The 144,179-nt window shown below is 43.6% G+C and overlaps 5 protein-coding genes and 1 long non-coding RNA gene across 11 annotated transcripts; 3 read left to right on the forward strand and 3 right to left on the reverse strand.

The window, feature by feature from the left end:
• The first annotated feature begins 727 nt into the window (after positions 1-727).
• LOC110532067 (zinc finger protein 33A-like) lies at positions 728-13,281 on the forward strand. The gene is made up of 2 exons (XM_021615676.2): positions 728-1,029; positions 11,639-13,281. The coding sequence occupies exons 1-2, from the start codon at positions 864-866 to the stop codon at positions 12,802-12,804; spliced, it is 1,332 nt and encodes a 443-aa protein (XP_021471351.2). The 5' UTR covers positions 728-863; the 3' UTR covers positions 12,805-13,281.
• Positions 13,282-17,214: 3,933 nt separating this feature from the next.
• Positions 17,215-35,910, forward strand: LOC110532068 (zinc finger protein 33B). 2 transcript variants are annotated; one of them, XM_021615677.2, is made up of 2 exons: positions 17,215-17,495; positions 34,080-35,910. In XM_021615677.2, the coding sequence occupies exons 1-2, from the start codon at positions 17,330-17,332 to the stop codon at positions 35,069-35,071; spliced, it is 1,158 nt and encodes a 385-aa protein (XP_021471352.2). In that variant the 5' UTR covers positions 17,215-17,329; the 3' UTR covers positions 35,072-35,910. The 2 variants fall into 2 exon arrangements, with proteins under 2 accessions (XP_021471352.2, XP_021471353.2); XM_021615678.2 differs by lacking the exon at positions 34,080-35,910 and adding an exon at positions 27,933-29,002.
• Positions 35,911-42,826: 6,916 nt separating this feature from the next.
• LOC110531172 (butyrophilin-like protein 8) lies at positions 42,827-49,527 on the reverse strand. Of its 2 annotated transcripts, XM_036987980.1 has the most exons (6): positions 49,157-49,527; positions 44,835-45,176; positions 44,519-44,590; positions 44,054-44,338; positions 43,615-43,800; positions 42,827-43,140 (listed from the first exon to the last, which is right to left on the reverse strand). In XM_036987980.1, exons 1-6 carry the CDS (start codon positions 49,218-49,220, stop codon positions 43,085-43,087), a joined length of 1,005 nt encoding a protein of 334 aa, XP_036843875.1. In that variant the 5' UTR covers positions 49,221-49,527; the 3' UTR covers positions 42,827-43,084. The 2 variants fall into 2 exon arrangements, with proteins under 2 accessions (XP_036843875.1, XP_036843876.1); XM_036987981.1 differs by lacking the exon at positions 44,519-44,590.
• Positions 49,528-49,754: 227 nt separating this feature from the next.
• On the forward strand, positions 49,755-52,340 carry LOC110532069. Its single transcript, XR_002474801.2, has 2 exons — positions 49,755-50,452; positions 51,596-52,340. It is a non-coding gene; the product is annotated as an uncharacterized LOC110532069 (long non-coding RNA).
• Positions 52,341-65,534: 13,194 nt separating this feature from the next.
• LOC110531173 (high affinity immunoglobulin gamma Fc receptor I-like) lies at positions 65,535-76,605 on the reverse strand. Its single transcript, XM_036987982.1, has 9 exons — positions 76,506-76,605; positions 71,780-71,824; positions 70,444-70,719; positions 69,492-69,734; positions 69,096-69,353; positions 68,533-68,790; positions 68,344-68,463; positions 66,994-67,035; positions 65,535-66,444 (listed from the first exon to the last, which is right to left on the reverse strand). The coding sequence occupies exons 1-9, from the start codon at positions 76,528-76,530 to the stop codon at positions 66,425-66,427; spliced, it is 1,287 nt and encodes a 428-aa protein (XP_036843877.1). The 5' UTR covers positions 76,531-76,605; the 3' UTR covers positions 65,535-66,424.
• Positions 76,606-84,835: 8,230 nt separating this feature from the next.
• selenok (selenoprotein K) lies at positions 84,836-91,961 on the reverse strand. Of its 4 annotated transcripts, none has more exons than XM_021615679.2 (5): positions 91,823-91,960; positions 91,234-91,324; positions 91,016-91,096; positions 88,743-88,838; positions 84,836-85,138 (listed from the first exon to the last, which is right to left on the reverse strand). In XM_021615679.2, the coding sequence occupies exons 1-5, from the start codon at positions 91,839-91,841 to the stop codon at positions 85,135-85,137; spliced, it is 291 nt and encodes a 96-aa protein (XP_021471354.1). In that variant the 5' UTR covers positions 91,842-91,960; the 3' UTR covers positions 84,836-85,134. The 4 variants fall into 4 exon arrangements, with proteins under 4 accessions (XP_021471354.1, XP_036843879.1, XP_036843880.1 ...); XM_036987984.1 differs by lacking the exon at positions 91,823-91,960 and adding an exon at positions 91,624-91,746; XM_036987985.1 differs by lacking the exon at positions 91,823-91,960 and adding an exon at positions 91,628-91,651.
• Between the last annotated feature and the right edge of the window lie 52,218 nt (positions 91,962-144,179).

Consider the following 144,179-nt stretch of genomic DNA (forward strand, 5'->3'; position numbering starts at 1 on the left):
ATCTGAACTCATCATGAGGGGCCGCAGTTGCTCGCGGGTATGTTGATCCGAGGGCCTTCAAACGTTGCCCATCCATGACATAGGACAGTGGGTTAAGTCTTGCAATGCGAACAGATTGAAGAGGGCCTCCTCTGGAGAGAAGCTCTGCAGCCTGAATCTCCACCTCCGGCAGGTGTATTTGCTCTGAGTGATGTAAGATGACCGTTTTGCCCAAAGCAGTAGCTCCCTTGCTACCTGGTGCAGTGCCATTGACCTCAGTCCGCCCTGGCGGTTGATATGTGTAACCACGGTTGTGTTGTCTGTCCATATGTTGTCCTCTCAGTACTGGGAAGAAGTGCCGGAGTGCAAGGGGAACCGCCTTGAGCTCCAGTACGTTCATGTGAGTTGTCCATGTTGCTGACCCTACACCTACTCCATTTTAAATTCAAGCTGTAACGCAACAAAAATGTGGAATAAGTCAAGGGGTACGAATACTTTCTGAAGGCACTGTAGTTATCGTCTCCCTTTACTACTGGTCTGTAGGATGCCTTGCCCATGTCGATAGCGACGCTGAATTCCTTGACTAGAACACGGAAGTAGCATTGGAGACGACTTTGTCCAATATATCTATAACTAACCCAAGATAGTTGATCTGTGTCGTTTAGTGGGTGCAAATGAAGCATAGTGGAAAGAACATGCAAGTAGGTGGGTGAAGCTCCTACTGGCGTGTTGTAGAACGTTTTAGGGAACGCCTCCTCTGTGAAGTGCGCCTGTGCACAAACCCATTCTGTCTGTATTGATGTTGCATGTAATTGTGTGGAGTAAAGAATGACATAGCCTACTGTCGGAACTAAATTACCTACCTAACTCACATTCGACTGAAAATGTATCAACTACAGTTATTGCGCGTGTTTTTAAATGAGCGTTTAACCGCGGCTGCTGTGGAGATTTTCGGGGCAGTTGAGAAAACGGTAGTGGAGTACCAGGAGGAGAATGATCGGCTACGGAGACTGCTGTGGATCACACCAGAGATAAAACAACGTAGAATAGGTTCGTATGCTATTCCACTGATATATAGTTCTACTCAAGCAATTAACTGTTTAATTAAGCTACCAGCGATCACCGTTTCAACCATGCTAAAGGAGTTGTTTTGAAACTTTTACCGTACATGGATAAAAACAATGTCTGCGTCGCGAAAACGTTTGTTTACGGATGTAACCGTGGTTCTCTGATTAGAGAACGACACATGGGAACTCTTTTCCAGTTCACGCGATGTGATGGAGATGCTTAATATCAAACATGTTTACGGTCACGCCACACCCTTACTGTACCCACGTGATATGTCACCATAACAGGCGGGGTGGTCTCTATTACTCCACTTGAACCCCACAGAGGCGAACGACATGAAAGCTATGCAATTACTCAACTCTTTTTATTATTATTTGTATATCTTTTTAAAAGTTTTATTGCAGAAAAAACAGTATACAGACAGACAATGATAACATATGTTAGGGGCTACAGAAAATTACAGATTATACAAAGACCTTAAAAGAAACACACATATCGATTGTTTTAACAGCTTTCTTATTAGAAGAATGTAGAATGGTCTTAATGTACTGCTCTAATTCCTTATAGAAAACACGGAAGAGTGTTTTTTTTATTAGTGAATTTACATGTATGAATATAAGATTTTGCCATTAGCGCAGTAAAATTGAAGTAAAATTGTTTTTCTTTATCTTTATTATAGTTAAGGAAACCGGGCAGCACATTCTCCCATAAAAAAACCCGAAAGTCATCAAGAATGTTAAAAATGATAAATCTATGAATATCTTTCTGTTTTCTTCAATAATATGTATGCCATTTAATGAGCATCTTTCCTGATGATCCTTAGATATGGTAATCCCAGGGTATGTTACTTTTTCCTTGACTGGAATATTGTATATAGAGGGTATCACATAGTCTTTAACAGCAAACAATTCACAACCGTAATAGGGAAAGACCAGATGCTTTGGTCACATCGACTGCTCTAGGAATCTGGTCAGCATCTTTCAAAAAGAGGGTGGGGTCATCTGCAAGCTGATTTATGGTAATATCTCTATTAGAAATGATATCGCTGGATTTAACAAAACTTGTAAGAAGTTGGGTTGCAAGCAGGAAGAGGTAAGGTGAAATTGGGTGACCTTGCTATTCCTCATGAAGCCAGATTGGGTCTCTTCTATAATTGAGTCCAATACTGCCTTAATTCTTTTTGCAAATATAGAGGCTAATATTTTGTGGTCCTTATGTACGCCAATTATCGAGGAGAACCAAGTCTTTTTTGGGCTTAGTTATTCATGTAATCAGACCTTGAGTCAAACTGGGAGGGAGAGCATTATTTGCAATGCTTTCAGAAAAGTCCTCCAACGGAAATGGGGCTAACTGTTGAAAAAAAGTTTTGTAAAACTCAGTCCCAGGAGACTTATTTTTTTAAGGTGTTCAATAGAATAAATGATTTATTCAACTATAATAGGGTCATCACACTGTTCCCTCTCAGCCTCCCCAATATATTTCACATCCCCCAGAGAGTCAAAAGAAAAGAGTTGAGGAAACCTCACAATACTAAGAACTATATAAATTCATGTAGAAGTTGCAGCTAAAGTTGGAGATTAATTTGGGATCACATTTAATTGTTGAATTGTATTATTTTTAGAGTGGTATTTTTATAACCTGAAAAAATAAGATGAGTTTTGTTCACCCTCCTCTAGCAGCTTCTTCCTAGATCTGAGAAAGGCTCCCTCTGCTTTCAGTTTATACATATCATCCAACTTGTGTTGTAGCTCAAACAGAACAGATTTGTCCTCCTCTGAGAGACTTTCAACATGCTTTTGAACAAGAGAGGTGATCTTTGTAATTACACTTTCTTCCTCAGCTCTCCTCGTCTTGACAAGAATACTCCCATATTTTCTTAAATATTTTCTAACCTCATATTTAAAAAGCTCCCAGTTATTACTGTATGAATTGTCATTTATAGCTTTGTTCCAGAAGTGTGTAATTAAATTGTTTATCTCCATCTTGACCAACTCGTGTTTTAATAAAGAGCTATTCAGCTTCCAGTAGGATGCTCTGCCAAGGCCATTATCAGAGATGAAAAGTTTAAATAAATAGCTCTATGATCAGTAAGGGGGGTGTCAAGGATGTTAACAAAAATACCCTGTTTATCAAAACATTTAGACACCAGCCAAAAATCTATGCGTGATTGTCTGGAGCGTGCCTTATTACTCCAAGTGGATGTAAGGCAGAAGCAACATGAGCAGTCGCTTAGGACCCCAGACCACTCATAATAATAATAATGATGCATTAAAAAATACACTACCGTTCAAAAGTTTGGGGTCATTTAGAAATGTCCTTGTATTTGAAAAATAAGCAAAAATGTTGGTCCATTAAAATAACATCAAATTGATCAGAAATACAGTGTAGACATTTTTAATGTTGTAAATTACTATTGTAGCTGGAAATGGCAGATTTGTTATGCAATATCTACATAGGCGTACAGAGGCCCATGATCATCAAATCAAATTTTATTGGCCACATACACATGGTTAGCAGATGTTAATGCGAGTGTAGCAAAATGCTTGTGCTTCTAGTTCCGACTATGCAGCAAGTGATCTAACAAATTCACAACAACTACCTGATACACACAAATACACACAAATGTAAGGGGATGAATGAGAATATGTACATATAAATATATGGATGAGCAATGGCGTGCGGCATATGCAAGATGCAGTAGATGGTGAAGAATACAGTATATACACATGAGATGAGTAATGTAGGATATGTAAACATTATTAAAGTGCCGTTATTTAAAGTGACTAGTGATGTCTTTATTGAGTCCGTTTAATTAAGTAGCCAGAGATTTGAGTATGTATGTTGGCAGCAGCCTCTCTATGTTAGTGATGGCTGTTTAACAGTCTGATGGCCTTGAGATAGAAGCTGTTTTTCAGTCTCTCGGTCCCAGCTATGATGCACCTGTACTGACCTCGCCTTCTGGATGATAGCAGGGTGAACAGGCAGTGGCTCGGGTGGTTGTTGTCCTTGATTATTTTTTTGGCCTTCCTGTGACATCAGGTGCTGTAGGTGTCCTGGAGGGCAGGTAGTTTGCCCCCGGTGATGCGTTGTGCAGTCCGTACTACCCTCTGGAGAGCCTTGAGGTTGAAGGCGGTGCAATTGCCGTACCAGGCGGGTGATACAGCCCGACAGGATGCTCTCGATTGTGCATCTGTAAAAGTTTGTGAGTGTTTTAGATGACAAGCCAAATTTCTTCTGCCTCCTGAGGTTGAAAAGGCGCTGTTGCGCCTTCTTCACCACGCTGTCTGTGTGGGTGGACAATTTCAGTTTGTCCGTGATGTGTACGCTGAGGAACTTAAAACTTTCCACCTTCTCCACTACTGTCCCGTCGATGTGGATAGGGGGTGCTACCTCTGCTGTTTCCTGAAGTCCACGATTATCTCCTTTGTTTTGTTGACGTTGAGTGAGAGGTTATTTTCCTGACACCACACCCGAGGGCCCTCTTCTCCTCCCTGTAGGCTGTCTCGTCGTTGTTGGTAATAAGGCCTACCACTGTAGTGTCGTTTGCAAACTTGACGATTGAGTTGGAAGCGTGCATGGCCACGCTTTCATGGGTGAACAGGGAGTATAGGAGAGGGCTGAGAACACACCCTTGTGGGGCCCCAGTGTTGAGGATCAGCGGGGTGGAGATGTTGTTTCCTACCTTCACCACCTGGGGCAGCCCGTCACAAAGTCCAGGACCCAGTTGCACAGGGCGGTGTCGAGACCCAGGGTCTTGAGCTTAATGACAAGTTTGGAGGATACTATGGTGTTAAATGATGAGCTGTAGTCAATGAACAGCATTCTTACATACGTATTCCTCTTGTCCATATGGGATGGGGCAGGGTGATGCATCATCAGTGGGCCTATTGGGGCGGTAAGACAATTGGAGTGGGTATAGGGTATCAGGTACGGTGGAGGTGGAGGTGATATGGTCCTTGACAAGTCTCTCAAAGCACTTCATGATGACGGAAGTGAGTGCAATGGGGCGATAGTAATTTAGTTCAGTTACCTTAGCTTTCTTGGGAACAGGCACAATGGTGGCCATTTTGAAGCATGTGGGGACAACAGACTGGGATAGGGAGAGATTGAATATGTCATAAACACACCAGCCAGCTGGTCTGCGCATGCTCTGAGGACGCGGCTAGTGATGCCGTCTGGGCCGGCAGTCTTGCAAGGGTTAACACGTTAAAATGTTTTACTCACATTGGCCACGGAGAAGGAGAGCCCACAGGCTTTGGTAGAGGTCCGTGTCAGTGGCACTGTATTGTCCTCAAAGAGAGCAAAGAAGTTGTTTAATTTGTCTGGGAGCAAGACGTTGATGTCTGCGACGGGGCTGGTTTTCTTTTTGTAATCCGTGATTGACTGTAGACCCTGCCACATACGTCTCGTGTTTTAGCCGTTGAATTGCGACTCTACTTTCTCTCTATACTGACGCTTTGCTTGTTTGATTACCTTGCGGAGGAAATAGCTGCACTGTTTGTATTCAGTCGTGTTTCCGGTCGCCTTGCCATGATTAAAAGCGGTGGTTCGCACTTTCAGTTTTGTGCAGATGCTGCCATCAATCCACGGTTTCTGGTTAGGGAAGGTTTTAATGGTCACAGAGGGTACGACATCTCCGATGCACTTACTAATAAACCTGCTTACCGAGTCAGCATATACATCAAAGTTATTGTCAGAGGCAATCCGGAACATATCCCAGTCCACGTGATCGAAGCAACCATCACTCCTGTGTTCCAATGGCACGTTATGTTAGCTAATCCAAGTTTATAATTTAATCATTAGAAATTTGATCATTTGAAAACCCTTTTGCAATTATGTTATCACAGCTGAAAGCTGTTGTTCTGATTTAAGAAGCAACAAAACTTCTTTAGACTAGTTGAGTATCTGGAGCAGGGATGTGGCTCAAAAGGGCTAGATTACAGGCTCAAAATGGCTAGAAACAAAGAACTTTCTTCTGAAACTCGTCAGTCTATTCTTGTTCTGAGAAATGAAGGCTACTCCATGCAAGAAATTGCCAAGAAACTGAAGATCTCGTACAACGCTGTGTTCTACTCCCATCACAGAACAGTGCAAACTGGCTCTAACCTGAATAGAAAGAGGAGTGGGAGGCCCCGGTGCACAACTGAGCAAGAGGACAAGTACATTAGAGTGTCTGGTTTGAGAAACAGAGGCCTCACAAATCCTCAACTGGCAGCTTCATTAAATAGTAACCGCAAAACACAGTGAGTCTCCGGGATGCTAGCCTTCTAGGCAGAGTTCATCTGACCAGTGTCTGTGTTCTTTTGCCCATCTTAATCTTTTCTTTTTATTAGCCAGTCTGAGATATGGCTTTTTCTTTGCAACTCTGCCCAGAAGGTTGTGGCTATTGTCTCTGGCTGCGATTAGATTAATCCACGAAGACTCAGTCTCAAGTCAAAGTCGAGTCCCGAGTCTTGAGGTTCCAAGTCCAAGTCAAGTCTCAAGTAATTTTTTTCTTCTATCAAATCCAGTCTTGGGTGGGTGTAGTCCAACTTGCAGCAGTACAGATCGAGTCCAGGGCCCATGAAGTGACCATGCCCCTGGTGTAGTATGTTATCACACTGTGTAGAGTCGGTCTACCTTCTGCACTGTATGATTTTGACACTGTAGTGGTAATCAAATGTGCCAGTCCCTGCTTTGAGACAGGGTGCCCTTTGGTGTTCTCCCCATAACGCACAACAAAAACTGTTCTGTTTGACCAACATTTCTAGCTGCAGCAAGATAGGCACTCAATGCCATAACCGGGCAAAGTGTATGCAACTCACAAATCTCCTGTGAGGGCTGGTTAACGTTAGGTAAGAATGCTGGAGTTGGCCGAAGCACTGCCTTAGATCCATCTTCTGCTAAATTGAGGCATGATGGATGGGGTAGAAAGCACGCTTAACTTAAAAAATTGCCAATAGAACGCTCACATAGCTCAAGTGAAGACGGGCTCAAATGGTGGGCACATAAGTGATTGTAGGACAACGTACAACTCCTATGAGGGTACTGAAGGAGCTTTGCTGGTCCGTAACCTGCGGGCACCATTCATGAATTGCGATACAAGAGGGTTTGCCTATGGTGATGCACCTGCAATCTGGTCATGACCCATAAAGATGGGTACCATATACACTTTGAATGTATAAGGGTACTACCCTGTAGCCACAAGCTCCGGGAGGAAAGTCAAAATGTCATAAATTGGGCAGGTGATTCTGCATGGTCGACACACCACTTCCTGAACACATTCCACATTCCAGGAATACAGGGTTAGAGTAAAGGATGCCTGTCTGCCTGAATTGTATCAATTACCAAGGAGGTCAACCCTGCAGCTACAAGGCGGCCACACCCACACCTTCGGTATGCTGGGTTTGGGGTGCCAAAGCTTGCCTTTCGACTTGTGATAGGAGGTCCGCTTGAAGAGAGATGTGGAGCAACAAGTATAACTGATGCGCTCTCGAGGCTGATCGTCCTCAAAACCTGAGGGACCAAGGTATTTGGTGGAAACGCATACATCAGCCCCCTTGGCCGTCTGTGTGATAGGGCATCAACCCCGAGTGCGCCTGCTGGACCCTTTATGGAGAACCACATAGGACAGGGACGGGCAACTTTGATGGGGGTAGGGCCCACAAAAAATCTGAACTCATCATGAGGGGCCGCAGTTGCTCGCGGGTATGTTGATCCGAGGGCCTTCAAACGTTGCCCATCCATGACATAGGACAGTGGGTTAAGTCTTGCAATGCGAACAGATTGAAGAGGGCCTCCTCTGGAGAGAAGCTCTGCAGCCTGAATCTCCACCTCCGGCAGGTGTATTTGCTCTGAGTGATGTAAGATGACCGTTTTGCCCAAAGCAGTAGCTCCCTTGCTACCTGGTGCAGTGCCATTGACCTCAGTCCGCCCTGGCGGTTGATATGTGTAACCACGGTTGTGTTGTCTGTCCATATGTTGTCCTCTCAGTACTGGGAAGAAGTGCCGGAGTGCAAGGGGAACCGCCTTGAGCTCCAGTACGTTCATGTGAGTTGTCCATGTTGCTGACCCTACACCATGAACCCCTGACTGGTTCAAGACTGCTCCCCATCCCTGTATGGAGGTGTCTGTGGTCAAAGTCGCCTGGTTGTGAACTGCGCCTAGGGGAACTCCACTAGGAATTTGAAGCGCCATTGTATTGCTCCCCAGCAACTCGTTGAAACTGTCAGCTTTTTGTTTTTGTCCCTTCCGGGACATAAATTGTGTTTGTTCTACCAGCACTGTATTTGGCCACATTGGGAGCAAGCCCAATGGTATAGCATGGACTGCAGCAGTTAGGAGGCCTAAGAGCCTCTGACTCTCTAATGCTGTCACCTGTTTTCTCAGTTTGAATGTTGAAAGTCAATTTTTCAAAGATACCACTATTTCTGGAGAGAGTGTTGCTCACATGATTTGAGTGTACAGTGTCAAGCCCAGGAAGTGGGGACCAGAGAACTCTTTTCCAAGTTCATTGTTCATCCCAACTCTGAGAGGTGATGTGAGACCATGGATGTGTATGCCAAGGATTGGTGATCCTGCACATATTAGCCAATCGTCTAAGTAGTTCAGGACCCTGACTCCTGCTTGGTGAACAGGAGCTAGCACTGCGCTTATCCACTTTGAAAATGCGACCGGCGAGCGAAAGGACGAATGGTAGAACGCAAAACTAAAAAACGTGTTTTTCGAAGTCAAATCTCAGTCATTTTCTGTGTGCTGGTAGAATTGGGATATGAATGTATGCGTCGTTCCGGTCCGCTGTGGTGAACCAATCGCCTGGTTGTACTGACTGAATGGGGAAATGGACAAAACCATTTTCATCTGCACCATGAACTGTAGATATGCTTGGCATGGCAGGGGTTTTGTCATTTGGCGTGCTCCAAGTGCATTGGAGCTCATGCACAGAGTCTTTGAACAACAGGAGAACGGAATTCATCAAACTTGGATGTGGATACCATGGCAGTAGGTGCATGTTCCACATTGAGCTTCCTGCTTGCCCTCTCAAAGATTTCAGACAATGATATTTTCTAGTCAACCGTCACTGCCAGGCCGGTGGCTGAGACTGGACGATGCTAGGGCTGTGGTACATAGCATCAGAGTACTCATAGTCTGTGTCATAAGAGTGGGAGGCTGTTTTGGACAGAACATCAGTGTCATCCGATTCAACAACCACTCTCCGTTCAGAGGTAAGGGTTGGGTTTGGTACCGGCAGGGGAAGCCTGGCCAGAATATGCTCGAAGGCAGACCCTATGGTTGCCGTACAACTGTCCAGTGACTTAATCTCCTTGCACATCTCAGTGCATTGAGATTTGTGTCTACGCGAGGATCCGTGATGGGATTTATTGGGGTTTGGAATGATCATTGATTTGTGTAGCAGACTCATCTGATAAATATCCGGAGGCTCCGCCCCCCAAAGCGTGCAAGTCGAGATTTCGATGCTTTGATTTTTTGACAGTGAGTGCAAGACCTGCTACCCTGTGCAGCTGCTTGAGCATGTTCAGTTCCCAAGCAAAACATGCAAAGTGTATCCTCATCTGAGGCTGGGAGTTGGATTTTCACATAATTGAGGTGTATTCCAAGACAAAGGTAACAAAAAATTGCTTTTTGTTTTGGTGTGTCTCGTGTATTCTTTCGATTGCCTCAGTATCGGTTTCGGATGCTTTGAGAGAAAGTTATACTTACTTTTGGCACCGACCTGTCATGCTTTGGGGTCGAGACTCCCGCCTAAATATTTATCAAGGTCCGGGCTCGAAACTCCCGCCCATATTAAGCTATCTTACTGGCACAGTCAAGCGTGTACTGTCAGTCTCGGCGTTGGTCGACCCGGTAGCCTATAGCACAGCTCTGTGATCACAGCAATACTCGAAGCGAGGGAGTGGTAATGGTGGTGTGGCAGTCAAGACTTCCTCAGTACGACATCCTCGTCGACCCACTGTGCTGTCAGACGCAGCATGCTCATGCGGCTGACATCGCTGGTCCAAATGTCAGTCTTGAAGCTAATAGCAGTAGCAAGTAGCTCAGGGATGTGCATTTCAACAATACTGTGTAACTCCGGTAGGGCAACAACTGAAAAATAGCGCCTACTTGGTAGTGTGTACCGGGGCTCGAAGTGCTTGACCAGTCGGCGAATAGCACCACCACAATTCATAAATGTAATATCAACAACCCATAAAGTCCACCCTCTTCTCACTGTGACGGTCCGTGTTCCCATACCAAACTGTAATGGATGATGTGAGAATGCTCTGTATGATGGTTGTGTAAAACTGAACCAGCAGCTGTTGTTTAACCTTGTACTTTTTCAGTTGTCTTAGAAAGTACAGTCTCTGCTGGGCCTTCTTGATGATGTGGTTGGAGTTGATGTCCCATTTCAGTAAGTCGCTGATGTAAGTGCCGACTAATTTGAAATAATCTGTCAGTGTTATTGGTTGGTCAGTGAATATGACGGGAGCCTTGAGGTTCTTTCTTCTCCTGTAGTCTATTGCAATCTCTGTGGTTTTTGAAGCGTTGAGCATGAGGTCGTTGTCCTTACACTACGTCACCGTCCGAGCCACTTCACAGTGATACTGTGTTTCATTGTTGTCTGTGATGAGGCTGACTATGGTAGTGTCGTCAGCATATTTAAAGACCTTAACTGAGGTCTCCTGAGATGTAAACTGGTTCATGAAGAGAGAGTAGAGCAGAGGGGACAGCACGCAGCCCTGTGGTGCACCAGTACTGAGGGTCAGAGAACAAGATGTCAGATTGTTTAAATTGATATTCTGGCTTCCCTTGCATTCAATGCTACTAGCATCAACAATGTCATACTCTTTATGACCAGACCACATCAGATAGATGGCCTACACATACAGAGACATAGGAGCGCTGTTTCGCTCGCTTGGATGCTTTCTCCAGTGAGATACATTCAGCCTCTTGCAAATTGGCGAAAAATTGCCCCCACGTGCAAAGCTGTCATCCAGGCACAGGGTGGCTACTTTGTTTAACACTTCTTTGGTTACTACATGATTCCATGTGTTATTTCATATTTTTGATGTCTTCACTATTATTCTACAATATAGAAAAAAGTATTTTATTTTATTTAAAAAAACCTTGAATGAGTAGGTGTCCAAACTTTTGACTGGTATTGTATATATTTTATTTTGACATGGTCTATTGATCCAGGAGACACCAGATTCTTCTTCTTCTGTGCTATTATTTGCTATTTATCTTGAATCGTGTTATTTTTATATTGTCGTGTCTCAGTAGGTCACTAGGCTATCAATAGGAGCTAAGCGCAATGGTCAGGTCACTCTGGGGAAGACATCAGCTTGACATTGAAATGTCAGTCCCTTGAATTCATCCTGAACAATGGATTAAAGTGGCAAATAAGAAACTCATCTCTGCCTTTTTTGTTTAGTGCTCCAACTCCTTTCTGCCACGAATTAGTCCTTTTCAACGTTTTACTTGGTAAGCCCTTTTGTTGGATATTTGTCATTGTTGTCGGGAATCCATCCTACTTTCTTTTGTTTGCTGTAGCACGGAGGCCTACCTTAACTCCTATATAGCTAACCTCTGCTCCTCCTCCCCTTCCCTACAGACTCCCTGCAGCTCTCTCTCACAGTATCTGAAGAGGAGTTTCTCCCTGAGCAGCAGCACTGTGAGCCGGAGTGGAGCCCCAGTCTGGGGCAGGAGGACCCCGAGCCCACACAGATTAAAGAGGAACAGGAGGAAGTCAGGACCAGTCAGAAGGAAGAGCAGCTTCAAGGGCTGGAGGCTGATATCATAGAGTTCCAATTCACTCCTTCCTGTGTGAAAAGTGAATGTGATCAGGAGGACCCACTTTGGTCCTTGACTCTTCCCCAAACCCAGACTGTGGAAAACAGAGAGTGTGACTCTATACCAGTGGATCTCAAACCTTTTGGCACTGTGATTCACCCAAAGAGTCTCGCCATTCCCCGTAACCCTCCAGATAATGATAGCAATGCCTCCAGCCACAGCTCAGCCATAAGCAGAGACCCAGTAGGACTTGACAGCAGCCCACAATTGGATTCCAGCCCACCATTGGAGAAACGTTCTTCCAAACCCAGCATGACGTCTAGAAAAACTCACCGCTGCTGTGACTGTGGTGAAATGTTTGCTCCAAAAGCTGACCTGCTGAGTCATGTAACTCTAAACAAGAAGAGACCCAGGGAATGCAGCTTCTGCAAAACCTGTACACTGAAGGCCCATGTCCGACTCTGTCACATGGAGAAACCCTGCACCTGCCCTGATTGTGGCAAGTCATTCAAATACAAAGGAGATCTGTCCAGGCACATGAGGATTCACACAGGAGAGAAATATTTTAGCTGTGGTGACTGTGGGAAAAGTTTCAGTCTCAAGGGGAACCTAATGAAGCATAAACTGACTCACACAGGAGCAAAACCATTTAGCTGTGGTGACTGTGGGAAGAGCTTCAATCGGAAGGAGAACCTAACCATGCATATACGTACTCACACAGGAGAGAAGCCATTTAGCTGTGTCGACTGTGGGAAAAGCTTCAGTCTCAAGGGGAACCTAATGAAGCATAAACTGACTCACACGGGAGCAAAACCATTTAGCTGTGGTGACTGTGGGAAGAGCTTCTCTGTCAAGGGGAATCTAACCACGCACAAGCTGACTCACACAGGGGAAAAACCATTTACCTGTGGTGACTGTGGGAAGAGCTTCAATCGCAAGAAAACCCTAACCATGCATACGTATTCACACAGGGGAGAAATCATTTAACTGTAGTGGCTGGGAAAAGCTTCAGCGTCAAGAGGAACCTAATTGTGCACAAACGGACTCACACAGGGGAGAAACCATTTAGCTGTGGTGACTGTGAGAAAAGCTTCAGTCGGAAAGGGGACCGAGAGGGGCTCATACTGACTCAAACAAGAAATAAACACTTTTAATGTGGTGACTCCAGGAAAGATTTAATGTCAAGGGGAATCTAACCACTCATAAACTGACAAAGGAGTGAAACAACATGGCTACTCAGTCTGGTAAAAGCACGTCCACAAAGAAACTGAAGAAAACTGAAAGAAAAATGTAATTAAGACATAGAGATCTGTCAGTAGATGGCAATAAAAAGGCAGGATGTGGACAACACTTTTAGGAAAAGCAAAGCAACTCTGGATCATTAATGCTGTGGGTTTCAGATAAATAGATCTATAATGGATACTTTTGTAATACGTATGTAAATAAAGTTTGATTTAACTTGAATGATGACTGGAAGTGTGTGGAGACATTTTCCTTCCAGCACCTTCACTAATCTATTGGGTGTGCGGTAGATTCTGCCTATTATCTACATGGTATTTTCATCACATGTAAAATATATAGAATAATAAAATAAGATTTGAAAAAAAATACAATTTGAATGACATATCTGTAAAACATGGTCCTAAATATAACCATTTATAAATAATAACATTTGTGTTTAATATGAAGCTTTCAGCATGAAATATCTTTTATCTTTTGACTTTTATTTATCTTACTATGTCTTTGTTTTAAATGTTTTAGCGCAGTTGTGAAAAAAGTCAATAGTTGGAAGAGTTGCAGAGGGAATTGAAAATAATGCCATTGTTAATTAATACTTTTTTGGGGTATTAATTAGGCTATTTTCTCTTGAAACATATGGTCTCTACTAGAAACTCATGAACAATATGGACACAGATATAAAAAAAAGTTATACTTTATATTATTAGAAATTTTAAGTTATTCAAAGTCAAATTTATTCAAGTATAAATTACCATAGATTGCCATAGATTACCTGTTTAATTACCAACAATGATGGTAACACTAGTCATTTACCGGTAGTTTTACAACCCAAGGCCAGACTGCTGTTATTGACACATTAAATATATGCTTTCCAGAAAAGGGCTCCTTCCATTTGTCCAAGACTATTTCTCATCCATTTTGACCTAATGCTGCTCATTCATGATATTGTTTAATCTTGTACAGAGTAATGATATAGAGTTGAATCATGATGAATAATTGATTCTCCCAGATCATCCTATACTTATGATTACCGGGTTGTTCCACGAATAGAGTACAACATGAAGAGGGTACAACAAAACCTATTCCCCATCGGGAGACTGAAAATATTTGGCATGGGTCCTCAGATCCTCAAAAGGTTCTACAGCTGCACCATCGAGAGCATCCTGACGGGTTGCATCACTGCCTGGTATGGCAACTGCTCGGCAGCCGACCGCAAGGCACTACAGAGGGTTGTGCGTATGGCCCAAGTACATCACTGGGGCCAAGCTGCCTGCCATCCAGGACCTCTGTACCAGGCGGTGTCAGAGGAAGGCCCTAAAATTTGTCAAAGACTCCAGCCACCCTCGTCATAGACTATTCTCTCTGCTACCGCATGGCAAGTGGTACCGGAGCGCCAAGTCTAGGTCCAAGAGGCTTCTAAACAGCTTCTACCCCCAAGCCATAAGACTCCTGAACGCCTAATTAACTGACTACCTAGACTATTTGCATTGCCCCCCCCCCCCCTTTTACGCTGCTGCTACTCTCTGTTATTATCTATGCATAGACACTTTAATAACACGACCTGCACATTGACTCTCTATCCCATGTATATAGCCTCGCTATTGTTATCTTACTTCTGCTCTTTCATTATTTGTTACTTTTATTTCTTCTTTTTAGGTATTTTTCTTAACTGCATTGTTGGTTAAGGGCTTGTAAGTAAACATTTGGTGCATGTGACAAATAACATTTGATTTGATTTGAATTTGCATTCCACGAATAGAGTACATTTAGCGTCCCTTTTGATATTTTAAGTAGAAATTGTGCACCAACATTGCCATTTATATTAAAATAAGTGCCCTTAAATATACCACATTGGAATTTGTATACATTTGTTGCTAAAGTGCCAATAATTAGCATTTTCACCTAGTCTCGTTTTTCCAACTTCTAGGAAGATTTGAACCGACTTTAACCGAAAACTTCTCCACATTTTCACCATCATTGTAAAGCCCTAGTTATGTTCTTGCTTTGACAGTCATTTTTTATGATTATTATTTATTTCATGTGATTAGTGATTCATTTACGTCTTTCCCTAATTTTAAGGTCAAGCCTCTTACATGAACTGAATTCTTATTTTAATATGGTGAAACTATATTATATTTACATTTGGTTAAATAATACTGTAACAGCAGATGAGTGGCTCTTTTTGGCAATTTTCTGGTGTTTTGTGCTTGAAAAGTGACAATGTCAAGCATAACATTCAACCCTGTTACCCATCGATGGATAGGCTAGAACTGTTTTAACAATATATATTTTTGGGTGAAGCTTGCCTTCAATTGCCCCTGTTGCACATGTAGGTGAAAATGCATGACTATGGTTGATTTTCCAAGTATCCAGACTGTTCTCCCATAAGTATTGAGGCAGAAAACATAGGGTTAATTCATAGACATGTGTAAGCAGAATAAAGGCTTAGCTCAGGAGAATGTACAGACTGGGTCAACATGGTGTTAATCACTAGACGTGCAAAAACAAGAACGTAACCAGAAAATGTATGCCTGTGCTGTTATAGGCCTGAGGGAAGTAATTACCTTGTCCTATGACTAGCGTTGAGACATACAATTGCATTATGTATGTATGTCTGTGCCATTACAGGCTTGGGGAGAGCCATTGTGTAGTACCACGGGACAGACACGTGCATTTGTGTATGGATAAGCCACCAATAGAATCGGTAAACAAGCAAGAATTGAGACAGAAAGATAATGATGGCAAGAGGCCAAGGGGTGTTAATCATCTACGTAGAGGGGAGTGACCATGTGTGTTATCTGAAAGTGGAAACCTATAAAGCCTGAGGTCTGTGGCAAGAGAAATCAGTTCTTCCATGGAATTGCTCGGCTTTGTTACTTTGTAGTGAAGTCTCATTGAATTTACAAGTTCCGGTATCTGAAATATTTTCAATCAATATTCCACAACACACACTACACGTTTCCATTCCCCCTGTACATCAATTGCACTTTATTGGTACTATAGTATTTTTTTTGTTTAATCCCTTGAGATCATGTTTTTCTTAAGGAAGTTGAACATGTGCTCTATAAGACAGAATGTTTAAACTAGGTGAAGGATGTACTCTATTCGTGGAAAGACTTAATTAACCACGGTTTGTATACATGTAGTTATCGTGTTCCTTTACTACTGGTCTATAGGCTGCCTTGCACGGTAGTAAAAACCCTTCCACCTGGCCGGCGCTTTTTTTGCGTTTCTGGGCTCGCCTCTGATCGGAAACAAGGAATTTTCAAAAATGATTTGACTAGAACACGGAAGTAGGTTTGAAGACGACTCTAGCACAGAGTTTCTAAACCCAGAGGTGCAACCATAGAAATACGAATTAATTCTTATTTGTATGGGCGCAACATCGCGAGACTTCCGGGAACGCTTGTGAAACAAACCAAACAAACCAACCTATGGTTTGAGAAATCAATGATCGAAGTGAAAATTCTTCCTTAGTTGTTGAACATATTATTACTCCAAACTGTTGAAGGTACAGGTATGTTTTCATTTTCGTCAAAAACAACTTTTTGATTTGACGGCCTGCATATGCGCAGTTCGGCCCGAGACGACATTTGACCCGATGACTCTAGTTTGGAGTTTGACCCGTTCTACCAGCAAGAATAAGGCTGTGACCTCGGGGATTTTCCTTCAAAATAATAGTCCCACAATGAAGCTCGTAAAAAATAATATAACATTTTATAAATTTAGACCATTTGTAATGAAATGTTTGCAGACTTAGAATTTTGTTTAACAATATTAAAAAATGAATAAAGTTAGTCGCCTTTATAGCTCAAGTAATATTATGGAATTGACGTTATTGTTAACAGCACTTCTGGTTTCAAAATCTACAAAGTTTATATTCAGAGGAGCATCGCTGCAGATAATTTTGTACGGTGCAATAAATAATAGTACTTAACAAAACATTGTTGACCATTCAGGTGTAAATATTTTTTTTTATAGAAAAAAAATGACAATATTTAAAAAAAATACTTGTAATTATTATTTATATGATAACTAGTATGAAATATTTTGAGAATTGTGCACATTTTCCATCATTTTCACAATAATTATACATTTACAAAATGTACAGGATGGGACATTTATTCTGAAGGATTTCAAAAATTGGTGACCCGGAAGTACTTATTTATTCTTGCCTGCTTCACCGTCGGTTTGATTTAGCATACCTTGTTAGAAATAAAGAAAGATCAAGTAGCTCAACTGAAGAGGCTACCTAACTCTCATTTGACTGAAAATGTCTAAACTAGATTTGTTGCGTGTGTTTTTAAATGAGCGCTTAACTGCGGCTGCGGCGGAGATTTTCGGGGCCGTTGAGAAAACGGTAGTGGAGTATCAGGAGGAGAATCATCGGCTTCGTGGACTGCTGCGGATTACACCGGGGATAAAACTATGCAAAAGAGGTTCGTTTGTAGATATACTGATAGTTACCTATAGTTCTACTAAATTCGCATACTGTTTAGGCAAATGTTCTCCATTTGTTTTTCTTTATACAACGATGGATCTGATAATGAATGCTGATAGCTTAAAATCACATTCCAATCAAATTTGATTAGTCACATGCGCTGAATACAACCGGTGTAGACCTCACAGTGAAATGCTTACGAGCCCCTAACCAAAAATGCAGTTTCAAAAAATACAGATAAGAATAATAAATAAAAGTAATTAAAGAGCAGCAGTAAAATAACAATAGCGATACTATATACAGGGGGGTACTGGTCCAGAGTCAATGTGCAGAGGCACCGGTTAGTTGGGGTAATATGTACATGTAGGTAGAGTTATTAAAGTGACTATGCATAGATGATGATAACAACAGAGAGTAGCAGCAGTGTAAAAGGGGGATCTAGGTAGCCATTTGATTCAGGAGTCTTATGGCTTGGGGGTAGAAGCTGTTTAGAAGCCTCTTGGACCTAGACGTGTGGCTCTCCAGTACCACTTGCCGTGCGGTAGCAGAGAGAACAGTCTATGACTAGGGTGGCTGGAGTCTTTGACAATTTTTAGGGCCTTCCTCTGACACTGCCTGGTATAGAGGTCCTGGATGGCAGGAATCTTGCCACCAGTGATGTACTGGGCCGTTCGCACTACCTTCTGTAGTGTCTTGCAGTCGGAGGCCAAGCAGTTGCTATACCAGGCAGTGATGCAACCAGTCAGGATGCTCTCGATGGTGCAGTTATAGAACCCTTTGAGGATCTGAGACCCATGCCAAATCTTTTCAGTCTCTTGAGGGGGAATAGGTTTTGTCGTGCCCTCTTCACGACTGTCTTGGTGTGCTTGGACCATGTTAGTTTGTTGGTGATGTGGACACCAAGGAACTTGAAGCTCTCAACCTGACGGTATCCAGCCGGTGTCTAGTGCACAAGTTACCAGCCAGCTAAATATATGACATTAAAATGCCTATTTACTCTGGTCCATTTGACTTCTTTATCCACTGTCTCATCAGCCCAACCATGCAATTTATAAACTTGATCTCCACTATGAAAGCATCTAGACATCATCTCACATTTCCTTTAGACTAACATTTTATTTTCAACAGCGGAGATTTGTGTAAACCTTGCTGTCTGTCTCTCCGACATTTGCAACATTGTTTCAATATTCAGATTCGATCTCCAGCTGTCCCATAGTAATGGTGTCGGGACGAGACAGGCAGGCAGCTTTTCTCAGCCAGTCGAAATCATGAATCAGTATAATTTCATGGATGTATACAAATATCTATCAATAGAAAACAGGTAAAACTAAACAAAGTGCAGCTAGTTTGCTGTCTTTCCAGCTTCAGTTTGAAGTGATTGTATTAGCTGTGTTGTTGGCTAGCTCCTCTGAAAAACATTGTCCTGACGAGAGAGCATATTTTCAATGCCAGGTGAAATCGCACCTCATTAGCTCATTGTTATGGATGTGTCAAAATAAAAGTCACTAGAAAACATCTTAACCAAATGCAGCTGCTGCTGTTATTCTGGCTGCACGGTTTGATGTGACTATAAGTTAGCCCTAGGTGGCTAGCTAGCAAGCAAGGGGATAAGAATGTTTCCAGCAAGTATGGCAATGGAACATTTAGACTGAACGACTGGGTCGCATCTCTGGCAACCGATAGAATGTCCAGCCGGCTTGTGTAGCAACCCTAGATTTGTGTCGGGATTAGGGTTTCAAAGGTTCGGAAACTTTCCAAAAAAGTTCCATGGGGAGTTAAGCCTGGGAATTTTGCTTAAATTCATCAAAAACGTTAGCTTATAACAGTGAACCTTTTCTGTGGGATACACATAAGGCAATTCTAGGTCTTGTGGCATATTTTGGTTAAACTATCCACAATTCATTGGAATTGCAACCCTCTGCATGCACAGTGCATTCTTCCATCACATGTACAGCTGATTCTCAAGATCTTGCACACTAATTAGATGCTATTGAGCCCACACTACGAAACCGTCTGAGCCAAGGACTACATGCTGTCTGGTAAGTTGAGATACTGGGTGGGGTGAATATATTTTATGACAATTTTTTGTTAACTAGTAAATAGTAGCATACAGCAAAGTGGGTTTAAATAATTTCTGCTAGTTGGTTTTAGCTTGCTTGAGCCTGCTAACTGAAGAGTGTTAATTCACCTGTTTCCATACATGTTTTAAAAAAAACATTTATCTTACAAAAGGAGTTGTTTAATCTAACTGCTTAACTATTTATCTGTACATGGAATTGTATTTATTTATTTATTTTACTATTATATCATGGCACTGAAAACAATGGATGTACTCTGCAAGAGAGCCAAGGAAATGGTTAGGTATGTGAAGGGTCATCAAGTTATTGCAGCAATCTACCTCACCAAGCAAAGTGAGAAGAATAAGAGCACCACATTGAAGCTGCCCAGCAACACCCGTTGGGGTGGTGTTGTCATCATGTTTGACAGTCTCCTGGAGGGGAAGGAGTCTCTTCAAGAAATGACCATATCAGTCTGCTGATATGGACAGCTTCATCAAGCGGATCAAGCAGCCTGAAACTCCTGAAACCTATAGCAGTAACCATTGCACTGATTGAGGGAGACAATGCCATCCTGTCTGATGTTCAGACTCTGCTTGCAGATGTAAGAGAAGAAATCCATACTGCTCTGTCCACTTCACTGTTGTTACAAGCAGAGGAAACTGCCCATAAATGCCGCAGCGTACATGTTGGACCCCAGGTATCTTAGCAAGAGCATCCTGTCAGGTGCAGAGATCAGCACGGCCTATGGTGTCATCACTACCGTGTCTCGCCACCTTGGCCTGGATGAGGGCAAGTTTCTTGGCAGTCTGGCGAAGTACACTTCCAAGCAAGGGCTTTGGGATGGAGATGCAATATGGCAGTCATGCCAACATATCTCATCAGCCACCTGGTGGAAGGGACTTTGTGGATCTGAGGCTCTTTCCCCTGTTGCTTTCATCATCCTCCAAATTGCACCAACATCAGCCGCCTCAGAGCGCAACTGGTCCTTCTTTGGGAACACACACCAAAACACACAACAGGGTTGAAAAATTGGTGTCCATCCGGGCAAATGTGAGGCTTTTTGAACCGGACAAGAAGCCATCCTCAACAAGGTTGAAAAGTGGCAAGGAAGATGAGGCCTCAGTCTGATATTCAAGAGGTGGACATTGAGGAGGTCAAGGGGGAAGACAACCAAAGCTTTAGTTTCTACACTATCATTTTACAGATGTTTAAAACGTTTTTGGGAGATGCGATGGATCATTGGGGATCATTCAATATTCCCTTTTGTTGTTCAGTGAAATCATCCCATGTGAAGAGTCAACTAATTTAATTAAAGTTCAATTTGAAACTAGTCATTTTTATTTCTATTGAAAGGATTTAATCATTTGCAATTATGTCTAAGAAACAAACCTTTTACCTTCTCCATAAATGGTAAATATATCCAATGCAAAAAACATCTACATTTAAATGGTATTAATATACATTTGCATATATTCCCGTTAATTCACACAAAGTTTCTACCTCTGAATATTCCCCAAAATGTGCAACCCTAGTCTGGACTATATATATTTTTTGTGAAAATGTCAATCGTTATTTGAATATGTTGGTAATGCCCGAGAAGCCGGTATTTGGGGGATGTATTGGCACGATTTGCCAACACCCGTCCGTGCCAGTATATCCTTCAAACACCGGCTACCCGGGCGTTATCACGTAAATATGCAATTTTTTACGTGTGCCTTTGAAAACTTTCATAAACAAATCTCACAAGTATCTGACACCGCAAGCTCCTAGCTACTATCTAATCAACACAACATTGAACATTGACATTATCCCACCCCTGGTTAGCCACTATTGGCTTAGAAACACAAACCTATCTGCCAATTCATTTCCAGCAATATTGCCTATGTCTGTCTGTGATGCGTGTTTGTCTATCAATCCGTGTGTAGCCAGTTGATATAAGCATCTTGTGGGTCGACAGAAATACCTTCCCCAAAACCTTCTCAATTAAATGTTAACTGCAAAGTAGACTTACCTATATGTTATTTGCTAACTTTTCCATGAAATGAGCAGCAGCAGTACAGAACCATAGCTAGACCTGCACGTTCCTCTCTCGCCAGATGCACAATGAAAGGGGAATTACACTCAATAATCAATTTGTTCTTCCAAACCTAAAAAAAAGTATTCTGATGTGATTTAACCATTGACATGGGTTCAGAACATCCAATATTGTTGTTTCTCTATGAACAATTGTAGTTTTGAGAGTAGTTTGAACATGGAAACAAAACTATTTGATGGAATGCTGCCTGGTTGACAACATGACCAAGCGGTGCAGATTGCTGTTCATTTGAGAAGGGCGCTCCTCCCTCACCTCTGTTGCCGGTTCATGTCACCGCGGCCACAGACTGGTGCCCTGTGGCTCAGCATAACCGAATCTGCCAAATGACAAGAATCTGCCACGTGGGGAATCGTAGGTGGCTCGTTTCAGCTAGCTTTATCTTGTTCTTGATACCATGTCTTGTTTTGACTGAAATGTCAAATTTGCTAGCTAGCTAACCAACATCTTTAACGATGTGTTTGAGAGACAAGTGCTCATTGTGCAAATGTATTTATGTTTTCAGTAAACATTGGAGACAAAATAGTTCAATGGTGTCAACAATCGAAGCCAACTCTGTCGGTTTTGTGTTAAACAACCAAACCGTCTATACACCAATCCAGCTGTTAGCTGTGAATGTGTAGCCTACAAGATGAAATGAACAACTGAAGCAAAAAGCGATTCATATGAGTATATTTAAAATAGGAATATAGTTTGTCATAAAAATCTTTTTGATATGGCATGTCAATGTATACAGTCTTACCTATTATAACTATTCAACCCACATTGGATTTGAAATCAAAAAAATTGTCACTGATCTACACAAAATACTCATGTCAAAGTGAAAAGAATTCAAATTTATGAAAAATATATTTACAAAAAAAGAAAAAGCTCACCAAATCACACAAGTTGCATGGCCATAATAGGTAGCAATAATAGATGTTAACATAATTTTTAAATGACTACCCCATCTCTGTGCCCCACACATACAATTAATTATCTGTAAGGTCCCTCAGTCATGTAGTGGATTTCAAGCACAGATTAAATCAAAGACCAGGGAGCTTCTCCATACCTTGCAAAGAAGGGCACCGATTTAGTATATTGGTAAACATGTAAAACGCTGACATTTATTTAACCTTTATTTTATTAGGGAATCATACTGAGAAAAATGTCTCTTTTTATAGATGAGCCTTGAATTACAGAAATTACACACGTCAACATTATAAATACAAAATTCAAGCAAAAAGAAAAACACGGTCAAAAAAACAAACCCATTCATCAGTAATACGGTCCTCAATCAGCTTTCTGAGTTGACCTAGAGGCACCAGAACATCACATTCATCAGTAATACGGTCCTCAATCAGCTTTCTGAGTTGACCTAGAGGCACCAGAACATCACATTCATCAGTAATACGGTCCTCAATCAGCTTTCTGAGTTGACCTAGAGGCACCAGAACATCACATTCATCAGTAATACGGTCCTCAATCAGCTTTCTGAGTTGACCTAGAGGCACCAGAACATCACATTCATCAGTAATACGGTCCTCAATCAGCTTTCTGAGTTGACCTAGAGGCACCAGAACATCACATTCATCAGTAATACGGTCCTCAATCAGCTTTCTGAGTTGACCTAGAGGCACCAGAACATCACATTCATCAGTAATACGGTCCTCAATCAGCTTTCTGAGTTGACCTAGAGGCACCAGAACATCACATTCATCAGTAATACGGTCCTCAATCAGCTTTCTGAGTTGACCTAGAGGCACCAGAACATTACATTCATCAGTAATACGGTCCTCAATCAGCTTTCTGAGTTGACCTAGAGGCACCAGAACATTACATTCATCAGTAATACGGTCCTCAATCAGCTTTCTGAGTTGACCTAGAGGCACCAGAACATCACATTTAAGAACATTTTGAAGATTGTTCCGCAAATAAGCTGATTTACCTAACTCAGTAGAGACCAAAGGGAATTTCAAGACTTAGCCAGCCCTGAGACCCGGGTGTGGTAACTCGTAAGTCTAAAGACTTAGCCAGCCCTGATACCCAGGTGTGGTAACTTGTATGTCTAAAGACTTAGCCAGCCCTGAGACCCAGGTGTGGTAACTCGTATGTCTAAAGACTTAGCCAGCACTGAGACCCGGGTGTGGTAACTCGTAAGTCTAAAGACTTAGCCAGCCCTGAGACCCGGGTGTGGTAACTTGTATGTCTAAAGACTTAGCCAGCCCTGAGACCCGGGTGTGGTAACTCGTATGTCTAAAGTGTCGTTATGACGTTAGGTGCAGTGGGACCTCTTGTAAAAGGGTTTAAAATGAAAACATAGCCATGTCTCAATCTACGTGACCTCAAAGAGGGCCAACCAACTTTCTGGTAGAGAATGCAGTGAGACCGTTGCCTGTATTAAAGTCCAGTGCGCTATGATAAATGGCATCTAACGGCTTTAATGAAGCGCCAGCTGCGCTCGTATAGAAGATGTCGCCATTGTCTAGCACCGGTAGGAACGTCGACTGAATAATCTGCCTCCTGTTTAGCGAGAGGCCGGACCTATTTCTATAAAAGTCATTTTTTTATACTCTGGTTCTTAACTAACGCATCAATATGCTTTTTTTAAAAGACAGCTTTTCTTCTATTCAGATGCCCAGGCATTGGTAAACAGGAACACGGTCAATATGGGCACCATCCAAAGTACATATGCTTAAATTCTTGGTTATTTTTAGGCTTATAAAATATGGCTTTGGATGGTGTATCAATACACAGTCGCTACAAAAAAAGCCGGTATCCTTGCCAGAGAGGAAGGAAACCAGGAATTTCACCATGAGGTCAATGGTCATTTTAAAACAGAGTTGAAAGGCTGTGAAAGGAGAGAACTGGGGATGGCTCAACAACATTGTAGTTACTCCACAATACTAACCTAAATGAAAGAGTGAAAAGGAAGCCTGTACAGAATACAAATATTCCAAGACATGCATCCTGTTTTGCAACAAGGCGGGAAAAAATGTGGCAAAGGAATGCACTTTTTGTCCTGAATACAACGCGTTTTGTTTGGGGCAAATCCAACACAACACACCACTCTTCATATTTTCAAGCACAGTGTTTGGCTGCACCATGTTATGGGCATTTCCATGTAAAAGGACCCATGAGCACCAACATGTTTTGTTCATAGGAGCATGTCAAATGAAATCTATATATTTTTTTAAATTTAAGACGTATACATTTTTCAACCATTTTCCAATTGAATTGGCTACAATGAGAAATCATAGTAGCTGGTAACCCAATTCTGGTTTGTGACTACTATCTTCCCTTCCACTGGCATACTGTTATGTTCAGCTCAAATGTTTTCTTTCTCTTTCTGACATCTGGTGGTCAAAGCAAGACTGTGAAAACAGTCTGGAGAACCCCTCACACTCCCTCTATCTTTTCTCTCTCTCCAGTAGGGATGGGTACCGACACCCGGTATTAAACGGGTATCGATAAGTATCGATAAGTTCTGACGTTATTGGTTCTGCTTTCGGGACTGGAGAATTTAAGAAAATACATTTCCTATTTATTATTGCTACATAAACGTTATCTTGCACATTTTATCTCACCAACCATTTCTAATTTGCGATTAGATGAAGACGTTCGTCTATGATGCATTTTTGCAATCCAGAAGAGAGATCTCTCTCGCGTGGAGCCTGTCTCACATGCTACAGAACACACACGAGAAAGGCCCCGCTCTTAATTAGGACGATGGCGGAGAGAACGAAACGTTCAAAAGTGTGGTTACACTTCACCAGAGTCGATGCTGACAATGCTCGTTGCCGCAAGTGCAACAAGACTTTGCTCGTGTTTCCGCCCTTACAAGCAAATCTGTCCAAACATCTATTGAAAGTGCATCATGTGCAGAGAAATGCACAGTTTGACTGCCCAGCTCGCAGTTCATCTCTCGTTGTCTGATCTACGTTAGGTATGTATGCTAGCAGCTTAGAGCCCACACACGGAGTTAACTAGATTATGCAAACATGGGTTCATGATCAAAAGCAACCATTAGCCAGCTGATTGTTTAGCTATGGGTGCGTTCATAACTTAAATCACCCATTTAAAGATGTTGCAACTTTTTTGTTAAAGTTGCAGCTACAATGAACCAACCCACTCCTCCCTCTAATACCGCTGGTCCAAGCCAAAGACCAGCCCAAAGCCCCTTCACGCTGGCAGCTAGTGGGAGGATGACTGAGGAGAGGGTGAATGAGTGCCACCTAGCCGTGACCAAGTTCATAGTGAAAGGGCTACACCCCTTTGCAACAGTGGAGTCCAAGGGCTTTAGGTAACAGTCTGTCAGTATATACTGAGTTGTATTCATTTTTAGGATATGGTAGTATAAAAGGATTGTATGTTAGTCCCATCACTCTACAATACACAACAACACAATAATTAAATAATGATAATTCAATACATGGAAACAATCTTTCTTTTTTCTTTTTTACTGTAGGGAGATGAGCAAGGCACTCAACCACAAAAATACCCCTCCCTCCAGGAGTTACCTCAGTGACACATTCATTCCTACCTGATGTGTTGTAGAAAAGTGATCACTGAGCTGAAGGACGTGCCAAAGCTGGTGTCGTGTCTTTGAATATTCCGGATTAAGTGATATGATATATTCTATAAAATCCTTTCTCCGTAATCAATATTACCTGATTGAGCAATACAAAATTGTGTTTCACTATTTATTTACTAAATACCTAACTAATCACACAGAATGAATCATACCTTGATTACAAATTACGTCATAAAGGAAAATGTCCCTAGCGGGCGGAACAGATATGACAGCTGGTTACACAAAAGAAAAGGGGCTGGGTTTGAGTGAAAGAGCGGGAAGACTGAGGGACAAAGGAAGAAGCTGTGCTATCGTAAATACAGTATTTTATGCATTCTAAATTACCGCCCATTTGGAAAAGGAAAATGCAATAAATATTTTGGTAGGTTGGTGGTAGATTGAAGGCTGGATGGTAGATGGAAGGCCGTGTTTCCAAACCGAGTCCTTTGTCCTTTGAAGAATGTCTCTGGTGGTCAATTGGATACGTTGTAGTAACATCATTGTGTGATAGACGGGATACTCTGTCTGTTCCTTCCTAACCCTCGTTTGCAGCTGCTGTTGCTAACTCAACGGCTAGGAGGTATCACTTCTGTAGTGAATAAGAGTTCAAAGTTCATACCATTCGCAACCAAAGCTCACGCTGATGTTGGCTTCGTTCTGTAGTTATTATCTGAACCATTCTGACATCGGACCGTCATCCTCACATCCTCGGAACAGGAGGTTATATTGTCGTCAAGGCCTTATATTGGAAGGGAGAGGAGGGCGTGTTTGAAAAGTTTTATAACCCATGTCCCTTCACAGGGGCGGGCCACTGATTGAGCAGAGCCCTAACCTTATGAAAACCCAAATCTCTCATTTGGTAGCTAAAATTACATTTCATCTCTTCACCAATAATTTTATATTCAAACATTTAAATTGAACAACAATTCCATGTGAATCCGATAATTGATGTGTAGACTTTCCACTGTAGAGTTTGTCATCTTATCATTGATGAGAATGTCTCAGATGACAACCGAACTGACATCATATTCATTAAGTACCAACGCATATGTTCAATTGGTTGGATTACCAGAATATAGTTCATTTCCCCCCCCCCACCTACTGATGTTCCCAGAATCTCTACGTTAACCAAGGGGTTTTCAAATTTCACATTAGTAGGGTAGAGAGAGGAAAAAGGGGGGAAGAGGTATTTATGACTGTCATAAACCTACCCCCAGGCCAACGTCATGACACTGGCCATCACATCAGACGGGACCAGCCTCAGGACCACTATCTCACTGTTAGTGTGCTACACAAGCCAGGGGCAGTGTAAAACAAAAGTTTCTCCAACAGGACAGTGTACAAATCGCAATCTGGTGAAGTAGTGGCAGAGGCGATTTCTGGAAGAGTTTGAGAGAGCCGAGGAAGATTGTAGCCGCAACTGTTGATAATGCTGGCAATATGGATGTTGCCATCAAGTGGCTACACATCCTAAAAATAGGACGCTTTGCGCACACATTGAATCTGGCAGCACAGAAAATCTACTAAATGGGCAGTCTGAAGCAGAGCAGTGGTTGTGTGGTTCAAGAGATCCTCGAAGTCCAAAAGAGTCTTGAAGGAAAAGCAGCAGCTCCTTGGTAAGAAGCCAGTTCAATCTATTAAGGTATTATTTAGAAATGTTCGCATTTAACAATTTAATTCAATTTTCAAGTAATTAAATAATGAAATGCATGTTTTTTTTTGTTGTTTCAGGCCTTCCCGCAACACTCACTCATCCTTGATGTCAAGACCAGATGGAACTATCCAACGATAGAGAGATTCATGGAGCAGTATCCAGCGATCCAAGCAGCATCCTTGGACCCCACGACTGCGAAAAGCAATGACCAAGGACAACCTGGACCGTCTGAAGGACGAGGACTTCCTTAAGACTGAGGAGTTTGTCCAGCTCATGGGAATCCTCTATACATCCACACTGTGTGTGTCATGTGACAAGAAGGCCACCTGTGGACAGATCATACCCATCCTCCAAAAACTGGAGGAGCACTTCACTGTGAAGAATGAAGATACAACGTTTGTGGCAACCGTCAAAGAGAAGGTGTGGGAGAACCTCTCCGAGCGCTATCAGGATGAGGACATTCAAGCCTTCCTGCATGAGACCGCAGCAATGGACCCCGGATTTAAAGGGAGGCCGGTGAGTGACGCCGTCTGGGACAGGCTGAGGAAGGCAACTGTTGAGGCCAATGTGACAGGAGCGACACCAAGGCTGTCAGAGGAGCAGACGGACACGGAGCACCAGCAACAGGAGGAGTCTGAAGGAGAAGGAGAGGAAATGGAGCAGTCCCTCCATTGTACAAAACAAGGAGTGCCTTGGAGGAGCTGTTCTCAGAGGACGACAGGGAGTTGAGGTTGACGATCCAACAGGACACCTTGTCCCTCACCCTCAGCGAGCGTGTTGACCTAGAGGTGGAGCTCTACGAAGGCCTGCCTCCCATCCCCATGGCTGAAGATCCTGTGATGTAGTGGTGGGAGAAGAGATACTCTGCCCCTCACAAACATTGCAACAAGCTACCTCTGTGCTCAAGCGCCCTCCACCCCTAGTGAGAGGGTATTTTAGACAGCAGGGAACACAATAAGCTAGGAGATGCCCCGACTTCTGCCAGAGAAGGCAAATATGTTGATCTTTCTCCAGAAGAACTGCAAAGAACTGTTAGTCCTTCTGCAGCCTACCTGCAGGCCCCCCCCCCGTGTTGTTCTATACCACTGTCTTTTCTTTTACAGCCTACCTGCAGGCCCCACCCATGTTGTTCTATACCACTGTCTTTTCTTTTACAGCCTACCTGCAGGCCCCACCCGTGTTCTATACCACTGTCTTATCTTCTGCAGCCTACCTGCAGGCCCCACCCGTGTTGTTCTATACCACTGTCTTTTCTTTTACAGCCTACCTGCAGGCCCCACCCGTGTTGTTCTATACCACTGTCTTTTCATTTACAGCCTACCTGCAGGCCCCACCCGTGTTGTTCTATACCACTGTCTTATCTTTTACAGCCTACCTGCAGGCCCCACTCGTGTTGTTCTATACCACTGTCTTATCTTCTGCAGCCTACCTGCAGGCCCCACCCGTGTTGTTCTATACCACTGTCTTATCTTTTACAGCCTACCTGCAGGCCCCACCCGTGTTGTTCTATACCACTGTCTTATCTTCTGCAGCCTACCTGCAGGCCCCACCCGTGTTGTTCTATACCACTGTCTTTTCTTTTACAGCCTACCTGCAGGCCCCACCCGTGTTGTTCTATACCACTGTCTTATCTTCTGCAGCCTACCTGCAGGCCCCACCCGTGTTGTTCTATACCACTGTCTTTTCTTTTACAGCCTACCTGCAGGCCCCACCCGTGTTGTTCTATACCACTGTCTTTTCTTTTACAGCCTACCTGCAGGCCCCACCCGTGTTGTTCTATACCACTGTCTTTTCTTTTACAGCCTACCTGCAGGCCCCACCCGTGTTGTTCTATACCACTGTCTTATCTTTTACAGCCTACCTGCAGGCCCCACTCGTGTTGTTCTATACCACTGTCTTATCTTCTGCAGCCTACCTGCAGGCCCCACCCGTGTTGTTCTATACCACTGTCTTATCTTTTACAGCCTACCTGCAGGCCCCACTCGTGTTGTTCTATACCACTGTCTTTTCTTTTACAGCCTACCTGCAGGCCCCACCCGTGTTGTTCTATACCACTGTCTTATCTTTTACAGCCTACCTGCAGGCCCCACCCGTGTTGTTCTATACCACTGTCTTTTCTTTTACAGCCTACCTGCAGGCCCCACCCGTGTTGTTCTATACCACTGTCTTATCTTTTACAGCCTACCTGCAGGCCCCACCCGTGTTGCTCTATACCACTGTCTTTTCTTTTACAGCCTACCTGCAGGCCCCACCCGTGTTGTTCTATACCACTGTCTTTTCTTTTACAGCCTACCTGCAGGCCCCACCCGTGTTGTTCTATACCACTGTCTTTTCTTTTACAGCCTACCTGCAGGCCCCACCCGTGTTGTTCTATACCACTGTCTTATCTTTTACAGCCTACCTGCAGGCCCCCCCCCGTGTTGTTCTATACCACTGTCTTTTCTTTTACAGCCTACCTGCAGGCCCCACCCGTGTTGTTCTATACCACTGTCTTTTCTTTTACAGCCTACCTGCAGGCCCCACCCGTGTTGTTCTATACCACTGTCTTTTCTTTTACAGCCTACCTGCAGGCCCCCCCCCGTGTTGTTCTATACCACTGTCTTTTCTTTTACAGCCTACCTGCAGGCCCCCCCCCGTGTTGTTCTATACCACTGTCTTTTCTTTTACAGCCTACCTGCAGGCCCCACCCGTGTTGTTCTATACCACTGTCTTTTCTTTTACAGCCTACCTGCAGGCCCCCCCCCGTGTTGTTCTATACCACTGTCTTTTCTTTTACAGCCTACCTGCAGGCCCCACCCGTGTTGTTCTATACCACTGTCTTTTCTTTTGCAGCCTACCTGCAGGCCCCCCCCCGTGTTGTTCTATACCACTGTCTTTTCTTTTACAGCCTACCTGCAGGCCCCACCCGTGTTGTTCTATACCACTGTCTTTTCATTTACAGCCTACCTGCAGGCCCCACCCGTGTTGTTCTATACCACTGTCTTTTCTTTTACAGCCTACCTGCAGGCCCCACCCGTGTTGTTCTATACCACTGTCTTTTCTTTTACAGCCTACCTGCAGGCCCCACCCGTGTTGTTCTTTACCACTGTCTTTTCTTTTGCAGGAAAATATATTGTTCATTTCATTTGTTTTACATTACCATCACAACATTAGTCTATAATAGTGATTTGTTATTAAAAACATTGCTGTTTCTTTTGCTGTAAATCATTTATTTAACATTTCAGAAAATAAAGCTATGTTCTGTTCTTAATTTGTTTTGGGGTTTTTTTCTCGTAAAAAATAAGAATACCGTTAAAGTACCGGATCGATAAGCAGTATCGGTAAGAGTAGTAACACCGTTCAAATCTTACCGATACCCATCCATACTCTCCAGTTAATGACACCCCCCCCCCCGGATCTATCTGACACCTACCACCTACCCTCTTTCCATTTACTGTAGCAAGCATCCTCACCCACTGAGCACCAACCGACACCGGACGTCCACGGACGGACCAAATCTAAGCCAATCATAGATCACGTCTATGTTTCACAAGTTTGGATAGCACAGTACTGTACAGTAGAGCACACGAGTATAATGTACTGTACTGAACGTAGCTACTTTACTGTACTGGGCTGTACTGTGATGTCAAAACTTGTGAAGCATAGACATTTATGATTGGTCCTTACCAACCAAATTTGTGTTTGCTTGGGGTGGAGGGTATTACATATTTCTACTTTTTGTGTATCCAGGATACATCACCATGACGATAAAGGTATTGATAACCATAATTATGCAGTTTTGTGTGGTTCAGGTCAGGGACCCATAATTGTAATTATGTTACTGGATTTACTGGATCCACTTCACTTACTGTAGTTCAATAACCAAAATATATATTTTTCAATCTCAAGGTGTCATGTCACAGCTGACATCCCGTTCTTGCTGCAGGCATCTTTGAATCTTGATTCGGAGCAGATATTTAAGAGTTTTGGGAAAGCGTGGTCACGAAAAATAAACTGAGGGAAGTTTTACTGAAATTCTGTTACCGAACTTTGCATCTGCACAGTAAAATGTTCTGTGGAAATTGTTTCAATTAGTCCTTGTGCATAGAGTTGTGTGGTTTGTTAAACTTAGAAATCAACGTTTTTGTTTGGTAACATTTTGAAGTGAAAAATCAGAGTTTCTGTAATAATTCTGTTACTGTAGAATTGTCTGTAGGCTTGTCATATAATGGGCAAATATTGCATAATCCAGGTGTGTAAAGAGACTTTTACCCAGAAAGACTCAGCTGTAATCACTGCCAAAGGTGATTCTAACATGTACTGGCTCAGGGTGAATATTTATCTAATAACGATTTAGATATATTTTATTTAAAATATGTGTGTGTGTGTGTATGTGTATATATATATATGTGTGTATGTATATATATATATATATGTGTATGTATATATGTATGTACAGTGCCTTGCGAAAGTATTCGGCCCCCTTGAACTTTGCGACCTTTTGCCACATTTCAGGCTTCAAACATAAAGATATAAAACTGTATTTTTTTGTGAAGAATCAAGAACAAGTGGGACACAATCATGAAGTGGAACGACATTTATTGGATATTTCAAACTTTTTTAACAAATCAAAAACTGAAAAATTGGGCGTTCAAAATTATTCAGCCCCCTTAAGTTAATACTTTGTAGCGCTGCCTTTTGCTGCGATTACAGCTGTAAGTCGCTTGGGGTATGTCTCTATAAGTTTTGCACATCGAGAGACTGAAATTTTTTCCCATTCCTCCTTGCAAAACAGCTCGAGCTCAGTGAGGTTGGATGGAGAGCATTTGTGTACAGCAGTTTTCAGTTCTTTCCACAGATTCTCGATTGGATTCAGGTCTGGACTTTGACTTGGCCATTCTAACACCTGGATATGTTTATTTTTGAACCATTCCATTGTAGATTTTGCTTTATGTTTTGGATCATTGTCTTGTTGGAAGACAAATCTCCGTCCCAGTCTCAGGTCAGACTCCATCAGGTTTTCTTCCAGAATGGTCCTGTATTTGGCTCCATCCATCTTCCCATCAATTTTAACCATCTTCCCTGTCCCTGCTGAAGAAAAGCAGGCCCAAACCATGATGCTGCCACCACCATGTTTGACAGTGGGGATGGTGTGTTCAGTGTGATGAGCTGTGTTGCTTTTACGCCAAACATAACGTTTTGCATTGTTGCCAAAAAGTTCAATTTTGGTTTCATCTGACCAGAGCACCTTCTTCCACATGTTTGGTGTGTCTCCCAGGTGGCTTGTGGCAAACTTTAAACAACACTTTTTTATGGATATCTTTAAGAAATGGCTTTCTTCTTGCCACTCTTCCATAAAGGCCAGATTTGTGCAATATACGACTGATTGTTGTCCTATGGACAGAGTCTCCCACCTCAGCTGTCCCACCTCAGCTCTTGGCTGCATCTCTGATCAGTCTTCTCCTTGTATGAGCTGAAATTTTAGAGGGACGGCCAGGTCTTGGTAGATTTGCAGTGGTCTGATACTCCTTCCATTTCAATATTATCGCTTGCACAGTGCTCCTTGGGATGTTTAAAGCTTGGGAAATATTTTTGAATCCAAATCCGGCTTTAAACTTCTTCACAACAGTATCTCGGACCTGCCTGGTGTGTTCCTTGTTCTTCATGATGCTCTCTGCGCTTTTAACGGACCTCTGAGACTATCACAGTGCAGGTGCATTTATACAGAGACTTGATTACACACATGTGGATTGTATTTATCATCATTAGTCATTTAGGTCAACATTGGATCATTCAGAGATCCTCACTGAACTTCTGGAGAGAGTTTGCTGCACTGAAAGTAAAGGGGCTGAATAATTTAGCACGCCCAATTTTTCAGTTTTTGATTTGTTAAAAAAGTTTGAAATATCCAATAAATGTCTTTCCACTTCACGATTGTGTCCCACTTGTTGTTGGATTATTCACAAAAAATACAGTTTTATATCTTTATGTTTGAAGCCTGAAATGTGGCAAAAGGTCGCAAAGTTCAAGGGGGCCGAATACTTTCGCAAGGCACTGTATGTATATGTGTGTGTATGTGTATATATATATATTTCTTCCACTTTGACATTATCATATTTTGTGTGGATTGTTGACAAAAACAAAAAGGTATTAAATCCATTTTACAATGTGAAGAAATCCGGGGGGTGAATACTTATGATGATAGGCACCTGTCGATAACCACTTCTCCTCCTCCTTCCCTCCAGACTCCCTGCAGCTCTCTCTCGCTGTCTCTGAAGAGGAGGTTCCCTCTGAGCAGCAGCACTGTGAGCATGAGTGGAGCCCCAGTCTGGGGCAGGAGGACCCTGAGCCCACACAGATTAAAGAGGAACAGGAGGAAGTCAGGACCAGTCAGAGGGAAGAGCAGCTTCAAGGGCTGGAGGCTGATATCATAGAGTTCCAATTCACTCCTTCCTGTGTGAAAAGTGAATGTGATCAGGAGGACCCACTTTGGTCCTTGACCCTTCCCCAAACCCAGACTGTGGAGAACAGAGAGAGTGATCCTAAACATTTTGGCACTGTGACCCACCTAAAGGGTTTTGATATTCCCTGTGACCCTCCAGATAATCAAAGCAATGCGTCCAGCCACAGCTCAGCCAAAAGCAGCGACCCACTAGGACATGACAGCAGCCAACCATTGGATCCGAACCTACCAATGGGGGAACATTGTTCCAAACCCAGCACCATATCTATAAAAGCTTACCGCTGCCGGGACTGTGGCAAAACGTTTCCTCTGAAAGCGGGCCTGCAGAGGCATGTGAATCTCGACAAGAAGAGACTCAGTGAATGCCACTTCTGCAAAAAACAGTACAACTCCACCTGTAAACTGAAGGCCCATGCCCGACTATGTCACGGCGGGAAACCCAGCACCTGCCCCTTCTGTGGCAAGACCTTCAAACACAAAGGACATCTGTCTAGGCACATGAGTATTCACACAGGAGAGAAACCATTTAGCTGTGGTGACTGTGGGAAAAGCTTCAATCAGAAGGGGGGCCTAGGAAGACATATACTGACTCACACAGGAGAGAAACCTTTTAGCTGTCATTTTTGCTGTAAAAGCTTCAGGCAGAAGAGGGATCTAAGGAGGCATATACTGATTCACACAGGAGAGAAACCATATTGCTGTGGCGACTGCGGTAAAGGCTTCATTCGCAAGGAGCACCTAACTGCACATATGCGGACTCACACAGGAGAGTAGAGATTTATCTGTGGTGACTGCGGGAAAAGCTTAAATTGTAAGGAGAAGCTGAGAATTCATATATGGACTCTCACAGGGGAGAAATCATTTATCTGTGATGACTGCTAGAATTGTTTAATTACGAAGACTAAGTGCTCTATTCAATCAGTATTTTGGAAGTTCAGCGTGATTGCCATTACATTTCAATGTTGCTGAGTTAGCGGAGACTGTATTCACGATAAACACTGCATACTCAATCAGAATTTACCTTAACATTTCTATTGTGCAATCTGTAACGCTTCAGCGATATAGAGCCCTAACCTAACATATTTACGGACTCACACGGGAGAAATCATTTAGCTGTGGTGACCGCGGGGAAAGCCTCAATAAGAAGGGGGACCTAACCAGGCATATACTGACACACTGGAGAGATATCACATGGCTGCCCAGTTTGTGGTAAAAGAGTCACTCAGAAGGTAAACCTACTGAAGCATGGAAAAAGAACATACAACAAGACAACAAGAACAAGATAAACTGAAAGAAGGAAGAAAATGGACTTAGATGTTCTGTCAGAAGATGGGAATAAAAATCAACTGTGGATCATTCATGCTGTGTATTTTAGAGAGATAGATACATTATGGATTTACTTTTGTAAAATGTTCTATGTACATAAAGTTTGATAGGATTTAAATGATTAAGAAATGAACCAGGAGTAGTGCATTTATTATGGGAATCTCACCGATCTACTGTTCTGTTGATGTTTTCACCTTATTAGAAACCGGAAGATCTGGATGGGAAAAATATACACTGCTCAAAGAAATAAAGGGAACACTAAAATAACACATCCTAGATCTGAATGAATGAAATATTCTTATTAAATACCTTTTTCTTTACATAGTTGAATGTGCTGACAACAAAATCACACAAAAATTATCAATGGAAATCAAATTTATCAACCCATGGCGGTCTGGATTTGGAGTCACACTCAAAATTAAAGTGGAAAACCACACTACAGGCTGATCCAACTTTGATGTAATGTCCTTAAAACAAGTCAAAATGAGGCTCAGTAGTGTGTGTGTGGCCTCCCTACAACGCCTGGGCATGCTCCTGATGAGGTGGTCTCCTGAAGGATCTCCTCCCAGACCTGGACTAAAGCATCCGCGCGGCCCCCCAAAGAAATGCCACCCCACGCCATGACTGACCCACCGCCAAACCGGTCATGCTGGAGGATGTTGCAGTCAGCAGAACGTTCTCCACGGCGTCTCCAGACTGTCACATGTGCACAGTGTGAACCTGCTTTCATCTGTGAAGAGCACAGGGCGCCAGTGGCGAATTTGTTCTCTGGCAAATGCCAAACGTCCTGCACGGTGTTGGGCTGTAAGCACAACCCCCACCTGTGGACGTCGGGCCTTCATACCACCCTCATGGAGTCTGTTTCTGACCGTTTGAGCAGACACATGCTCATTTGTGGCCTGCTGGAGGTCATTTTGCAGGGCGCTGGCAGTGCTCCTCCTGCTCCTCCTTGCACAAAGGCGGAGGTAGCGGTCCTGCTGCTGGGTTGTTGCCCTCCTACGGCCTCCTCCACGTCTCCTGGTGTACTGGCCTGTCTCCTGGTAGCGCCTCCATGCTCTGGACACTACGCTGACAGACACAGCAAACCTTCTTGCCACAGCTCACGTTGATGTGCCATCCTGGATGAGCTGCACTACCTGAGCCACTTGTGTGGGTTGTAGACTCCGTCTCATGCTACCACTAGAGTGAAAGTACCGCCAGCATTCAAAAGTGACCAAAACATCAGCCAGGAAGCATTGGAATTGAGAAGTGGTCTGTGGTTATCACCTGCAGAACCACTCCTTTTATTGGGGGTGTCTTGCTAATTGCCTATAATTTCCACCTGTTGTCTATTCCATTTGCACAACAGCATGTGAAATTTATTGTCAGTGTTGCTTCCTAAGTGGACAGTTTGATTTCACAGAAGTGTGATTGACTTGGAGTTACATTGTGTTGTTTGTGTTCCCTTTATTTTTTTGAGCAGTGTATAATTCTCAGGGTGATGAGAAAATGGAATGACTGATGTTATTGATTTGTTAAAAATGTATACTTATCCACTTTATCCAGAAAATGTATATTTAATCCATTTTGACCTCATGCGAGTCATTCATGATAATGTTTAAAATTTGGACTAATGATATACAGTCGACTCCTCATGAGTGCACACTATTTTAAGTGCCCATCAGTGTTTTTCCTGTCCCAACTCAACATCTATATTATGTCACCCCTCTATGCTGTGCGAGGATTTCCTGCAATTTTGCACCGGTTTTCTTAGTTTTAGGCTCAAAGGAAGCGCGTCATGCTCTTTCTTACATGGTACTATCAACTTTACATATTGCCAGGGGAGACGATGCTGTAATAAAGTATTTGACAGTATTAGAACATTCTCAACTGTCACAAACCGGCTCAAAGCCCGTAATAAAAGGGAGACAACGTGGAGATAAGGAGTAACAAAACATATATTTATTAAATAATGTAAACCAAGTACAATATACAATGGTGTGTGAAATCAGTAGTGTAAGTGGTCCAGGTGTTTCCCATGTAGCTGACGACCCTCCCAACTCCGCCCACCGGCATCCTAATAAGGAAACAAGAACAAAGAGAGAATATAGCAGACAGAGTGGGAGGGTCGTCACATCAACAAACACTCTTTTCAGACTAGGTAGCTGTTAGTCTGTCCAAGGTCAAGGCAGAACTTAATTTATTGATAAGACAGAGTTAGACTCAACATTCCATGGTAATTGTCCTAGTCGTTTACTGGCCAACAAGCTATGCAGCAATGATCATTAGCTGATATAGCAACTATTGAGTCTGAAACAGGGGAATTACTATCCGAACCCAAATGAATCAAAGATTCTCATGCTTCTATAAAGAATTGTACTCCTCTGATGGGAAATCCACACCAAGCCGGTCTAAAATAATGAAGAAACTCCTATTCTCTCAACATAAGCCACCTCGCTGGGAGCCCAAATCTGTCTCAATGAACTCAAAAGGACAATGGGTAGCATAAATAAAGGCAAATCACATGAATGGGCCAGTATTCCTCCTGAGGTCTATTTAACATTTTGTAATCAATTAGGTCCACTATTGCTCAATGATTAACAAGGCCATTCACAAAGGTTGATTTGGGAGAGATGTGAATATAGTACTAATTTTGCTTTTCTATTAAAAAAAAGAAGGTAACAATGCCACCCAGTTTTCTCACTATAACCCCTTACCTTTGATAAACACAAATACATTATTTTCCTAAATGTTGTCGTCCCTTCTCGAGATTTACTTACCCAAATTGTTCCACACTGACCAAAGCGGGTTTGTTAATTTTTTTTTACTATTACATATCTTAAACGCTTTGTTAAAAACAACAGTGCCTTGGGCTGTTTTATCTCTCGATGCAGAAAAAGCTTTTGATAGACTAGAATGGGCATACAGTATCTCTGGTCTTGGAACATATGGTAATTGGCTCCAATTTCATTAATATGATTCAAATGTTATGTCAATATCACTAGAAGCAGCAGACAAGGCGATCCAATTTTGCCTTTGCCATTTTACTATCCCAGTTGCTATAACCAGCAGAATATATATTGTCACAGACTTTCTGTAGTTCAATGCTTCCCATGGCTCCCCCTTGTGACTGTTGGGATACACTTTCAAAATGTATATGGCAAGGTTAACGACTCCAGATACACTTACACCTACAAAGAGGGGAATATTTAGGACTATCCGTACCAAACTGTCAGTTGTATTTCCAGGCTCTAGCATTTTCCCCATCCTAAATCGATTTAGACATGATTCTTCTGCCCTCTGGCTGAGTATAAAGAGAAATATGGTGTCTCACATTTCCATGGCAGAGATGGTCTTGAGTCACTGATAAATTCTTTAAACAATGTAAACTATGCTTTGGTCCCATCATTGCTCGCACAATTTCTATTTGGCGCAAAATGGAAAAACAATGTAACTGGGAATCAAAATAGCATGCACATACTCCAATATTTTCATCTGGAGGTCGGCATTTTGAACCCTCCCCCAATAGTTCAAATGTGAAATTCGTATGCTTACAGATATCATGAACAGTAATGGTATGAGAACATTCCAAGATACATAAAAATTAGAGTTTCCGGGTAATGTTTATAGCATTGGTATTGGCCATATCTCACAAAGAATAATCTCACCTAAAGCCCAACACATACAAATAAACAATCCATGAAGCCCAATGCATACATACACACAACTTGAGTGAACACCTGCACTTTCCATGAGCGACTGGCCAGGTGAAAGCTATGATCTGCTGTTGATGTCACTTGTTACATCCACTTCAATCAGTGTAGATGAAGGGGAGGAGACCGTTTAAAGGATTTTTAAAACATGAGATATGGATGGTGTATGTCCGCCATTCAGAGGGTGAATGGCCAAGACAAAAGATTGAAGTGCCTTTGAATGGGGGTATGGTAGTAGAAAACCAGTCAGTATCTGGTGTGACAACCATTTTCCTCATGCAGCATGACACATCTCAGTCACATAGAGTTGATCAGGCTGTTGATTGTGGCCTGTGGAATGTTGTCCCACTCCTCTTCAATGGCTGTGCGAAGTTGATGGATATTGGTGGGAACTGGAACATGCTGTCGTACACGTTGAGCCAGAGCATCCCAAACGAGCTCAGTGGGTGATATGTCTGGTGAGTATGCAGGCCCTGGAACACAGCTCGGACACCTATGCCAGCTCCAGGAAGAGTAGCTGATGCCTTGGCAGCAGCTAATGGGGATCCATAATACATACAAATAGATTACGCATTCTCAGTATGATCCTAGTATGTTAGTCCATGTAGTCATGTATGCTTCCCATAGTCTGTTCTTGACTTGTGAAGACACCTCTGGTGGCATTTTTTATATATATATATATTTACCTTTATTTAACTAGGCAAGTCAGTTAAGAACAAATTCTTACTTTCAATGACGGCCTAGGAACAGTGGGTTAACTGCCTGTTCAAGGGCAAAACGACAGATTTGAACCTTGTCAGCTCAGGGGTTTGAACTTGCAACCTTCCAGTTACTATTCCAACGCTCTAACCACTAGGTTACCCTGCCGCATGCCAAAATTAAGGCAGTTAAACAATTTATTCATGAGATTTGACAACACACTAAATGTGTGTCCTCAGGCCCATTCTCCACCACCACATAGTGGGGCAAAAAAGTATTTAGTCAGCCACCAATTGTGCAAGTTCTTCCACTTAAAAAGATGAGAGGCCTGTAATTTTCATCATAGGTACACTTCAACTATGACAGACAAAATGAGGGGAAAAAAATCCAGAAAATCACATTGTAGGATTTTTAATGAATTTATTTGCAAATTATGGTGGAAAATATTTACTGATAGACTATGTACAGCTGCAGCGATCAGTTAGCTGCTCAGATAGCAGATGTTTGAAGTTGGTGAGGGAGATAAAAGTCTCCAACTTCAGCGATTTTTGCAATTCGTTCCAGTCACAGGCAGCAGAGAACTGGAACGAAAGGCGGCCAAATGAGGTGTTGGCTTTAGGGATGATCAGTGAGATACACCTGCTGGAGCGTGTGCTACGGGTGGGTGTTGCCATCGTGACCAGTGAACTGAGATAAGGCGGAGCTTTACCTAGCATGGACTTGTAGATGACCTAGAGCCAGTGGGTCTAGCGACGAATATGTAGCGAGGGCCAGCCGACTAGAGCATACAGGTCGCAGTGGGTGGTATAAGGTGCTTTAGTAACAAAACGGATGGCACTGTGATAAACTGCATCCAGTTTGCTGAGTAGAGTATTGGAAGCTATTTTGTAGATGACATTGCCAAAGTCGAGGATCGGTAGGATAGTCAGTTTTACTAGGGTAAGTTTGGCGGTGTGAGTGAAGGAGGCTTTGTTGCGGAATAGAAAGCCGACTCTAGATTTGATTTTAGATTGTAGATGTTTGATATGAGTCTGGAAGGAGAGTTTACAGTCTAGCCAGACACTTAGGTACTTCTAGATGTCCACATATTCTAGGTCGGGAACCATCCAGGGTGGTGATGCTAGTCGGGCGTGCGGGTGCAGGCAGCGAACGGTTGAAAAGCATGCATTTGGTTTTACTAGCGTTTAAGAGCAGAGGCCACGGAAGGAGTGTTGTATGGCATTGAAGCTTGTTTGGAGGTTAGATAGCAGTGTCCAAGGACGGGCCGGAAGTATACAGAATGGTGTTGTCTGCGTAGAGGTGGAACAAGGAATCACCCGCAGCAAGAGCAACGTGTGCCTATGTTTGCATTGCTTTACAGTCCCTGCTATTCCATAAGGTGTATTTTTTAAAGTACAGTGCCTTCGGAAAGTATTCAGACCCCTTGACTTTTTCCACATTGTTACGTTACAGCCTTATTCTAAAATGGAAAAAAATAATAAAAATGTAATCCTCAGCAATCTACACACAATAACCCATAATGACAAAGCAAAAACAGGTTTAGAAATGTTTGCTCATTTATAAATAAAAAAGTATTCAGATCCTTTGCTATGAGACTCGAAATTGAGCATCCTGCAGTGACCTTTCCAGTGATCATCCTTGAGATGTTTCTACAACTTACTTTGAATCCACCTGTGGTAAATTCAATTGATTTGATATGATTTGGAAAGGCACACACACCAGTCTATATCAGGTCCCACAGTTGACAGTGCATGTCAGAGCAAACACCAAGCCACGAGGTCGAAGGAATTGTCCGTAGCTCAGAGTCAGGATTTAAATAAATGTATTATTTTTATTTCACCTTTATTTAACTAGGTAGGCTAGTTTAGAACAAGTTCTTATTTACAATTGCGACCTGGCCAAGATAAAGCAAACTAGTGCGACACAAACAACAACAGAGTTACACATGGAATAAACAAGCATACAGTCAATAACACAATAGAAAATAAATATGTCTATATACAGTGTGTGCAAATGGCATGAGGTGGTAAGGCAAATGGTGGTAAATAGGCCATAGTACCAAAGTAATTACAATTTAGCAGATTAACACTAGAGTGATAGATGAGCAGATGATGATGTGCAAGTAGTGATACTGGTGTGCAAAAGAGCAGAAAAGCAGAAAAGTGTTGAGGCACAGATCTGGGGAAGCGTACCAAAAAATGTCTGTAGTAATTGAAAGGTCCCCAAGAACACAGTGGCCTCCATCGTTCTTAAATGGAAGAAGTTTGGAACCACCAAGACTCTTCCTAGAGCTGGCTGCCTGGCCAAATTGAGCAAATGGGGGAGAAGGGCCTTGGTCAGGGAGCAGACCAAGAACCCGATGGTCACTCTGACAGAGCTCTGTGTTCCTCTGTGGAGATGGGAAAACCTTCCAGAAGGACAACTCATCTCTGCAGGACTCCACCAATCAGGCCTTTATGGTAGAGTGGCCAGACGAAAGCCACTCCTCAGTAAAAAGGAACGACAGCCCGCTTGGAGTTTTCCAAAAGGCACCTAAAGACTCTTAGACCATGAGAAACAAGATTCTCTGGTCTGATGAAACCAAGATTGAACACTTTGGCCTGAATGCCAAGCGTCATGTCTGGAGGAAACCTGGTACTATTCCTACTGGGATTAGTCTTATGACTTGGGGGTAGAAGCTGTTTTAAAAGCCTCTTGGACCTAGACTTGGCGCTCCGGTACCGCTTGCCGTGCGGTAGGAGAGAGAATATTCCATGACTAGGGTGGTTGGAGTCTGGAAATTTTTAGGGCCTTCCTCCGACACCGCCTGGTATAGAGATCCTGGATGGCAGGAAGCTTGGCCCCAGTAGTGTACTGGGCCGTACGCACTACCTTGTGTAGCGTCTTGCGTTCGGATGCCAAGCAGTTGCTATACCATAACTCTTCACGACTGTCTTGTAAGGTAAATGTTGAGTGACTCCACTGCAGGTAATAAAAGTGTCTCTCTCATTACATCGCCAAGGGTGGCTGGTGGAAACAATCAAATGTATGTTGGCTGTCCCGTTTTCCAGGTTGTGACACACACACACCATTATTGCTGTTCCTCGAGGAGGGGAATCCCGCTATCTGCACACCCGTCATTGGTTTCTGTGTATATGGATGAGAGACAGGATTTACTCTTACAGAACAGACTAATAACACACCACATGAACACAGTCAACTAAGTGACACATTTAAACACGTATTACTTTGAGAAAAATAACTATGACTATCATTTGAAACATTCATTGGTATCATCACTGGACTGGTGAAAGCTACTATGTAGTGGAGCCCTTCATGTGTCCCTTATTAGATCAGTGAATACTGCAAATAAGGGAGGAGAGAAGGAAGGATGCATTTTAAAGACGCATTCCAGTTTAAAAAAAATATCCCATGTATAAATACAGTAACGTTCAACAAAATATATATTTTTTGTAACTAGGACTAGGTGTTGGTCTGATGGTGCCCTACGATGTCATCCGGTGATAAATGAGGTGAAAACGAGACTGGAGTGTGACTTTAAAGTATTGGAACAGGGCTAAAAACCAAGAAGTACAGGTCACACACATCCATGTGACTTACCTTTCGCTTTTTCTTCTGGGTGCTGTTTTAGGGCGTTGTTGGGGTTGTTTTTCCGCATGAACAGAAAAACTACAACACCCACCACAACACCCCCTACAACACCCCCTACAACACCCCCTACAACACATCCAATTCCAAATCCAATTTTCCATTCCAAGTCCTCTGCTTCCTCATGAAACATTTTGTCTGAAACATGAAACCATCATTAGACATCAGTACCTACAGTGTGATAGATTACTTAAAAATAGTTCATAACTGTGAATTACCTGTATGTTGGAATTGAACAATACAAAATGTAATAGTTAATAAATACAATTGAAAACAGCAACAGTAAATAACCCCACACAGAGATTCAGGCCATCATTCCAACCCTCAGCAAGGAGGTTTTAAAATTCCTCACAACATAGTAAATTCAGTCCTGTATCAAAAACCAACTCACCTGGAACATGAATCTGTGTCTTCCTCATGTGTTTGATCTCCAGCTGTTGAACTTGACAGGTGAACACATTGGTGGCAGTCTTCTGGACAGTGAAATAGTGTGTCACTGTGTACAAGCCCTCGGAATCCATGGGTCTCTCTGTAGGTTCATCAGCAGGGAGGATGGTTCCCTTACTGTTCAGCAACACCAACTCAGGCTTATAGACTAAACCTTCAGCCTCACACTTCAGGACCACTTCCTTGTCTTTGGTTCTCACAATGGAAAGCCATGGCCGAGGGGCTGCACCTACACAGACACAAAGACATAAAAGGATAGGATTTATCATCCTGATATTGATGGACCTTTAAAAGTATGATGTCGAAGTATATTTGATTAAATAATTGTAATTATGACATCAAATATCACTTTTTGTTGGTACAGAGGTTGACATTTCTAATATGAATCGATTAGGTTTTGGAAACTCACCCCTGACTTTCCCTGATTGGTCTTTCAGGGGCGGTTGGGTGGGTTGGAGGGAGGATGAAGGAGTCCCGTCCTCTATACATTGTAGAGATAGAAGAACGGATTTCAGACCTCTGTACTCAATGTGCTTTGATGTCATAATAACACTTTTTGGGGCCAGGCACCTTTCTTGACATCCAATGGATCATATAACACCATTAATCAATAAATGAGAGGAAGGATTAACATGCTGATCATTCAAGTTAGCCAATCATTTTGTTGGCATTTGATCGACTGACAAAGAAATCTAAACCATGTGTTTGGTAATCAAATGACTCACCGCCGACATAGAGTTCAATGGTGGTTTTCTGGTGGCCTAACGTTGGTATGTAACATGTGTAATTTCCAGCATCAGAGAGTTTCACATTGGTCAGCTTTAGTGAGACGTTGCCGTTCTCCAGTTCTTCCCTGAACAGTGACGTCCTTCCACTGTAGGATGGATACTGGATCACATTGTCATCACTACGGTCTCGGTACAAATGCACCTCTTTTGGCTCTAGGACTGGTCTCTGCCACTCTACGGACTCTTCAACAGCACTCGTGGTAGGTCTCAGGAAACAAGGCAAGATGACATCCCCGCCAACTATGCCACGAACAGGGTCCGTTGAACCAACAACAAGAACTGTAACAGAAAAAAAGCAGATCACATTATCAGGAACATGGATGCATGCAGCCAGACAGACGAGAGCACAGCTAGACAAACAAGTAGACAGCCAGACAAGCAGACAGGCGAGCGCATATAGAGAGGTGACCACCAGAGAGAATTATATTGGGTGAATTAAAGATAGAATAAGATCTTAAGCACTTACAAATTCGTAACATATTGTACGAATTGAAATTCACAATTGTGCACAATTTTTCAGGGACCCGTTGTGGCTCATGAGTTCTACTTTCAGAACTACCGTTAATGGCTAAAAAGTATACAAACCCTCTGGAACACATCTTTAACTAGTTATCAATTCCATGTTGTTTTTTTACTTATGAGATGTTTATTGTGTAATGTGTATAAACATTACATTTTTGTTCAAATATTTTATCATTTATTGTAAACAAATTGATACAGCACAAAGACCAGAGCGAGAGAGGGGAGAGAAAAAGAGAGACCCTGACCCAGCCTGCCAGCTACCCTCAGCCTGCCAGCTACCTTCAGCCCCAGGCTCCAGCTACACCCAGTCCACTAGCTATCCTAAGCCTCAGCCTGCTAGCTACCCTCAGCCCAAGGGTACCAGCTACACCTAGCCCCAGCCTGCCCTGCCAGTTACCCAGAGCCTGCCAGCTGCACCCAGCTTCTGCCTGCCAGCTATACCCAGCCCCATCTACCCTCAGCAAGAGTCCCCCAGACATTATCAAGCCCAAAGCCTTGAGCCCCATCCTGCCACCAGAAGTACAACTCCCCCAGTGGTCATGTGCCACGCCCCCAAAGTGTCCCCCTTCCAGTGGTCAGTGTCTCATGCCCCCAAAGCGCTCCCGCTCCAATGACCAGCGTGTCATGCCCACTGAAAACTCCCCCTCCAGTGGCCTTCGCCCCCCCCTAAGCTCACCCTTGAACCAAAGCACCCCCAGAGCCAAACCGGCCATCCCGGATGGCACTGATAGACTACATCCAGTTTGCTGAGTAGAGTGTTGAAGGCTATTTTGTGAAGGAGGCTTTTTTTTTAAAGGAGGAGTTTGTTTGCGAAATAGGAAGCCGAGTCTAGATTTAATTTTGGATTGGAGATGCTTAATGTGAGTCTGGAAGGAGAGATTACAGTCTAACCAGACACCTAGGTATTTGCAGTTGTCCACATATTCTAAGTCAGAACCGTCCAGACTAGAGTAGTGATGCTGGTCGGGCGTGAGGGTACGGGCAGCAATCGGTTGAAGAGCATGCATTTAGTTTTAATGGCATTTAAAAGCAGTTGGAGGCCACGGAAGGAGTGTTGTATGGCATTGAAGCTCGTTTGGAGGTTTGTTAACACAGTGTCCAAAGAAGGGCCAGATGTATACAGAATGTTGTTGTATGCGTAGAGGTGGATCAGAGAATCACCAGCAGCAAGAGCGGCATCATTGATATATACAGAGAAAAGAGTCGGCCCAAGAATTGAACCCTTTGGTACCCCCATAGAGACTGCCAGAGGTCCAGACAACAGGCCGTCCGATTTGACACACTGAACACTATCTGAGAAGTAGTTGGTGAATCAGGCGAGGCAGTCATTTGAAAAACCAAGGCTATGAGTCTGCCGATAAGAATGCGGTAATTGACAGAGTCAAAAGCCTTGGCCAGGTCGATGAAGACGGCTGCACAGTACTGTCTTTTATCGATGGCGGTTATGATATCGTTTAGGACCTTGAGCGTGGCTGAGGTGCACCCATGACCACCTCGGAAACCAGATTGCATAGTGGAGAAAGTACGGTGGGATTCGAAATGGTCGGTGATCTGTTTTAACTTGGCTTTCGGGATGACCGCAGCAGCTTTCCAATCTTTGGGGACCTCAGACGATACGAAAGAGGTTGAACAGGCTAGTAATAGGGGTTGCAAAAATTTCGGTGGATAATGTTAGAAAGAGAGGGTCCAGATTTTGCAGCTCTTTCAGATCATCAGCTATCTGGATTTGGGTGAAGGAGAAGCAGCGGGGGGGCTTGCAAAGCTGTCGGTAGGGGTAGCCAGGTGGAAAGCATGGCCAGCCATAGAAAAATGCTTATTGAAATTATTGGTGGTGACAGTGTTTCCTAGCCTCAGTGCAGTGGGCAGCTGGGAGGAGGCGCTCTTATTATCCATGGACTTTAGTGTCCCACCACTTTTTGGAATTAGTGCTACCGGATGCAAATTCTTCACCACTGTAACCCAATCATTCTCACTTTCTGTACAATTAGCTTCACCCGACTCACTAAGCAGTTTCAAACAAAACCTAAATTTCCGCTATCTTCGGTCCTCTCCAGCTCTCTAGACATCCAGCAATTGCGTTCTTGCCATAGCTCACTCTGGACGTGTACTTGCCCCCGCCCCCTCACTCTTCCTCTCTGCTTATACTATGTTGAAACCAATGAAGTACATCCTGGACTTCCGTTTCTTTGTATTGGCTATTGAGAGACTCGGCCATATCGGCACTCCCTAGTATGCGCAGTCCTCTATGTTGGAATGAATGGACATTTTACAGTATTTCAAAAACATACATGTCAAGGACAAAATTACATGTATTTAAGTTTTAAATACATGATGTGCATGATTCAAGAAGGCACTGAGCTCCGTCGGGTCTTTAAAAACAAATGTTGGGTAGGGAAGCGAAACTAATCGTGATAGTGAGGAGAGATGTCTGTGGGGAAACGGCTTTTTTTCACTCTGTCCAATTTATCACCTTTCACCTCTAAAATGTAAATAAAACACTATGAAGAGTTTATATAATGTGTCATTACGTACCTATTTGAAGGTTTGTGTCGAATTTGATTCAGGTTTATAGGGCGGTGCTAAAGTGATCTTCAGAAGTAAACAGTGGCTTTTGAGAGTCATGATCGCTTGCAGTGATGACACAACAAATGACTAGGTATTCCCCCTTTACCGTCCATTTCTCCCAGCTGGCATGAGAGGAATATTGACTTTGTTCTTGATATTTTCAACGAGGGTAATATTGTCACATATGAACAATTTATAACATTGAAAGAGTTTTCAATACCTTTCAGAGAGTTTATTTCTGTGATCAAAGCCGTTCCCAGTGGTCTAACTGCACTAAATGAAAACTCATCTTAGCTTTGGTAATGATCACAAAGTTTATCCAGAACTCAGATTGGAAGGCGTGGGCTTACTCGAGAGATCTTGTTGTAATAAATATATAAGACAAATTCTTAATTCACAAAACAAACTTACACCGTGAGGAAAGTTTTTCTGGAACATGCTTATTCCTGACATTGTCTGGAAAAATGCATGGTTAAGGCCTTACAAATACGTTATACCAAACAAAGTTAAGGAAGTGCACTTTTACATTTTACATAAGATATATCCATGTAATTGTATAATATCCAAATTTGTTTACAGTCCGTGTATCAACATTATCTGTAGAGAAAATCCTCAAAGCACATTCCACGCTAGAACTTTCCAAACCCTCGTTTTATACGAGGAGCCGTTTCCGGTGTGTTGTCCAACATTACCAACAGGGAGGTTGTTAAATGTTGTTAAATATGGTTTGAATTCTTAAAAATTACTAAATTACAGAATTTAAAAGTTCTGCGCTTGTGAGATTTTTTTTTTTTTAAACGAGTTTCAACCAATGTTGTGTAAAAACCCTGTATGACTAACCCCTTTTTATTATTATTTTTATTTCACCTTTATTTAACCAGGTAGGCTAGTTGAGAACAAGTTCTCATTTACAACTGCGACCTGGCCAAGATAAAGCATAGCAGTGTGAACAGACAACACAGAGTTACATTTTTTTCTCACAAGCGCAGAACTTTTAAATTCTGTAATTTAGTAAAACATTTTTACAGATAATGTTGATACACGGACTGTGAACTAGCCTTAAGGGCGCTCATGCAAATTGTGACCCCATTTATTTACTTGTTTGAACGTTCTCCGGCTGTAATGTCAGACGGTACTGTGGTGTTTGACAATGAATACGAAAGGTTTCAGACCTACCCGGATGATCCGCACTGGAGACAGCCGACTGGAGTTCCAGGAACAGACAAGACCACCCATCTGTTGAAAAGGTGTCCGACCACTCCTCGCATACGATAATCCTTCATTTTCTTTAACATAGGCAGCGCAACACAACCAACTGAAGTGTATGCGTTTCCAACAAGAATATGTTCCAAAAAAGTAGTAAATAACAAATAAGGCATACAAAGTAGCATGAACAATTCCCCCAACTAACTGCGAACTTTCTGAATCGCCGTGTCCTCAGCCAGCCCAACCACTCACTGGACCCATCTTTTCGATTTTTAATTCGATTATACCTTCCGGTAACCTGCCTCACCCAATGTGATACGGAATCGCTATTTTTAATTTTAGAACACATTCAAGAACCTCCAGTAACTAGCTACAAGCTATTTAGTGTTTGTTAGCCACTGCTAGCGGCTTTTACCTTCTGCACAGCCAGCCAGTTTTTTTTAGCCTGGACAATACTCGCCAGTCTACCAGTATCGAACTGTCTCTCCACAACAACGCCGTAATCCCTGGACCACTACAGCTAGTTTGCACCCAGTACCGAAGCTATCCCTGAGGCCTACTTCCCGGCCTACTCAGCTGTTCACCCGAAACACACTCATACACGGCTAGAGCCCAAGAAATTATGCCACTGCACACGTTCTGAACGCATGTGCAGTGACGGGTACATTTCATGCGTCTGAAAGTACCACATTGTAGTACCTCCCACCTCAATTTCCGCGAGTTTGACTTCTGGCCTGTTGCGATGAATCGCTTACCCAGGGAGGGAGATGTTTCTAAATATGGATCAAATTGTTACAATTACATTTACAGAATGTGAACGCTACACCAAGGCGTTGGTGAGAAAAATGGAGGAAGAAATAAACTACTTTTCCCACATAGCATTACAACTACAAAGCTGACGCTGGTTAGCTAGCTTATTTTCATTGAAATAGCATTGCTAGTTAGCTATCAATAGTCTTCTGTCTAGCCTGTAACTAATGGTTTTTACGTTGTGGAACAGAGCAATAGTTATTTGTACTTGTTATTTGGTTGAGACGAACATTAGTTTAGAAAATAATTGTTTACTTTGTGTATATTTGTTGTGTAATTGGTTGGCTTTGCTAGTTAGCAAGCTCAGATTTGTGCTAAAGTTGGTCAATTTAGCTAATGTTTTAGGAGAACAGGCTAGCTCCCTGCAGAATCTAGACAATAGAGAATGGGGAATAAGATCTGGTTGTTGCAGTGCCCAGACGAGGTGAGAGCAAACTGCTACAGAGATAAAGGTAAGATCTCTATCTTGAGTAGCTATATTTCAAGGTTGAACCAATGCAATATGTATTTATTGGCTTGCTAATTGAGCTGCTTTTCCTGAAAATGTAAATCTGATAAAGTTAGTTCTAGTTATTGTTGTTCTTATGCAATGTCCAGGAAATGTCAAGAACTCAAGCATCTGCAGACCAGCGAGGAGGAGGAAAGCCTTTTGAACAAGAATTACTAGCTAGTTATATCAGAGACATTTATTGGCTTGCTAAATGAGCTGCTTTCCCTTTTCCAAGTAGAACCATTTTGGGTTCCATGTAGAACCCCTTCCACAGAGGGGTCTACATGGAACCCAAAAGGGTTCTACCTGGAACCAAAAAGGGTTATACTATGGGGACAGCTGAATAACCTTTTTTCCTAGGAGTGTATCTAGTTGCTGTTCTAATGCAATGTCCGTGTTACAGCCACAACATGATGATCATGTATCAAGCATTGTTATTGACTGTACTTTTGTTTATCCCATGTGTTGTTTTTTGTCGCACTGCTTTGCTTCATCTTGGCCAGGTCGCAGTTGTAAATGAGAACTTGTTCTCAACTGGCCTACCTGGTTAAATAAAGGTGAAATAAATAAAATAAATGCATCTGAAGACTAGTGAGGAGGAGAAATGCCTGCTTTGGATGAGCAAGGAAGAACAATAACAACTATCTATATCAGATAAACATGTTCAGGATAAGCAGGGAGAGAGCAAGCTAGTAGTAGTAACATTTATTATTTGAAACCTCACATGCGCATGTGTTATATTTAAGCAATAAGGCACCTCAGGGGTTTGTGGTATATGGCCAATATACCACGGCTAAGGGATGTTCTTGAATACAGTGCCTGGATACAGCCCGTAGCCGTGGTATATTGGCCAGATACCACAAACCCCCAAGGTGCCTTATTGCTATTAAAAACTGGTTACTAACATAATTACAACAGTAAACAAGTAATATTGACTCATACCTGTGGTATACGGTCTGATATACCATGGCTTGCTATCTGTCTCATGTTGTACCGATCATCAACATGAGCGAGACTGAATTCTGTCGAATTGTCAACTGGTCGGAATTCTTATTAGGAAGATGTTGCTGTTCAGAATGACATGTTTATGACTTGATGTTCACAGGAATCTACAAATGCTGTTGATCGAGCGCCACGGATGAAGGAGGAAATCCGACAGCTTCTTTCTACCACACCTTCACCAAGTCATACAATGTTTGCTTCATGATTCATTGTTACATCAGAAATAAATACAGAATTGTTTTATTTTATTCTGTTTTTTTTATGCTGGATGTGAGTAATTTATCAGGTCTGTAGTATAATGTATTGTTTTGAAACGTTATTAAATATCTATCTTCAGTCAAAACTCACTTTGTTTGCTAAAATAATGTTTGTTTTGTACTGTTTCTTTTTACATACTGAAACAGTCATTAGTTTTGAGCTAGACTATGATCGGGGAAATCTGTACTATGCTTTTTTAAATGTTGATGAATGAAATCAGCACGGTTTTTTAATAGTTTGTTGCTACTGTCTAGCGAGGAAGTGGGCAATATGGAATACATTGGAGGAGGAAGGGAGAATGAATAAGAAATAACTTGGACAATGTCAGAATAAGTAGGTCAATGTACAGCCTATCAATGACAAAGGAAACAGTGCAGAGGTATCCTTAAGATAACATTAGATATTTGGATGGCTAGCCAGCTATTCTCAAAACATTGGATTACCAGTTTGAGCGGTGACATCTGTTTGCAGCACATTTTCACATGGACGCTATATACACTGAACAAAAATATAAATGCATCATGTTATGTGTTGGTCTCATGTTTTATGATCCGAAATAAAAGATGTCAGACATTTTCCATATGCACAAAAAGCTTATTTCTCTCAAATGTTGCATTTTTGTCCTTCCTCCACTGCCTCGGTAACAGTTTATAAATTCATTTTTAGAAAACATTTTAATCCAGCCTTTGTGGTTTGGAAAGTATAGTGACTATTATTGCTTTCATTTATTTATCAAACAAAGGGGATTTTGGAAAAGTAGGTACTTTTTTTTCACGTGGACTTACGAGCTTGATACTTCAGACAAGGGGAAACTATGGATAGCTAATTAAAATAAGAAAATAGTTTTATGAATTATGAAGCCTTTGTGACGTTAGCTACCAAATAAATTGTTTTCGGCAATTATCCAAAATGTCAATTTCTTACCCAATACGCAGTGCTGCAAACTTAGCGACTTAGTCGCTATATTTAGCGAGTATTCAGACCCCCAGACATATTTTCAAAAAAGCGACTAGCGACAAATCTATAGACTTTTTCTGGTGTTATTGGAGACTGACGTGAAAGCACTCGCGTCCCAAAGCACTCACCGGCAGCCCAGTCCTCGCATTGCAGTCAGAGCAGGAGATGTTCACCCCTCCGCGCCCAGACTGCAAATGAATCGCGCATGCGGGAAACCGCCGCTGGCTGATCCCGCCCTGATTTTATTTTGTTTATTTTTTTATTAACCTGAATTAGGGCCAGACTAGTTACCATAATTTTCTCACATTGCCATTGACAGTTTTTTCTATTGTATCTTTTTGGTCCATTTAGATTGTATACAGAAAAATGTAATGGTTAAAAATGTTCATGTTTTAGGCTCCTAAATGGACCATGAGGTTAAAAACCAAACCAAATTAAGAAAAAAAGAAAAAAATCTAAGAAAAAACGAAGTAGCTCCGCCAGTGTCTCTTTTGGGTCACTTTTGCCGGTCCCAAGCCCGGATAAAAGGAGGAGGGTTGGAATTGTGACATAAAAATATGGGGTCCATAAAGTGCTGAAGGAGGAGTATGGCCTCAAATATCTGGTTCTTATTCGCTGTGTTTTTACTCTCTGCAGCTTGCTCATTTGTAGTTCTAAACATATTTAGGGTATGTCTCTCCCATGACGTTATTCCTCTCTCCTACAGCGTCCATCACAATTACATGACCAATAATGCAAAATTAGGTGATGACGTCATTAAGCGACTTTTAGGGCAGCCAATAGCTACTTTCCTTACTGAGGAGTTGGCAACACAGCCAAAGATCCAAACGGGAAGTTAAGGGAACTCCCTTCCCCCACCTTTTCCTTGGTCTTATACAGGTGTCTTCCCTTACTCTCCCTGTTCCACAACTCTAGGCACTTATTTTGAACCACTGTTCTTATTAATCTCTTGGCTTCTGCTTTACTGATGGCCAATTCCATCTCAACATTAGGATGTTTAAGAGCCTGCTTGGCAATAATATCAACTTCCTCATTCCCCTCTACTCCAACATGAGCTGGTACCCAGAGGAACGTCACAAATACCCCCATCTTTTTCACCCTATACAAACACTGTAAAACCTCATACAATACATCCTTTCTGCTCTGAGACACACATGAATTTAAGCTCATCAGACTACCCTGTCTGGCCTCACCTCCTCCACAGCCAATAGTATGGCCAACAACTCCATTGTGTTAACAGATAAATTATCAATTTATATTTTTGTCACTGCCACCTTAAACTCAGGAACACTAAAAGCTGCTCCTGTCCTCCCTGTTTTAGGGTCCTTAGATCCATCTGTGAATATATTCAGGAAAGCGTAGTATTGTGTTCTTAAAAGTTCACTTACAACTTTAAAATACAGTGAAATGCTTACTTACAAGCCCTTAACCAACAATGAAAATGTAAGAAAAATAAATTAAGTAAAAAATATAAAATAAAAGTAACAAATAATTCAACAGCAGCAGTAAAATGACAATAGCGAGGCTATATACAGGGGGTACTGGTACAGAGTCAATGTGTGGGGGCACCAGTTAGTCAAGGTTATTTAGGTAATATGTACATGTAGAGTTAAAGTGATTATACATAGATAATAAAAAGAGAGTAGCAGCAGCAGAAAAGAGGGGTCTGGGTAGCCCTTTGATTAGATGTTCAGGAGTCTTATGGCTTGGGGATAGAAGCCGTTAAGAAGCATTTTGGACCTAGACTTGGCACTCTGGTAACGTCTGCGTGCCGTAGCAGAGAGAACAGTCTATGACTAGGGTGGCGGGAGTCTTTGACAATTTTTAAGGCCTTCCTCTGACACCGCCTGGTATAGAGGTCCTGGATGGCAGGAAGCTTGGCCACAGAGATGTACTGGGCCGTACGCACTACCCTCTGTAGTGCCTTGCGGTCGGAGGCCGAGCAGTTGCCATACCAGGCAGTGATGCAACCGATGGTGCAGCTGTATAATCTTTTGAGGATCTGAGGACCCATGCCAAATCTTTTCAGTCTCCTGAGCAGGAATAGGCTTTGTTGTGCCCTCTTCACGACTTTCTTAGTGTGTATGGACCATGGTAGTTTGTTGGTGATGTGGACACCAAGGAACTTAAAGCTCTCAACCTGCTCTACTACAGCCCCGTCAATGAGAATGGGGGCGTGCTCGGTCCTCCTTTTCCTGTAGTCCACAACCATCTAATTTGTCTTGATCACGTTGTCCTGGCACCACACGGCCAGGTCTCTGACCTCCTCCCTATAGGCTGTCTCATCGTTGTCGGTAATCAGGCCTACCACTGTCGTGTCATCGGCAAACTTGATGATGGTGTTGGAGTTGTGCCTGGCCATGCAGTCATGAGTGAACAGGGAGTACACCATTCTACCTGCCCCCGACTCCATTCCTGACAAGCAATGCGTCACATTCAATATTTTCTTTCTTTTGACAACTACTTTGTTAATATGCTCTGTGTCACATCTGCTCCCGCTCTTTCCTCCCCCTGGTGCTTGAGGGCGCCAGATTGCCTTGCTTCACGCACACTTGCCTTCCCTCGTCACTCGCATCAGCGTTATTGGACTCACCTGGACTCACTTATCTCCTGTTTATTTCCTCCCCTATATTTGTCAGTTCCCCAGCTCTGTTCCCCGCAGCTGCATTTGTATTGTTTTTGTCTTTGTATTTGTTTCTGGCACTGTTCCTGTCTCGTCTATGTCAGTAGTTTATTAAATGTTTACTTCCCCGTAACTGCTTCGTCTCTCCAGCATCATTCTGCGTGACACCCTGCCCAAGTAATTCAAGTGTCAAACCAGACCCCCAGCCCTAAGCCCTACCTTAGGGACCATTGCTTTACTTCACTAATACGAAAATCCCTAGTTTGTTTAAATATATTATTTCAAGGTTATTTTGAGAAGTATTACACTACATTTAAGAGTTAACTATTTTATTGTATTTCTTTTCTAAATTGTGTTGATGTTATCAACGGGAGCCATGCTTATACTCCTCAGTTTGCGCAAAGCGTGATGAGGATAGGTTGCGTAGCACCCCGTATTATCGACATATTCAACAGCGTTTAAGAAATATATTACCTTCAACAGTGTTATCTTGTGATCAAGCCATCAATGTTTTTTGATGATTGGTGTCGTAAAAATGTTAGCTAACGGGTTAGCACTTTGCATGTTTGACATTTCAATGTAAATACTACTACCATCCGCTTTTTCATAAGCGGCGAATTATGGGCATACGATCCCCAGTTATTGGCCTTACTATTTTGTTCAATTACAAGACATATCTGTTTAATTTTGTTCAAGAAAGAGACCCCAACCTCGTATCCGAAGTGTTTACTAGATAGTTGACTAGTTGTCTAGCCTTCCAGTAAAAAAAAAATACTTGTTGTTTTGTTTTGACTCCTGTGTTATGTCCAGGGCCAGCTTGTTTTACAATTGTTTTAACGATCCATCTTTCCTACAACGGCCGAAGATGTAGCTAGCAAGAACTTGAACAACTGTTATACAGTTAGCATATCTTTTGAGTTCGCAAATTCACTCTGGCTATCTTTATTACCAACAAAGACGAGACAGCCTACAGGGAGGAGGTGAGGGCCCTCGGAGTGTGGTGTCAGGAAAATAACCTCTCACTCAATGTCAGTAAAACAAAAGAGATGATTGTGGACTCCAGGAAACAGCAGAGGGAGCACCCCCCTATCCACATCAATGGGACAGAAGTGGAGAACGTGGAATGTTTTAAGTTCCTTGGTGTACATATCACCGACAAACTGAAATGGTCTACGCACACATACAGTGTGGTGAAGAAGGCGCAACAACGCCTCTTCAACCACAGGAGGCTGAAAAAATGTGGCTTGTCACCGAAAACCCTCACTAACTTTTACAGGTGCACAATTGATAGCATCCTGTCGGGCTGTATCACCGCCTGGTACGGCAACTGCACCGCCCACATCCGCAGGGCTCTCCAGAGAGTGATGCTGTCTACACAACACATCACCGGGGGCAAACTACCTGCCCTCCAGGACACCTACTACACCCGATATCACAGGAAGGCAAAAAGATCATCAAGGGCAATAACCACCCACGCCACTATCTGCTCACCCCGCTTCCATCCAGAAGGCGAGGTGAGGACAAGTGCATCAAAGCTGGGACAGAGAGATTGAAAAACAGCTTCTATCTCTTTTTTTTTGTTGAATTTTTACCCCTTTTTCTCCCCAATTTCGTGGTATCCAATTGTTGTAGTAGCTACTATCTTGTCTCATCGCTACAACTCTCGTACGGGCTCGGGAGAGACGAAGGTTGAATGTCATGCGTCCTCCGATACACAACCCAATCAGCCGCACTGCTTCTTAACACAGCGCGCATCCAACCCGGAAGCCAGCTGCACCAATGTGTCGGAGGCTACACCGTGCACCCGGCAACCTTGGTTAGCGCGCACTGCGCCCGGCCCACCACAGGAGTCGCTGGTGCGCGATGAGACAAGGACATCCCTACCGACCAAGCCCTCTCTAACCCGGACGACGCTAGGCCAATTGTGCGTCGCCCCACGGACATCATTGAAAATAAGAATTTGTTCTTAACTGACTTGCCTAGTTAAATAAAGGTAAAATAAATAAAAAAAATAAAAAAATGCAACTGCTGTGTCAGATTTCAAAAAAGCTTTACGGAAAAAGCAAACCATACAATAATCTGAGTCGGCACTCAGAGCCCAATCAAGACACAAATATATCCACCATATTGTGCAGTCAACATATCAGAAATAACATTATAAACATTCACTTACCTTTGATGATCTTCATCAGAATGCACTCCCAGGAATCCCAGTTTAACAATAAATGTTTTTTTTGTTCGATAATGTCCATCATTTATGTCCAAATTCCTCCTTGTTGTTCTAGCGTTCAGTACACTTTCCAAACTCACGAGGCGTTGGGTAAATCCAGTTGAAAGTATGGACGAAAAATTAAAAAAGTAATATTACAGTCCGTAAAAACATGACAAACTAAGTATTGAATCAATCTTTAGGATGTTTTTAACATAATTCTTTAATAATAGCCGGAGAATTCCTTTGTCTTCAGAAAAGCAAATGGAACGGGAGCGAACTCTCATGTGAACCCGCATGGTCAGCTCGTGGCTGCTGGCAGACCTCTGACTCATTCCCCTCTCATTCGCCTCCACTTCACTGTAGAAGCATCAGACAAGGTTCGAAAGACTGTTGATATCTAGTGGAAGCCTTAGGAAGTGCAACATGACCAATATCCCACTGTATCTTCAATAGGAGCTGAGTTGAAAATCGACCAACCTCAGATTTCCCAATTCCTGGTTGGATTTTTTCTCAGGTTTTTGCCTGCCATATATGAGTTCTGTTATACTCACAGACATCATTCAATCAGTTTTAGAAACTTCAGAGTGTTTTCTATCAAAATATACTAATAATATGCATATTTGAGCTTTTATGGCTTTGTAGCAGGCCGTTTACTCTGGGCATGCTTTTCATCCAGACGTGAAAATACTGCCCCCTACCCCAAAGAAGTTAAGCACCAGCTGTCAGAGCAGCTCACAGATCACTGCACCCTGTACATAGCCCATCTGTAAATAATCCATCCAACTACCTCATTCCCATACTGTATTTATTTATTTATCTTGCTCCTTTGCACCCCAGTATCTCTACTTGCACATTCATCTTCTGCACATCTACCATTCTAGTGTTTAATTGCTATATTGTAATTACTTTGCCACCATGGCCTATTTATTGCCTTAGCTCCCATATCCTACCTCATTCGCACAAGATGGATTTGGTTCTCAGAGCAGATGAGATCAGCACAGACGTGTTTGGAGAGATGGGGCTACTGAACTGTGAACCCGGTCAAAGATTGAGCTTTGGCCCGAGGCAGTCCCCTATTCTCTTACTTCGCCACACGGAATTTATTTTCCACTCCTTCCAAAAGCGGAGGAAGAACTGGACAGAATGGAAAGAAGTGGCATCATCGAAGGAGTAACTGAGCCTATGGTTGAGGTGATGAAGAAAAATAGCAAAGTGAGAACATGCGTAGACTTAAAAAGACCCCATGAAGCAGTGAAACCGGAGAGATTAATCTTCCCCACCTTGGAGGATATAGCACCAAAGCTATCCGAGGGCGAGAGTCTTCTCCACACTCAATGGGTCTATCGGTTTTTGTCAGATACCGCTTGAACCCAGCTGCAGAAAACTGACGACTTTCATCACTCCTGTGGGGAGAATCTGCTTCAAGCTCCTTCCTTTTGGAGTAACCAGTGCACCAGAGATCTTTCAGAGGGAGATCAGCAAGCTCCTGAGAGGACACAAGGGCACAGTCGTTGTGATGGATGACATACTGGTATACGGTGCAAACAAGGGAGAACACGACAGGAATCTGAGCGAAGTGCTACAGACCATCAAAGAGTCAGGACTAAAGCTGAACGAAGACAAGTGTCACTTTGGGAAGTTGGAGATCCAGTTCTTTGGTCATGTGATTGGAGTGGATGGGATAAAGCCCGGATGACAGCAAAGTCACGGTTAAATGTTTTGATTGCACTTCAACTCACGTTGGTTGAGCGCCCTCCACTTCTTTTAATTATCAATATTTATTACAGACACTGTAGTAAACAGGCAACCTACTCTATTTCAATGAGACCACACATACAAGGCGCATTTGAACTCTCACGCCCAACTCGGAGAGGTAGGCTACTGAAGTTGAGGCAGCTAGTGTGTGAATAATGCGGAAAAATATGTGCTTTTAATACAATAGGTAGGCTAACACATACAAAGCAGAATGAGGACTGTTTCAAAATAATATGTGGGACAACAAAAATATTTTCATCCAAAAGTCGTCTGTGTGACCGACTACAGCATGAATAATGCCGTTTGCCGATGGTCTCTGTTGGGACCCAGAGGCATCCCGCAGGAATGCAGCCCTTTAGTGCTCATCATGTTTTAGCAGGATCAGATGATGACAGGGGTTCCAGCAGGGTCAGACAGCCAGGGAAGAGCAGTTTAAGGAGCTCAGGTGAATTTTTATAAAGCTCAGTGAATTATATAAAGTTCCATCTTGAATTGATGGGTAGACACCTAGTGGTGTGGGGGCTGTGCTTTGGCAAAGTGGGTGGGGTTATATCCTGCCTGTTTGGCCCTGTCCGGGGGCAACAGTGTCTCCTGACCCCTCCTGTCTCAGCCTCCAGTATTTATGCTGCAGTAGTTTATGTGTCGGGGGGCTAGGGTCAGTCTGTTATATTTGGAGTATTTCTCCTGTCTTATCCGGTGTCCTGTGTGAATTAAAGTATGCTCTCTCTTTCTTTCTTTCTCTCTCTCGGAGGACCTGAGCCCTATGACCATGCCTCAGGACTACCTGTCATGATGACTCCTTGCTGTCCCCAGTCCACCTGGCTGTGCTGCTGCTCCAGTTTAAACTGTTCTGCCTGCAGCTATGGAACACTGACCTGTTCACCGGACGTGCTACCTGTCCCAGGCCTGCTGTTTTCAACTCTCTAGAGACAGCAGGAGCGGTAGAGATACTCTCAATGATCGGCTATGAAAAGCCAACTGACATTTACTCCTGAGGTGCTGACCTGTTACACCCTCGACAACTACTGTGATTATTATTATTTGACCATGCTGGTCATTTATGAACATTTGAACTTCTTGGCCATGTTCTGTTATAATCTCCACCCGGCACAGCCAGAAGAGGACTGGCCACCCCTCAAAGCCTGGTTCCTCTCTCGGTTTCTTCCTAGGTTCTGGCCTTTCTAGGGAGTTTTTCCTAGCCACCGTGCTTCTACACCTGCATTGCTTGCTGTTTGGGGTTTTAGGCTGGCTTTCTGTACAGCACTTTGAGATATCAGCTGTCCTTCCAGAAGGACAACCATCTCTGCAATCTCTTCAGCCCTCCACCAATCAGGCCTTTGTGGTAGATAGGCCAGACGGAAGCCACTCCTCAGTAAAAGGCACATGCCAGCCCGCTTGGAGTTTGCCAAAAGGCACCTAAAGACCATGAGAAACATGATTCTCTGGTCTGATGGTGGCAGCATCAGGCCGTAGGGATGTTTTCCAGCGGCAGGGACTGGGAGACTTGTCAGGATCAAGGGAAAGATGAACGGACCAAAGTGCAGAGAGTTCCTTGATTATAACCTGCTCCAGAGCGCTCAGGACCACAGACTGGGGCGAAGGTTCACCTTCCAACAGGACAACGACCCGAAGCACACAGCCAAGACAAACCAGGAGAGGCTTCTGGGACAAGTCTCTGAATGCCCTTGAGGGCCCTAGCCAGAGTCCGGACTTGAACCCGATCGAACATCTCTAGAAAGACCTGAAAATAGCTGTGCAGCAACGCTCCCCATCCAACCTGATAGAGCTTGAGAGGATCTGCAGAGAAGAATGTGAGAAACTCCCCAAATATTTTTTTATTTGTTTTATTTCTCCTTTATTTAACCAGGTGGGCCAGTTGAGAACAAGTTCTCATTTACAACTGCTACCTGGCCAAGATAAATCAAAGCTGTGCGACAAAAACAACAACAGAGTTACACATAAACAAATGTACAGTCAATAACACAAAAGAAAGAGAAATGTACAGTGTATGCAAATGTAGAAGAGTAGGGAGGCAGGCAATAAGTAGGCCATTGAGGCGAAAATATTTACAATTTAGCATTAATACTGGAGTGATATATGTACAGATGATGATGTGCAAGTAGAGATACTGGGGTGCAAAAGAGCAAGAGGGTAAGTAATAATATGGGGATGAGGTAGTCGGGTGTGAAATGTACAGATTGGCTGTGTACAGGTACAGTGATCGGTAAGCTGCTCTGACAGCTGATGCTTAAAGTCAGAGAGAGAGAGATATAAGACTCCAGCTTCAGAGATTTTTGCAATTCGTCCTAGTCATTGGAGGCAGAGAACTGGAAGGAAAGGCGGCCAAAGGTGCTACGGGTGGGTGTTGCTATGGTGACCAGTGAGCTGAGATAAGGTGTGGCTTTACCTATCGAAGACTTATAGATGACCTGGAGTCAGTGGGTTTGGCGATGGATATGTAGTGAGGGCCAGCCAACAAGAGCATACAGGTCGCAGTGGTGGGTAGTGTATGGGGCTTTGGTGATAAAACGGATGGCACTGTGATAGACTAAATCCAGTTTGCTGAGTAGAGTGTTGAGGGCTATTTTGTAAATTACATCGCCAAAGTCAAGGATCGGTAGGATAGTCAGTTTTACGAGGGTATGGTAGCATGAGTGTAGGAGGCTTTGTTGTGAAATAGGATGCCGATTCTAGATTTATTTTGGATTGGAGATGCTTAATGTGAGTCTGGAAGGAGGAAATACAGGTGTACCAAGCCTGTAGTGTCATACTCAAGCAGACTCAAGGCTTTAATCGCTGCCGAAGGTGCTTCAACAAAGTACAGAGTAAAGGGTCTGAATACTTATGTAAATGTAATGTTTCCTGTTTTTTTTATAGATACAGTGGGGCAAAAAAGTATTTAGTCAGCCACCAATTGTGCAAGTTCTCCCACTTAAAAAGATGAGAGGCCTGTAATTTTCATCATAGGTACACTTCAACTATGACAGACAAAATTAGAAAAAAAAATCCCAAAAATCACATTGTAGAATTTCTAATGAATTTATTTGCAAATTATGGTGGAAAATAAGTATTTGGTCAATAACAAAAGTTTATCTCAATACTTTGTTATATACCCTTTGTTGGCAATGACAGAGGTCAAACGTTTTCTGTAAGTCTTCACAAGGTTTTCACACACTGTTGCTGCAGATCTCCTCTAGAGCAGTGATGTTTTGGGGCTGTTGCTGGGCAACAAGGACTTTCAACTCCCTCCAAAGATTTTCTATGGGGTTGAGATCTGGAGACTGGCTAAGCCACTCCAGGACCTTGAAATGCTTCTTATGAAGCCACTCCTTCGTTGCCCGGGCGGTGTGTTTGGGATCATTGTCATGCTGAAAGACGAAGCCACGTTTCGTCTTCAATGCCCTTGCTGATGGAAGGAGGTTTTCACTCAAAATCTCACGATACATGGCCCCATTCATTCTTTCCTTTACACGGATCAGTCTTCCTGGTCCCTTTGCAGAAAAACAGCCCCAAAGCATGATGTTTCCACCCCCATGCTTCACAGTAGGTATGGTGTTCTTTGGATGCAACTCAGCATTCTTTGTCCTCCAAACACGACGAGTTGAGTTTTTACCAAAAAGTTCTATTTTGGTTTCATCTGACCATATGACATTCTCCCAATCTTCTTCTGGATCATCCAAATGCTCTATAGCAAACTTCAGACGGGCCTGGACATGTACTGGCTTAAGCAGGGGGACACGTCTGGCACTGCAGGATTTGAGTCACTGGCTGGTAGTGTGTTACTGATGGTAGGCTTTGTTACTTTGGTCCCAGCTCTCTGCAGGTCATTCACTAGGTCCCCACGTGTGGTTCTGGGATTTTTGCTCACTGTTCTTGTGATCATTTTGACCCCACGGGGTGAGATCTTGCGTGGACCCCCAGATCGAGGGAGATTATCAGTGGTCTTGTATGTCTTCCATTTCCTAATAATTGCTCCCACAGTTGATTTCTTCAAACCAAGCTGCTTACCTATTGCAGATTCAGTCTTCCCAGCCTGGTGCAGGTCTACAATTTTGTTTCTGGTGTCCTTTGACAGCTCTTTGGTCTTGGCCATAGTGGAGTTTGGAGTGTGACTGTTTGAGATTGTGGACAGGTGTCTTTTATACTGATAACAAGTTCAAACAGGTGCCATTAATACAGGTAACAAGTGGAGGACAGAGGAGCCCCTTAAAGAAGAAGTTACAGGTCTGTGAGAGGCAGATATCTTGCTTGTTTGTAGGTGACCAAATACTTATTTTCCACCATAATTTGCAAATAAATTCATAAAAAATCCTACAATGTGATTTTCTGGATTTTTCTTCTCTAACTTTGTCTGTCATAGTTGAAGTGTACCTATGATGAAAATTACAGACCTCGTCTTTTTCTAAGTGAGAGAACTTTCACAATTGGTGGCTGACTAAATACTTTTTTGCCCCACTGTACATTTGAATTATTTTTATTATTTTAAATGACGGTTTTTGCTTTGTCATGAAGGGGTATTGTGTGTAGATTGATGAGGGGAAAAACAAAACAATTTAATCCATTTTAGAGTAAGGCTGTAATGTAAAAGATGTGGAAAAAGTCAAGGGGTCTGAATACTTTCCGAATGCGGTGTATGTTCATTTGAAAGGCAGATGAAGCCAAAAACAACCACTTTTACAGGTGAAAACAGGGCCGGATTAACAAATCTTATGCCCCAGAGCTTTGTTTTTTTTAAGCCCCTAAATAGAAATATTTTCTGTTTCATAGCATTATATTCTTACATTTTATAGTATGTGTGTTGTTGACTGTGATAAAGGCGTGGGATTATAAGCATCTCTTCTCGAAAATAAATTAATGAAATAGGGCCTAGGCATTGGCATGGCACGCATACACTCCACATGTTCACACTATTGGACTCAGGACAACGGGACAGTTACTGCAACTGTTCACGAGCCATCGCAAAGAAAAGAGGAGCGCGGCCTCTGCCATTTCAGCACCCACCAGCTGGACAAAGCCTCTCCAGCGGGCGAGCATTAGGCCTATTGCAGTGCATTTTTACAGAAAGTGTAATGGCTTACCTTCAAAGCATTTCCTCCTTGTTTTCTGAGCAGCAAAATCTGCAATGATGTCCTTGAAATCAAGTCTCCTGAGTACATCACTCTGAAGATCCATAAGAGTCAAATGGTTCTGTGGTCTTTCCTTTCCCATTGCTGATCTCTTCCTGTCTAAATTCTTGCTCCCACTGTTCTTTTCTGGAATACATTTTTCGGGGCCCCGCTCAGGCCACTCTAACGTTTTCCCACCATAGCTAGGAATATATTTTTTTCTCGCACGGTCACGGTAGACAACTGCGTTGCGTACTGGTGCCATTATTGGTTAAGTTTTCTGATTGGATTATAAATCGACACGTCTCACACAATTTACCAGTTGCGTACTCGTATTTATTTATTATGCAGTTAAATCATGGACATCATTGCAGATTTTGCTGCTCAGAAAACAAGGAGGAAATGCGTTGAAGGTAAGCCATTACACTTTCTGTAAAAATGCACTGCAATAGGCCTAATGCTCACCCGCGGGAGAGTTAAATAATATTTTTTATTAATCAGTTACCCAACCAAGGCAGGGCCCCCTAGCTACTCAGGTGGGCCCCATACCTCCTCTCCTCCCCCATCTGATTAGCAGAGTGGCAGCAGGAGGCTATCTACACTTATTGAGAGCGTGTTCCTGTAATAGGCGGTTGCAGTAAAAAAAAATACAAATATATCACATTTGCATTTTTTCTGCCTCAAGGACCGGCTTTGGCCCCGGGGCTTCAGCCCCTTCAGTAATCAGGCCCTGTGTGAAAACACAGAATACTACTCATTACTCCATGTGCTTAACCTACTTTACTTTTGTTTTGAGTCGCCGTTGACCAAAACGGGGCATCTGGCTCACGCCCGTTAACGTAGCCTGGTTCCAAAACTAATGCAATCACTTTTCACCTGGTGCAAATTCCTCCCACTGGGGAAACCCTTGCCAGATAATCAAATCCCCTCTGATGTGTATATAGCACATCACTGGGTACTGCCCCCACTACAGGTTACTTTGATTTTCTCACCTCCACGTTAGTTGGGGCAGCAGATAGCCTAGTGGTTAGAGCGTTGGACTAGTAACCAGAAGGTTGCAAGATCCAATCCCCAAGCTGACAAGGTAAAAATCTGTCGTTCTGCCCCCGAACAAGGCAGTTAACCCACTGTTCTTAGGCCATCATTGAAAATAAGAATTTGTTCTTAACTGACTTGCCTAGTTAAATAAAAAGTTGACTTTCTAGTCTAACTTTTCTCCAGCAGAAGGAGCAATGTGATAACTCCTGCCTCCTGCCTCATCAGTCCGTTCTGTTACCTTTCTCCCTGCAGTGTGCATCATGTACTGTAGGTGTTTGCACTTTGCCAAGGGCAAGAGTGGTGGCTGGAGAGAGAGAGAGAGAGAGTGATGGAGGGAGAGAAACTGCATTCACCTCTCCCCTTTAACTCATGCTCAGAGAGGATGAACCTCGCAGGATGTTCCAAAGACATTCGGATTCCCCATATGCCATATTTGTATGCCATATGTAACCAAAATGAAAGAAAATGTACAAAACATGGGTTTGCTGAGGAAATGCGTCATTAGTTATTGCTTAACAGCAAAGATATCTTGACTTGTTTTGTTTTCTACTCTAGACACATGTAAATAAACATTGTATTAAGTACCAGAACGTTAATAATATGTCAACATCAAAGTAGTGTACACTAAATCTGTGTTGTGTGTGTGTGTATAGCGATGAAAAATTAGGACATTTACAATTGATTGATTATAATATCATAGCACCTGAATTAACACTAAGTGCACCAAGAAAATGATATAGATGAATCCAGATAAAAATCTACTAATTCCCCATAAAACAATGATTAAAACATTAAAACATAGAAGTTATTTTGCATACATGTCTTAAAGATATAGTAAACAAAAAAAAGGATATAGTTCACAAATCACATTTATAAATTGGCACTATTGTACCAGCATGCAAAGCTAAAAGCTAAGAAATAACAGTGTTTCACAGTTCCGGATTAGCAGTCCGTGCGTTCCATTGTTATGGTGATCCGGTGAGCTCACTCTTCAACATGCTGACCTGCTCAACAAACAGAAGGGGACATGTCTGTGACATTAGATTGAATAAAATACTCAAATCACATTTACTCAAACACCACACTCGGCTGTGTATACTTTCATATACAGTACATTAATAACAATGGGTGGTTCGAGCCCTGAATGCTGATTGGCTGACAGCTGTGGTATGTCAGGCCATATACCACGGGTATGACAAAACATTTATTTGAACTACTGTAATTACGTTGGTAACCAGTTTCTAATAGCAATACGGCTACGGCTAAGGGCTGTCCAGAACCTCCTCGGGCCTTATTGCATAGTCAACTCTATATATGCAACAGCTAGTGTGCAGCACACACAGTCCCAAGCCCTAGAAGGCCTAAATAGCAGGAGTTGAAAGAGCGGCTGATTGGACTAACCTGCATTCAGTGTTACCTATGTTCAGTAATGGTGTAGGGTAGAGAAACTCACCTGAGTGGTGTTGGCCTCAGCCACATTAAATCAGTTCCACATTCAGTTCAGAATACCTGTGCTAAATTAGTTTTTATTATTGAAAGGTAGAGACTGTCACCTGGTTGGTCTTGGTGTGTCTTCCTGGGTTCCCTGGTTTCCCCTAAACATAGTTATCAACACTTTACAACATGGCTTTATCAGAGCTAGTTATCAACACTTACAACATGGCTCAGAGCTAGTTATCAACACTTTACAACATGGTTCAATCAGAGCTACAGTTATTAACACTTTACAACATGGTTCAATCAGAGCTACAGTTATTAACACTTTACAACATGGTTCAATCAGAGCTACAGTTATCAACACTTTACAACATGGTTCAATCAGAGCTACAGTTATTAACACTTTACAACATGGCTCAGAGCTAGTTATCAACACTTTACAACATGGTTCAATCAGAGCTACAGTTATTAACACTTTACAACATGGTTCAATCAGAGCTACAGTTATTAACACTTTACAACATGGCTCAGAGCTAGTTATCAACACTTTACAACATGGTTCAATCAGAGCTACAGTTATCAACACTTTACAACATGGTTCAATCAGAGCTACAGTTATTAACACTTTACAACATGGCTCAGAGCTAGTTATCAACACTTTACAACATGGTTCAATCAGAGCTACAGTTATCAACACTTTACAACATGGTTCAATCAGAGCTACAGTTATTAACACTTTACAACATGGCTCAGAGCTAGTTATCAACACTTTACAACATGGTTCAATCAGAGCTACAGTTATCAACACTTTACAACATGGTTCAATCAGAGCTAGTTATCAACACTTTACAACATGGTTCAATCAGAGCTACAGTTATCAACACTTTACAACATGGTTCAATCAGAGCTACAGTTATCAACACTTTACAACATGGTTCAATCAGAGCTAGTTATCAACACTTTACAACATGGTTCAATCAGAGCTACAGTTATTAACACTTTACAACATGGCTCAGAGCTAGTTATCAACACTTTACAACATGGCTCAATCAGAGCTAGTTATCAACACTTTACAACATGGCTCAGAGCTAGTTATCAACACTTTACAACATGGTTCAATCAGAGCTACAGTTATCAACACTTTACAACATGGTTCAATCAGAGCTACAGTTATCAACACTTATAACATGGCTCAGAGCTAGTTATCAACACTTTACAACATGGTTCAATCAGAGCTACAGTTATCAACACTTACAACATGGCTCAGAGCTAGTTATCAATACTTTACAACAGGTTTGAATGAGAGCTAGATATCAGCACTTTACAACATGACTCAATCAGAGCTAGTTATTAATACTTTAAAGCATGGTTCAATGCAAGCAACAGTTGTCAACACTCATGAATCACAATAGAAGGCTGTTACAAATTGTAAATGTATACACCATATAATGGTTGAGGGTCCTCACCTTGAGCACGGCGCCTACGGAATTTCACCAGCAGTACGATGGTCACCAGCAGGTAGGGAGACACCACCAGTAGACTACACAGCAGCCTGGGCAGAGAGATGGACCACACAGGCCCTGGGCCTAGAAAGAGAATTACACAATTTAAAAATACTTCCATGCACGCATGTGCACACACACACACACACACACCTGTCACAGTCATCCAGCTCTCTGGTGATTCTCCTTCCGAGTTGTTACACTTGTAGAGCCCTTCATTTGACTTGGATACAGCAGGGATGGTCATCTCTCCTGTCGTCTCAGTCCTGATGAGGGATCCATCTTTGTAGAAATCAGCTGTGAGGTTTGAGGACGTGTCCTTCGTTTTCTTGTCTTCATGTCTGCAGCGCAGAGTCACGGAATCTCCTTCAGTTACAGGAAGGGCGGGGCTCTCCAGGATCACAGCGCCACCTGTACGAATGAAAGGTTAGTCAGTGTTTATCAATCCATTGCTGGGGAACCCCTAGGGTGTGCATTTTATTTTCTTCTCTAGTCCTGCAAAACACACCGATTTAACTAATTAAGCAAGCACCAAGCCCTAGATTGGTTGTATCAGTTCTGTTAGTGTTGGGCTGGAACAAAAATGTGCACACCCTGTGGGTCCCCCAGGAATGGATTGATAAATAACTGGATGAGCTATTTGACCAAAAATAATACGCTAATGTAGGTACTGCAAAGGCAATAAACACTCATGTAAATATTGTCTGTGGGCATACCGTGTACTGTGAAGTTGACAGCATTGCTGCATTGTCCAGACCGAGACTCACACCAGTACACTCCACTGTCTGATGTTTTGGCTGTCTTGATGACGTAGTTGGAACCGTGATTGAACCCCCAGTCGACTCCAGTCACTGTGTACCTCTTCAGTCTCCATCCAGCAGCGCTCGCCTGAACCTCACAGCTCAGAGAGACAGACTTGTATTCAAGGAACTGAGATTTGTCGGGACTGATACTCAGGGAGGCTGAAGACCAACCTGAGAGAGAGTGAGAGAAAGACAGGACACATTGCACATACAGAATGGCTTCACATTTATATGAACTAAACCAAAAAAAGAAATATACGATTTAAAAAATATATATTATAATTCTGCATGTGATTTTATTTTACTCACCTTTCACAGTCATCCAGCTCGCTGGTGATTCTCCTTCAGAGTTGTTACACTTGTAGAGCCCTTCATCTGACTTGGATACTGCAGGGATGGTCATCTCTCCTGTCGTCTCAGTCCTGATGAGGGATCCATCTTTGTAGAAATCAGCTGTGAGTTCAGCGGGAGTTGCCTGATATTTGCAGCGCAGAGTCACAGAATCGTCCTCAGTCACAGGAAGGGCGGGGCTCTCCAAGATCACAGCGCCACCTGTACGCAGGACAATTATAACATCATCAGATAATCAGAATCAAATAATATCGTAACATAATTTACAGACAATGGTATAGTGATAGCTTCTAGTCCAGGGCTATTCAACTCTTACCCTACGAGGCCCGGAGCCTGCTGGTTTTCAGCTCTACCCGATAATTAATTGCACACACCTGGTGTCCCAGGTCTAAATCAGTCCCTGATCAGAGGGGGGGAAATGAAAAAATACAGTGGAACTGGCTTCGAGGTCCAGTGTTGAGTTTGAAGGTTCTAGTCCAGGGGTACTCAGGTACGATTTGAGAAGGTCCCACCATTTCCTAGGTGGAAAAGGTCCAGATGGATAGTGTCCAGCAAAGGTCCAGATGGATATTGGCATTGTAACAAACCTCCGCCTCGCAACCCATGCGACCTCAAACTGTTCATACCCCTCTTGTTGGCAGAGAGAAAACGGGCAGTTTCTCCACATTTTGCATGGGGCAGAGATTTTCTGTTTCTGTTTTAAAGCGAATTTCCTGCAATTCTATGCACTCTTCCATGTCTTATGTGTGTTTATATGATACCAGGGGCCGAAGCCCGACCATGTAAAAAATGGTGTCCTTTTTTGGGGGGCCTGCGGTCTGTATTGACCCCATTCTGGGTCCGGATCCGTTCCGCAGTCCGCCAGTTGAATATGTAGGTTCTAGTTTATTGTGTATCTATCTGGACGTACCGTGTACTGTGATGTTGACAGCATTGCTGTGTTCTCCAGACCCAGACTCACACCAGTACACTCCACTGTCTGATGTTTTAGCTGTCTTGATGACGTAGTTGGATTGATTGAACCCCCAGTCGACTCCAGACTCTGACGGTTTCACAGTCGCTGTGTATCTCTTCAGTCTCCATCCAGTAGAACTCCCCTGAACCTCACAGCTCAGAGAAAAATACATATATTCAAGGAACTGAGATCTGTTGGGACTGATGCTCAGAGATGCTGAAGGAGACCGACCTGAGCGAGAGAGAGAGAGAAGGGCAGACAGACATACACATCGTACATAAGATTTCAATTCCAAATGTGTTTTTTAATGTGTATCTACAGTTTCCATCCAGTAGAACTCCCCTAAACCTCACAGCTCAGAGAGACGGACTCAAATTGAACGGAGATCTGTCTGTAGGCCCTAATCATTGCTTCTGTGGTCTTCTGCAGTGGCCATTGCTTCATGAGAAGTGAGACCAAACAGAGTTTCTATGACTTGCGCTCCAAATGGCACCCTGTTCCCTATGTGTGCACTACTTTGACCAAGGCACATAGGGCTCTGGTCCAAAGTAGTGCACTGTGTACATTTGGGATACACTTGCTATAGAAGCAGCAGGGTCTCAGAAACCCCCAGGCCTCCAAACCACAAGCCAGGAAAACACAAAAGACCACAACTGGTGCAAAAGTCGTATCAAGCATGTACGTGTGCTGACCTGAGACCAGTTTTGTATTTTAGTTCATAATGAATAAGATTACATGGACAGGTGGGGGGGGGGCTGAACATAGATCATCACTTCTACTCTGAAACACTTGATACATTTGGGGCCTGTACTAACATGATCAAACACAACATGTGAATTTAATAAAAGGCTCTGCATGGTCAATCCGACGTCTGAAGTGGCCGTACAGCATTGACTGCGATGGAGCCTCGGCAGACGTCAGGACTTTCATACTTATTGAGCGTCGCCGAGCAGCGCAGAGTCGTCGTGAAGGAAATTTGTCAAGGAGGTGAGTTTGTGTTTATACTGGATCTCCCGCCCCCACCAACTGTCAAGCAATCATGGATCCCTCCACATTGTTACCACATTTGAGAGGCGCACAGCGATGAGGTACGGAGCTCAATTTGGCCTCAGCATGCATCTGGAGGTTCAGCAATTGCGTCACACACTCCATACGAATCCTCGGACCACATTTTCGGATCAAGCATAAATCGGCTTTAAGATGGAGGCAATAAAATGAGAAGGAAGAGAGAGAGAGAGAAAAGGGAGGTGAAAATAGAGCAATTGTGATGAATAAACAGAAATGTACTCACCTCCCCTGTGACCGAGGCTAGAGTATACCAGTGTAGTCAACAGCACTGAAACACACAGAGAGAGAACTATCACACCTACTCATATTCAACCATACAGATACTTTTATTTATCCGTTATTTTACCAGGTAAGTTGACTGAGAACACGTTCTCATTTGCAGCAACGACCTGGGGAATAGTTACAGGGGATGAATGAGCCAATTGTAAACTGGGGATTATTAGGTGACCGTGATGGTTTGAGGGCCAGATTGGGAATTTAGCCAGGACACCAGGGTTAACACCCCTACTCTTACAATAAGTGCCATGGGATCTTTAATGACCTCAGAGAGTCAGGACACCCGCTTAACGTCCCATCCGAAAGACGGCACCCTACACAGGGCAGTGTCCCCAATCACTGCCCTGGGCCATTCTTTTTAGACCAGAGGGAAAAGTGCCTCCTACTGGCCCTCCAACATCACTTCAAGCAGCATCTGGTCTCCCATCCAGGAACTGACCAGGACCAAACCTGCTTAGCTTCAGAAGCAAGCCAGCAGTGGTATGCAGGGTGGTATGCTGCTGGCTATTCAACATACAGATACTGCATTCAACCATACAGATACTAAACCATACAGATACTAAACCATGCAGATATTAAACCATATAGATATTAACAGTGCTTGACTTGAACTAAAATAGGTGCCGGTAGTCATTTTTGGTGCCGGTACTGTTTATAGGTGCAGGAACTGCACAGTACTTTTGAGCAAATATTCTATTGTCACGCCCTGACCATAGAGAGCTGTTTATTGTCACGTCCGTTGAATGAAGAGGACCAAGGTGCAGCGTGGTGAACGTACATTCTCTTTTTATTAGAAAAGACGCTGAACAAAACAATAAACACTACAAAACAAACCATGAAGCTAAAGGCTATGTGCCATAAACAAAGTCAACTCCCCACAAAGAAAGGAGGGGAAAAGGGCTACCTAAGTATGGTTCCCAATCAGAGACAACGATTGACAGCTGTCCCTAATTGATAACCATACCCGGCCAAAACATAGAAATACAAAATCATAGAATGCCCACCCCAAATCACGCCCTGACCTTAGAGACCCTTTTAATGTCTCTATTTGGTTTGGTCAGGGTGTGATTTGGGGTGGGCATTCTATGATTTTGTATTTCTGTGTTTTGGCCGGGTATGGTTCTCAATTAATACCCCCCCCCCCCCCCCCCCCCCCCGCCAAAGGTGCGGAATCCGGCCGCAAAACCTGAACCCATAGGGGAGGGTCTGGGTCGGCTGGAGGCTCCGGGCTGGAGGCCGTCTCTGGAGGCCCCGGGCTGGAGGCCGTCTCTGGAAGCCGTCTCTGGAGTGGAGAGGTACACAGGAGGCCTAGCTTTGGGAGCAGGCACAGGACTCACCAGGCTGGGGAGACATACAGGAGGCTTCTTCCTTGGCCGAGGCACCGGATACACTGGGCCTTGGAGGCGCACTGACTGTCTCGAGCGCAGAGCTGGCACAACCCGTTCTGGCTGGATGTCCACTTCCACCTGGCAAATGTGGGAGGAGCAGACATCCTGGGCCCGGGAGAAAAAGGAGTGGAGGACATCATGGATGTGGGAAGAAATTATGGCAGGAGATAAGACGGAGGCAGCAAAGACAGCGAAGGAGGATCAACGGCGACTCCGAAGGAGGATCAACGGCGACTCCGAAGTTCATGACCTACTGTCCGGAGTCTCCGCCGATGATCTACGGTCCGGAGTCCCCGGCGACGACCTATGGTCCAGTTCTTCCGGCGACAGTTCCCAGTTCCCATTTAGCTTCCGGCGACGTTCCGCAGTCCGGAACCCCTGGCGACGGTCCGGAGTCCCCGGCGACGATCCATGGTCCGCAGGTTCCTCCGATGACATATCCACGAGCGGAGTGGGTACTTCGCCCCGCACCGGAGCCGCCCCCGACGGTAGATGCCCACCCGACGGTAGATGGACACTCCCCTATTGAGTCAGATTTTGCAGTCGGAGTCCGCACCTTTGTGGAGGGGTACTGTCACGCCCTGACCATAGAGAGCTGTTTATTCTCTATGTTGCTTAGGTTGGGGTGTGATTAAGGGTGGGTTATCTAGGGGAATTGCATATCTATGTTGGCCTGGTATGGTTCCCAATCAGAGGCAGCTGTTTATCGTTGTCTCTGATTGGGGATCATATTTAGGTAGCCATTTCCCATTTGTGCTTGGTGGGATCTTGTCTATTATTGCCTGTGAGCATTAGTCTAGCTTCACGTTTCGTTTGTTCATTTTGTTGTTTGGTTCTTTGAAGTTTTAATTTCCAAAATAAAGGATGGAAACATACCACGCTGCATCTTGGTCCAATCATTATGACGAGCGTGACATCTATCTATAAATCTGCAGGATCTCAAGCAGTAAAACATTTGAGGTGCCAGTACTCAGTTCCGGTGAGCGCCTGCTAAAATCAAGCACTGGATATTAAACCATATGCTGTGCCCCCCGGAATTATTGTGAAATAATACAATTAAATAATACAATGACTATGAGGTTAAAGTGCAGACTTTCAGCTTTAATTTCAGGGTATTTTCATCCATATCAGGCGAACCGTTTAGGAATTACAGCTATTCTTGTTTTACATTTTAGGGGACCAAAAGAATTAGGACAAATTCACTTACACTGTATTCACTGAGTATACCAAACATTAAGAATACCTTCCTAATATTGAACTGGCCCATGTTAACTCCAATGCTTCCCACAGTTGTGTTAAGTTGGCTGGATGTCCTTTGGGTGGTGGACCATTCTTGATACACAGGGTAAACCGTTGAGCGTGAAAAACCCAGTAGCATTGCAGTTCTTGACACAAATCGGTGCGCCTGGCACCTACGACCATACCCCGTTCAAAGGACCTTAAATCTTTAATCTTGCCTATTTACTCTCTGAATGGTACACATATACAATCCATGTCGCCAATTCCTCCTTTGGCCGCCTTTCCTTCCAGTTCTCTGTTGCCAATGACTGGAACGAACTGCAAAATCACTGAAGCTGGAGACTTATCTCACTCACTAGCTTTAAGCACCAGCTGTCAGAGCAGCTCACAGATCACTGCACCTGCACATAGCCATCTGTAAATAGCCCATCCAACTACCTCATCCCAATACTGTATTTATTTATTTATTTATCTTGCTCCTTTGCACCCCAGTATCTCCACTTGCACATTCATCTTCTGCACATCTACCATTCCAGTGTTTTATTGCTATATTGTAATTACTTCGCCACCATGGCCTATTTATTGCCTTACCTCCCTTATCTTACCTCATTTGCAAACACTGTATATTTATAGACCTTCTACTGTATTATTGACTGTTTGTATTTGTTTGTATTTAAAAATATTTTTCAAAATGTCTCAATTGTCATAAAAACCTTCTTTAATAACCTGTCTCCTCCCCTTCATCTACAATGATTTAAGTGGATTTAACAGGTGACATCAATAAGGGATCATGGCCGTCAGCTGGATTCAGCCACCTGGCCAGTCAATGTCATGGAAAGAGCAGGTGTTCTTAATGTTTTGTACACTCAGTGCATGTGTATTAAAGTAGTCCAAAGTTTAGTATTTGGTCCCATATTCCAAGCATGCAATGATTAAGTCAAGCTTGTGACTCTACAAACTTGTTGGATGCATTTGCTGTTTGTTTGGCTTGTGTTTCAGAGTATTATGTGTCCAATAGAAATGAATGGTAAATAATGTATTGTGTAATTTTTTCCGTCCCTTTTATTGTAAATAGAATATGTTTATAAACACTTTTACATTAATGTGTATGTTACCATGATTATGGATAGTCCTGAATGAATCGTGAATAATGATGAGTGAGAAAGTTACAGACATACAAATATCGTATCCCCAAAACATGCTAACCTCACTCCATTACAATAACAGGGGAGGTTAGCACTTTAAAAATAGATATACAACTAATATACAATGTCCCCTGTCTGTGTACCATGTCCGTAAAATGTATATAGTATGTATAAGCTGGAAGTAGAAGCCTAAGTATTGTTGTCCATTAGTTTACTCCAATTAGGGGAGGTAGGGTTAGGGGGAAATCGTAAAGGAAAATATATTATAAAATATTAAAAATATATATATACAGTACCAGTCAAAAGTTTGGACACACCTACTCTTTCAAGGGTTTTACTTTATTTGGACTATTTTCTACATTGTATGAAATAACACATACGGAATCATGTAGTAAACAAATCAACATATATTTTATATTTGAGATTCTTCAAAGTAGCCACCCTTTTGCCTTGATGACAGCTTTGCACACTCTTGGAATTCTCTCAACCAGCTTCATGAGGAATGCTTGAAGGAGTTACCAGGAGTTACCAGATACAAGGAGTTACCAGATATTTTGAGCACTTGTTGGCTGCTTTTCCTTCACTCTGCGGTCCAACTCATCCTTAACCATCTCAATTGGGTTGAGGTCGGGTGATCTGATGCAGCACTCCACCACACTCCTAAAGCTGATCTACCCCCCCCCCCCCCCCCCCCCCTACACACACACACAAAAAAAAAAATAGGGGGACTACGTACAAAAACTGCTGTCATTTCTAAACGTTTAACCAATATGGATGAAAATACCCTCAAATTAAAGCCGACAGTTTGCACTCTAACCTCCTAATCATTGTATAATTTCAAAAAAGAGCCAAAATTAAGGAGGGCACTGTGCAGTAGATATCAAACAATAAAGGGACTCACAGGTTAGAAGATAGGTGCGTTCCATTTCGACGTGTCGATCACTAACGCTGTCTAAACTATATTGTCAATTATAGCCTGTGCCCGTCAACTCAACTTCCTGCCTACTCAGACCAAGACTTTGAGATGAGAATAGGTGCAAGAGAGATGGAAAGAGAGAGAGAGAGAGACACACACACACACACACACTACCTGGCCTACTGTTTTTCAGCTGATGTTAACCACATCCTCTGTCACCTCACCCCTCTCTGAGACAGAGTTAGCTGAACTACTATCCTCTTCATCATCACCATAGTCATCTTTCCTTGTGGGGATACTGGTTATATCCTGTTTTATTTGTACTTGTATTATTTTTCAAGCATATGTTTACAGCACAGCAATTCATTATAGAGGTATTAGAAACATCATTATCATTGTCTGGGCCTCCTACCCGTTCCCCTGCTACCCTGAGTCAGTATGTGTGATACCTTTCCCAACTACTGCGGAGTGTGTGTCAGCACATAAAAAAAAAAAACTTTATTTAACTGGGCAAGTCAGTTAAGAACAAATTCTTATTTACAATGTACAACCCGGGGCCAATTAAACACCTATGGGACTCCAAATCACAGATGTGATGCAGCCTGGATTTGAACAAGGTACTGTAGTGACGCCTCTTGCCCTGAGATGCAGATGCCTTAGACTGCTGTACCACTTGGGATCCCTAGCACTATGCATCAGTACTAGTGTAATCGACTAATAATTTGTTTCTATGAGGTGAGCATTATTAAGGATCTGCTCTTCTGAGACATAAACAGATCACAAGAAACAACAAACCTCAAGAAAATCCAATCAATAGAGAAATAAGTCATCCCATTTATCATATGTTTGGTTGCTTCAAGAGAAAGAGAAAAAAAATACAATATTTTACATATACTTACATCATACTTTATTAACATATTTTAAGTATATTTAAAATGATCTAAATTGGAACAATTTTAAAAACATTTAATGCATTGAATGTCAATTTTATTTGTATTTGATTAGCATTTAAAACTTGTTAGGGCTAGGGGTTTTGCTAGCGGAACTCGACAACATCCACTGAAAACATCATCTGAATCCCCTCGACAACATCCGCTGAAAAGGTAGAGCGCGAAATACAAAAATATTTTTTTTAAATATTTAACTTTCACACATTCACAAGTACAATACACCAAATTAAAGCTTAACTTCTTCTTGATCTACCCATAGTGTCCGATTTCAAAAAGGCTTCACAGCGAAAGCACACCATATGATTATGTTAGGTCAGAGCCTAGTCACAAAAACACATACAGCCATTTTCCAGCCAAAGAGATGAGTCACAAGCAGAAATAGAGATAAAATGAATCACTAACCTTTGATGATCTTCATCAGATGGCACTCATAGGACTTCATGTTACACAATACATGTATGTTTTGTTCGATAAAGTTCATATTTATATCCAAAAATCTCAGTTTACATTGGCGCGTTATGTTCAGTAATGTTGTGCCTCGAAAATATCCGGCAAATTTGCAGAGAGCTACATCAATTTACAGAAATACTCATCATAAACTTTGATAAAAGATACAAGTGTTATGCACAGAATTATAGATATACTTCTCCTTAATGCAACCGCTGTGTCAGATTTCAAAAAATCTTTACGGAAAAAGCAAACCATGCAATAATCTGAGTACAGCGCTCAGACACAAAAACAAGCCATACAGATACCCGCCATGTTGTGGAGTCAGTAAAAGTCAGAAATAGCATTATAAATATTCACTTACATTTGATGATCTTCATCAGAATGCACTCCCAGGAATCCTAGTTCCACAATAAATGTTTGTTTTGTTTGATAAAGTCCTTTATTTATGTCCAAATACCTCCTTTTGTTAGCGCGTTTAGTTCACAAATCCAATCTCATGAGGCGTGGGCAAGTCCAGGCGAAAGTTCAGCCGAAAAGTTCAAAAAGTTTATTACAGTTCGTAGAAACATGTCAAACGATGTATTGAATCAATCTTTAGGATGTTTTTAACATACATTTTCAATAATGTTCCAACCTGAGAATTCCTTTGTCGCTCTAACAGGCGTGCGCGTGATCAGCTCATTGCATTCTGCCAGACCTCTGGTTGAAACAGCTCTCATTCTCTCCCCCTTTACAGTAGAAGCCTCAAACAAGGTTCTAAAGACTGTTGACATCGAGTGGAAGCCTTAGGAAGTGCAATATGACCCCATAGACACTGTATATTCGATAGGCAATGACTTGAAAAACTACAAACCTCAGATTTTCCACTTCCTGGTTGGATTTTTCTCAGGTTTTCACCTGCCATATGAGTTCTGTTATACTCACAGACATCATTCAAACAGTTTTAGAAACTTCAGAGTGTTTTCTATCCAAGTCTACTAATAATATGCATATATTAGCTTCTGGGCCTGAGTTAGAAGGCAGTTTACTCTGGGCACACTTTTCATCAGAACGTGAAAATGCTGCCCCCTATCCCAAACAGTATATTAAATACACTTACAATTATCTAAATTGGGGGGTCTTAGTATATTAGATAAAGAGAAAAACAAGTATACTTTGAATTAACCATTTTATGTACAGTGCTGTGCAAAACTTTTAGGCAGGTGGGAAAAAATGCTGTAAAGTAAGAATGCCTTCAATAGACATGTTAATAGATTATATTTAACAGAAGACAAAAGTCAAATCTAAATCAAATCCATATTTGGTTTAACCACCCTTTGCCTTCAAAATAACGTCAATTCTTGTAGGTACACTTGTGTGGCCGATGTGAAATGGCTAGCTAGTTAGCGGTGCCTAGGTCGCTCCTCTTTTCAGTTTTCAGCAGCAAGCGACTGGCACATTAATCAATATCAATATTACAATAATGCAACATTAGCCAATAGCTCATTTGCACCCATGGTCCCAGGGCAGGTAAGGGCAAGTACACAGACACAATGCAAATACTAAAACAATACAAAATACAAACACATTACATCCATTAATATGTCAATCTAACAAGAAGTTGTTTGCAATAAAAACACTATCATCAACTGTTGTCTTAAATATGAGGAACCACAGATAACTCATGTGTACAGGTTTGGATAGATGTGAGCCATGTTTTCAATTGAAATGTAAAAGTACAATAATCAGTACAGCTTCTCAAGTCCATGGGCTTTGCATTCCAGTATATTGCAGTTCTAACAGAGAAGGCCGATTGACTGAATTTGCTATGTCGAAAAGGGACAACACAATCCCCTCTAGTTACTGCCCTTGTTATCCTGGAGGTGACAAGCATCTACCTACCACTTAAAGCTATCCAGACTGAATAAATGATGTCTGTGAATGATGTGAAAATGGTGGTAACTGTTTGGTTCATTATCAAAAAATGTTGTGTTTGTTTGTATAGTGATTCAATTGGTTTCAGAATAGAAGCTCCTGCTTGTGACCAGCATCAGGCAATATCTCAGATGTGAGAAGATCATAGCATGCATATATAGTTTGGCGGCCTCTAGAGGTCTTATAAACCTAAAGTTGGACAATACAAACTTGTCCGTGTTAACCACCTCCTTCAAATGTTTCTTAAATGTCAAGTTGGAGTCCAAAATGATGACCGAAATACCTGAGGTTAGACACAACTTTTAGATTCTCCACATTAACAACAACAGCTCATTGGGAAGAATTAATGGATTTCTTAGAGAAGTACATAAAAACAGTCTTGTCAATATTTAAATGCAGGCAAGAATCAGTCATCCATTTAGAAATGTGTACCTTAGCTTCAGTTAACTTACGCATAGTAGGTTGACTGGTACGATCAATGTGGCTCATTTCACAGTGGTTTCAGAGTCCCGCAATATGAGCTACTATGCTAATATTTGTTTCATCACTTCACAGTTGTGTTCTGTGGGTGTCACTGAGTAGACTAAATAAACAAACATGATTTAACAAATTCTTATTTACAATGATGGGCTACCAAAAGGCAAAAGGCCTCCTGCGGGGACGAGGGCCTGGGATTAAAAACAAAAAATAAATACAATATATATATACTCAACAAAACACACATCACAAAAAGAGAGACAACACAACACTACATAAAGAGAGACCTAAGACAACAACATAGCAAGGCAGCAACACATGACAACACAACATGGCATGAGCACAACATGGTAGCAGCACAAAACATGGTACATACATTATTGGGCACAGACAACAGCACAAAGGGCAAGAAGGTAGAGACAACAATACATCACACAAAGCAGCCACAACTGTCAGTAAGAGTGTCCATGATTGAGTCTTTGAATGAAGAGATAACACTGTCCAGTTCGAGTGTTTGTTGCAGCTCGTTCCAGTCGCTAGCTGCAGCGAACTGAAAAGTGGAGCGACCAGGGATGTGTGTGCATTGGGGACCTTTAACAGAATGTGACTGGCAGAACGGGTGTTGTATGTGGAGGATGAGGGATGCAGTAGATATCTCAGATAAGGGGGGAGTGAAGCATAAGAGGGTTTTCTAAATAAGCATCAACCAGTGGGTCTTGCGACGGGTATACAGAGATGCCCAGTTTACAGAGGAGTATAGAGTGCAGTGATGTGTCCTATAAGGAGCATTGGTGGCAAATCTGATGGCCAAATGGTAAAGAACATCTACCCGCTCGAGAGCTTCCTTACCTGCCGATCTATAAATTATGTTTCCGTAATCTAGTATTGGTAGGATGGTCATCTGATTCAGGGTTAGTTTGGCAGCTGGGGTGAAAGAGGAGCGATTACGATAGAGGAAACCAAGTCTATATTTAACTTTAGCCTGCATCTTTGATATGTGCTGAGAGAAGGACAGTACACCGTCTAGCCATACTCCCTAATACTTGTATGAGGTGACTAATTCAAGCTCTAAACCCTCAGAGGTAGCAATAACACCTGTGGGAGGAGGGGCATTCTTCTTACCAAACCACATGATCTTTGTTTTGGAGGTGTTCAGAACAAGGTTAAGGGTAGAGAAACCATGTTTCACAAGGTAGTTATACTGCATCAGCAAGGTCTCTCCCAGGTAGAAATGTCAAGGCAGACAGGGGTTTCCAGTTGTGCTGTCCAAGCTCTTTTGAAGAAGCACAAATTTGGATTTTGGCCGACATTCTTCAAACAAGCACACTCACCAGCCACTATGTGTTTACAATACCGCGTTGGTAATAAGCCACTATTTCCTCGACCGAATGGAAAAACGTCTGTGTGAGCATTTGAAATAAGATTAGGATCAAACGAGACGGATCAAAAATGTTAGCTACCAGTCGGTAGTCCAACAGTCTACCCGACGTGCAACCATCCCAGAGGTAGGGGAGAAAGGATGGTAAATCCTGCTTTGAGAGTCCCTACTGCTAATGCCTGCCAGACACATCCCAAGCAAAAGCATGCTGAAGTGACAAAGTCTATATCCATGTTTATAAACACAGCTACGGCTATTCTTATTTGTGGTTGTAACCTCTATGTGAGAATGCTATTCATTGACTACAGCTCAGCGTTCAACACCACAGTGCCCTCAAAGCTCATCACTAAGTTATGGACCCTGGGACTAAACTGTAGTGGAGCAGGTTGAGAGCTTCAAGGACCTTGGTGTCCACATCACCAACAAACTAACATGGTTTGTTTGCACAACAAGACAGTCGTGAAGAGGGCACAATAAACCTATTCCCCCTCAGGAGACTGAAAATATTTGGCATGGGTCTTCAGATCCTCAAAAGGTTCTACAGCTGCACCATCGAGAGCATCCTGACTGGTTGCATCACTGCCCGGTATTGCAACTGCTCGGCCTCTGACCGCAAGGCACTACAGAGGGTAGTGTAAACAGCCCAGTACATCACGGGGGCCAAGCTTCCTGTCATCCAGGACCTCTATACCAGGCAGTGTCAGAGAAAAGCCCCCAAAAATTGTCAAAGACTCGAGCCACCCCAGTCATAGACTGTACTCTCTGCTACTGCACGGCAAGCGGTACCGGAGTACCAAGTCTAGGTCCAAGAGGCTTCTAAACAGCTTCTACCCCCAAGCCATACAACTCCTGAACATCTAATCAAATGGCTACCCAGACTTTTTGCATTGCCCCCCTCTTTTACACCACTGCTACTCTCTGTTATTATCTATGCATAGTCACTTAAATAATAATAATAATAATACCCTACATGTACATGTTACCTCGACTAACCGATGCCACTGCCTGCACATTGACTCTGTACCGGTACCCCCTGTTTATAGTCTCGCTATTGTTATTTTACTGTTGCTCTTTAATTACTTGTTCTTTTTATTTCTTCTTATTTGTATTTTTTAAACTACATTGCTTGTTAGGGGCTTGTAAGTAAGCATTTCACTGTAAGGTTGTGTTCGGTACATGTGACTAATTACATTTGATTTGATTTTGATTTGAAGAATCAAAATGAAATGTAACTGCTAAAATATCAAAAGTTAAAGTATACATAATTTCACATTCCTTATATTAATCAAACCAGACAGCACAATGTTTTTCTTTTTTACATTTACAGATAGCCAGGGACATAATTTACAAACTAAGCATTTGAGTTTAGTGAGTTCGCCAGATCAGAGGCAGTAGAGATGACCAGGGATATTCTCTTGATAAGCATGTGAATTGGACCATTTTCCTGTCCTGCTAAGCATTCAAAATGTAACGAGTACTTTTGGGTGTCAGGGAAATTTGCATGGAGTAAAAAGTATATTATTTTCTTTAGGAATGTAGTGAAGTAAAAGTTGTCAAAAATATAAATAGTAAAGTACAGATACCCCCAAAAAACTACATAAGTAGCACTTTAATTTTACTTAAGTACTTTACACCACTGCTTATTTTGGGAGAACCCTGGCAGTGACCATATCTTGGTTTTAAACCCTTTAAATTGGCACTTCTGATTTTTGTGGTATTTCCCAGGAGTCTCGGGATAAATATGAATTGTTCCCGGTATTGAAACATGGTAGAATTTCCGTAAAATATGAATCCCTAATAAACACAACCTACTTGACCCAGTTTGAGGGCAAAGCGCTTGGCTTGAACAAAGCCATCCTGCACAGCATCAACTGCTGTGGTATGGAAACACTGCTTCAAAACTCTGTCCCTATAATAGCTTGTTTTAGTCTGCCATAAACATAAGGGTCGACACATTTGAATAAAAAAATAGAAATAGACAAACCTTATTGGTCATGATATTCATCATGTTATGAAGGGGGAATAAGGGTGAATTCAAAAGCAGTGATAAACACATTTGGGAGATTTTGAAAGAGGGATGTCTTAGTCTTTGTGTATTTGTTTGTGTCCAGCATCTAATGAGACCAAGAAGAAAATCTACAGCTCCATCCTGGTGGTAGTGGGCGCCCTGCTGTTCCTGCAGCACTGCATCCTCAACAAGATCCCCACCTTGCAGAAGGAGGGTGGTTGAGCATGTGGATGTTATCACACGACCCAAGGTACACTGGCTGGCACTCCTTTTACACCAGGCTTAAGCTCAGTGGGCTAACGCGGTCTTGAGGCATGTTGAAGATCAGGGTTTTGATACCCAGTCTGGTATCAAAACCCTTTGCGTTTTCATTTTCCAGGACATGAACCCTTGCCTGGTCTTGGACACCACCCAGGAGATGTGGATCCACCAGAGAGTGCTAACGCTTTGGGGTGCACATGCTCAGGGAGAGGGCCACGTCCGTCTGGTGAACCTCAGAGAAGAGAACCCACCGGAACAGAGGGAGAAGCCAGTTACCTTGATGACAGTAGAACTCTGGCAAATGTAACACTCATTGAGAAAGACACACTCAATGAGACACACTCATTGAGCCAGACACACAAGATAATGCAAATGCTTAACCTGGGCGATGACCCTCGTAGGCTTCAAACATCTCTCCCTTGGTACTTTATATTGAGTTCTCTTAAGACATGTACAGCATGTCTCTCTTTTGGACAGTTTAACGTAGTGATGGATTAGATCTAATTTTGGTCCGAGTTTCTATTTTGGTATTTGTGTGGATGTTTATTTTAAATTAAAGCTAAGTTTATTTCTGAAAAGAAGATTTTTACTGTTTTCACTTTTACAGAGAATATGAAGGTGCCAATACATTTTGTAGATACGAGGCATACATAACTTGGTAAAATGATATCAACTGTGGTACCTTTCCTATAGCGCAATTAGCTAAGACGTTGTCAAGCGGGTGGTCACGTGTGTTCGCGAGGCAGCGGATCCGAGACTGAGTACTGGTAAGGACTAGTGAAGGAAGCGAAACTGTGAACCTATATTTATCATGCCCCTAGTAAATTACATTTCAACATATCATTGCTCTGAACATTCTTTAAAAAAAGGACAGGTGTACAGCACAGGACTTTATTTAACAGTGGGATACAAAAAATATTACAGCTTCGGAGAGGGATGTGATATGATTCACAAGGGGACAAGAAGAGGAGGGGTCAGAAAAAGGAAGCTGCCGTATCGGCCGCCCTGGACCCTACGTGTAGGAATTCCCAGAGGAGCGTCAGGAGTCTGTGGTGAGCAGAGGCAGCTGTAGAGGATGGGGGGCTGGCACACATGCACGTCATTGCAGCCTAAATTAGGCTACATGTCTGCAGCCGGTGTGCCACAACCCACGCCTACACAAAAATGTGTAGGCGTTTACCTATGGAGAGGAACAGGGAAGACGAAACAATGTAGTTATGTTCTACACTACCACATATTCACAGTAATTTATTACCAGCTACAATAGTTATTTACAACATTAACAATGTCTACACTGTATTTCTGATCAATTTGATGCCATTTTAAAATGGACAAAACAAATGTGCTTTTCTCTCAAAAACCCAAAGAACATTTGTAAGTGACCCCAAACTTTTAAATCGGTAGTGTACATGTAGAGTTAAAGTGACTATGAATAGATAATAAACAGAGTAGCGGCAGTGTAAAAGAGTGGTCTGGGTAGCCCTTTGATTAGCTGTTCAGGAGTCTTATGGCCTAAAAAGATATTATCTTGAAAAATAGAAAAGCGGCGATAGTACTGTTTGTCCATTTTGAGACGCTTCCTGAAAATAGTCAGAATTCATCTAAGATGCATTATAAACTCAGGACCCTGTCTTTCAAAGATATTTGGATTTTTTACGAATTAACAACACAGATTCAAACCCTTCATTGTAAAGGGTTTAAACACTCTTTCCCATGCATGTTCAATGAACAATAAAAAATTAATGAACATGCATCCGTGGAAAAGTCGCTAAGAGGCATGAGGACTGCAGATAAATTGCAATGTCCGTACTGTGAGACGCCTAAGATGGCGCTACAAGGAAACTGGACGGACAGCTGATCGTCCTCGCAGTGGCAGACCACAAATAACAACACCTGCACAGGATCGGTACATCCGAACATCACACCTGCGGGACAGGTACAGGATGGCAACAACAACTGCCCAAGTTAAACCAGGAACGTACAATCCCTCCATCAGTGCTCAGACTGTCCGCAATAGGCCAAGAGAGGCTGGACTGAGGGCTTGTAGTCCTGTTGTAAGGCAGGTCTTCACCAGACATGCAATCTCCATAGACAAACATTGGCAGTAGAATGGGCTTACTGAAGAGCGGCGTTACTTTCAACGTGGCACCGTCATAGGATGCCGCCTTTCCAACAAGCGTGTTCGTCAAATTTCTGCCCTGTTAGAGCTGCACCGGTCAACTGTTATTGTGAAGTGGAATCGTCTAGGAGCACCAACGGCTCAGCCGTGAAGCGGTAGGCCACACAAGCTCACAGAAATGGGACCGCCGAGTGCTGAAGCACATAAAAATCGCCTGTCCTCGGTTGCAACAAAATTACTAAGTGGAGGGGGAGCCAGGCCATTTGGGATCTTGAATACAAGACATGCGTCGGTGTATTGCACAAGATTTTCCCAACTAAGAAGCTCATGCTTTCTGAGGATGTAACAGTGATGATGGCTATTGGGCTTTCTATCTATCTTGGTTATTTTAGTTACCTTTTTTCACCTGCTTTTTAAAAAGAGGTCAGAATCAACTATGATGCCAGTGTACTTAAATCAGATACCACCCGGAGCTTCTCCCCTCACACATAGACATCTGGCTCAGTGGCATCAGTTGCTCTCTGAAGAACATGCAGACCGTTTTTTTTTCACATTTAGATGCAAACATGAGACCGTGAGCCACTTTGTAACATGGACCATTGGAGTCCTTGTGCAGCTTGTTTGCTCACTGCATGCGCATATATCACTGTATATTCTGCATACATTTGAACTTCAGACCCAGTACAGACAGATTCTGGAGCAGTGGAAACGCCTTCTCTGGAGTGATGAATCACGCTTCACCATCTGGCAGTGCAACGGACTAATCTGGGTTTGGCGGATGCCACTACGCTACTTGCCCCAATGCATAGTGGAGGAATAATGGTCTGGGACTGTTTTTCATGGGTCAGGCTAGGCCCCTTAGTTCCAGTGAAGAGAAATCTTAATGCTACAGCATACAATGACATTGCAGACAGTTGTGTGCTTCCAACTTTGAAAAATGTGTCCCCGAACAGCAGAAGAAACCCTTACCGGAGTCCCAAATGAACAAAAACGTCACAAAATGGCATAATATACAGTGCATTCGGAAAGTATTCAGACCCCTTGACTTTTTCCACATTTTGTTACATTACAGCCTTATTCTAAAATGAATTAAACTGTTTTTGTTCCTCATCAATCAACACACAATACCCCATAATGATAAAGCAAAAACAGGTTATACATTTTTGCAGGTTTATAAAAAAAACTAACAGAAATATGACATTTACATAAATATTCAGACCCATTACTCAGTACTTTGTTAAAGCACCTTTGGCAGCGATTACAGCCTTGTTTCTTCTTGGGTATGACTCTACAAGCTTGGCACAACTGTATTTGGGGAGTTTCTCCCATTCTTCTCTGCAGATCCTCTCAAGCTCTGAGTTGGATGGGGAGTGTCGCTGCACATATATTTTCATCTCTCCAGAGATGTTCGATCAGATTCAAGTCCGGGCTCTGGCTTGTCCACTCAATGACATTCAGAGATTTGTCCCGAAGTCACTCCTGTGTGGTCTTGGCTGTGTGCTTAGGGTCATTGTCCTGTCAGAAGGTGAACCTTAGTTCCAGTCTGAGATGCTCTGGAGCAGGTTATCATCAAGGATTTCTCTGTACTTTGCCCCATTCATCTTTCACTTGATCCTGACTAGTCTCCCTGTCACTGCCACTGAAAACCATCCCCACAGCAAGATGCTGCCACCAGCATACTTCACCGTAGGGATGGTGCCAGGTTTCCTTCAGACGTGACACTTGGCATTCAGGCCAAAGAGTTCAGTCTTGGTTTCATCAGACCAGAGAATCTTGTTTCTCAAAGTCTGCGTCTTTAGGTGCCTTTTGGCAAATTCAAAGCGGGCTGTCATGTGCCTTTAACTGAGGAGTGGCTTCCGTCTGGTCACTCTACCATAAAGTTCAGATTGGTAGAGTGCTGCAGAGATGGTTGTCCTTCTGGAAGGTTCTCCCATCTCCACAGAGAAACTCTGGTGCTCGGTCAGTGTCCATCGGGTTCTTGGTCACTTCCCTGACCAAGGCCCTTCTCCACCGATTGTTCAGTTTGGCCTGGCAGACAGCTCTAGGAAGAGTCTAGGTGGTTTCAAAGACCTTCAATTTAAGAATGGAGGCAAGTGTTCTTGTGGACCTTTAACGCTGCAGAAATGTTTTGGTACCCTTCCCCAGATCTTTGCCTCGACACAATCCTGTCTCAGAGCTCTACAGACAATTCCTTCGACCTCACGGCTTGGTTTTTGCTATGACATGCACTGTCAACTGTGGGACCTTATATAGACAGGTGTGTGCCTTTCCAAATATATGTCCAATCAATTGAATTTACCACCGGTGGACTCCAATCAAGTTGTAGAAACACCAAGGATAATCAATGGAAACAGGATGCACCTGAGCCCAATTTTTAGTCTCATAGCAAAGGGCCTGAACTTGTGTAAAGGTATCGTTTTTTTTTTAAATATATAAATTAGCAAAAATGTCTAAACTCGTTTTCGCCTTGTCATTAGGGTGTATTGTGTTTAGATCGAGGAGGAACATTTTATATTTAATCCATTTTAGAACAAGGCTGTAACGTAACAAAACGTAGAAAAAGTCAAGGGGTCTGAATACTTTCCAAATGCACAAACTCTTCCGACTGGGAAGCATGCGGACCCCTTTATGGTAACTGTGGCCGGTATCACCATATCTCCCTCACCTTCCTCATCCTCCTCCCCCCATGGGAGGGGCGCTGGGCCCCCCACCGTGGTTTATCCTCCCCATCCGCCTCCGGCCACCAGGGGGTCCAGGGGGGCTGGTGGAAGAGAGAAGACAGCCATGGGAATGTTAGAACACCGGAAACACTTGTCCACTGTCAAAATGAAATCAGTCAACCCTTACTCTGCATCAACATGACCATCTTAAAGTTGCACTACGGAGAAACTGCTCCACCATTTCCTGGTTGCTAGAACTCTAACAGTGTGCCTAATTTCAGTGTAAGTGACCAAATAAGCTACTATAGTGTAGAGAATCACTGTACCATCTAAACAGCTGTGAAGTACAGTACCAGTCAAATTGACACACCTACTCCTTCAAGGGTTTTTCTTTATTTTGACTCATTTCTACATTGTAGAATAATAGTGAAGACAAACTATGAAATAATACATTTGGAATCATGTAGTAACCAAAAAAAGCGTAAAACAAATCAAAAATTATATTACATATGAGATTTTTCAAAGTAGCCACCCTTTGCCCTGATGACAGCTTTGCACTCTCTTGGCATTCCCTCAACCAGCTTCATGAGGTAGTCACCTGGAATGCATTTCAATTAACAGGTGTGCCTTGTTAAAAGTTAATTTGTGGAATTTGTTTCCTTCCTAATGCATTTTAGCCAATCAGTTGTGTTGTGACAAGGTAGGGGTGGTATACAGAAATAGCCCTATTTGGTAAAAGACACAAAGTCCATATTATGACAAGAACAGCTCAAATAAGAAAAGAGAAACGACAGTCCATCATTACTTAATACATGAAGGTCAGTCAGTCCGGAAAATGTAATTAACTTTGAATGTTTCTCCAAGTGCAGTCACAAAACCCATCAAGCGCTATGATGAAACTGACTCTCATGAGGACCGCCACAGGAAAGGATGACCCAGAAGTTACCTCTGCTGCAGGGGATAAGTTCATTAGAGTTACCAGCCTCAGAAAGTTCAGCCCAAATAAATTATTTACAGAGTTCAAGTAACAGACACATCAACATAAACTGTTCAGTTGAGACTGCATGAATCAGGCCTGCTTGGTGGAATTGCTGTAAAGAAACCCCTACTAAAGCACACCAATAATAAGAAGAGACTTGCTTTGGCTAAGAAACACGAACAATGGACATTAGACCGGTGGAAATCTGTCCTTTGATCTGATCAGTCCAAATGTGAGATTTTTGTTTCCAATCGCCGTGTCTTTGTGAGACGCAGAGTTAGTGAACGCATGATCTCCACATGAGTGGTTCCCACCGTTAAGCATGGAGGTGTGATGGTATGCGGGTGCTTTTCTGGTGACACTGATTTATTTAGAATTCAAGGCACAATTAACCAGCATGGCTACCACAGCATTCTGCAGCGATTCACCCATCCTTTCTGGATTGCGCTTAGTGGGACTATCATTAGTTTTTCAACAGGACAATGACCCAACACACCTCCAGGTTATGTAAGTGTTCTTTGACCAAGTAGGAAAGTGATGGAGTGCTGCATCAGATGACCTGGCATCCACAATCACCCAACCTCAACCCAATTGAGATGGTTTGGGATGAGTTGGACTGCAAAGTGAAGGAAAAGCAGCCAACAAGTGCTCAGCATGTGGGAATGAACTCCTTCAAGACTGTTGGAAAAGCATTCCTCATGATGCTGGTTGAGAGAATGCCAAGAGTGTGCAAAGCTGCCATCAAGGCAAAGGGTGGCTACTTTGAAGAATATCAAATATGTTTTGATTTGTTCAACACTTCTTTGGTTACTACATGATTCCATATGTGTTATTTCATAGTTTTGATGTCTTCACTATTATTCTACAATGTAGAAAATAGTAAAAATAAAGAAACCCTTGAATGAGTATGTGTGCCCAAACTTTTGACTGGTACTGTATATTTTCCATTACCAAATATATTGTTGTTTCAGTTGTTTGAAGATGGTGTACAAAACGGAAAGTAAAATACAAAAAAACACACAAAAAACTCATGAACGGGAAGCATAGAAATAGCACACATAGAAAATATATACTGCTTCTTTGACGCTTTTAAGTAGAATGATATCTATAACCTACATGTCTATGTAAATTTGGTCAGGTCGCCCAAAAAGTTACATATTGCCACTAATTATTTCTAAAGTCATTTATCTTAACCATTACAAAGCCCTAGTCTTGCACTAGGAGTGTTTTGAGATTGCCACGTCAGCCTGACATGAGGGGAAAGTAGACTACCTCTCTGTTTGGACCCTAGGGACTTACCCTCTGCCATCACTGTAGCCTGCAGAGGACGAGCCAGAGTTACCCCTCTTTGTCAGATCTGGCTGGACCAGGGATTGGAAACTGAAAAAAAATCAAAACAGATGATTATCTCTGTATACAAGGCCTATAATTGACTTTCTAATGATAATCTTCACAGCATCATGCAATGCTAGTGCCATGCAAATGCACAGAGGCCTCTGTATTGACTGCTGACTTACAACAAGCCAATGAACTCCACAGCACCCCAGAAGAGATCAGTGAGGAACGACATTCGCCATGGAGACTGGCTTCTGTTGTCCAGGACCTGACCTGATAAGAGAGGGTACACTTGTTAGTGATGATCCAAACTATAACACCTGGAACTAGCCTCTTGGTCCATCAGCCAGTGTGCCTAGCATTGGCAGGTTCTAATTTCAGGCCCAGCATTAAACAACACAGAGACTTTATATATTTCACTAACATTACATGGCTACAAATCAATAGTGGAGACTGGAGAGACACACACAGAAGACGCCTAAACTAGCTAGCTATATAGCCAGGCTCAAAAGAATGATCCAATTTCCACTCTACAGCCCATAGAGCTAAAACAGACACAAATAACTTTCAACCTGCCATATTTAGCTGCGGTCTATCGTAGCTGTTTGTTGTCGTTGTTAATGTTAGCTACTTAGCATCATTTCGCCTTTCTAGCGAAAGTTGCAGACATAGTGAGCTCGCAGAGACGAATTACTACGATGTGTATGTTAATTAGCGACTTTAATGAAACAATACACACATACATTGCAACAATATTAATAAACCACTAACCATTCGCCACGTACACCATTTTTGCAGCTCCCAACTACTGTTGTTCGCTGCTAAATTTCCGCATCCGGTGTTACGTCACTACGTCAAATGAACCCTCCCCAGGCCCCGCCCACCTATTCTCCTTCCACTTTTTAGGGTAAATTCAGTTTGTCCTAAATGTCTCTTCTGCGGTGTATATTTTGTGTCAGACTATGATACTTACTATCACTCACGTCTGAAGTTGCTTTCTCACTTTGCAGCACCGTCTGTAAATTCACCTTTGAGCACCTAGCTAGCAGACACTTGCATTGTCTTGCCAAATGAACACTGTGTTGTTACACAACGAGCTACAAGTCACCTACTTACAGGTGATACATTTGCATTTGTACAAAAGGTTGTAGATGTTAGGCTGTTTAAAACAACGTCAGCAAAGGCTTTCGTGTTGTAATTTGAAAAGGGTTGGATGTTTCTCACATTCCTATACCCATAGGTGAAGTATCGTATTAATTTATTGAAAGCAATCTATGCCCACCAGATGGCAGTCCATACCTATTCTTATGATTTATTTTACTATCAATGTCTGCCATATGCTACCCACTGCAAAATAAAGTGCCTACTTGGTGACTTTGAAAAATGTATCTTCTGCGGATAGACAGCCATCATATAAATCCATGTTTAACTCTCGTCTCATTATTACCTTTCTGATGAACTTTGGTGCCTTTTCAATCTTCCAAGAGATTCACATTATTACACACTTTTTCATTCTCTTCCTCCTCTCACACAAAACACAGACCACACCATCTCAATGAATGTCTTATTATTCCTACAAACAGACACCATCATTGTGCTCGGCTGATTGCGCAATACGGTTTGGGACTCATTGGTAGAAAAAGGAAGCGAGTGATTCAGAGAGGGGCGAAGAAAGCGATAGAACCACAAACTTCCATTTGGTTACCAGCAGGGTGGAAAAGACTGTGTTTTGTCCTGCGATGATGAGCCCCCATGAAACACATTCGGGCCAGTGTAGCTGCTGACTGGTGAATTCGCCAGCATGTGGGTGTCGTGTGAGGTCATCACAGAGCACTGGGTGTCGGAGACAATGGAGGAGCAAAGTGTGGGGGAAGCCAGTGGCGCTCTTCTCTGTCCTGATAATGTTGTACGTGGGCAGGGGGGACAGTCAAGGGGACAGAGTTGCTGGGTGTTTTCTATCAGGAGCACAAAGAGCCATTGAAGTGGGTTTGTTCTGCTACTTCCCCTCTCCGGCCTCACACAGACCAGAGCCCTCCTCTATGGACCCTGGGCCTGGTCCTCTATGTTCAAACAGATAGGTCCACACAGAGTAGCAGCTGCATGGACTACAGCCCTGGCTGTGAAGTGCGATGTTTGAATCTGGTGTTATAAATCCTGTGCTACTTTAGACATTGGAGCCCCTTGTGTTGGGGTTCCCAATGGGTTACCTGTAGGGCATTTTTCGAAAGTATTAGGTAATACTGCTCAGGCATTTAGAAAGTCCCTATAACTGGTTTTATACCCCAAAAAGCAATCGTCTCTGAGTTGTTCAGTATCTCCCATCCTCTGCACCCCTGCCTGCCTGGCACCCTACTCCTCCTACCACCCGCCAGATCTCTTACAGACAGTGGATGAGAAAGGGAGGGGTGGACAGAGGAGGTGTGCAAGATGGGTGGGTGGGGGGGTTTCAAAAGGCCGTGGCTTAAAACGCAGCGCCCTGCTCATTCTGTCCCGTCCCCCAGCGCTCTTTCTGTCATTCATTCCTTTTGTATTTTTCTTTGTCTTCTCTTCTTCCCCCAGAGAGAACGTTATATTCGTGCGCAGTGATGTTCATGAGCCTACAAACACAAAGCTAACAACAGCCCATTTTGACCATCTCTCTTTGGATTCATTCTTTCACTCTTCAAGGTTGTCGGGAACAAACGTCGTCGCTCGTGTAACGAGACAGTCCGCGGCCGTGCTTTGTCAGAGCCCTCTGCGGTGTGACCTTCCACAGTGCAGCTCTTACTGCCTCTGCCTCTTTGTCATGTGGTGATGAATTGCAACAGCAGGCCAGTGGGTTTGTCTCTGTAGTCCATTCTATGACGACCAACAGAGTCCAGGGAGACTGCTTACGTCTTTGTGGCTGAAAACAGGTGGATCTGTTGTCATCAGTGGAATAATACGGGATTGTAAAAGATTGGATGAATCATTTAGAATACTTCCTGGAGGTGGTGGGTGGGGAGACAAAAAGGAAATGGAAGGAAGGAAGAAACGTAGGGATGGGTTGGGATTGTGTGTGTGTGTGTGTGTGTGTATTATCCGTTTTTTTACACAAGACAAGAGGAGGTGTGGGGGCAATCTTCAGAAGAGCGTCTGTCCTGAAGATCCATCAGAAGAGCAGGGGAAGGATCAGAAACATATTTGTTCTCACTCCCTGTGAGAGTGTTCTGAACCCTGTCCCACGCCACAGTTAAACCCAGCGTAGCCGTTTCGGTATCATCTTTCACACACGTTGTTCCCCAGTGGTTGTTCCCGTTTCTCGGTCCATTTGGCAAGGCATCTTTGTTTTGTCATGTTGATTTACCCCTCTCTCAAGCTGGGATTTGGGTTCCAGTTGTACCAGTGGCATTTTGAGTTAGTAATGTTTTGCCCTTTCTTTCTTGGCTCTCTTTCCGCCAAGCTGTAAAACATCCCAAGTTGACAGTTTACAATTGACACGTTTTTCCCGTTGCTATGTTTGTCCAGGTTGCCATGATGCATTTCTGTAGATATGAATCATACACCTGTTCATTGGGGGTGTTCCAGACGTTATCAATGGTTACAGTGTTTACTTCCACTGCATTCCTGCTCTTGAATTGACCTGTAGATGTGCTGATTGTACATGAGGGCGTGACATTCCCTGGATTACTTCATGTTTAGAGGGTTCTGGAGTTGTTGATAAGGGTGAATATTTAGTTACTGGAGGTCTTAGTGCCACATGTCACCTCTTCACCCTCCCTTACAAATCACATGGTTGAACGGCGTGCTACAGGGGTGTGTATCGCTGACCGTGCCAGGCGTGTCTGTCTGTCGACAGGCCTTATGAATTCCACTTCCCTGATCAAATGAATAATTGGCAAACCACATTTCTGGTTGCTAGGGTTACTTTTGGCTTCAGGTGATAAATTGATCTGTGCCGTGATAGGGCTGGAGGAAGGGCGGGGCTTCGGCATAGCTTGGTGGATAGGTTTTGGTGTAGGATTTTTGCGGGGCAGGGAAAATCCTGCTCTCAACATACCGGAGGTAAACACTTCAACACTCCAATCACTTGAGCCAGGTGAGGTGTTTCTGCTGGGGAAAACAGGGGCGGGGGAGGAAAGGGGAGAAGAGGAGGGAGAGTAGTCAAAAGGAGCATCTGTCAGAGGTTAAATATAGGAGGTAGAATGGGCTCTGTTTTTCCCTTGGGACCACTCAGTGCCCCTGTGTGGTAAAACTACGGAGTACTTATACAGTACCTGTGGGATTGAAGGAGTGACAAGACAGAGTAATCAATCACTACAGGCACCTTTCATCTCTGTCGCCTATCTTACTTCCTGTGTGTGTGTGTGTGTGTGTGTGTGTGTGTGTGTGTGTGTGTGTGTGTGAGAGAGAGAGAGAGATAACGAGGGACAGAGAGAAAGAAACGTGTCCCTCCCCTAATGTAGGTGTGCAAGAGTGCAAGTGCAAGATTGCAAAGAGTGCAAGATTGCATGCATTACAGTATAACATACAGGTAACTGCCAAAATAAAGGAAACACTTTAGTAAATGAGGGATACAAAGTATATTGAAAGCAGGTGTTCCACACTGTTGTGGTTCCTGAGTTAATTAAACAATTAACAACCCATCATGCTTATGTATAAAAATGCTGGGCAGGCCATTATTTTGGCTACCATGACTAATTATTTTTTTTACTTTTAACTAGGCAAGTCAGTTAAGAACAAATTCGTATTTAAAATGACAGTCTACCGGGGAGCAGTGGGTAAACTGCATTGTTCATGGGCAGAACAACAGATTTTTTACCTTGTCAGCTCAGGGATTTCATCTAGCAACCTTTCAGCCCAACGCTCTGACCACTAGGCTACCTGCTCACCCCGATAGGATGACATTGTCCCCATCCACAGGGTCACTGAATGGTTTGATGAGCATGGAAACGATGTAAACCATATGCCATGGCCGTCTCTGGGAGATTCTGGAGCAGTGCCTGAGACAGCGTTTTCCACTACCATCAACAAAACACCAAAATTATGGTCTGTCTCATGGATGAAGGGTGTCGCATCCCTCCAATAGAGTTCCAGATACTTGTCGAATCTATGTCAAGGTGCATTGAAGCTGTTCTGGCTCGTGGTGGACCAACGCCCCCATTAAGACAGTCTATGTTGGTGTTTCCTTTAGTTGTTAGTTACCTGTATGAGGGTGTGTTTAATATGTACAAGGCATAATTCATTCAATAAAGGACACTCTTTCATTAGTCAAACCAATCAGAGGAGTGATGCCATCTATGCACATCCCCGGAAAGTTTATTCTCTCTCTCTCTCTCTCTCTCTCTCTCTCTCTCTCTCTCTCTCTCTCTGCACAGCTGGCGCTGCAGTACAGCGCCCTTAACCACTGCGCCACCCGGGAGGCCCTTCTTATGACCATCTTAATCTTTTCTTTTTATTGGCCAGTCTGAGATATGGCTTTTTCTTTGCGACTCTGCCTAGAAGGCCAGCATCCCGGAGTCACCTCTTCACTGTTGACCTTGAGACTGGTGTTTTGCGGGTATTATTTAATGAAGCTGCCAGTTGAGGACTTGTGAGGCGTCTGTTTCTCAAACTAGACACTCTAATGTACTTGTCCTCTTGCTCAGTTGTGCACCGGGGCCTCCCACTCCTCTTTCTATTCTGGTTTGCGCTGTTGTGTTAAGGGAGTAGTACCCAGCGTTGTACAAGATCTTCAGTTTCTTGGCCATTTCCCGCAGGGAATAGCCTTCATTTCTCAGAACAAGAATAGACTGACGTGTTTCAGAAGAAAGTTCTTTGTTTCTGGCCATTTTGAACCTTTAAGCGTACTCTCTAATGCTGATGCTCCAGAAACTCAACTAGTTAAAGAAGGCCAGTTTTATTGCTTCTTTAATCAGGACAACAGTTTTCAGCTGTCCTAACATAATTACAAAAGGGGTTTCTACTGATCAAATAGCCTTTTAAAATGATAAACTGGGATTAGCTAACACAACATGCCATTGGATCACAGGGGTGATGGTTGCAGATAATGGGCATCTGTACGCCTATGTAGATATTCCATAAAAAATCTGTAATTTCCAGCTATAATAGTCATTTACAACATTAACAATGTCTACACTGTATTTCTGATCAATTTGATGTTATTTTAATGGACAATTTTTTTTGCTTTTCTTTCAAAAACAAGGACATTTCTAAGTGACCCCAAAACCTTGAGCAGTAGTGTATAAATATATATATATATATATATATATATATGTCTCTCTGTCTCTCTCCCTTTCTCTCTCTCTTTCTCTCTCAATTCAATTAAATTCAGTAGACCTTATTGATATGGCAAGTTAAATTACTTACATTGTCAAAGTATACATTTAACAAAAAATTGTGAGACCAACAGCAATAAGGAATCAGTAATAGTAGTGAAAATGTGATTAGCATTAACAGCAACTACAACAACAATATTAATGAGAATAACAATACATTAAAGCAATAGTAGTAGACCCGTCTCAACATGACTGAGAAGCCACATGACAGGATATGAAAGCCAAAACAAAAACAAAATGGGAAATGTTATTGTCATTACAATGCACTTTTCACTGGCTGTCCCTCATGTTGTGGCAGGAGGACACACATTTTGGCTTTTCACCTAATAAATATTAGATTTTTCCTCACGTTTTTATAGTTTAAAATTCTTTGTACTGAATGATAGTTTTGGGAAAGAAATATTGTCTTAGGTCTGAGTATTTGTCACAATGTAATAGAAAATCCAACTCTGTCTCTACCGCTCTCTGCCTCTACAGCAGAGTGAGCACAGCCTGTCCTCTCTGGGAGGCCAGGTTTGCCTGTGATGACCGGTCTCTTTAGCCAGACTGCTCAATGAGTCTGTACCTAGTCAGTGTTATCCTCGGTGTTCTGTCTGTCACAGTGGTCAGACAGTCTGACACCATGTACTGTCTGTTTAGAGACGAATAGCATTGAAGTTTACTTAAACATTTTGTGGTGTCTTTCCAATAGGTTATTTTTATTTGTATTTTTTGCTTTGTGATGATATGGTTGGGTCATATTTTCTGAGTGCTGTCCTGAGACTCTATGGGGTTGGTTTGGGTTAGTGAACTGAGCCTCAGAACCAGACTGACTGAGGGGACTCTTCTCTTGTTTCATCTCTTGACATTGTAGAGCTGTGTGATTAAAAGTTTTGCGGTCGCTTGTTTTTAGATGGTTGTAAAATTTGATTGCTCTTTTTTCTATTCGAATAAGGAAGGGGTATTGGCCCAATTCTGCTTTGCATGCGTTATTTGTGGTTTTTCATTGCACATGAAATACAGTTTTGAAAAACTCTGCATGCATTATTTAAATTGGATGTTTGTCCCATTTGGTAAATTCATCCTTAGAGAGTGGACCCCATTCTTCCTATATCAGCGAAGTATGGGGTCCACTCTCTAATGATGAATTTACTAAATGGGCAATTGGTTCTGTAACTGATTGGAAAACTTTGAGCCAGATTCTAATTGGAATTTCAATTTTACTGTTCCTTTTAATGGCATAGAATGCTGTTCTTGCTTTCTCTCAGCTCATTCACAGTCATGTGAAAGCTACCTTTCTTACTCATATTTAGTCCTAGATACGTGTCGTTTTTGGTGTGTTCTAATAGAACTGTGTCCAAATAGAATTTATATCTGTGATGCTGATTTCCAGACCTCTTTTAGAATATCATTATATGTGTTTTTCTTTAGGTTAACTGTCAGAGCCCAGGTCTGACAGAGCCTGTGCAGATGATCTAGGTGCTGCTGTAACCTCTCCTTAGTGGGAGACAACAGCACCAGGTCATCTGTGTACAGCAGACACTTGATTTCAGTGTTGTGTAGGGTGAGACCAGGTGCTACAGATTCTTGTAATGTTTTGCCAATTCATTCATGTAGATGTTCAATAGTGTTGGACTTATTGGGCAGCCCTGTTTCACTCCACGTCCCTGAGAGAAGAAGTCTGTTTGCTTGTTGCCAATTTTAACCACACATTTGTGTTTTGTATATGTGTGTGTTTTGTATATGTGTCTGCGCGTGTGGTGGCATTTGAAGAGCGTTCAGTCAGTATGTGTGTCGTAGGAGTATTGGGGGACTGTTTCCCGGATGCGTCGGATGTCTACATGCATACGTACCTCTATGTTTACTCATGAGCTCTTGAGACTGCACCACATTACTTTGTGCCACCTCGGCTGCTTTTTGCTTGGCTATCATGGACATTTTCCCTAAATGTACACGTCATACCAAGGCACTGATGTTAGAGTATAGTTACATTGTTCAAGTAAACATCAACTAAGGCTTTAAAACTGTGTTATGCCAATTTGTTGTCATGCTGCATCATCATGCAGGATCCATCTCTTCCTCTCCTAATCAGTACCCTGTGTGTGTTGTCTTTAGTTGGGATGCATCTCATCACTGAGCCCCAGAGACCTTGAGGGAGCTGCCGTGAGCAGGGAGCTCTGAGAACCAGGCAGGCTTGCAGCCCAGTGGATCATTTTCTGCATTCGCAGCATCCTCCAAGCTGCTGCCCTCAGCTAATGGGGTTCTGAATTCATAAAAAAAAAACTGTATGTGTGCAAGTGCGTGTGTGTGTGTGTCCGTCTGTGGACATGTTTAACTATACTTGTGGGCTCCAACTGGGGACATTTTGGAAAAATGCTATTTGCAGGGGGATTAGGGTTAGAATTAGTGTTAGGGTTAGAATTAGGGTTAAGGGTTAAAGGTTAGGGTTAGTAGTTAGGGTTACGTTTTGCAGTTAGGGTTATGTTTATGGTCTGTGTGTGTGTGTGTGTGTGTGTGTGTGTGTGTGTGTGTGTGTGTGTGTGTGTGTGTGTGTGTGTGTGTGTGTGTGTGTGTGTGTGTGTGTGTGTGTGTGTGTGTGTGTGTGTGCGTGCTTGTGTGTGTGTGTGTGTGGGGGTGAATTGGTGGGTGAGTGTGTGTGTGTGTGTGTGTGTGTGTGTGTGTGTGAGCTTGTATGTGTGAATGCGTGTCTGTGTGTCTGTGTGTGCGTGCGTGCATATAAGCAGCAGAGCTGACCTCCTTTCTGAGGCTGGCTCCTCCACTGAATATTCCTGCTTCCGACAACACAACAATCTGCCTCAACATGCTAACGACAACAGCCCTTAAAACACTTATCAAGGACCCCTACAATACAAATAGCATCTCTCACCACTTATCTGTCTGTTCCACAGCTACGCTAGCAGTCTGCCAGTCTCACCTCCGTACTTATCTCTCTCCACATGACAGACAGGCAGACAGACAGGCATACAGACAGACAGGGCAGCCAGGCAGACAGACACCCTGACATAGGTAGCCAGACAGGAGTTGGCAAGGCAGGCTAGCCAGGCCTGGTCCAGGGTCAGCTCCTCTGGGGGCCGCCTCAGCGTCTGTCTGCAGGGTGGTCCTAAACGAACTGACGTCAGATGCTGCTGTGAGGCAATGGACACAGCCCTGACGGTTGTATGCGTGTGGGCATGCGTGCGTGTGTGTGTGGGTGCTTCATTACAAAGATGACCACCCTGACAAAGCACCAGAGTGATTGATAGGATCGTTTTGGGTGCTTAGGGCCCCTGAGCTCATTGGTTTGGCTGATTGAGGTCTTTGTTAAATTAGAGCGGCAGTAGAATAGAGGGGGACAAGGGGGGTGGAGGAGGGGGAGAGCAGAGCAGTTCAACAGGCCAGAGCAACCTTCCCCCATCGTGTCTCTGAACTTGCAGGGCTGCTGTAGATCTTGGGTTCTGTCTCTGTTTTGTTTTCCCTGCTTGAAGATATTTGATTGGTGTGTTGACGGGGCAGGGGGTGTCTGAGGGATGCAGTGGTGCAGCAGGGGTACAGAGACCCCCCACTCACTGTTTCTGTTTCAGACATACTCTGGGTTGTGTTTCTGCGACTGTAGGAACTAACTCGGACACACACAGTTGATGTTGGGAGAGCTGCTACCAGGACCTCTGTGTGTGTTTGTGTGTGTGTGTGTGTGTGTGTGTGTGTGTGTGTGTGTGTGTGTGTGTGTGTGTGTGTGTGTGTGTGTGTGTGTGTGTGTGTCAGCAAGGTGGACAGAGTTTGAAAGAATGATCTAATTACTTCACATTTAAGGGTTTTTTAGCCCACAAGGCAAGATCCTGAATGAAAACAAAACCATGTTCACAATGTTTATTTGGCTTTGCTACTTATGTGCTTCTGATTGGCAGGGACAAATTTTCCCATAACATACGCCGTGCCAAGCGGCTCTACTACCATCGTTATTTAATCCTGAGAAGGTGGAGGATTCAGAGTATTCATTACTTTCATGTAACAACAACCTAAAAAGTACAGTGTATAATCAAGTTCATAAGCAAATGGCAACTTTTTGGACAAGTGACAGGGAAAGGGGAAGGAAATGTTGTTGTTTTTGTCACACTGCTTTGCTTTATCTTGGCCAGGTCGCAGTTTTAAATGAGAACTTGTTCCCAACTGGCCTACCTGGTTAAATAAAGGTGAAATAAAAAAAAATAAAAAAATGAATGTCAGAGAGGGTGAAAGTTGTCAGATGTAGCAAATATTTCAGGAAGACAAGGTTAATGAAGAAAGTCTCCCACTAGTGCCTAGTACATCCCTACTATCTGCCCTCCTTTCTTCCCCTTCACTCCCTTGTCCCCTTCCACCCTCCTCCCCTCGCCCTCCTCAATTGCAGGGTTGCGTAGGTTACTTTCTAAATGTAATCTGTTACAGTTACTAGTTACCTGTCTACAATTGTAATCAGCAATGTAACTTTTGGATTACCCAAACTCAGTAGCCTAATCTGATTACATTCCTTTAATTTTAGATTACTTTCCCCTTAAGAGGCATTAAAAGAAGACACAAATGTATTTTACCAATTGAACCACATCTATGTTAAAGTTTACATAGTTGGCCAGATATGGATGTTCAATTTTACTTTATGAGTAGGTTATTTAGGCTTCTTCTAACCCATCGCTTTCAACTACATATAATAATATGATTAAACAATATATTTTAGACCGTGTGGCTCAGCGATCTAAGGCATTGCATCTCAGTGCTAGAGTTGTCACTACAGAACCTGGTTCGATTCCAGATTGTATCACAACTGGCCGTGATTGGAAGTCCCATGGGGCGGTGCACAATTGGGCCAGCGTCCTCCGGGTTAGGGTTTGGCCGGGGTAGGCCGTCATTGTAAATAAGAATTTGTTCTTAACTGACTTGCCTAGTTCAATAAAAGTTAAATAAAAATAAATAAAATAAATATCTTTACAATAAAAACCAAAGTCTATCAGAATTCCAGTCATTCCAATGTTATACCCCTTGATCTTCAAGAATAGGACATGGAAATATGAAAGTATAGGTTAGACAAATGGTTTTATCTGAGCATGACCCCAAAACTAAGGACTTATTAGCCAGCCCTACTCTGTTTATGATTTTGTTGTCATGGAGTACTGATGGGACTCATTGATTCGAGTTGAAAAATAAATGCTGCGCTCATGGAATGGCATGCTTTGAGCAGTACTGAAAAATGGCTATTTACATGTGAAAAATTAATGCCACATGCTGCATTTGCAATAGGCCTATTGTTTAACTTTTTGTTGGTGACACTTTGATATCTTGATAATATGCAGCTGTTTAAAGGGCAAATCCACAGATGAAACAGTAACAAAATGGCCACCACGCCTCTGTTTTAGTACAAAGCTGAGGGATGGGCCTGGAGAAACGTAACCACTCTCAGATTAATAGACAGAGCTGTGGATGCAAGGACTGACCATCCATGACATCAAAAGGATTGTTTTAACCATGTTATGAGGCTATAAGGTGTTTGTTTACATTTACAATGTTTACAAACATTGGAGAAAAACAAGCTTATAATTTGGGTTTTGATGGGGTGTGACAGTTGAACTAAGCTCATGAGGCATTTAAAAGTTATATTCTTCAAGCATCAATGGATATATATATATATAAGTCTAAAAATGGATGTAACAACAGCTTGCCCCTTTAAGACTACCAAAAGTGTGTGAGTTTTAAAGTGTCCAAAAAACATTTTTATCAGCATGAATTAGATTGAGCAATAAAAGTCCCACTTTAATTATATAGGCTGGGATCCCCACTGTGCAGCTGTTGCAAGAGCACATTTTTAACTGGCTGTCCACTGGTTTCAAAAACAATGATTTATGGGTAGCTTAAACTTCTTTAATTCAACCATTATTGGGTTCAAATACACATTTAGATTTGTGAACAGCCATCTACAACAACCACAATCCGTAAGGCGCAAATAGCTAAATGAGAGAGCAGCAGTGTGATTCACACCAATGCGCTATGTAGATAGCAATAATACGTGATATCCGTATCGCCGTCTACTACACCACTGCTGTCGTCCTTATCGCCAAGCCGACAGCAGTCACACCATTGGAAGACATGTAGTGTAGCCTACAAAAGCCAATTCCTGCTCTTGTTCTGCGATCCATCAAACCCATTTGACGTGTCATCATAGTGGTCTCTGACTTCTGATCAGACTCGCTCAGGTGGAACAAACTTCAACTTGCGCCTTTTTTCAATGCTGATTTGAATGTCATTGAGAAACTGTTTTTTTTTCGTAAACCTCCTTTCTGAATTTAAGAGTAATCCTAGTTTTTCAAAAGTATCTGTAATCTAATTACAATATTCTTTGCTGTAACGTAACGGATTACAGTTACCGGTTTTTCGTAATCCCTTACATGTAACGGATGACATGTAATCTGTTACTCCCCAACCCTGCTCCTGTGTCATGGTGGGGCTCTACCTGCAGGTTGCGGGTTGTTGCAGTTCTGGTAGATGGCCCGTGAAGCACAAGAGGTCAAAGCCCCCCCCTGGCAGCTGGGGAAGGAGGACCTGTATCATCAGTCAGCAGACATTTCATAAAGGTGCTTGTCGTGATGGGTAAACATATGCTGGCAAAGACATATACCGTAGATTCACTCAGGGTACATATGCACGCACACACATAAGAACACACACACTCGGACATACACACACACACACATGCATGCACAAGTGCACTCACATAAGCGTGCACACACACGTTTGTTTTACTCTCCTTGTGGGGACCAAACAATTGATTCCCATTCAAAATCCTATTTTTCCTAACCCTAGCCCTTATTCCTAACCCTAACCTTAAACTTAACCCCAAACCCTAAACCTAACCCTAACTCCTAACCCTAAACCGAACCTTAATTGTAACCCTAACCCTAATTGTTCCTTGTGGGGACTGGCGGAATGTCCCCACAATCGGCCTTGTTTTGCTATCCTTATGAGGACTTCTGGTTCCCACAAGGATAGTAAAACCAAAAACACACACACACACTCACACACCGCTATCCTTCATTCAGGCATCAGGATAACTGGTATGGCTAAAGTCACCACATGATCCGGTTTTATGATGATTCGATTTCCAGATGAATGCTCCTTTTTCCCACTTCCCCTGCAAGATGTTAGACGTCTAGATGTTTCCAATTACAGTAAAACAAGACAGGTTTTAACAAGTTAATATGAAATACAGAATTTGTCATATCATTTACATAATTTCTCATTGGTACCGACATTTTTATCCTGTCTTTACATTCTCTCTAGAATGTCACATTTCCCTTCTCCTCTCTTCCTTCCTCAATTCACAAATCCTCTAATTTCCCCAATCATTCTCCCCTCCCTACATCTCTCCTCTCTTCCTCGGTTATCCCTTCATCTCCCACCCTTCTCTCTGACCCCTTTGGCTCTGTGTCCTCTGGAGCTGTGGTCAGTGAAAATGGTATAATCATAGACATATAATTCCCACTGGTTCACCCATCACCTACCTATTGACCTAAATGGGGATGCCCTTCTAGGAATTCTACTTCTATGCAACATTGCCTCATTCCCTTAGAGCAGTGGCCTGTGCCCTGTGGTGAGTTGCGCTCCTCGTCGTACTCAGTGGCATTTACAGAATATGACATAATAAGATGATGAGTTCTACTTCCTATCGCTATCAGGAGCAGTGGCCCATTTCCTGGTACATTCCTCGGGCTCAGAGCCCTGGCTGTCCTGGCTGCCTGGCTGGCTTGCTGCTCCTTTCTACTTTTAAATGTGCTTCAGGAGCTGGATACAAAGACTGGTGCGGCATCCATATCATGAAGGCAGTCGTCTTACGAAACTCCTTCAGTTTTCAGCTGTCAGTCGGACGAAAAGGCCTCAAGGCAAACTCTAACTCAGGCTTCGTTATGTGGATGCCGTAAACTTTATAGAAACGGAGATATGTCCCGCTGGCTCAGCTGGGGGTCAAGCCAGTGGGTGTTACAGCATTCTGCCAGCTGTCTGAGATCTAAACGGTCTCCATTGTGTGATTTTACTATGATCTCATCAGTGATCAGCGATACTGTATGTGCTAAACACACTAGTATTATTCAAATCAAGATGGGTGCACATACTTAGAGACCCATGATTGTTTTCAAATGCAAAGACAGAAACACAAGAAAAAATATATACAGTACAGAGTAGGCCAATAGACAAATGCAGACACCCCAAAAAAGTTCAGCAGCCACACACACACCGCACCACAAACAGTTCTCTCCTGCTGCTACGCATTGGGAGATATGCTTGTAAATGGTAAATTAAAGAGCAGCCTCTGCGTTCGTGATAACGGGGGAAGTGTTTTGAATGAACTGAGCTGGACTGGGATGTTTTGTTGTGGTTTTAGGGTCACGAGATGGAGCAGAGAAGGAGCGTGTGTGTGACAGATTAGATTTCGTTTGTATGTGTGTGAAAGTTTTGTATAAGTTAAAGTATGCAAGAATAAGTGTAGGGGCCGGCCCTGAGTAGCTAGCCAAGCCAGTCAACCAGCAGAGGGTCTGATTACAGTCAGAAAACCACAACAAATGGAGGTGGTCAGACCCCCAGAAGTTACTGGGAAATTACAGATCTCCATCCTGCTGTCATCCTCCACTCCCCCCTCCCCTCCCCTCCCCTCCCCTCCTCTCCTCTCCTCTCCTCTCCTCTCCTCTCCTCTCCTCTCCTCTCCTCTCCCCCTTTCCTCTTCTAGGGAGAGCGAGTGAGTAGTAAGAGCCAGGAGGATTGCGTGCCCACCATGGATCTTCTGCCAGTGCACGGTCAGCACTGATGAGGTGCTGAGGTGTCTTGAGAATGTATAAGCTTTCCACACACACACACACACACACACACACACACACACACACACACACACACACACACACACACACACACACACACACACACACACACACACACACACACACACACACACACACACACACACACACTGCATAATGTATAGGCTATGTGTAGAGCATACAAACATACTCATTCACCCCAACCTAGGCACTAGGGGACTTTGAGCTCTCGACATCCTTACAAACTTTTTATAGCAACCCATCCCTCGGTCTCTCTACCCATCACAACTCACCTCCCATCCCTCGGTCTCTCTACCCATCACAACTCACCTCCCATCCCTCGGTCTCTCTACCCATCACAACTCACCTCCCATCCCTCGGTCTCTCTACCCATCACAACTCACCTCCCATCTCTCGGTCTCTCTACCCATGACAACTCACCTGCCATCCCTCGGTCTCTCTACCCATCACAACTCACCTCCCATCCCTCGGTCTCTCTACCCATCACAACTCACCTCCCATCCCTCGGTCTCTCTACCCATCACAACTCACCTCCCATCCCTCGGTCTCTCTACCCATCACAACTCACCTCCCATCCCTCGGTCTCTCTACCCATCACAACTCACCTCCCATCTCTCAGTCTCTCTACCCATGACAACTCACCTCCCATCCCTCGGTCTCTCTATCTATCACAACTCACCTCCCATCCCTCGGTCTCTCTACCCATCACAACTCACCTCCCATCCCTCGGTCTCTCTACCCATCACAACTCACCTCCCATCTCTCGGTCTCTCTACCCATCACAACTCACCTCCCATCCCTCGGTCTCTCTACCCATCACAACTCACCTCCCATCCCTCGGTCTCTCTACCCATCACAACTCACCTCCCATCCCTCGGTCTCTCTACCCATAACAACTCACCTCCCATCCCCCAGTCTCTCTACCCATCACAACTCACCTCCAATCCCGCGGTCTCTCTACCCATCTCAACTCACCTCCCATCCCCCAGTCTCTCTACCCATCTCAACTCACCTCCCATCCCCCAGTCTCTCTACCCATCACAACTCACCTCCAATCCCGCGGTCTCTCTACCCATCACAACTCACCTCCAATCCCGCGGTCTCTCTACCCATCTCAACTCACCTCCCATCCCTCGGTCTCTCTACCCATAACAACTCACCTCCCATCCCTCGGTCTCTCTACCCATCACAACTCACCTCCCATCCCTCTGTCTCTCTACCAATCACATCTCCCATCACACAAATGGCGCCGGAGGAGATGGCCGCCATTTTACGGTTTCCTAACCAATTGTGCTATTATGTGTTTTTTTTGTACATAATGTTTCTGCAACCATATCTTAAGGAAGAAAAGAGCTTCTGGAAATCAGGACAGCGATCACTCACCTCTTATTAGACGAAGATTTCTTCTTCTTCAACAACAACAACAACAACAAGCAGGACTCACACAATATTCTCCAAACACCCAACAGGTCAGACATCCCAATTATTCGCAAAACGAAGCAACGCAGAGGACGAAGAGCAGGATGCCTCGTCCGGACCCGCAGAAGCTAACTAGGAAGGCTGCCTTTACTGTCAATATTACTCGCCAACGTGCAATCATTGGACAATAAACTAGACGAGGTACGATCACAAATATCCTACCAATGGGACATCAAAAACTGTAATATCCCATGTTTCATGGAATCGTGGCTGAATGACGACATGGATATTCAGCTAGCGGGATACACGCTGCACCGGCAGGATAGAACAGCACACTCCTGTAAGACGAGGGGGGGCGGTCTGTGCATATTTGTAAACAACACCTGGTGCATGAAATCTAAGGAAGTCTCTAGATTCTGCTCGCCTGAAGTAGAGTATATTGTGATAAACTGCAGGCCACACTACTTGCCTAGAGAGTTCTCAGCTATACTTTTTGTGGCTGTTTATTTACCACCACAGACAGATGCTGGCACTAAGACCGCACTCAGTCAGCTGTATAAGGAAATAAGCAAACAGGAAACCACTCACCCAGACAGGGCGCTCCTAGTGGCCAGAGACTTTAATGCAGGGAAACTTAAATCAGTTCTACCAAATCTCTATCAACATGTTAAATGTGCAACCAGAGGGAAAACAATTCTAGATCACATTTACTCCACACACAGAGACGTGTACAAAGTTCTCCCTCGCCCTCCATTTGGTAAATCCGACCACAACTTTATCCTCCTGATTCCTGCTTACAATCAAAAATGAAAGCAGGAAGCACCAGTGACTCGGTCTATAAAAAAATGGTCAGATGAAGCAGATGCTAAACTACAGGACTGCTTTGCTATCACAGACTGGAACATGTTCCGGGATTCTTCCGATGACATTGAGGAATACACCACATCAGTCACTGGCTTAATCAATAAGTGCGTTGAGGACGTCGTCCCCACAGTGACTGTATGTACATACCCCAACCAGAAGCCATGGATTACAGGCAACATTCGCACTGAGCTAAAGGGTAGAGCTGCCACTTTCAAAGTGCGGGACTCTAACCCGGAAGCTTACAATAAATCCCTCTATGCCCTGCGACGAACCATCAAACAGGCAAAGCTTCAATACAGGGCTAAGATTGAATCATACTACACCGGCTCCGACGTTCGTCGGATGTGGCAGGGCTTGCAAACTATTACAGACTACAAAGGGAAGCACAACCGCGAGCTGCCCAGTGACACGAGCCTACCAGATAAGCTAAATCACTTCTATGCTCACTTCGAGAAAGCAACACTGAGGCATGCATGAGAGCTTCAGCTGTTCCGGACGACTGTGTGATCACGCTCTCCGTAGCCGACGTGAGTAAGACCTTTAAACAGGTCAACATACCCAAGCCTGCGGGGCCAGACGGATTACCAGGACGTGTGCTCCGTGCTGACCAACTGGCAGGTGTCTTCACTGACATTTTCAACATGTCCCTGATTGAGTCTGTAATACCAACATGCTTCAAGCAGACCACCATAGTCCCTGTGCCCAAGAACACAAAGGCAACCTGCCTAAATGACTACAGACCTGTAGCACTCACTTCCGTAGCCATGAAGTGCTTTGAAAGGCTGGTAATGGCTCACATCAACACCATTATCCCAGAAACCCTAGACCCACTCCAATTTGCATACCGCCCAAACAGATCCACAGATGATGCAATTTCTATTGCACTCCACACTGCCCTTTCCCACCTGGACAAAAGGAACACCTATGTGAGAATGCTGTTCATTGGCTACAGCTCAGCGTTCAACACCATAGTATCCTCAAAGCTCATCACCAAGCTAAGGAACCTGGGACTAAACACCTCCCTCTGCAACTGGATCCTGGACTTCCTGACAGGCCGCCCCCAGGTGGTGAGGGTAGGTAGCAACACATCTGCCACGCTGATCCTCAACACTGGAGCTCCCCAGGGGTGTGTGCTCAGTCCCCTCCTGTACTCCCTGTTCACCCACGACTGCATGGCCAGGCACGACTCCAACACCATCATTAAGTTTGCTGACGACACAACAGTGGTAGGCCTGATCACCGACAACGACGAGACAGCCTATAGGGAGGAGGTCAGAGACCTGGCCGGGTGGTGCCAGAATAACAACCTATCCCTCAACGTAACCAAGACTAAGGAGATGATTGTGGACTACAGGAAAAGGAGCACCGAGCACGTCCCCATTCCCATCGACGGGACTGTAGTGGAGCAGGTTGAGAGCTTCAAATTCCTTGGTGTCCACATCAACAACAAACTAGATTGGTCCAAACACACCAAGACAGTCTTGAAGAGGGCACGACAAAGCCTATTCCCCCTCAGGAAACTAAAAAGATTTGGCATGGGTCCTGAGAACCTCAAAAGATTCTACAGCTGCAACATCGAGAGCAGCGGTTGCATCACTGCCTGGTACGGCAATTACTTGGCTTCCGACCGCAAAGCACTTCAGAGGATAGTGCGTACGGCCCAGTACATCACTGGGGAAAAGCTGCCTGCCATCCAGGACCTCTACACCAGGCTGTGTCAGAGGAAGGCTCTAAAAATTGTCAAAGACCCAAACCACCCCAGTCATAGACTTTTCTCTCTACTACCGAAGTGCCAAGTCTAGGACAAAAAGGCTTCTCAACAGTTTTTACCCCCAAGCCATAAGACTCCTGAACAGGTAACCAAATGGTTACCCAGACTATTTGCATTGTGTGCCCCCCCCAACCCCTCTTTTACGCTGCTGCTACTCTCTGTTCATCATATATGCATAGTCACTTTAACGATACCTACATGTACATACTACCTCAATAAGCCTGACTAACAGGTGTCTGTATATAGCCTTGCTACTCTTTTTTCAAATGTCTTTTTACTGTTGTTTTATTTCGGTTAGAGCCTGTAAGTAGGCATTTCACTGTAAGGTTACACCTGTTGTGTTCGGCGCAAATGACAAACAAACTTTTATTTTATTTTATTTGATCCCTCGGTCTCCAGTCCCATCACAACTCACCTTCCTCCCTGTCTCTGTTAGAGTGGAGAGAGATTTACTGCCCCCAAAACACAACAACACATAACAAACCACGTCCCCCATTCCCCCGTCCTCTCACATACAGACTCACTTCTTTGCCAAGGTCGACCACAAAGGGCTTTATTAGTATGACAGGTTCAGACAAAATAGGGGGAGAGGGGGAGAGGAAGTGGCCCACTCCATGTGAGTACAGATTAAGTGAGGGGTTGAACATATTTTCTCTCTCTCTCACTCTCTTCTCGCGGTTTTCATTTCCCCAGCAGCTCCAGAAGACACGCCCATGTCCCTTTTCCACCCCCTCTCAGATGACCCTCCCCTCACACACACACAAACACACCTTTTCATTTGATTTGCTTTCCATAGTATTTCTATTTCTATTTCTATCTCTAAGCTACCTGGGAAAGGGCTAAGAATAGCACACATAACTTGCTAACAGATAACATTCATATACTGGCCATCTCTGAAACTCACTTAGATAATTAATTTCATGATCCAGCAGTAGCAATACACAGATATAACATCTACACAAAAGACAGGAATGCCTATGGGAGAGTTTCAGAGCCATATCCCTGTTAAACTCAATGAGGATCTCGTGTCAAATGTTAGTGAAGGGTTGTGGTTGTTCACCTGCCTCATATAAAGCCTCTTCTTTTGGGGTGCTGCTATAAGCCACCAGGTGCTAACAGTCAGTATTTGAATATGCGTGCAATGCTTGGTAGTGTGTGTGATGTTAACAGAGAGGTTTATTTTCTGGGTGACCCTAACATTGACTAGTTAGCAACTAGTTGTTCTCTCAAAAGGAAGCTTCTAATTGTGAATAATGCCTGTAACGTGACCCAGGCTATCACTCAACCAACTAGAGGGCACACCAATAATGTTAGATCTGTGACATCCACTTGCATATGTCATATCTCTTCACTAATGCTGAAGAGCTTTGCTCCAAAGCAATATCAGATCCCATTGGCTGTAGTAACCATAACATTACGGGCAATAACAAGGAAAGTCAAAGGTTGGGCCAAAAGTAATTTATAAGATGTTATACAACAACGTTTTCTCATGACAATTTTGTTGAAAAAATTAATGTTGGTCTGATGTGTATGAGAAAGTGGATCCAGAAGCAGCGCCGGAAGTAGTTGTAAAATGATTCATGTCAATTGTTGACAAGCATGCACCCGTTAAAAGAAATGTACTGTTATAAACTGTTAGAGCCCCCTGGATCGATGATGAATTGAAACATGTTATGGTTCAAACAGATCATGCAAAAGAGGTGGCAAACAAGTCAGGCTGCTCAGCTGAACGTCTGTGACTAAACGAAGAAGAAGTTATATCACCAAACCAAGATAACTGACATAAAACACAATGCACAAAAGACTTTGAAGTACCTTAAATTATGCAATGGGCAGAAAACCCAATTCATCTCCATGGTTCATTAAAGTTGACGTGTCATTTATGACAGAACCTTTGGAGGTGGAAAAACTCAGAAGTGAAATGACAAAACTGAACAGTGAACCATCATATTTTTGTATAAAATATCTAATAATGAAAGAGAAGGATTGCTGTTTTGAATTTGGTCAAGTTGGTGTGGGAGAGTTGGAAAAACTATTGTTATCCATCAATAATGATAAGCCACCAGGTGTAGACAACTTTGATGGGAAACTATTGAGAATGGTAGCAGACTGTGTTGCCATCACTATTTGCTATATCCTTAACCAAAGCCTTAAGGAGTGTGTGTCCACATGCGTGGAAGGAAGCCTAAGTAATTCCACTGCCTAAAAATAGTAAAGCACCCTTTGCTGGCTGTTCTTAGTAAACTGATGGAGATAATTGTGTTTGACCAAATACAATGCTATTTTTCAACTACAGACTTTCAGCATGCATATAGAGAAGGGCACTTAATTTGCACTGCACTGACTCAGATGACTGATTATTGGTTAAAAGAAACGATAATAAGATTATAGTTGGAGCTGTATTGTTAGATTTCAGTGCAGCCTTTGATCACAAATTGTTATTGAAGAAACTAACTTGTTATGGCTTTACATCACCTGCCATCACATGGTTGGAAAGTTATTTAACCAATAGAACCCAGAAAGTGTTCTTTAATGGAGCTTCTCTAAGATCAGATATGTACAGTGCGGTGTCCCTCAGGGCAGTTGCCTTGGGCCGTTAGGCTTTTTTATTTTTATAAATTATTTGCCACTGGTCTTACACAAAGACAGAATGACTATGTATGCGGATGATTCCGCACTCTACATGTCAGCATCCAAAGCCAGTGGGCTGACTGAAATTCTAAATAAGGAGTTACAGGCAGTATCAGAATGGGTGATTTAATAATACATCTAAGGTTAAAAGCACTGTATTTGGTTCAAAACATTCTCTAAGACCTAAACCTCAACTGGAGTTTTGCATAAAGGATGTGACCATTGAGCAAGTTGAGGAAGCTAAACTCTTAAGTATAACATTGGGTGGTCAATTATCATGGTCAAGTCATATTGACAAAGTTGTTGTGAAGATGGGGAGGGGGTATGTATGTTATAAAAATATGTTCTGCTTTTTTTACACAACAGTCAATTGTATTAATTGCCCAAGCTCTGGTCTTGTTTCATGTTGATTACTGTCCAGTAATATGGTCAAGTGCAGCAAAGAAGGACGTGGCAAAGCTGCAGCTGGCTCAAAATAGAGCAGCACGCCTTGGTAGTTTAATCTTGTGGTCATCGATTTTATTCTCTGAAAAGTGCACATTTGCTAGCAGAATGGAAGGAAGTGGGGGTTTATTTGATCGACTACGAATTCTCAAAAGACAACCCACCCTCTGGCCCCTTTTTCTCCGCCTCCTCTTCACGCAAACCACGGGATCTGGGCCTTTTCCCGAGAAAGCAGTATATAGTTTGCATCGGGCTCGTCATACTCGTTAAAGGTGTAAAGCAGACCGAAGAAGGTTTTCCTCTAGGATTTTTCCTGTGCTTAGCTCCCTCCCATTTCTTTTTATCCTGAAAAATTCCCAGAAATTTGCAGATGTCAGGAATACCCATACCATGATGCAGCCACCAACATGATTGAAAATGAGGTGTCAGTTAGTCAGTGATGTGTTGTATTCCTTTACCGTGTTTTCTTGCAGTATTACTTTTGGGCCTTGTTGCATACAAGATGCATGTTTTAGAATATTTGTGTTCTGTATATTTGCATTCTTTTTTTCACTCTGTCATTTATTTTGATTTTGTATTTTTCACTTTGACATTACAGAGTATTTTGAGATCATTGTTGACAACAAATTACAATTAAATACATTTTAATCTCACTTTGTGACATACATTTTTTTGAAGAAATATAAGGGGTATATACTGAATTACAATTAAAATGTTTGAAATTGAAATACACTTTTAATAAGTGTGTTGAAGTGAAATGATAGTATATTTATAGTATACTTAAGATAAACAAGAAAAGCACATCTCGTATTTGAAGTATATTTTTAGATTTTAAAAATATTTAAGTACACTTCAGTATTATTATTTTTTGCTTGGGTGTGTATGTGTGTTGGGGGGCTCTGTGCCCACACCAGTGTGGCAGACATATACCTCTTCCTCATGGTGATGGATGATCAAACCACAGATTAAACTAACCATGTAATGCTATAAACCCGTTTGTGTGGGTGCACCTTTTACATACACAGTACAATACCTTCATGTACAGTCTGCATGTGGCTGCATGTTACAGTGTATAATATCCTCTCTCTGCATTGTCCTATTTTCCTTTCGGTCCTGTAGGGTCATTACTTTAGTACCTTGTAGTCCAGGCTCTCTCCAGCCAGGTGCTGCTGCGCGTCGGAGGCGTCCTCTAGTTAAAGAGCACCTTTAAAAGGTTCCACTTTATTTGTTCCGTCTGCCTGATGGATGGCGGTGCTGTTTGGTCATGTTCACCGGCTGCTACAGAGGCCTCTGTGTTTGGGGAGTCTTGTGTTCACAGCACTGTTGACAGATGCACTAGCATTGATTAAAGAGGCATGCGTCTCTTTACAGTGTATGTGTGTGTGTGTGTGTGTGTGTGTGTGTGTGTGTGTGTGTGTGTGTGTGTGCGTGTGTGTTGCATAAGGTGCCAATGCAGGTAAATGTATAGTGAGTCATTTTGAATGTGTTTCGTATCCGGACTAAAGGAAAAATGTCCTTTGTTCAAAGGCAGTGCACCTGCAGTGGATGGAAAGGGCTTGTCATCATCAGTCCCCCTTAGTATTTGTTGCATACCTCGGACTGTGTTTATGTTGTGCTCGGTTTCCTGTGTGTGTGCATGTGTGAACGGGGCTGACTGGATCTGTGAGAGCGTCTGGTTTTTGTCCTAAATGGCAATGTTCTTGAGGAGCTTCTGACTGCCCTTGTCTTGTTTACCACCCAGAGCTCTGGCTTGACTAGCTCTCGTTGACTCTCTATTATTCCCCCAGTGGACAATGGGATGTCTGCCTTCTGCATGGTTAAAACGTTTCATTAATGGCTCGGGACCTTATATCTGATGGAATGTGACTGATGATTTGAGTGTGCGTGGGTGTGTGTTTGCATGTTTGCGTGTGTCCGTGAGCCTCACAGTTGCCCATCTGTATGACTGTGCTCTTCCTGCCTACATAGCTCAGAGTTTTTTCATTGGGAGTTCCCAATGAATAGTCAGCATGCTAGCAGATACCCATAGACTTCCAGTCTTTGTGCTAATGCTAGTTAGTATTACCTCTAACGTCCATCATACAGAGACATAAAAACAGTATCCAGTCGTTCCTTTGACTCTGGGGGAGCAGATAAAGGGACTCATTACCAAAATCCTGAGGTTTCCCTTTAACCCCTACCTACTTTCACTTCACCCATAGAGCTAAGCACAGGCAAAATCCTAGAGGAAAACCTGGTTCAGTCTGCTTTTCAGTGGGAGACAAATTTGAGGACAACAACCTAAAACAAAAGGCCAAATATAGGCTGGAGGTGCTTACCAAGACGGCATTGTATGTTCCTGAATGGCCTAATTACAGTTTTGACTTCAATCAGCTTAAATATCTATGGCAAGACTTGAAAATGGTTGTCTAGCAATGATCAACAATCAACTTGACAGAGCTTGAAGAAGTTTTAAATGAATAATGTACAAATATTGTACAATTCAGGTGTGCATAGCTCTTATAGACTTACCCAGAAAGACTCACAGCTGTAAAAAGTTGATTCTATTGAATCAGTGGTTTGAATGGGTATTAAATTCGATATTTCTGTATTTCATTTTCAATACATTCCGATTTTTTTTTACCATTTTGAATTCACGCTGTAACACAACAAAATGTGACATAAATCAAGGGGCATGGATACATTCTGAAGGCACTGTAGGCTAATCAGACACATGAAAAGGCCATTTAACCTAAATTACCCTAGAGGAGTTTCCACCTTTACGAAGGGAGTGTGGATTGATCCCCCTAAATTGCCCAGGATAAGGGCAATTCCCCTAATAAGCAAATTCCCCTAATCTCCTTGGAATCTGCGTACTTTCCTGTCATACAGTTTGGTCGAGGTTTTTATGCCCCCATCCTCACCCGCCCACCCCTCCTTTCCCATTGGATCAGCCCATACTCTGCAGTCCCGTCCTTTCCCTGTGGACGAAAGGTGGGTGTACACAGAAAAAGGTTGTGACCTTTCATTCTATTGGTCAGCTCCAGCCACAAGGTATGAAATAACAACAAAGAGGGTACTGACTGACAGCTGTCACTGTAACTAGCTAACATACACCTGTCAAGAGAGGAGTCTCAGGTAAACATTTGCCTATACAAGCAGTTGGCGTGTTGAAGGTTGACATTTGTCTGACTCTTGCTGTTTGATAATTCCAGTGATTCCCGCAGGAATCTTCACTCTCTCTCTCCTCTTCCATCCCATCCTATCTCCCTTCTGCTAAAATCTTCTTCCTCCTGTCTCCTGACTCTGCCTCTTCGACCATACTCTCCTCCCTTTCCGCTTCCTTTGACTCTCACTGTCTCCTTTCCTCCCGGCTGGCCCGACCTTCCCCTCCCGTTCTGTGGCTGAGGGACTCACTGTGTGCTAACAGAACAGGGCTCCGGGCAGCTGAGCGGAAATGGAGGAAAGCTCAACCTATCATCCTTCCTCTCCCTCCTCCGTATCATCCCTGACCACTGGCTGTGTCCCCTCTGACTTGTATTTGTATTTATTATGGATCCCCATTCCTCTTCCTGGGGTCCAGCAAAATTAAGACAGTTTGTACAATTTTAAAACGTTACAATACATTCACAGATTTCACAACACACTGTATGCCCTCGGGCCCCTACTCCACCACCACCACATATCTACAGTACTAAATCCATATTTATGTATAGTGCGTATGTTATCGTATGTGTGTGTGTGTGTGTGGGTGTATGCATGTGTCTATGCCAATGTTTGTGTTGCTTCACAGACCCCGCTGTTCCATAAGGTGTTTTTTTTATCTGTTTTTTAAAACAAATTTTACTGCTTGCATCAGTTACTTGATGTGGAATAGAGTTCCATGTAGTCATGGCTCTATGTAGTACTGTGTGACTCCCATAATCTGTTCTGGACTTGGGGACTGTGAAGAGACCTCTTGTGGCATGTCTTGTGGGTATGCATGGGTATATTCAACATGTCAATACCTCTCATAAATAAAAGTAGTGATGAAGTCAATCTCTCCTCCACTTTCAGCCAGGAGAGATTGACATGCATATTATTAATATTATCTCTCTGTGTGCATCCGATGGCAAGCTGTGCTGTCCTGTTCTGAGCCAATTGCAATTTTTCTAAGTCTTTTTTTGTGGCACCTGACAACACGACTGAACAGTAGTCAAGGTGCGACAAAACTTGGGCCTGTAGGACCTGCCTTGTGGATAGTGTTGTTAAGAAGGCAGAGCATTGCTTTATTATAGACAGTCTTCTCCCCATCTTAGCTACTACTGCATCAATATGTTTTGATCATGATGTTTTGACCAGTCTACAATCTAGTGATACTCCAAGCAGTTTAGTCATCTCAACTTGCTCAATTTCCACATTATTTAGTACAATATTTAGTTGAGGTTTAGGGTTTAGAGAGTGTTTTGTTCCAAATACAATGCTTTTAGTTTTAGAAATATTTAGGGCTAACTTATTCCTTGCCACCCGCTCTGAAACTAACTGCAGCTCTTTGTTGAGTGTTGCAGTCATTTCAGTCACTGTAGTATCTGATGTGTATAGTGTTGAGTCATCCGCATACATAGAAACTCTGGCTTTACTCAAAGTCAGTGGCATGACGTTAGTAAAAATAAATAAAAAGCAAGGGGCCTAAACAGCTACCATGGGGAATTCCTGATTCTAACTGGATTATAATTGATAGGATTCCATTAAAGAACAGCCTCTGTGTTCTGTTAGACAAGTAACTCTTTATCCACATTATAGCAGGGGGTGTGACACATACGTTTTTCCAGCAGCACATATGTTTTTCCAGCAGCAGACTATGATCAATAATGTCAAAAGCTGCACTGATGTCTAACTTCAAGATGGACAGAGTTGCTCCCCTCCTCAAGAAACCAACACTTGGCCCCTTTGATGTCAACAACAACAGACTGGTATCCTTCCTTTCTTTTCTTCCCAAACTACTTGATTGTTCTGTCTCTGACCAACTCTCTTGTTATCTCTCTCAGAACGATCTTCTTGACCCTAACCAAGGAGGCTCACTCAACTGAGACTGCTCTCCTCTGTGTCACAGAGGCTCTCCGCTCTGCCAAAGCTGACTGTCTCTCCTCTGTTCTCATCCTCCTAGATTTATCCGCTGCCTCTGACACCGTTAACCATCAGATCCTCCTCTCCACCCTCTCAGGGTTGGGCGTCTCAGGTTTTTGCACACTCCTGGTTTGTATCCCACCTGGCAGGTCGCTCATTCCAGGTGGCATGGAGAGGATCTGTGTCTGCACCACATGCCCTCACTACTGGTGTCCCCCAGGGCTCGGTTCTAGGCTCTCTCTTTACACCAAGTCACTCGGCTCTTTCATATCCTCACATGGGCTTTCCTATCATTGCTATGCGGACGACACAACTACTCTTCTCCTTCCCCCCTTCTGACACCCAGGTGGCGACACACATCTCTGCATAACTGGCAGACATCTCAGCTTGGATGTTGGCCCATCACCTCAAGCTCAACCTCGACAAAACGGAGCTGCTCGCTCCAAGACATCTCCATCACGGTTGACAACTCCATGTTGTCCCCATCCCAGAGTACAAAGAACCTTGGTGTGACCCTGGATAACTCTCTGTTGTTCTCTGCAAACATCAAAGCAGTGACTCGCTCCTGCAGGTTTATGTTCTACAACATCCGTAGAGTATGACCTTTCCTCACACAGGAAGCAGCGTAGGTCCTAATCCAGGCATTTTGTCATCTCACGTCTAGACCACTGTAACTTTCTGTTGGCTGCAGATCTCCCTGCTTGTGCCATCAAACCCTCACAGCTCGCATCATCGTCAAGACCCTGCTGCCCGCCTACAGAGCAGCAATTGCACCTCCTTACCTTCAGGATATGGTCAAACCCTACATTCCAACCCGAGCACTCAGTTCCGCCACCTCTGGTCTCTTGGCCCTCCCACTCCTATGGGATGGCAGCTCCCACTTAGCCCAGTCGAAGATCTTCTTTGTCCTGGCACAGCAATGGTGGAACAAGCTTACCCCTAAAGTCAGGACAGCGGAGTCCCTACTCATTTTTCGAAAACATCTTAAACCCTACCTCTTTGAAGAGTATCTTAAATAACTCTCACGATGCCACTTCTCTTTTACCACAAGCGTTGACTTTGCTGATGGATACTTTGTTGAGGGAAAATGCACTTGATGCGATTGTGATGTGTTGTTGTCTCACCCAGCTATCTTAAGATGAATGCATTAATTGTAAGTCACACCGGATAAGAGTGTCTGCTAAATGACAAACATTTATGATTGAGCCTGTTTTATCGAGTGGTAACCCACGTGTAAGCTACAGAGAAAAGCTGTTTGACTTTCAGACGACTTGTGAATAGGAAGAACTTTGCAGCAAGTGTTTCTGATTATGCTGATGTGTGGTAACATTTAAATAAAACCCAGCCCTGAAACAAAACATAGGCTGGAAAGAATTTGCACCTCATTTCATAGGAAAAGACACGTAAGACTCACGGAAACATCCGAAGTCACACATTCAAGAACTTCAAGCCCAAATATGGCACTTCAAGCCCAAATATGTCATATATATGACTAAAACAATGACTTATTGACTTACACGATATATACAAAAGCATGTTGACACAACTTCAAATTAGTGGATTTGGCTATTTCAGCCACACCTGTTACTGACAGGTGTCTAAAATCGAGCACACAGACATGAAATCTCTATAGACAAACATTGGCAGTAGAATGGCCTTACTGAAGAACTCAGTGACTTTCAACGTGGCACAGTCATAAGATGCCACCTTTCCAACAAGTCAAGTTTGTCAAATTTCTGCCCTGCTATAGCTGCCCCGGCCAACTGTAAGTGCTGTTATTGTGTAGTGGAAACGTCTAAGAGCAACAACGGCTCAACTGCGAAGTGGTAGGCCACACAAGTTCACAGAATGGGACCACCACTGAAACGCATAGCGTGTAAAAATCCTCTGTCCTTGGTTGCAACGCTCACTACCGAGTTCCAAACTGCCTCTAGAAGCAACGAGATCGGTGTGGAATAACTTAACTGGCCTGCACAGAGCCCTGACCTTAACCCCATCAAACACCTTTGGGATGAATTGGAATGCCGACTGCGACTGTGCTATTGTGGTGGGCCTCACCTGTGTTAGCGCACATACACAATTTTTACAAAAATACTTAATTTAACTAGGCAATTCAGTTAAGAACAAATTCTTATTTACAATGACAGCCTACCCCGGCCAAGCCCTAACGACACTGTGTCAATTGATATACAGCCTGAAATCGAACCAGGGTCTGTAGTGACGCATCTAGCACTGAGATGCAGTGCCTTAGAACGCTTCGCCACTCGGGAGCCCAAATCATGTAGGCATACACACACACACACACAAACACACACGCACACTGGCATCAGGTGTCGAAGAAGGAGCCAGGTTGAGTGGGAGTTCACCAGACGTCTCTGACCTACAATTGCACCAGCGATATGGCAGGAGGGGGGATATTGGGGTTTAAGTGTTGAATCTGACTCTGTTGATTGTGTTAATGTGTCCCTCTGCTCTCTCCATGGTTCAGTCTGTTCACACACTTCCCATTGTGTGTCTGTCATCGCCTGTCAGTTTCCTGGGTGACACATTCACCTGTCTGTCACTCAGTTCTGTTTATTTAGTTATGAGGATCTCTCTAAGTGTTTTCAGAACCACCACTCTAGGGACAAGGTCCATCGCCTCTCATGCCTTCAGTTCTGACCCTCTCCTACAAACTTGCGTGTGCATGTGCTTGTCTGTCTATCCATCTGTTTGTCTGTCTAGATTTTTCGAGATATAGCACACATGAGTATAGTAGCTGATAGATGCCTTTCTTAGTGAACCTGAGTGAATTTGTTTGTTGTGACAAAAATGTGCTTTATACAGTATGGTATGTGTCAGCAGGCAGGTTTCTATTAGCCTGTTTAATAATGAGTGTTTGTGTGTGTCAGTCAGACATCCAGGGCTTAGCTTGGCCATGACTACTTGCGGGCAGGTCCTAACAACATGAAGCCGCAGGCACTCTCCCAGACCATCTTTCATTGAATCTCTCTCTCTCTCTCTCTTCGTCTCTCTTTCTCTCTCTTTTCCTCTCTCTCTCTCTCCCTTTTCACCCAGTTTTTCTCCTCCTTTTCCTCCATAATTCATTCGAGTCATAAAACCAAGGTGGGTTGAAAGATACGCAGGAAGATGAAGAGAAAAGGATGAAGAAGCCAGGGAGTGGAAGAAGTTGGATGAGTGGGATGAAAGAGAGAAGGAGATAGAGAATTCCCCCACTCCTCAATGGTGTAATTTATATTATTGTGTTGGAGAGGAGTGTGCTGTCAGAGCTGAACTGTTTGTGTGGGTATGTGTGTGTGTGTTCAGAGAACAAACATTCTGAACACACCCTGGGGCTACTACAGGCCTGTATGGATCTGCCCAAGGTTTAGTGCCCGCTCAGCACACTCTGACCTCTCTCCCCTGACCCCTCACCTCTCAGGCTATGTCCTCCAGGTAGAAGGTTAAGCTCTGTTCCGATACACCTGTTTTCAAAATATGTCGCCAAAAAACCCAACTAAAATTGTGTTTGTGTGTTTGTGTGTAATTGTGTGTATTTGTGCGTGCACAAAGTTAATGCATATTTATTGATCTTTTATATGGAGAATTTTTACAAACAATCATGTTTGTACAGTGGTGTTTTAATGGGCTGCAATGCTTCAGTCAGCCTACCTGATGCAGAATGAGTTGGACGGTACAAGACCTTACTACCACCAGGTTAGCCCCAGCCAGCATTCCCCACCCTCCCCAGCGCCTGTCCGTCAAACAACAAGCCCCTACCTGCCCAGGTGAGCCTGCTGCTCTTCCCCAAGCGGAAGCCTCAGGGGACGGGGGCACCAAGGTGGAAGGGAGGGGGGTGGTGTTGGTGGTTATCTATCAGTCTTTTCCTCCACTCTGAGATTGATAGCCTCTTCAGCACTGATGAATAGGGCCACGTGGGGCTTGTCGTAACGGAGGACAGGTTGCTATCAGCTTCCCCTTGATGAAGTGAGCTGCTTGAGTAACAGGAGTGGTTTAATATACGGGCTGCAGAGAGACCGAGGGGGGGGAAACCACTGAGAGGTGAAGAGCTGCCTGCAGGCATGCTACTGTATGGACTGGAGAGCAAAGGAGCATGTATCGGTTACATACCAGTGGGATATCATGTTACTGGGCCTCCATGGCTTAATGTATTAGTACTGCACTGTGGTACTACATGCTTAAATCTGTGTACTGGTAATATGATTATGATGCCTAAGACTTGAGAGAGGTATTCAGTCATTTGTGTGTGTGTGTGTGTCGCTGGTGCAATTGTAGGTCGGAGACTTCCAGCGAACTCCTACTCAGCCTGGTACTGCTTCTTCTTCGACACCTGATGCCAGTGTGTGCGTGCCTGTGCGTGTGACCGCTGAGCTTGCACATTGGTGCAGGGCATTGGGTTGAGGCTGGGAGCACTACAGGGGCAGCGCAGGAAGATGACTGTCAGAGTGGTGCAGTGAGTGTGACATCCATCAGTCCTGGTGGCCTGTGCGTTCATAAGAGAGGCCTGACAAGCTGGGCCCTGCTGGAATTGGCATACTGGGCTACCAGAGTAAATGAAGCACCTTGTTAACCATGTTAGGGCCAACTTAAACAGGATAAAACCAAACTGAAGCTCTCTCCCTACCCGACCTGTTTTTCACCTCTCATTCTACCATCTCTCTCACTCTTCTTCTCTCGCACCTCCTCCTTTCACCCTCTCTCAATCCTCTTTCTCTATCCCCCTCTGTATCTCTACCTCTCCTCCCTCCTCCCTCCCGCTCATCTCTATCTCATTAAGTGCTATGGGCTGCTAGCCCAGGGGAAGAGGAGACAGGGAATACTCTACATTTCTGAGCCTTCGGAAGCTGCCAAGCCTGCCTGTAATCTGCCCTGGGCCACAGGGAGGGAGGGAGGGAGGTAGAGAAGGAGGCCCAGGATTTACTAACAGGAGGGAGTGGGAGCCAACCAGATACCCCTCTCTCTCACTCTGACTCTCTTGATCTTACTCTCCCCTCTCTCTCTCTCTCTCTCTCTCTCTCTCTCTCTCTCTCTCTCTCTCTCTCCTTGCCATATCCATCTGTCTCTGTCTTCCCTATATCTTTTGTTCTTCCTCCATCTCTTTCCTGTACAATCCATCTTTTTTTCTCCCTCTTTCTCTGCCAAGAAACACAGGGAACACTCCTCATCCTAATTCTTCCAGATAAGTAGGCCTACACACAGGCATGCACACACACACACATACACACACACACACACACGCACGCACGCACGCACGCACGCACGCACACACACACACACACACACACACACACACACACACACACACACACACACACACACACACACACACACACACACACACACACACACACACACACACACACACACACACACACACACACACACACACACACACACACACACACACAAACATTCAAACACCCACGCGCACACACACACCCCACTGGTGCCCATCTTTTCCTGGGGTCTAGGTCCTGCCCTTGGTCTGCTGTGGAAATACATTTTCTCCTCTGCCCAGTCATTTGCCAGCCTGCCAGTTTCCGTGCCTGCTGTGACTCCTCGCAGTGCCCGTTTACAGAACTGCTTACAGAGCCACTGATGTGGGCAGGAAGGTCACCATATCCGCACAGAGTCAGAACATACTGAATCATCTCTTCCTGTGTTTCCCAACATTAGTCTATGAAGCTGGTGCAATCCTTCATCCTCATCAGACGAACGTCTCCAATGGCACTCCAGTGATGTCACTCCTGGTCCGGCTGCATATAGCTGACGCTCCTGGAAAACCCTGACCTATTTCCATATCCCATGTCGTTCTATATTTTAAACAGCTCATCCAGCAAGACAGGCTGCGGATAGGTGCACTTAGTAGGAGAGGGAGGGCTGTGGAGGAATCGCTCAGTGGGACAGTTGCATGCACAGACACACACACACACACACACACAGGCAGGTGCGATGGCTGCCGTCTTACCGCCTGTCTTTACGGATTAGAGATGTTGTGAGCCGTCTGCGGTTCGGTGCACATACACACTCAGTAAGACCGCGGACCCCCAAGAAAACGTTTCTCCTCAACAAAACGACAGGGAAAGGAGAAAGGAGAAACAGCGTGTTTGTTTGGAAAGGGAGAGAATCGGGGCAGAACCCCCGGAGAAAGAAAAGAGTATGGCTGAAGAAAGGAGGGATGGAAAAGAAAGGAAAGGAAAACCGGTTGAGATGTTTGCTTTAGGGGGAGGGGGTAGAGGGGAGATGGGAGTGGGGCAAGGGGTTAGAGCCAGCTCATTCAATCCAGTCTACCTCTGGCCTCTGAAAGCCTCGAAACGCCTGGAATGAGATTGGCTAATCCTGTCGGAATGTGTCGGCCTGGAATCCAACTGGTTACAGATTGGATACAGAGAGACAGTCCACTCGGTTTACACTAATGCCATAGTCATCTAGACAGCATATCTACTGACACAGCAGGGACACTTCTGTCCTGCATGAGGGAAACCTCGACCTCTCACTACTAAGGATCATTGCTCCTTCATACTGAACGGGGCCTGAACCTCATTTGGATGGAAAAGGAGCATCAATCAACTGTATTGGATTCCTGCCTTTCTTTCCTCAGACATCACACCAGTGCAGCTATCCCTTGTGCTGCTTGTACCAGACACATGTGTGTGTGTGTATGTGTGTGTGTGTGTGTGTGTGTGTGTGTGTGTGTGTGTGTGTGTGTGTGTGTGTGTGTGTGTGTGTGTGTGTGTGTGTGTGTGTGTGTGTGTGTGTGTGTGTGTGTGTGTGTGTGTGTGTGGTCAGGTTAGCCATATATCCACACCTGCACAGGTCATTACTTTCACACGTAACGGCCAGTTAACACTGAATCGGTGTGATTGAGTGTGTGTGTCCACGATCAAGGATTGCGTGACGAAATGTAGAGAGAGAGAGAGAGAGCGTGTGGCGACATATTAACAAATGAATGGATTAACGATTGCTTCTTCAGGACTGGTTTGAGGGCCTTCTCAAACATGGCGATACAGAAAGAGAGAGAGAGGAAACATGTGAAAGAGCACAAAGTGAAAGACAGACAGATGAGGGGAACAAAGGTGAGAGGTGTGGGCTGCAGAAAGGACCAAAGAGAGATTTAGGAGTGACTGAATCGTCTTCAGGGCAGAGATGGGAGGGGATTATGGACTCCAAAAATGACATAATGCACACACACACACACACACACACACACACACACAATACACACACGCACACACACACACAACACACACACACACACACACACACACACACACACACACACACACACACACACACACACACAATACACACACGCACACACACACACACAATACACACACACACACACACACACACACATACACACACACACACACACACACACACACACAATACACACACACACACACACACCCTCCATACTCCCCTTTCCCTCATACATGCCTGCTCTTTACTCAATGCCATCCTGGATTAAATAGGCAGATTGATCGATGGGTGAGATCATTATCTTCGCCTTATGCCCGGCATTTTGCAAACACTCCGACGAGACCTTCATGTCAATACCACCAGCAACTTGGTCTCGCTCTGCAATTGCATTTGTACCACTCTCAAACGCAACTGGACCTACACTTGATGACATGCTTCCAAAATCTCAAACTATTGAACAACTTTTTATTCTGTGTCGGAAGACTCCGTTCGTTTTGTTGACAATGGTGCCGGCTACACCAAGTCCTCACGCATTGGACAACTGAGATATGTTGTAATGCTTTTATTGTTTATCTCTGGTAATGTGCGACCAACCTCTGGGCCGGTAGACGCCATGCAATCCCTACCAACTCCCTAGGATTTTAAAACAGAGCAGGTTTATGGCCTCTTTGCACTGTCAGAAGACTATTTCCAAAAATAGACATGATTAGAATATGGGCCAAAACGACAAAAAGCAGACGTAATGGTTTTATCAGAAACTTGGCTAAAGAAATGTGTCAAATAACTCGATTTGACACATGTTTTTTATTAGAATGGATCGGATGAGTAAAGGAGGAGGGGTTGCAATTTATGTGAAATCCGAGTTGAACAACTCTGAAATTCTCTCGATTACCAAAGCCAAACGTTTTGAATTGCTTGATGTTAAAGTGAACATATATAAGGACTCCCACATCACTGTGGTCGGCTACTACAGATCGCCATCGGCTTCGGGAGGTACAATTACAGTTGAAGTCGGAAGTTTACATACACCTTAGCCAAATACATTTAAACTCAGTTTATCACAATTTCTGACATGTCTGTCTTAGGTCAGTAAAGATCAGCACTTTATTTTAAGAATGTGAAATGTCAGAATAATAGTTGAGAGAATGATTTATTTCAGCTTTTGTTATTTCATCACATTCCCAGTGGGTCAGAAGTTTACATACACTCAATTAGTATTTGGTAGCGTTGCCTTTAAATTGTTTAACTTGGGTCAAACGTGTCGGGTAGCCTTCCACAAGCTTCCCACAATAAGTTGGGTGAACTTTGGACCATTCCTCCTGACAGAGCTGGTGTAACTGAGTCAGGTTTGTAGGGCTCCTTGCTCGCACACACGCTTTTTCAGTTCTGCCCACACATTCTCTATAGGGTTGAGGTCAGGGCTTTGTGATGGCCACTCCAATACCTTGACTTTGTTGTCCTTAAGCCATTTTGCCACAACTTCGGAAGTATGCTTGGGGTCATTGTCCATTTGGAAGACCCATTTGTGACCAAGCTTTAATTTCCTGACTGATGTCTTGAGATGTTGCTTCAATATATCCACATAATTTTCCTGCCTCATGATGCCATCTATTTGGTGAAGTGCACCAGTCCCTCCTGCAGCATAGCGCCCCCACAACATGATGCTGCCACCCCCGTGCTTCATGGTTGGGATGGTGTTCTTCGGTTTGCAAGCCTCCCCCTTTTTCCTCCAAACATAACAATGGTCATTATGGCCAAACAGTTCTATTTTTGTTTCATCAGACCAGAGGGCATTTCTCCAAAAAGTACGATCTTTGTCCCCACGTGCAGTTGCAAACCGTTGTCTTGCTTTTTTATGGCGGTTTTGGAGCAGTGGCTTCTTCCTTGCTGAGCAGCCTTTCAGGTTAAGTCCATATAGGACTCGCTTTACTGTGGATATAGATACTTTTGTACTTGTTTCCTCCAGCATCTTCACAAGGTCCATTGCTGTTGCTCGGTGATTGATTTGCACTTTTCGCACCAAAGTACGTTAATCTCTAGGAGACAGAACGCGTCTCCTTCCTGAGCAGTATGATGGCTGTGTGGTCCCATGGTGTTTATACTTGCTTACTCTTGTTTGTACAGATTAACATGGTACCTTCAGGTGTTTGGAAATTGCTCCCGAGGATGAACCAGACTTGTGGAGGTCTAAACTTTTTTTTCTGAGGTCTTGGCTGATTTCTTTAGATTTTCCCATGATGTCAAGCAAAGAGGCACTGAGTTTGAAGGTAGGCCTTGAAATACATCCACAGGTACACCTCCAATTGACTAAAATTATGTCAATTATCCTATCAGAAGCTTCTAAAGCCATGACATCATTTTCTGGAATTTTCCGAGCTGTTTAAAGGCACAGTCAAGTTAGTGTATGTAAACTTCTGACCCACTGGAATTGTGATACAGTGAGTTATATGTGTCTGTAAACAATTGTTGGAAAAATGACTTGTGTCATGCACAAAGTAGATGTCCTAACCGACTTGCCAAAACTATAGTTTGTTGACAAAAAATTTGTGGAGTGGTTAATGACTTCAACCTAAGTGTATGTGAACTTCCAACCTCAACTGTAACTCTCTTACAACTGTATCGGACTCTTTTAAAGAACTGTGTGACTATCTGAAACTCGCTCAATTAATGAATGTGCCTGCAAGACTGAATCCCAGAGCACCTAACAAATCATCCTTATTGGACAATATTCTAACGAATACCCCTCACAAATACACATTGACTGGGATATTCTGTAATGATGTCAGTGATCACTGTGCAAGTGCTTGTGTTAGAAATACAAAAATGACCAAAGCCAAACCCCGTTATATTTTTAAAAGACATTTTAGACAGTTTGATGAGCATGTGTTCTTACATGATCTGTACCATAATATTGACAGAGTAAGACTGATTCCCGATGTTGACACTGCCTGGGACAATTTTTATATGAAATGTGTGTCGATTTATGATAAGCATTCCCCTGTGAAGAAATTTAGAATCACTGGTTTTCAGATAACTTGGCAGAATGAATTAGAAAGAGAAATATCTCTTGGGCTCAAGCTTGACACACAAATGCTCCTGTTGAGTGGGCCTCCTTCCGAGGTCTAAGAAACAAATGCACAGGATTGATCAGGAAGTCCAAATCAAATTACTGTTGAAATGCAGTCACAGAGAACCTAAACAACCCTACCAAGTTCTGGAAGCTAATCAGATCAGTGTCAGGTTCTAATGTATCCTCTGGCCTTCCTGACCATTTAATGATGGATTCTAACGAAGCGAAGGATAAAGCCCATATTGTAGGGTTTTTTAACAAGCACTTCATATTTGCCTGTCCAGTTTTTGATAACAGTGGGGCCCAGGCCTCTAATGTAAGCTCTGTTACAGTCAACTGTGATATAGGACCTCATGTGAACCATTTTAACTTTCAGCCTGTATCTTATACTGATGTCTATGAAGCACTAAAGGCAATAGACACTAAAACGTCTGCCGGTCCAGACAACCTGGACCCCTACCTCTTAAAGATAGCAGCTGGTATTATTACTGAACCTGTAGCTCACATTTTCAACTTGAGTCTCTTGACCAATTCCATACCCAGCATTTGGAAATCAGTTCATGTCCTCCCACTGCTAAAAGGTGGAGATCCCTCAGATGCTAATAACTATTGTTCTATCTCTAAACTCCCTATCCTGGCCAAAGTCTATGAATCCCTAGTGAACTCACAGTTAAAAAACGTCTTCATTGATAAGAACACACTGAGTGGGGTTCAAGTCTGGCTTTAGACCGGGACACAGCATCACAACTGCAGCTATGGCAGTGGCCAACAACATCATTAATGCACTTGATAAAAAGCAACGTTGTGCTGCTCTGTTTGTGGATTTATCAAAGGCCTTTGATTCAGTTGACCATGAATTGTTGCTAGCTAAACATTGGTCTCAGTGAAGGGGCAGTAAATTGGTTTAGGAACTATCTTTCTGACAGAACACAATGTGTATATACTGACAATCACAAGTCTAGCTTTCTTGAGATTAACAGAGGTGTGCCCCAGGGTTCCATTTTAGCTCCTGTGTTGTTCTCAATTTGTATTAATGATTTGGGAAATGGGATGCAACCAGTAAAGTTACATCTATATGCAGATGATACAGTATGAATGTGTTCCTTCTCTGGTTCAGGCTGTTAAAGAGCTCCAGACTGCTTTTCAGTCTCTGCAGGCCTCCCTTTAAGATCTAAAAATCGTCTTGAATGTACAAAAATCTAAATTCATGACTTTTACCAGAGCTAGAACTCTTTCCAGAGAAGGTTAGCATTGTCACATCTGGTGGCTTTTCCATTGACAAAGTGTCATCCTACAAATACCTAGGTATTTGTTTGGATGACAAGTTGTCCTTGAAAGTTCATGTGGATAATCTTGTGACAAATCTTAAATTTAAATTGGATTTTTATTTTCGTAATAAGTCTTGCATCCCGCTTATGGCTAGACAGAAGCTTGTTCAGGCCACTTTTCTCTCTGTAATTGATTATGGTGACTTGTTGTATAAGCATGCAACCTCCTCCGTCTTACAGAGACTGGACTCTGTTTATCATGCATCCTTGCGGTTTATTACAAAAAGTCACTCACCCACCATTGCACATTGTACCAAATGGTAGGTTGGACCTCACTTTATATGCGCAGAAAGATACATTTGTATGTGTTCATCTACAAAGCCCTTTTGGGTAAACTCCCTCTTTACCTCTGTATTCTGGTCTCCTTCCCCACCAGCATTTACCATACCCGGTCTGCTAGGTGGGTGCTACTTAAAGTCCCCAGGACATTCACAGCATTAGGCAAGACTGCCTTCTCTTTGTGTGCATCAGATGCATGGAATAATCTACAATCCATGTGTAACATCTGCTTCCAACTCACACCCTCAAACACCTAGATCCCCTGAACGCAACTCACTCTCCAGATCCCGATCACCGGAATTCTGATCACCTGTTCACACACCTGTATGTCATTATCACACACTATTTAGTTCAGGTCTTTGCACCCCATCACTGTGAGGTATTGTTTGTTTTGTGACACGGCTTTTGGATCGCTGGGTTTCCTCTGATTGTACTCCTCCCGTGTATGATAGTTTTTGCCTGCCTCACTAACGACGCCTTTTGCCTATTCCCTGCCTGTACTTTAGCCTATCGGATTTCCTGTTATCAACCTATTGCCTGATCTCCCGGACTACGTTACCAGCCTTTACCCTGCCAGGACTGCTGGCTTTTTGGACCCCCTGTGTATGACCTTCTGCCTGCCCCTGGACCCAGCTACCTGCTTCCTCCTGTGGTCCTTTGCAATAAACACCTGCTGCACTTGATCGAGATATGTTAGTGCCACTGAATGAATTTAAAATATTGATGGGAGTCTCTGTTACAGAGGAGTGTAAATGCTTTTTTTTAGGCTGGATCTTGTTGTTGTATGTTTTAATGATGTAATGTATTGATTGTTGCTGCCTTAGCCAGGTCTCCCTTGAAAAAGAGACGCTGGATCTCAATGGCCTTTTCCTGGTTAAATAAAGGTTAAATAAAATAAATACATACACACACACACACGGGCCAGTCAGATGGTGCAGGTGTCACATGCATAGATACTTGACCAGCACTCCCTACGACTCCCTCTCCAGCTTAACTGCTTGACTAACTGGGTACACGCTTACTGTCCATCTCCTTTTTCTCTCCCGATTACATAGCAATTATGGGTTTGATATAAAAAGATGACGATGATGAATAATAAGATAGCTGTTATTCAACATATCTCTGGTCATACAGAGGGACTGTAGTATGTGTGACTTGGGGAACCTATAACCTGTACGTGTGGTGTGGTGTGTGTATGGGATTGGTTGCTCTAAAAATATATATAAACACCCAGTATTTTATTTGAGTGTTTTACCCAATAAATTCCTGGGAGTTTATATATATACAGTGCCTTGCGAAAGTATTCGGCCCCCTTGAACTTTGCGACCTTTTGCCACATTTCAGGCTTCAAACATAAAGATATAAAACTGTATTTTTTTTGTGAAGAATCAACAACAAGTGGGACACAATCATGAAGTGGAACGACATTTATTGGATATTTCAAACTTTTTTAACAAATCAAAAACTGAAAAATTGGGCGTGCAAAATTATTCAGCCCCTTTAAGTTAATACTTTGTAGCGCCACCTTTTGCTGCGATTACAGCTGTAAGTCGCTTGGGGTATGTCTCTATCAGTTTTGCACATCGAGAGACTGACATTTTTTCCCATTCCTCCTTGCAAAACAGCTCGAGCTCAGTGAGGTTGGATGGAGAGCATTTGTGAACAGCAATTTTCAGTTCTTTCCACAGATTCTCGATTGGATTCAGGTTCTGGACTTTGACTTTGCCATTCTAACACCTGGATATGTTTATTTTTGAACCATTCCATTGTAGATTTTGCTTTATGTTTTGGATCATTGTCTTGTTGGAAGACAAATCTCCGTCCCAGTCTCAGGTCTTTTGCAGACTCCATTAGGTTTTCTTCCAGAATGGTCCTGTATTTGGCTCCATCCATCTTCCCATCAATTTTAACCATCTTCCCTGTCCCTGCTGAAGAAAAGCAGGCCCAAACCATGATGCTGCCACCACCATGTTTGACAGTGGGGATGGTGTGTTCAGCTGTGTTGCTTTTACGCCAAACATAACGTTTTGCATTGTTGCCAAAAAGTTAAATTTTGGTTTCATCTGACCAGAGCACCTTCTTCCACATGTTTGGTGTGTCTCTCAGGTGGCTTGTGGCAAACTTTATTAAACAACACTTTTTTCACTTTTTATGGATATCTTTAAGAAATGGCTTTCTTCTTGCCACTCTTCCATAAAGGCCAGATTTGTGCAATATACGACTGATTGTTGTCCTATGGACAGAGTCTCCCACCTCAGCTGTAGATCTCTGCAGTTCATCCAGAGTGATCATGGGCCTCTTGGCTGCATCTCTGATCAGTCTTCTCCTTGTATGAGCTGAACGTTTAGAGGGACGGCCAGGTCTTGGTAGATTTGCAGTGGTCTGATACTCCTTCCATTTCAATATTATCGCTTGCACAGTGCTCCTTGGGATGTTTAAAGCTTGGGAAATCTTTTTGTATACAAATCCGGCTTTAAACTTCTTCACAGCAGTATCTCGGACCTGCCTGGTGTGTTCCTTGTTCTTCATGATGCTCTCTGCGCTTTTAACAGACCTCTGAGACTATCACAGTGCAAGTGCATTTATACTGAGACTTGATTACACACAGGTGGATTGTATTTATCATCATTAGTCATTTAGGTCAACATTGGATCATTCAGAGATCCTCACTGAACTTCTGGAGAGAGTTTGCTGCACTGAAAGTAAAGGGGCTGAATAATTTTGCACGCCCAATTTGTCAGTTTTTGATTTGTTAAAAAAGTTTGAAATATCCAATAAATGTCGTTCCACTTCATGATTGTGTCCCACTTGTTGTTGATTCTTCACAAAAAAATACAGTTTTATATCTTTATGTTTGAAGCCTGAAATGTGGCAAAAGGTCGCAAAGTTCAAGGGGGTCGAATACTTTCGCAAGGCACTGTATATATATATATATATATATATATATATATATATATATACAGAGTGTGCGACTCTCTTTATTTGGCTTACAATTGCTTACAGTTTATTCAGCGTTGGTCATCACCTCCACACAAGATCATTTCCTCTGGGTGTGCTCCAGCTTTTTATTTGTATGGGATGGTTTCCCGTGTGTGTGTGGAGCGTGCAATACAACATGTGGACCTCATGCTCCTGATTCACCACCTCCACCGGGCAACGCAGGCAGCCGGTTCAGACAACCACACACGGTGCGCGATGCGGTGGCACGCATCACAGTTTGGCCAGACTCTGTTTGAGTGTGTTGTGTTTGTCATGTATGGCTTTATACCTGCCTTCCGGGCTGAACAACACACTCTTGCAGAGAGAAAGCGTTTGGGGGGGGGGGGGGGGGGGGGGGGGGGTTGTGACTGTGACTGTGTGACTGCATTGCATAGCCCTGGGGTTAGATGGCAGACTCTTTATCCCCGCCAGCCGGCCACACGCCCAGGGAAATATAATATCCTGCTGTTTGTTTGGCCTGATTGGTCACAGATGAGCCACCCTGATAATACTCAACACATGGGACCCACAGACATAGCTAGGGACATACAGAGACGTACAGTCATCACTCCGAGGAGACTAGAGACACGGGTTGGGGACGCCATTTCGGCGGTGCTACAGTTCTCCTGTGGTGACAGTCACTGTGCTTCTGTTTGCTGTGGAGTCAAGTGGGGTAGAGAGGAGTTGAAATGGGGTTAAGGCAGAGGCTACAGTGCTGAAGAGATTCACTCCGCTCCCCTTAAAATATGCATTTAATGGGCCATCGGAGCACATCTAGCAGAACATAGTGCTTCAGTGAGGTGTCGCCTTGTATCTGGGCCTACCTCAGAGCTCAGACTGTAGCAGTGACAGTGTGGGACAAGGGAATACGCCTCTTTAAGGACAAATTGACTATAAGGAATGGCAAATCGGGGTTTGTGTGTCTCTGTGTGTTTGTGTGTCTGTATGCATGTGTGTGTGTTTAATGACACTATGCCAAAGGAGATGGAAACGTTACTGCCATTGATCTGCACTTTAAATGGAGAATGTATGAATATATAAATCATCTGACAATGACCTGTGACTGCGCTTACATCCATCTTTCTCTCTCTCTCTCTCTCTCTCTCTCTCTCTCTCTCTGTCTCTGCACAGAGGCCCCTGTCTGCCAAGTCCACTCTCTCAACACAGGCCAATAGCATTTGAGTTGCCTCCATTTTAAATCAAAGACGAAGCAAGTTCTCCTTATCTCTTTCTTGCTCTCTCTCACACATGCGCACGAACACACACACACACACACACACACACACACACACACACACACACACACACACCCACCCACCCACCCACCCACCCCCCCACACACACACACACACACACACACACACACACACACACACACACACTCACCCACCCCCTCACCCCCTCACCCACACACACACACACACACACACAGACACACAAACACACACACACACACACACACACACACACACACACACACCAAGTGGAGGAAGGGAAGAAAGATGGAGAGTGTTAAGACCTGCCGTTAATGGAGGGTCCAGGCACACATCTGCTTTACCAATGAGGGTCAGACGGAGAGAGAGTTTAACTTCTTCAACACAGAGAGACGCCATACACACACACCCATCACAGCTAACCACAGAGGGAGCGGAGAGCATGGGGGGGGGGGGGGGAGAGAATGGTTTAGGGAGCAGGAGAGTGATAAAGAAACAGTGGTCACGGTGAGGTGAAGGATTAAGGTGATGGAAGGGCCCAGGAAAAGAGAATTAAAACAAGGAAAGGATATGAAATACACCAAATGGCCAAATGATGACGTGGAGTCCTCACAATGCGGACATGAGGACATGTGATGCTGCAGTCGTTTGTGTATCATTGGTTTCACCTTGCCAGCCATCTGGTGGAAGCGTTTGCCAGACAGGGGCGGGATCTTCCTCCTGATAAGAGCAGACGTGCCTCCCTGGCCTGTGATTGGCTGATAGGCAGGAAGTGGAGCCGAAGAATGTTTCTCGGTGGAGATGGAGATCAGGTGCTCAGTGTTCAGCTCTACAGTTATATGGTTATTACTATTATCAAGTAACGGAGTCTGGTCTGCCAGGAAAGACTAGGCATAAACTGCAGATGAGGGAGCCTTCCCAGGTGTGTGTGTGTGTGTGTGTGTGTGTGTGTGTGTGTGTGTGTGTGTGTGTGTGTGTGTGTGTGTGTGTGTGTGTGTGTGTGTGTGTGTGTGTGTGTGTGTGTGTGTGCGTGCATGCGTGCATGCGTGCGTGTGTGTTTGTCGGTCGGGACGGGCTGTTTTGATGTGGGTTGTGTAAGTGTTGTGGTGGCAGAGTTTGGGGTGAGCTGTTGTAACTTCTCAAGGGATTATGTTCTGAGTTGGACTGTGGTGTTATGACGCCTGGTATGTCTGCACCTTAGCACAAGGCCATTGTGTTCCGGAACTGTGGACGTATTGAAAGAACTGTTGTGTAAACAAAACAATTGTATTACCACCTCTCACTATATAAGGGACATGGAGCCATTTACTCTTGGAGTTCTTCCCTGTGAAATCAGAGGTAGATCTCCCCATGCAGCTGCTTGTAGTAAAGACGTTTCTGTTATATCAGTAAATAGTCTCTGCCTTATCATTTGGATATTTGGACGGTGTGTTTGGAGTGCTGACATGTCCAGATGGACTCATACGCAGGGGTGCTCCCCAAGATCAGGGTGGTTGGGTGGTGGTTGGGTGGTGGTTGGGTGGTGGTGGTCGTGTGGTGGTTGGGTGGTGGTGGTCTGGTGGTGGTGGTTTTGTGGTGGTTGGGTGGTGGTGGTCGGGTGATGGTGGTCGGGTGGTGGTGGTCGGGTGGTGGTCGGGTGGTGGTGGTTGGGGGGTGGTGGTGGTTAGGGGGTGGTGGTGGTGGTGGTTGGGTGGCGGTGGTCGGGTGGTGGTGGTCGGGTGGTGGTTGGGTGGCGGTGGTCGGGTGGTGGTTGGGTGGCGGTGGTCGGGTGGTGGTGGTCGGGTGGTGGTTGGGTGGCGGTGGTCGGGTGGTGGTGGTTGGGTGGTGGTTGGGTGGTGGTGGTCGGGTGGTGGTGGTTGGGTGGTGGTGGTTGGGCGGTGGTTGCTCCTCTACCTCTCCTTGGGGAGTTATTGTTATTCCGCACTGATTCTCACATCTACAACCATGTGCTGGTCAGATAGGAGAGGGAAGGCCTAAAGGTGATCACTTCAGCAAAGGAAGCAAAAACAACACAGATGAAGACGAGGGGAGGGGAAACAGAGAAAAGGGAAGGTGGTTACTTTCCTTTGCGTGGCTAAGGCTGGGGCTGAGGGTAAGGACGAGACTGGGGCTGAGGGTAAGGACGAGGCTGGGGCTGAGGGTAAGGACGAGGCTAGGGCTGAGGGTAAGGACGAGGCTAGGGCTGAGGGTAAGGATGAGTCTGGGGCTGAGGGTAAGGACGAGGCTGGGGCAGAGAGTAAGGACGAGGCTGGGGCTGAGGGTAAGGACGAGGCTGGGGCTGAGGGTAAGGACGAGGCTGGGGCTGAGGGTAAGGCCTAGGCTGGGGCTGAGGGTAAGGCCGAGGCTGGGGCTGAGGGTAAGGCCGAGGCTGGGGCTGAGGGTAAGGACGAGGCTGGGGCAGAGGGTACGGGTGAGGCTGGGGCTGAGGGTAAGGCCGAGGCTGGGGCAGAGGGTACGGGTGAGGCTGGGGCTGAGGGTAAGGCATTGTGTGCGGCAGTAGGGAAACAGCAGCAGGTTAGATCAGGGCCCACACACGTCCCTCTGGAAGAGATCAGGAAAATAGATGAAAGACCAGAGAAGAAAGGATCCCGCGGGGTGATCGAAAACGACGGGAGGGAGAGAGAGAAAGAGAACGAGGAGGAAAGGAAAGCAGGTGAGGGGGGGTGAAGTGAGAGAAAATGTGGATGGGAGTCGGACACATAGGGCGATGGATGGGAGGCGTTTGCCATCATTGAGTGTCAGTGCCCTTCGTCCGTGCCCCCCCCCCACCCCCCCACCCATACCCAGCTGTCATGAAGCAGGTAATGTGGAAAAAGGAGAGGGGTCAGGGCTTTGCTTTCTGGGTGTCCCATGTCTGAAGTCTGGATTCAATGTTGTGAATTAAAAGCAGCTTTAATCTTTAAAAGCAGCACTTTAAAACCCACGCCGGCACCAGTTCAGAGAGGTGAGTCGGGGAACAGAAACATTGATGAAGACATGAAAGAGAGAGGAGCGTGGAAGAGATTAAGAGACGGAAAGCAAGGGAAATGGGTCTGAAAAACGGGGAACATACCATGTAGTTAAATGAATCATTCTGCACTTAACAGGAATACGGTACATATGGGTGGAGCTGATGGCTCAGATATTAAAAAGTGGGCGAGTGACTCATCGATTTCGGTTGAAATCTTTCATGACCCTTCCGTTTGGTCTTGCTCTTGGTGGTTTCGCTGTGTGTCACTCTCTTCAAATCAGAAACACTTCAGGTTTCATTTACCAAGCGATGATGAGCTCATCGGGGTGTGTGTGTGTGTGTGTGTGTGTGTGTGTGTGTCCTCAGGGTAAGTCACAGTGTGGTCCAGTTGTGGTCCAGTTGAGTGGTTTGTTATGGTCCATGGTTCCTCTGATCAACAGCCATGCAGACGGATGCTGCGTGTTCTCTGAAGGATGACAGAGAGAGGAGGTGACAGTGATGTTCCTCAGGGTAGAAGCCTATACTGGCTAACCCAGGATGGACACAGTGTGTCTGTGTGTGCGTGTGTGTGTGTTTGCATGTGTGTGCGTGTGTAAGAGAAAGATTGTCATGATGATGCTTCTGTCATGCTCGCATACGCACACGCACAGGCTCAACCACTCCCTCATTTAGCTACTTTCCTGCTAGTCTTCCATGACTCACTCTCTCTCCCCTGACCAGTCAGCGGGTGGGACAGCGCATAGAGGCTCTCTCAGTCAATCTTTCGCTCTCTCTCCCTTTCAGCCTTTTGGATCTTTCTTTGACTGATTCTCTCTCTCTCTCTCTCTCTCTCTCTCTCTCTCTCTCTCTCTCTCTCTCAATTCAAGGGGCTTTATTGGCATGGGAAACATGTGTTAACATTGCCAAAGCAAGTGAGGTAGGTAATATACAAAAGTGAAATAAACAATAAAAATGAACAGTAAACATTACACATACAGAAGTTTCAAAACAATAAAGACATTACAAATATCATATTATATATACTGTATATATATATACAGTGTTGTAACAATGTTCAAATGGTTAAAGTACACAAGGGAAAATAAATAAGCATAAATATGGGTTGTATTTACAATGGTGTTTGTTCTTCACTGGTTGCCCTTTTCTTGTGGCAACAGGTCACAAATCTTGCTGCTGTGATGGCACACTGTGGAATTCCACCCAGTAGATATGGGAGTTTATCAAAATTGGATTTGTTTTCGAATTCTTAATAATCTAATAATCTAATATGGTCATACATTGGGCAGGAGGTTAGGAAGTGCAGCTCAGTTTCCACCTCATTTTGTGGGCAGTGAGCACATGGCCTGTCTTCTCTTGAGAGCCATGTCTGCCTATGGCGGCCTTTCTCAATAGCAAGGCTGTGCTTACTGAGTCTGTACATAGTCAAAGCTTTCCTTAAGTTTGGGCCAGTCACAGTGGTCAGTTATTCTGCCACTGTGTACTCTCTGTTTAGGGCCAAATAGCATTCTAGTTTGCTCTGTTTTTTTGTTAATTCTTTCCAATGTGTCAAGTAATTATCTTTTTGTTTTCTCATGGTTTGGTTGGGTCTAATTGTGCTGCTGTCCTGGGGCTCTGTGGGGTGTATTTGTGTTTGTGAACAGAGCAGCTTGCTTAGGGGACTCCAGGTTCATCAATCTGTAGGTGATGGCTTTGTTATGGAAGGTTTGGGAATTGCTTCCTTTTAGGTGGTTGTATAATTTAACGGCTCTTTTCTGGATTTTGATCATTAGTGGGTATCGGCCTAATTCTGCTCTGCATGCATTATTTGGTGTTTTACGTTGTATGACACAACATCGCTACACACAAACACGTGGACATAATGCAGACATTGCCCTGCCCCCCCTCCACACACACACACACACACACGTGGATGGTGCCTCTGCGGATGTCTGACGGTCTGTCGCTTCTCTGTGTCTTCGTTGCGTCTGTCTTGGGGCCGATGTGATTGGCCGTGTGACTGGCAGCCTGCATCGCACTGCCGTCTCTCACACAGCACATGCTAGTCTTTAACCTCCTCTAATGATTCCCATTCCTCCTCTCCCCTCTTCGCTCCTCCCCGCCCTCTAAATGAATGGAATGATGTCATCCGATACCTTTCTGGCTTTCGTGGCCACTCCTTGCGAGTGCGGCGTTTGAAGTGTGTTTGGGGGGGGGGGGGGGGGGGGGCAGTATGAGAACGTGTGTGTGTGTGCTTGTGTGCGTGCGTGCGTGCGTGTGTGTGCGTGCCTGTTCGTGTGTGTTTGGTGTGTGTGTGGGTATGACGAGGGGGGTTGCATGATTGGGACATGGTTGGGGTAACGTAGGTGTGTAATGGGGAGGAGTGAGAGCTTTGCTTTGAGATCTGGTTAGGGATCTGCTACGGTTATCGTGGAGGCAGGCTAAATGGAGTGAACGTTTTCTTGAGGATCTCAGTGTGTATCCCTATGGAACATTGTTTTGGTTGTAAATCACCTCACAGATGAGCTGTAAGTGAACCTCTCTGGCTAAGAGAACCGTATCATGTGACGAGGGGATTTTCCTCTTGTTAAAGCTGCTCTTATGAGTGCACCTGTTCCCTCTCACCAACTTCAGCAGGTGTGTGTGTTTTATGACAGAGCGGTGTGTGTTTTATGACAGAGCGGTGTGTGTGAGGGTGTAGAACTAACTCTCCTCTCATTTGGTCTGGATCTGAGGTAGCAGTGTGAAAGATGAGAAAGTGGTACTGGGGCGTGTGTGTCTGTGTGTGTGTCTGTGTGAGGGATTGTCTGTGTGTCTGTGTCTGGGTCTGTGTGTGTGTCTGTGTGTGTGTGTCTGTGTGTGTGTGTCTGTGTGTGTGTGTATGTGTGTGTGTGTGTGTGTGTGTGTGTGTGTGTGTGTGTGTGTGTGTGTGTGTGTGTGTGTGTGTGTGTGTGTGTGTGTGTGTGTGTGTGTGTGTAGACTTAGGGGAGCTGTCTGGGATGTTGGCCAGCATTGCTGGTGTCTGCATGCTCATTTCAACAGAAGTAACCCTCTGTGACTGGCTGCTCTGCTCTCCTCTCATCTGCTAGGCTGGGGGGCTTACATAAGCCTATTTACTGTCCCTAGGGGATCCCCCCATCTTCTTCCTCCTTTCCTCATCCTCGCTCCATCCAACACACCCCTCCCTTATCCCTCGAACACACCTACTCATCTAACGCATTCTCTCCATTGCTCCAGCAGGCTTACCTATCCTTAAAACACAACACGCCTCTCTGTTCAATCCCTCTGGCACACGTCCCTATCCCCCTTAGGAGGATTCCTTATCCCCGTAACACAGTCTCCTCCCTCCCTCTCTCTCTTTCCCTCCCTCCAGCAGATCCATTCCTCCCCAATACACCCATCCCATTCCCCTATGGAGTTTCTGTAAGATTCAATGGATCTCTGTGCATTGAGATGAGTCTCTTTTCCTTTCCCCTGGGTATTATGTAGTATACGTATACGTAGTCCTTCCCACTTTTTGTCCTTGGGCCACATCCCTCTATTTCTGCTCCTTTTTCCCTCTTCCTTTTCTGTTTTCCCCTCCTCCCTCTTGTTTATCTTCATATCCACTCTCACTGTCAACCAGGAAGTAGTCGGTCAGTGTGTGTGGAAGTGTTGCTCAAGCACGGGACAAAACAACCTTACGGTGCCCACGTCCAGAGGAACCTTGAACGCAGTCAGGCAAGGTGTGAACGCAGTCAGAAAAAAACACACATGCATGGACACACACATCCACACGCAAACAAACATGCATACACACACACACACACACACACACACACACACACACACACACACACACACACACACACACACACACACACACACACACACAGACCCTACACACACATTGTTATACCCACACACTCTCCTAAATTGCAGCTGGCCTCTCTTTTCCCACGGCCCTGTGAGTGTGTTTTGTCTGGGAGCGGCAGGGCTTATCTCTGTCGTGTCACAACAGCCCCGTTTGTGTTGGAGGGGATTTGCAGCCTCTAGGGCCACAGGGCCACCAGGGCAGGGCAGGGGGCCACGGGAGCAAAGGTCAAGACTGCAGCACTCATACAATACAGCCACACCGCAGGAGACAATGTCAGAGAGTGAGTATGCAGAAGAGATACCACACACACTTTTAAGCGCAAACCGTAAAGATACTCTCTCACAGAAAAATCCTATTGTCCCCTGAAATGCTTTTCGGTCATAGCCGTCGTGGAATTTGGCAAGTGGAATTATGCAACGGTGGTGTTACAGTAATAGTGGTCCTATCTCTTCATCTCGTTCCCGGAGATATTTAACCTTTTGAGAGTTCACTGAATTAGCAGTCTTACGGTGCATTCGGAAAGTATTCAGACCCTTCACTTTTTCCACATTGTGTTACATTACGACTTATTCTAAAATGGATTAAATCACTTTTTCCCCTCATCTACACACAATAGCCCATAATGATAAAGCAAAAACAGGTTTTTAGACATTTTAGCAAATGTATTCAAATAAAAAACTGAAATATCACATTTACATAAGTATTCAGACCCTTTACTCAATACTTTGTTGATTGGGTTCAAGTCCAGGTTCTGGCTAGGCCACTCATGCAATCATGCAGCGCATTTTACAGCCAGCAAGCAGTTCAGCAGGTACACCGGCGGGCCCCGGGGGCAATACATTTATAAAACCTTGACTTGGAAGAGTTCCAGTGTTGGATAGCCATAGCCAGCTAGCTAACATAGCATCTATCTCTGTTTGAGCTGGGTGTTTGAGTAGGGTAAACTAGCTAGCTGCACTCACTAGCAAGTGAAAGTGGGGAAAAAATACAGTGTGGTGCCTGCTGTTGAGGCTACGGTAGACTTTCATTGCAAAACAGTCTGTTTAATGAATGATTTGGTGACGTGAATATATTTAGTACAGTTTTATCTAAAAAGGATAACTTTTTGAATGTTTCACTATTTTTATGGAATTCACTGAGGAGGATGGTCCTCCTTTTCCTCCTCTGAGGAGCCTCCACTACACCAAAACAGGCAGATATTTCAGGAGGTCTTTTCAAACAGCTCTTACACTAAAATGGCATTATCATAATTCTAACAATTTCAGAGTATTATTCCAACCTCATAGTGCGGAAATATACACTGAGTACACCAACCATTAGGTATAATTTCTGTGTATTGAGTTGCCAACCCATAGCAGCCTCAATTCGCCGGGGCATGGACTCTACAAGGTGTCGAAAGCGTGCCACAGGAATGCTGGTCCATGTTGACTCCAATTGCGTCAAGTTGGCTCCATATCCTTTGGGTGGTGGACCATTCTTGATACACACGGGAAACTGTTGAGCGTGAAAAACCCAGCAGCGTGGCAGTTCTTGAAACAAACCGGTGCGCCTGGCACCTACTACCATACTCTGTTCAAAGGCACTTCAATCTTTTGTCTGGCCCATTCACCTTCTGAATGGCACACATACACACATACAAAAAATGTCTCAATTTGCCTCAAGGCTTAGAAATCCTTCTTTAACTTGTCTCCTCCCCTCCATCTACACTGATTGAAGTGGTGTTGTCAATAAGGGATCCTAGCTTTCACCTGGATTCACCTGGTCAGTCTGTAATGGAAAGAGCAGGTGTTCCTACTGCTGTATATAAAACACAGAAAAATAATGTTTTGGACTGCATTAGGCCTTTAACGTCTGTTTAGGAGTGGACAGCCCTGGAGATAAACTACTGACCAGGACTAATTAGAGGAGAGGAAATATGTATTGTGGGAGAGAAGAGTTTGGACTTACCCAATTGGAAGCTACTTTCAGAAGGTTATGAAAAGGAGGGTAGTTGGGTGGTGGTGGTGGTGGTGGGATGGTGTAGAGGTGGGGGAAAGGAAGTAGGACGAGTAGCACAAGGTGGAGGAAGAGGGGATCGTAAAAAAGAGCGGAGTAGTGGAGAGGAGGTGTAGCGTGTCAGTATAGGAGATCTACAGGGAGAGGGGGGGCGAGAAGGAGGGCTAAACTCTGGTCTGGCTGATTCCTGGTTCCTGGTGCGTCCTCGCCCCGGGAGCACCGCCCGGACCACAGCACAGGGAACTCTTTGTCCCCTTTCCCAGATCATTGTGTTTTCCAACTCCCAGAGAAAATGATCTGGACTGCCTGGTCTGTGGTGGGCTCAAATGTCGGAATGTCAAGGGTCTCCCAGACACCCGTTTATCCATGTATGCCTAGAATCATGTGGAGGCACAATCAGGCTCTCGGGAACTGCACATACACACGCATTCTAAAAGTCTTGCTCTCTCCCTCTCTCTCACACACACACACACCTGTATTTCAGATTTCCATCATCCTCTTTTTGAGAACACACACATCCAGTCCAGGAGGAAGCTGTTGACCACCTGCGTGATTTCTCAGAGACACAGCTGTGGAATGGCCAAAGCTGTAAAAGCCTGGAGGGTCTTTGATGGCACTAACACTCTACTAACTCAGCTAAACACAATCTGGCTACAAAGACCTTTAGGGTGGGAATGTGAACCCACAAGGTCACAGCTGGTCAACTTTACACTCCGAAGTCTTTCCTCTGATTTCTGTTTCATCCCAAAAAATGGAACCCTATTCCCTTGTGCACTACTTGGACCAGAGTCCAATAGGCCCCGGTCAGAGTAGTGCACCGTAAAAAGAATAGGGACACTACCTTGCTCTCACAGCAACCACAGACACGTATCCCAAAACGTTCATACTGTAGCTACCACGTTATTGTTACTTCTGTAGGTTTCTGTCAGTT

Source organism: Oncorhynchus mykiss, chromosome 9 (assembly GCF_013265735.2).
Source record: "Oncorhynchus mykiss isolate Arlee chromosome 9, USDA_OmykA_1.1, whole genome shotgun sequence".
NCBI lineage: Eukaryota > Metazoa > Chordata > Actinopteri > Salmoniformes > Salmonidae > Oncorhynchus > Oncorhynchus mykiss.

Excerpts from the sequence above, each read along its gene's own strand:
- LOC110531173 (XM_036987982.1), bottom strand. The coding sequence starts at position 76,530 with ATGGAACGCACCTATCTTCTAACCT. Across the intron at positions 69,354-69,491 it reads GAGCTGGATGACTGTGAAAG|GTTGGTCTTCAGCCTCCCTG; the intron begins GTGAGTAAAATA and ends ACTCTCTCTCAG. Across the intron at positions 68,791-69,095 it reads TGTCAACTTCACAGTACACG|GTGGCGCTGTGATCCTGGAG; the intron begins GTATGCCCACAG and ends TCATTCGTACAG.
- LOC110532067 (XM_021615676.2), top strand. The coding sequence starts at position 864 with ATGTATCAACTACAGTTATTGCGCGTGTTTTTAAATGAGCGTTTAACC. Across the intron at positions 1,030-11,638 it reads GATAAAACAACGTAGAATAG|ACTCCCTGCAGCTCTCTCTC; the intron begins GTTCGTATGCTA and ends CCTTCCCTACAG.
- selenok (XM_021615680.2), bottom strand. Across the intron at positions 91,097-91,233 it reads GTGGAGTTCATTGGCTTGTT|TTTCCAATCCCTGGTCCAGC; the intron begins GTAAGTCAGCAG and ends ATTTTTTTTCAG. Across the intron at positions 88,839-91,015 it reads GGCTACAGTGATGGCAGAGG|CCCCCCTGGACCCCCTGGTG; the intron begins GTAAGTCCCTAG and ends CTCTTCCACCAG.
- LOC110532068 (XM_021615677.2), top strand. The coding sequence starts at position 17,330 with ATGTCTAAACTAGATTTGTTGCGTGTGTTTTTAAATGAGCGCTTAACT. Across the intron at positions 17,496-34,079 it reads GATAAAACTATGCAAAAGAG|ACTCCCTGCAGCTCTCTCTC; the intron begins GTTCGTTTGTAG and ends CCTTCCCTCCAG.
- LOC110531172 (XM_036987980.1), bottom strand. The coding sequence starts at position 49,220 with ATGGGTGGTCTTGTCTGTTCCTGGAACTCCAGTCGGCTGTCTCCAGTG. Across the intron at positions 44,339-44,518 it reads CCAATCAGGGAAAGTCAGGG|GTGCAGCCCCTCGGCCATGG; the intron begins GTGAGTTTCCAA and ends GTGTCTGTGTAG. Across the intron at positions 43,141-43,614 it reads CCCAGAAGAAAAAGCGAAAG|AAACCAATGACGGGTGTGCA; the intron begins GTAAGTCACATG and ends CCATATACACAG.